At 49.5% G+C, this 139,948-nt stretch overlaps 12 protein-coding genes and 2 pseudogenes across 14 annotated transcripts in view; 8 read left to right on the top strand and 6 right to left on the bottom strand.

Moving 5' to 3' along the window:
* The window catches only part of LOC120668517, a 1,973-nt gene extending 152 nt beyond the window's left edge, over positions 1-1,821 (top strand). Inside the window, exons 1-3 of the mRNA XM_039948259.1 lie at positions 1-882; positions 1,000-1,146; positions 1,272-1,821. The exon at positions 1-882 is cut by the window's left edge and continues 152 nt beyond it. Coding sequence (XP_039804193.1) covers positions 1-882; positions 1,000-1,146; positions 1,272-1,607 — 1,365 coding nt within the window. The 3' untranslated portion in view covers positions 1,608-1,821. The remainder of the gene's footprint in view (positions 883-999; positions 1,147-1,271) is intronic.
* A 1,553-nt stretch (positions 1,822-3,374) lies between these two features.
* On the bottom strand, positions 3,375-4,780 carry LOC120668515 (acyl-[acyl-carrier-protein] desaturase 4, chloroplastic-like). The gene has a single exon (XM_039948254.1). It carries the CDS (start codon positions 4,739-4,741, stop codon positions 3,536-3,538), a length of 1,206 nt encoding a protein of 401 aa, XP_039804188.1. The 5' UTR covers positions 4,742-4,780; the 3' UTR covers positions 3,375-3,535.
* Positions 4,781-33,917: 29,137 nt separating this feature from the next.
* On the top strand, positions 33,918-34,484 carry LOC120668841. The gene has a single exon (XM_039948637.1). It carries the CDS (start codon positions 33,918-33,920, stop codon positions 34,482-34,484), a length of 567 nt encoding a protein of 188 aa, XP_039804571.1.
* Positions 34,485-47,083: 12,599 nt separating this feature from the next.
* On the top strand, positions 47,084-49,672 carry LOC120668511 (F-box/LRR-repeat protein At5g02910-like). Its single transcript, XM_039948250.1, has 3 exons — positions 47,084-48,236; positions 48,342-48,518; positions 48,612-49,672. Exon 1 carries the CDS (start codon positions 47,156-47,158, stop codon positions 48,119-48,121), a length of 966 nt encoding a protein of 321 aa, XP_039804184.1. The 5' UTR covers positions 47,084-47,155; the 3' UTR covers positions 48,122-48,236; positions 48,342-48,518; positions 48,612-49,672.
* Positions 49,673-50,290: 618 nt separating this feature from the next.
* Positions 50,291-53,972, bottom strand: LOC120668510 (serine/threonine-protein kinase rio2-like). Its single transcript, XM_039948249.1, has 13 exons — positions 53,650-53,972; positions 53,505-53,551; positions 52,921-52,991; positions 52,710-52,823; positions 52,446-52,621; positions 52,265-52,353; positions 52,053-52,170; positions 51,702-51,775; positions 51,567-51,614; positions 51,330-51,495; positions 51,133-51,237; positions 50,960-51,031; positions 50,291-50,886 (listed from the first exon to the last, which is right to left on the bottom strand). Exons 1-13 carry the CDS (start codon positions 53,731-53,733, stop codon positions 50,575-50,577), a joined length of 1,476 nt encoding a protein of 491 aa, XP_039804183.1. The 5' UTR covers positions 53,734-53,972; the 3' UTR covers positions 50,291-50,574.
* Positions 53,973-57,849: 3,877 nt separating this feature from the next.
* LOC120668509 (external alternative NAD(P)H-ubiquinone oxidoreductase B1, mitochondrial-like) lies at positions 57,850-63,125 on the top strand. The gene is made up of 10 exons (XM_039948248.1): positions 57,850-58,114; positions 58,425-58,689; positions 59,417-59,623; positions 60,246-60,496; positions 60,787-61,006; positions 61,121-61,225; positions 61,566-61,838; positions 61,934-62,058; positions 62,324-62,443; positions 62,654-63,125. The coding sequence occupies exons 1-10, from the start codon at positions 58,011-58,013 to the stop codon at positions 62,739-62,741; spliced, it is 1,758 nt and encodes a 585-aa protein (XP_039804182.1). The 5' UTR covers positions 57,850-58,010; the 3' UTR covers positions 62,742-63,125.
* Positions 63,126-75,196: 12,071 nt separating this feature from the next.
* On the top strand, positions 75,197-77,477 carry LOC120668508. Its single transcript, XM_039948247.1, has one exon. It carries the CDS (start codon positions 75,570-75,572, stop codon positions 77,310-77,312), a length of 1,743 nt encoding a protein of 580 aa, XP_039804181.1. The 5' UTR covers positions 75,197-75,569; the 3' UTR covers positions 77,313-77,477.
* Positions 77,478-78,782: 1,305 nt separating this feature from the next.
* Positions 78,783-80,839, bottom strand: LOC120668507 (translation initiation factor IF-2-like). 2 transcript variants are annotated; one of them, XM_039948246.1, is made up of 2 exons: positions 80,637-80,839; positions 78,783-80,549 (listed from the first exon to the last, which is right to left on the bottom strand). In XM_039948246.1, the coding sequence occupies exon 2, from the start codon at positions 80,513-80,515 to the stop codon at positions 79,076-79,078; it is 1,440 nt and encodes a 479-aa protein (XP_039804180.1). In that variant the 5' UTR covers positions 80,516-80,549; positions 80,637-80,839; the 3' UTR covers positions 78,783-79,075. The 2 variants fall into 2 exon arrangements, with proteins under 2 accessions (XP_039804180.1, XP_039804179.1); XM_039948245.1 differs by having other exon boundaries at positions 78,783-80,546.
* A 2,116-nt stretch (positions 80,840-82,955) lies between these two features.
* On the bottom strand, positions 82,956-83,755 carry LOC120670666. The gene has a single exon (XM_039950822.1). It carries the CDS (start codon positions 83,623-83,625, stop codon positions 83,359-83,361), a length of 267 nt encoding a protein of 88 aa, XP_039806756.1. The 5' UTR covers positions 83,626-83,755; the 3' UTR covers positions 82,956-83,358.
* Positions 83,756-85,574: 1,819 nt separating this feature from the next.
* Positions 85,575-86,354, top strand: LOC120668506. The gene has a single exon (XM_039948244.1). The coding sequence runs from the start codon at positions 85,886-85,888 to the stop codon at positions 86,198-86,200; it is 315 nt and encodes a 104-aa protein (XP_039804178.1). The 5' UTR covers positions 85,575-85,885; the 3' UTR covers positions 86,201-86,354.
* Positions 86,355-88,321: 1,967 nt separating this feature from the next.
* On the top strand, positions 88,322-92,704 carry LOC120668505. Of its 2 annotated transcripts, XM_039948243.1 has the most exons (9): positions 88,322-88,489; positions 88,655-88,699; positions 88,806-88,872; positions 88,986-89,043; positions 89,136-89,194; positions 91,009-91,238; positions 91,336-91,369; positions 91,447-91,575; positions 92,260-92,704. In XM_039948243.1, exons 2-9 carry the CDS (start codon positions 88,661-88,663, stop codon positions 92,433-92,435), a joined length of 792 nt encoding a protein of 263 aa, XP_039804177.1. In that variant the 5' UTR covers positions 88,322-88,489; positions 88,655-88,660; the 3' UTR covers positions 92,436-92,704. The 2 variants fall into 2 exon arrangements, with proteins under 2 accessions (XP_039804177.1, XP_039804176.1); XM_039948242.1 differs by lacking the exons at positions 88,322-88,489; positions 88,655-88,699; positions 88,806-88,872; positions 88,986-89,043; positions 89,136-89,194 and adding an exon at positions 89,224-89,609 and having other exon boundaries at positions 90,999-91,238; positions 92,260-92,645.
* An 8,215-nt stretch (positions 92,705-100,919) lies between these two features.
* Positions 100,920-104,660, top strand: LOC120669471 (G-type lectin S-receptor-like serine/threonine-protein kinase At2g19130). Its single transcript, XM_039949216.1, has 3 exons — positions 100,920-102,539; positions 102,879-102,895; positions 103,551-104,660. Exons 1-3 carry the CDS (start codon positions 101,121-101,123, stop codon positions 104,602-104,604), a joined length of 2,490 nt encoding a protein of 829 aa, XP_039805150.1. The 5' UTR covers positions 100,920-101,120; the 3' UTR covers positions 104,605-104,660.
* A 2,928-nt stretch (positions 104,661-107,588) lies between these two features.
* On the bottom strand, positions 107,589-127,808 carry LOC120669470 (annotated as a pseudogene).
* A 6,671-nt stretch (positions 127,809-134,479) lies between these two features.
* LOC120669469 lies at positions 134,480-136,947 on the bottom strand (annotated as a pseudogene).
* Positions 136,948-139,948: the final 3,001 nt, after the last annotated feature.

Below are 139,948 nucleotides of genomic sequence, written 5' to 3'. Positions count from 1 at the left end.
GGTGCGGTACCGGTGGACCGCATCTCGGTGCTGCCGGACGAGCTGCAGCTGCGCATCCTGACGCACCTCTCGCTCAAGTACGCGATCCGCACGGGCGCGGTCGCGCGCGGGTGGCGCGACCTGTGGAAGCGCCGGTGGGAGCACCGCGCTGTCGTCGAGGTCTACGTCGGATTCCGCCACGACGTGCGGAGGGAGCTAGACGCGCTGGAGCGCGAGCCGCGCCCGCGCCGCCGCCTCGACCGCTTCTCCTTCGTCGTCGATATCTGCAAGCTCAAGTCCTCGGAGCTCCGGCGCTTCACCGAATACGCCGCCGAGTGCCGCGTCGAGGACCTGCACGTCGAGACGCGGAACAGAACGCTCGAGCGCAAGCTCAATTTCCACCTGCCGCTGTGCAGCCCGCTCCTCGCGCGCCTCTCGCTCCGCCGAATCGGCATCTCAACCATGTACTACAAAGGCGCCCAGCCGTTCCGCGCTCTCGTAGTCATTCGGCTCCACTCAATCTCAATTGGCCATGCGTCTTTCACGAAAATGATGGCGCTGTGCCCCAACCTCATCACTCTCGACCTGCTCCACTGCGAATGTGGCAACTTCTTCTACTCGGTGGCCATGCCGCAGAACCTGAGGAATCTCACCGTCGCGTACTGTAATGGGATCGCCAGTGTGAACTTTGAGCTTGGGCCTAGCTTGCGCTCCTTCCGCTACAGCGGTGACTTCGGCAAAGCGCCCTTTTCATCCCTTCCACTGGACACTGTGCTTTCTGATCTTTATATTTGGTTTACTCTCTCAGTATCAGAACAGTGCATTATCGAGAAGTTCCATAATTCTCTCCCGAAGGATTTATCGGGTCTCAACGTCCTCACCATCAATTACAAAGCCCTTCCGGTAATTTTTTCATATTGAATTTATTTTATCTGGTCTTCTCACCACCTGTAACTTATAAGTTGCAAGTTCTAAAAAAAAAACTCGTTATTTTTACCTAACCATGCCTTTTATTATTAGGTTGCATCTTCCATGCCCAATCTCAACTTACACAGTTTGAGAGAACTACAGCTATGCATGTTCAAAATGGAAGCTGCTAACATAGCTGACATCTATGTGTTCCTCAAGACCTGCCAATGTCCGAATTTGGAGAGGCTCTTTGTGCAGGTTAACACATTCAATGCCTTTCTAAATTTCTTTGTTTAGTCATTCTGCCTTTTTTTATTATTTTAACTACATCTGAGTTCTTTTCTGATTGTAATGCTTCTGAACGATTGTGTTCATCTTCGTAGTTCCCCTCATTTGTTTATGGTAAGCCCATGGAAGGTTCTACTGATGAGGTAACAGAAGAACCACCGGAGGATGGCTTAGACAACCTTTTGATGGTAAAGTTCAGGAACTTCAACTGGCTCCGCGCTGAGGTGCAGCTAGTGAGTTTTTTGTTGAGGAAAGCTAATTCCCTGGATAAACTGTTAATAGTCTCTCCCCGTGTCACTCCGCTGGATTTGCCTGATGTACAAGAAGCCAACCTTTTACTTGTCAAAGAAGCTTTGGCCAATGGCAAGATAATGCTGAGTAAGTCTGACGATGCTGCAACTCAACCATACCATTCTGAGCGCCCTAGTTGATGACTAGTCGAGTCAGAGCCCTACGCTTAGTAATATCAACATATCAGACCATTATTATGAAGAAATATGTATGCTCCTTAATTCATTTTCTTGAATGTTACTGATAACGAAGTATTTAAATGGTATTTTCATACATGCTTACTTTCCTGTCCTCATACCACTTGCGTCATGTATTTGAAACATTATCCATATAAGTCGAAGCAGCTTCATATAATCTCTCACAGTCAATATGGAGATGGACTTAGTTCTGTATCTGAAATCGTGATGCCGTTATATGGTGTCAGTTATCTTCTTGGTTTATTACCTTGAGGTATCAGATTGCATCACAGTGGTGAGCTCTGTGCTTATTTTAGTATGACTTGTAGGCTTGCTCAGTTGTACCCATTGCCGTTATATGAATTACGAATGCTGATAGTGATGGAATTCATTATCTTCTGTGACATGATATCCCTGGATTGCAAACTAGAGAATGAACTTAGCAGTCTTGTCAAGGCTCTCTTTGTGTTCAATAATGTTCTTTTTTCTGTTTTGCACATCATAATCATCACTCCCAGTATACTTTACAGTATGAAAAAAAAGGGCAGATATATTGTTCTTTTTTTATTGAGGACTCCGATCGTCAGTCAGAAAAAATGCAAACTTTTGCATTATTTAGCACTGCATTTGTTCGTGCATATGCATTCAAGGGTGGCACAATATATGTCATTAATGTAAACCCATGTGCTGAAATGCGGTGCCTGTTTGCCTATTGTGGTGTCTGTTTGCTGAAATGTTGAGGAAAAGCCGTCCAACAGAAGTGATGCTCTTTGGAAAAGAGTATTGATGTAATCTTTTACTCATAATGCCATTTCTTACTCAAGCTTTTCTGACACCACGGGAATGCCTAATATGGTTTGGGTTTTGGCGTAGTCAGGTGGCCTGAATTCTAATGCTTCACTATAGTGCATGGTACATGAGCTGGGGTCTGGGGAACATAAGCTGCTATTATAGATGGTTCGTGGGTTTGGGTGCTGTTTTCTGCTTTTCATGACCTGATGCCACCACGGAATATTGGACTGATGAAGCTACCATGTGTGTCAGCCATGCAAGCTATTCTTGTAGGGCAGTAGGGGTGCCCTGTGGTCAATCCTATCAAACTTGTGGTTTCTAGGTGTACGATGGTCAATCCTATCTGCCCTGTTATTGTTAGCCCTAGAAGTCGTGGGATTTACCCCGTGTCCTCATCCTCTTAACGCACAAGCATGTTGATTGCCGAATGTTTCACTGCCACTGTGAGTTTCTGCATACAGTTTCTCATTATTCTTTTCGAGTGTTACTTCTTTTTTGGACCATGTATCGACTCTGTTAGGAACTGAAGGGGAAAGAGAAAATATAGTGTTAATGTACTTTTGAATGTTAGGGACTTTATGTTAGGAACATAATGAGCTTGAGCCTGCTGATTACTATTCTTTCCGTTGGATTTGCGGAATCGTGAGTTCGCGATGCTGCACCAGATAATCTAAATAGGGCACCCTGTTGATTCGAGAAATCGCGATCAACTCATCCCCTGAATTCTGCAGCAAGCATTTTGCTACTGTCTAGTGGTCACGGCGTCACGCTATCTTGATGCGAAACAAAGTTCTAAAAAAAGTTATGCAAGTGTTCAGATTACGGTTGTTTCACGCTCATGTCGGGCTGGTTTTCTCGTTCTGCAAGCAAGGTTCAGTGACCGTTTATACGTACTGAAAGAAATTTTGCCATACGATTTAACCAACATTGAGCCACGAATTCGTGAACTGCAGAATAATCAACGGATGTTCAAATGCAGCCAGTCTCGATTGCAACAGAAGCAGCAGAAGTTTTTTATTAGGGAAGAGAAGCAGCAGTGATTGGACCTTCTTCAGACAAGGAGTTGTAGTGGGCCTCCAACCCAAATTAAGGCTAACTGATCAGCGGATACGGACGGGCCTGTCGAACACCCAACTGAAGCTAACGGACTGGGCCTCCATTTGGGCCGCGCGGTCGTGGGCCAGCTCCTCCATCCTGCGTATCTTGCGCGGCAGCCCGCACACGTAGTCCTGCGCGCGCCGCCCCTCGCCGGACAGGTCAGCGCCGAGCTCCGCCACCTTCCACCTGCGAACGAAGTGCTCCACCATGTCTCCGTAGTCCGCCGCTGTGTACACCCCCGAGCGCTGCGCAACCGCCGAGAAGTGATCGAAGAGGTGCTCGTCGCGGCCGTCAGTCATGAGCTCGCCGGGCATGGTGACCTTGGCGCGCATCACGGCGGCGAGCGCCCGCACCATGCCGTCCGGGTTTGTCTCGAAGGCCCTGGCGGAGGTTTTAGTGTAGGCGGCCTCGTGGCGCCTCTCGTCGGCGGCGATGACGCCGCAGATCTTGGCGAGGCAGGCGTCGCCGTGGCGCGCGGCGCGCCCGGCGGTGCGGGCGTGGGAGACGAAGGTGGCGCGCTCCTGGAAGGCGCCGTAGATGAGGCTGTGGTAGGCGCTGGAGGGCCGCAGCATCGTGCGCATGCCGCGGCGGAGGAGGTGGTGCACCGTCCTCTCCACCTGCCGCATGTCGACGCGGCCGCACAGGTAGAGGTAGCGGTTGAGCAGGTCGCCGTGGCGGTTCTCCTCGGCGGTCCAGCCGCGCAGCCAGCGCGCCCAGGCGTGGCCGTCGCAGCCGGTGGCGTCGCTGCCGCCGGCCACGCGGTTGCCCATGCACATGTAGGTGGGCAGCCCCTCCTCCGTGATCATGTTGCCCACGAGGCAGACAAGGAGGTCGTCGGGCACGGCGGCCGCGCGGGCCTGGAGCTCCGCCACCTGGCTCCGCTGCTCGTCGGCAGAGGCGGCAAAGGAGGGCAGCAGGTCGGCCGGCTGCCAGGCCTCCTCCACAGGGGTGAGCAGAGGCAGCACATGCTGATCCACCCACCCGTCCTCAGCCAGGCGCTGCATCAGCTCCTCCTCATCACGAATGGCGGCCGCGGTGGCCGTCGTCGCTGCCCCCCGGGCCAAGCTGCGGCGAAGGAGGTGTGCTGACGAAGAAGAGCGCTTCTTGAGCAGCAGCATCGTCGTGCCCGGTGGCTCTTTGCAGCTGAAGCATCGCTTCACTGACAAGGTCGATGGTGCCAGTGCCATCATCGCCATGAGCCCCGGCATATCCAAGTTCGCTATCTGTCTACTGAATTTGTAAACGTTTTGCTCGATCTACTTCGCGTACATGGATGGAGGGTATATATATATAGAAGCCTGGGAGGTGCTGAATTTATTCAGACCTATCGCGCCAGCTGAGACCAACAGTGCGTACCGTATCACAACTAGCTGTCACGGTTTGTTTTTAGCTTATTCCGACTTATTTTCAGCTTACTTTTTTCACATAATATTGTTAAATTAGTTAAAATCAACCGACTTTTTTGTTTTATTTATGACAGCAACACCGGTGTAGGATTAGTTTTTTCAAAATAGCCGATTTTATCCTCAACGGAAAAACGATTTTATTCTTAAACTATCAAAATGACTGTTTTAGTTTTCAAACATTCCCATACACCTCAATTTAGTCATTTATCCTACGTGTTTTACAGCGTCATATCATCATCAAAGTGTTCCTATTTTTTAGCAGCAACATATATTGGTTGATACATATTTAAAATAATATAAAGTAAAATGCACGGCCGGCCCTTAAACTTGGCAGCAGGTGTCATTCAGGTCCCTAAACTACTAAAATACACATCTGAATCCCTAAACTTATTAATTGGTTCACGTGGGGTCCAAATCACCGTTAACCATGTTAAACTGCCAGCGTGTCAAGCTGACTGGGCACCTGACATGTGGGGCCCACATGTCAGATGCACCTCCCTCCTCCCAACCATGCCGTCGGACGAGCGTGCACCGCCACCGCCGGAGAGGCATCGTCGGAGATGCGCTGCCGCTCCACGAGCTCGTGCCCGTCTGGGGCGTGCAGCGATGGAGCTCAGCCGCGGCGGCTCCCGCGCGCCCTTCCCAGACGGAGCAGCAGCAGAGCTCGCCCGTGGTGACTCCCTCGCGTCCGTTCGGAGCAGAGTGGCGGCGGAACACGCCCGCGACGGCTCCCGCGCACCCGTCCAGGGTGGAACGGCGGTGGAGCTCACCCACTATTGCCCGGGCCCCGTTTGCCCACGCCCCCCCGACCCTGCCGGTCGTCTGCGTGCGCCGGCCTTCGTGGCTCCGCCGGAGATGCGCGTCGCCGCTCCACGAGCCATGTCGGAGCCGCTCCGTACTCAATCGAGCCTCTTCCCCCTTCAACCCCGGCGCCGCCACCGCCGAGCAAACACCACTGCGCCTGCCGCGCCACCGGCATGCGCCCGTCGCAGGGTGCCCCTGCGCAAGACTGCGCCACGCCTCCGCCAACGCCGGTGCTGCTAGGTTGCCCTGGACGCGGGCAAGGTCCGGTGCACCGCCGGCCGGATGCGCACCGGCGGGGAAGCCGCACCGTCGCTATGTCGACCATGGCTGTGAAAGGCGGAGGAAGGAGGGAGGTGCATCTGCCATGTGGGCGCCACATGTCAGGTGCCTAGTCAACTTGACACGCTCGCGGTTAACATGGGTAACCGTGATTTGGACCCCACGTGAACCAATTAACAAGTTTAGGGATTTAGATGTGCATTTTGGGAGTTTAGGGACTTGGATGACACCTGCTGCCGAGTTTAGGGACCGGCCGTGCATTTTACTCAATAATATAATAGAACTTTAGCTTCTATCTACATGATTTTTTCGCTAAAGAAATTTTTATGCAGGTATAATAAATATGTTCCTTAAACTGGGATCAAATTCCTTCCTTAAAAATTGTACGTTGTTTTAGTTTTTTCAAGATGGAACTTTTACGATGACTAATTTTATAGAATGCTAATTTTTTAAGAACTATAATTGACTAGATAGTACAAGGTAGGCCGACTCGGAACTGAGGTTACCTTATCTTCATCCTGTTAAAAACCACAAGCGAGGCTGGTTGTAAGAATACATGATACTTGCAGCTTACCTCTCAGTCCACTCATATAGTGCTTAGTTTGTTCATTATTAATATATGGCACACATATCTCTCTCACAAATTTTTTTATTTCTTATGTCAAAGCCGGATATAAATTTACAATCCGCTTCCTTTCTCTCCTCTCTTATCCACCTCATTATTCAGTCTGTTTTGTAAGTACTCAGGTGCTCGTAGCCTAAGAGGGAGAGGGAGTGAATTAGACAAACTAAAAACCTTAACCAGTGGCCCCAACTAAAATGCACAAAACATAAACTAAATCATACTATCTAGATGTGCAACTGTGGTTCAACTACAGTGAAATCCTCATCCCAAAAAAAAGTTTAGCAACCTATAGACAATCCTATCAAGATAATACTCTAGAAAACTAAAGGTACACAAAAATAACAATACGTAAATGCGGAAGCTTAAAGGAGGGATGAGAGGAAGTAAACTCTTTGACACAATGATTTATCTCGTGGTTCAATTAGCCACAAAAGGCACACTTACATCCATGTTGTTGAAACACTCACAAAGAGTATTTGTGGCATAACCGTCTAAATTAATCCGGCTCAAGTGCGCTAACCATAACCATAAAGGTGATCCCGGCTAACACGCACTTCAAACGAAGTAATTCGACAGTCCAGTCGGGTAAAGTCCCGATAAAACCACCTGAGCTGCATTCGAAACCCAAAGTTTACATGCAACTCACACGAAATTGAGTCCAGGGAGTACAATATTTCATAAATTCTTACATCACATAGTCTTAACTTAAATATTACAAACCGAGTTCGAAATCTTAGAAAGGTACTTGAAAGTCAAACTTAAAGTAGTTCAGAATTCATCTGCAGTGGAAATGAAGCGAGTTCTAAACGGCGATACAAGATGTCATGATGAAGCCCGTACATGACATCACTCGGCATTGTCATCGTTGGCTGGAGTCGGATCCCACTCCACCGACCAACCAGGAGGTAAAGTACACGGCCAAGTCAAGCTAGCTATCTGATCTTCAAACGTATTACCTGAAAACAAAGTTGAGCCACAAGCAAGGCATAGTATACTAACACTCAGCAAGGCTTACCCGAATATGGGTATACTTAGCCCACTACCTAGACATGTAAGGCTTTTGGCTTGAGGGGTTTGTTCCGTCGAAAAGCAACTAAGAGTAAATCCTTAATTTCAAATTTTAGCTTCAAGATTCTAGTTCAATTGACCATTCTAAGTGATCATCTATCCAGTAGCATACATAGTGGAAAACAATTATTTTTAATCCTTCAACCATATTTCTCATCATCATTGTTCCACTCCTTACTCTATGGGGCAAAAGGGTTAAGCAGTCTCAATATCCGCGAGAAATGGACGATTCGAATCGAATTTGTTAACCTGGCCAGACAGACCTAAACACACGCATGGAGAATGAAGTCACCCACGCGACTTTTCCCCTTTTTCCCCAGGCATGGAACAGGCCCACCGCCCTAGGGTGCCCTACACCCATGCGTGAACAAAGACCAGACAGTGGGGAGTATGTTCCACGGCCGGTTCCATCAGGTAATTAAGCTTACCGATTACCATATTCTCGGCATGTGGTTAGTACGTTCAAACGCTTAACCACCACTACCACACACTGCGGCCTTAATATTTTTTCACTAAACAGACGGGGCATCCACAATTACCATAGCCCCGCCCATGGACCTTATGATTGCAGCATATAGTAGACATTCAACTCCTATAAGCTCGCGAGTGACAGGAAACCCCTCGACTTCTACCGAATCATTAGCATAGCTATCTAGCGACCTACACATATTAGTGTTCAAACATAGGTACCTAGGATCATGCAACTAAGGTTTCAATCAACTCCTGTAAACTTAATTGCACAAGTATATAGAAACAATAAGTGGCATAATGTTGAAAATAGTAGGTCATGCTCCGGGGCTTGCCTTCCAGAGCATAACTAGCCTTGAGCTCTTCCGAAACTTGGTTCGGGTCTTCAGTGGCTTCAGTTATATTCACTTGAGCTTCACGCTGCTCACTCTCGAACTCCGACACCAGCTCGTACGTACCGTCAGCGAGAGTAGTCGTATCTATATGAAATACACATGTATGAGTTGTGTGATGATAAATTTATTATTTACTTCACTATAAAGTTGTAAAATATTTCCTTTACATCTCCTTGGGCAATCGTTTATAGGGTATTATCTAGATTAACTATTTCTCATTAAGTAAGTGAGGGTTTTGACTTTTCGTAAAAGCTATTTTTCAATAGCAAACATGGATTATTCATAACTGTTGTTAAATATAGTTTCCAGTGCTGAGATTTTTATACAGAGTACTTTGCTTAGACACAAAACTACTGTCAAAATTTCAGACATTTTCGTCAAGCAAAATAATCACTAAAAATAGCATAAGCTGGTACTACTAGAATTAAGATTAAATTGTACAGACGAAACCATGTGAGTACTAGTAACGAAACAATAACTGAGTTTTGGGGATATGATGATGAACCTACTGTAAAAAATTTAAATTTAACTAAGCATTACACAAGGCATGAAAAATAGTACAATATATAGCTGCATGGATCAAAACTAAATTCCACAGACTGTTATACCAAGATTCTGAGCTTCAAAATTTACAGGAATGGTTCCCAACATAAGTAAAGATTGTAATAAAAATATTAGATTTTTCCAGGCACAGAAACTATTTTTCATGATTTAGTACATTCCTTCCTACCATAAATTATTTGGACTAGTTTGACTTAACTAAAAATTTCCAAACTTTTTTTTTGAAGAATACATGTATCGAAATAGAGCAACTATAAAAGTTTCAGCTCATGAATCATCTCAGAACAACTTGGATAAATAAAACTATTTAACCTAGGCATAAATCAAGATCCTATGGTCATGAAATTTTTACACAGAGCCATACTATTTGGTAATACAACACTGTCCAAAAATCAGAACCAGAACATGCATATAACTTGAGATACAATAAAAGCTACCTATTCTTTGTTTTTTAAATGAAGCAAAAACTAGTGAGCAAATGAAAAAGTGCATGTAACAAAAGTTGTAGATCTAGTCACAAGGATTCCAGGAAAGTTGAGTTTACATTTTTACGATTTTTCTGTGATTTATTATTGATTTTACAATTTTTCTGTTTTTCAAAACAAAAGAAAAAGAAAATGGAACTTTGCAGTTGGGCCCCTGGAAGATTAAAACAAATTGCAGGGAGGCCCCTGGCCGGAGTTGGAACAGAGGAGGCGGTGGGCGGCCGAAATCCCGGCGAGGAGCTCGCCGGCGGCGAGGGCTAGGTGGGGGAAAGGCAAGAGGGAGGCGAGCTCCACCCCTGGGCGGCTCGGGTTGGTCTCGGGGTGGCCGGAGGCGGCTCGCCGGCATGGAGCAGGGCCGGCAGCCGGTGGCGGACGGTGGCGGCGCCGCTCCGACGGTCCGGGGCGGAGGCGAGCGGGTCTGGGAGCTTCACTACGGTGGGAGGAATCATGCTGCGGGGTCCATTTGGGGCGAGGAAGGGCGGAGGAGGGGGGCTCCGCGTGGAGCTAGGGGGAGGCGGCGACCATGGCGTGGTGGCTGGTGTTCTGGCGCAGGGGGAAGCTCGGCTCTGGGGAAAAGGGAGTGGAGTGGGAGGGAGAGGAGGCTTCGCTGTGAAGGAAAAATGAGGGGGAGGAGAGCTAGGCAAGGGAGGGGCGAAGGTAAAGGCCGGGCGGCACTGATGGCCGACGGCGCCGAGTGCACGTCTTGGAGCCGGCGTCGTGGTGCGACATTGAAGCCGGGGAGAGCGCAGTGAGGAGAGCAGGGCTTGGGGTCAACGGCGGCCGCAGCGTGGTGGCAGCAGCGGGCAGGCGTGGCATTGATGGCGGGGGTGCGACCGGCTCGTTTGTCATCACGGCGGCGTCGCGGCGTGGCGTGCCCGAGCGGAGCGAAGCGCAGCGACGGCAAGGGCGCGGCGCGTGCTCGACGGGGCAGCGTCTTAGCGGCAGTGCAGGCAGTGAGCAGGAGCACGTGCTGGATGCGGCATGATGGCCTGCTCGGCTCTGCTCTCGGGAAGCAGGGAAACAGAGCAAAGGAGGGAGAAAGGAGGGAGAGAGGGAGAGAGAGTCAACCGAAGTTTGACTCAAAATGATTCAAATTTTTGTATTGAAACTCGAAAAACGGTGAACATAAAAGTTGTAGGAAATTCAAAGATTTACAACTTTCGTGTTGGGCAAAATTTCATTCGAGTTATGGTTTAAAAATTATTTTGAATTTCCAAAAACCGTGATTTGAATGACTTATCATTTCATGTGCAAAATTTTGTTTTCTCCCCTAGATTCCAACTAGTCATTTGTTAATTAAGATAAGGGAAAGGTCCCTACTCAATTTCATAGGCACGAGTGGATTGATTTGAAAATTAAAGCAATGTATATGTCACTGCACGAGTACATTTGCACATATGCACATATACATATACGTATGTGAAAAGCCTGATGTAATTAACTTGGTCCTTAAATGTTAATTGAGTGTTTAAAATAGTGCTAAACATCGGAGGTGTTACAGCCTACCCCCTTGAAAAGAATCTCGTCCCGAGATTCAGATAAGCAAGTTAAGTGCGGAAAGGGGGTGTCCCTTCAGTTGAATTTAGAAAATCGGGGAAATTTTGAGTTAGATAGCTTTCCGTTTCCCAAGGAGCCTCCTCTTCGGTATGATGACTCCATTGGATTTTATACATTTTAACCACTTTTCTTCTAGTACCTCTTTCTTTTTGATCGAGAATCTTGACAGGATACTAGACATAAGAGAGATCTGGTTCTACCAATATTTCTGTTTGTTCAATGATCTCGGTGGGAACTCGGACACATTTCTTGAGTTGAGAGAAATGGAAAACATCATGTACTACTGCAAGTCGAGGAGGAAGTCGCACTCTATAGGCCACGGGTCCACAAATCTCAGTGATTTCATAAGGGCCAGCATATCGGGGAGTTAATTTGCCCTTTATTCCGAATCTTTGCACACCCTTGGTTGGTGAGACTCGAAGGTAGACATGATCATCCACTTCAAAATGCAAAGGCTCTCTCCTTTTATCAAAATAACTCTTTTGTCTAGACTGGGCGGCTTTTAGATTCTCTTGTATTACTCTTACTTTTTCTTCTGCCTCTGCTACAAGATCGGGTCCGAATACCACTCGTTCTCCGATTTGCGACCAGCTCAAAGGGGTACAACACCGTCGACCATATAAGGCCTCAAATGGTGCCATTTTCAAACTCTCTTGGTAACTATTATTGTATGAGAACTCCGATAGAGCTAGACATTTGTCCCAACTCTTGTCATAATGAATGACACAAGCTCTCAACATGTCCTCCAGGATTTGGTTCACCCTCTCAGTTTGTCCATCAGTTTGGGGGTGATAAGCTGAGCTTCTAATCAATTTGGTCCCAAGAGATGCTTGCAACTGTTCCCAAAAGCGTGCAATGAACTGTGTACCACGATCAGAAATGATTGTCTTGGGTACACCATGCAGGCAAACAATGCGATCGAGATAGATCTCAGCGTACTTGTTGGCAGTGTAAGTAGTATGTACCGAAATGAAATGTGTCATCTTGGTGAGTCTATCCACGATCACCCAAATGGATTCGTGCTTCTAGGATGTGTTTGGCAATCCAACAATGAAGTCCATACTTATGTCTTCCCATTTCCACGATGGGATAGGCAAAGGCTGAAGTAAACCGGCTACTTTCAAGTGGCTGGCTTTTACTCTCTGGCAGGTGTCACATTCTGAGACATATTTAGCAATTTCCCTTTTCATCCTAGTCCACCAGAAATTTTGCCTAAGATCTTGGTACATCTTGGTACTGCCGGGGTGAATAGAAAATTTGGAACGATGTGCTTCATCGAGAATTTGCTTTCGAAGATCATGATTTTTCGGAACAACTAGACGACTTTCAAACCATAGGACTCCGTTATGGTCTTGACGAAAACACTTATATTTCCTTTCTCCATGAGAGAGTTTTTGTTTAATGATCCCAACACCTTTATCATGTAATTGGGCCATAATGATTTGATCCTGAAGAGTTGGTTCAACTGAGATGTGATTTAAAGTGCCTTGGGGAATCATTTCCAAATGGAGCTTCCTCATCTCATGACATAAGGTTTCAGTATAGGATTCCACGGATAGGCAATGGCAATGAGCTTTGCGACTCAGTGCATCCGCTACAACATTAGCCTTGCCTGGGTGATAGTGCACCTCAAGATCATAATCTTTGATTAATTCTAGCCACCTTCTTTGTCTCATATTTAGGCCGGCTTGAATGAAGATATATTTGAGACTTTTGTGATTGGTGTAGATATTGCAATGAGTACCCATAAGATAATGCCTCCATATTTTTAAGGCATGAATGACAGCTGGTAACTCGAGGTCATGAGTAGGGTAATTCTGCTCATGGGGTCGGAGTGCTCGTGATGCATAAGCAATGACTCGATTGTCTTGCATGAGTATACAACCAAGACCGGTACTAGAAGCATTGCAATAGACATCGAATGGCTTGGTGTTATCGGGTTGAGCTAAGACAGGTGTTGTAGTCAAGTGTTCCCTTAGCGTGTGGAAAGCCTTTTCACAATTTTCATCCCATACAAACTTTACTCCTTTCTTCAACAGTTCAGTCATCGGCTTAGCAATTCTGGAGAAATCCGGAATGAATCGGCGATAATATCCAGCTAAACCAAGAAAACTGCGAATTTGATGAACGGAGGTAGGAGGTTTCCCGTCCATTACCTCTTGCACTTTGCTAGGATCCACAGCTATGCCTTTGATGGAAATAGTGTGGCCCAAGAATTTCACACTACCTAGCCAGAATTCACACTTGGAAAATTTAGCATAGAGCTGATGGTCCCGAAGACGTTGGAGAACAATGCGCAGGTGCTTAGAATGGTCTTCCTCATTCTTGGATTAAATAAGGATGTCATCAATGAAAACCACAACGAACTTGTCAAGCTCAGGCATGAATACCGAGTTCATGAGATACATGAAGTAGGTAGGTGCATTTGTAAGACCAAAAGACATGACTAAATATTCACAGAGTCCATATCGCGTGGAGAAGGCGGTTTTAGAAATATCACATGGACGAATCTTGATCTGATGATAGCCAGAGCGATGATCAATCTTTGAGAAAACTCTAGCACCAGCTAGTTGTTCAAAGAGAACATCAATGCGGGGAAGTGGATATTTGTTTTTAATTGTCACCGCATTGAGAGGTCGGCAGTCCACACACAACCTCAAACTATCATCCTTTTTCTTTACAAAGAGAGCTTGACAACCCCAAGGTGATGCACTAGGGCGAATGAAGCCTTTGTCTAGAAGTTCTTGAAGTTGAATTTTTAACTCGGCCATCTCCTTAGGTGGCATTCTATAGGGTCTCTTTGAGATAGGGGCAGTGCCTAGATGTAGTTCAATAACGAACTCAATCTCTCTATCTGGTGGCATTCCTGGCAAGTCATCCGAAAAAATATCGGTGTACTCGCATACCACAGGAATTTCCTCTAGTTTGGATGCGCTCATGGCAAATGCACAAGAATTGATATACTCTCGGAATGGTAAATAGAGAGTAGTGGCTCCATATTTTGGTGAATTTAGTTCAACAGCTCTGGCGGGAATATCTATTATAACCCTATGCTGAGTCATCCAATTCATCCCCAAGATGATATCCATACCCTCAAGTGGTAGGAGAATAAGGTCGGTGTTGATGATTAGGCTACCCAATTTGATTGGCACAAGTCGTATTATTTGGTTTGAAGCAATTTTACCCCCTGGGGTTGATATCATGTATGACCCTTTCGTGTGAATAAAATCCAAACCCACTTTTGCACCAAATTTTGCACCAATGAAGCTATGTGATGCACCAGAATCAAATAATATAACTGCAGGCTTGTTGTGGATAGAAAATGTACCCGTCATCACTGGTGCGCCGTCAGGAAGTTCTGCAAGAGTGGTGAAATGGACCCGCCCTTGCCTGACCTGAATGGTCTGTCTTCTACCCTTGTTCTTGTTGTTCTCATTAGAACCTTGTCCCTGGTTTTGTCGCCTGGGCTGCGGGCAATCACGGGCGAAATGAGTTGAGCTCCCACAATTGAAGCAACGATTTCCATTGCCTGGACGGGTTGGCTGTGGCGTATTTGTCCTTGGGCCAGTTAACTGAGGAATAGGGAGACGTGCAATGCCCTGCTGTGGTGGAGGTCTGATAACCCAACGCCCTTGCTGAGGGGCCTTCTGAGGAGCATGGGGTGCAACATTCTGCACTATGCGATACCTCTGTGGTGGAGCACTAGAGGGTCCAGCTGGTGCTTTCCTCTTTTTGTCAGCACAGTGAGCCATGATACAATCCTCTTCAGTGATTGCTAGATTAACCAGCTCATTGTAAGTGTCAACCTTAACGGGGTTCAAACGTTCCTTGAGCTTGGTACTTAAGCCTCTACGAAAACGATCACGCTTCTTAGCATCCGTGTCAGCATGATAGCCCGCGTACTGACATAGATTGTTGAAAGCTTGGGCATATTGGAGAACTGTTCGAGTCCCTTGAGTAAGAGCCAGGAACTCATTCAGCTTCCTTTCCATGAGTCCTTCTGGAATATGGTGACCCTTGAATGCAGTCTTGAATTCATCCCAAGTGACAATGTGATCAGCCGGGAGCATGCCAAGATAGTTATCCCACCAAAGACGCGCCGAACCGCGAAGCTGTTGCGCGGCAAAGCGAGCCTTGTTTTGCTCTGAGCATGGCACCAGAAGTAGTAAAAACTTGGACTCGATTGTGCGAATCCAAGCATCCGCATCCAGCGGCTCTTCTGTCTTGTGGAACAGAGGGGGCTTGGTTGCGAAGAATTCCGGGTAACCAGCAGCTTGAGGTTGATGAACATTGTTCCCACCCCGCTGCTGCTATTGTTGCTGTCCATTGACGAGTTGGCGGAGTAACTCGGTTTGGGTGGCCAGATATTCGCGAAGTTGGGTGGCGGTGGTGGCGGCTGTTGCGATCCGCTAGCATTCGCGTTCCCGAAACCATCAGGGGTGCTACGTGTCGCTCCCACCATCTGGAACGGCAAATTCTTTCATTAGTATGGTGATATACGACTTCCCCAATGTACAGAAGGGTAAGTGCGGAAAAGTAGAACTGGAATGAGTATGATAACAACAGGGACAGCAACGCTGTTCGTTACAAGAAAATCCATAACTTGCACTCTGTTCATCGAAATGCGCCCAAATTTTGACAGAAGATAGATAATTTAACATACCACAACTTTGGTATTCAACTCCAAAGCTAAATCGATAGTTAAGATGGTCGAAAAATGCAATTTTTGCCTCTCTGTCCAGTCTGTTTTTCAGCAGGCCGAGGTACTGTTGGCACACAAGTCTAATGATGCTGAAATTTTGTGAGCACCTAGGTCATGAAATTCACGACAACTTTGGTATTCAACACACAGCCCAGAAATGCAAGGAAACATGGATAAAAATTTAGACAAGTTTCTGCAGTGATAGATTCAACTGCAAGCAAACCATTACAACCATCCATCAAGTTCTTAGCCAAGGCCTAAGCGATTAAAGTATTTTTACATTTGAGTGGCACTCATTACAAAAGCAAGATAATCAACTATTAGTTAGCCTATTACATCACTGTCCAAAAGTTAGGCTACCCTATCGAGGAGTATGCGCAAAAGACTACTTAAGACAACATCTAAAAGTCGTCGAGGTTGTGGACTGACGACTCGCTCCTCACTGGTGAGTGAGCTCCTGGAAGTAGTGGCATGGGCACTCCAGACATAGTGTCAAGTCCTGAGATACCCTGAACCTCCTGGGGATCCTCCTCCATGACCTCGAGAGGGGCCTGCTGAGCCTCTAACACCTCGATGCGATTCAAAACATTATCTAGCTGAATCTGTTGGGCGGTGAACTACTGCTCCAGAAGTGCAAAGTCAGCATCCCTCTCGTCCAAGAGAGCGTCACGCTCCTCAACTTGACCCTCAAGTTGGCCAATATGGGCATCAAGATCCGCGATCTGCTCGTTCTTAGCATTCACCATCTCATGGCTAGTCTGTGCAGAACCAATGATCTGGGCCATGGCTTTGGCCTGTAAGGTCTACAAGCGGTAGAGTGCATTCATTCACTTCACCGACATAGAGATAGTCTCTGCAGCTCTGTTTTGCTGAAGGTACCTAGTGTGTCCGACCCGACTAAGCCAGTTAGGGTCATTGGGTTGCTCTGCTAGGAAGAGGCCAATAGGGGCTAGTGTGACAGCTGCATAATTTTTTTTCGCAAAACTTGTTGAGCGCTCTCATGGCTGCAAGTTCCCAAGTGTCAACCAGACGGTATCCAACTACCTCCAGCTCCAAGGAAGCCCAGTGAGCTGGAAAAGGGTGGGGAGCATGAGTCATGCGCACGCGACAGCGCGCAACTCCCATCCCATGGAACTCCTCGCCCACATAGCGCGGGGGACTGGGATATCCGGCGTCGCGCATCACTTCCCAAAGAATGGAGGGGAAACCCTGCCAGTGTGTGCACTCGGAGTGTGCACGCCCCTCCTCATCAAACACGAGGAGAGCAGGGGCAGCCATATGTACAAAAGATGTGCACAAGTGAGTGATGTTTAAAAACAGATTCTGGGTAGTGCACGAAAACAAGTATAACTGAAACAATTGTGCTCCGAAAATTCTCAAATTTTACCAGAACACTCATAAGATCTTTGTGCACAACTTTTCTAGTCAACACAAGAGCTAGATCAGAGTCTAATATAGTCTTATCCTTAAGTTTCTAGTGACTGTACACCCAGAAATTTCCAGCAGACAGAGAGCTAGTAATGGGTGTGTCAAGAACAATCTGTTCGGCCAAAAATTGTCATTTTTTTACAGTAGCTGGATGAGTCAATTTGCTACAAGTTTTGTGTTTATCATTTTTGCAGAAACCTTCTCAAGGATGGGCTAAAAATTTGTGCAACAGAAGTGCTCAAAACTGTCAAAGAACAGTGGTCTGAAAGTTTCTACCGTAACTCACCGCATACTTGTCTCAAAATTCTTAAATTTGAACAGAAGATAGTAGACAAGTTTTGGAACAAAATTCACCACTGGCACTTCTACAGATAAGGTCATCTCCTAGGTCAAATAAATCCATCTTCCGGATATAGCAGAAAATGACAGATTTCTAGATAAACCTTAATCGAGAGAAAATGAATCGTGCTCATGTGCAAACCTTAATATTCCCGACTAACCCACATCCATTTTCATTGGCTTTCAGTTTATGATCATGATGCATGCACGACCTATTCGTCCTCACAAGGAAAACAATTGCCAAATAGCGTTGGACTTACGGGGTTAGCACCGGTGGCATGGCACAATTTACGTCTCTCCATATATATATATATATCAAGCCGAGTTCTAACCGTTCTTAACTTACGTAATCGTTGTTAGTGTACCTGCAGAAAATTGACAAATATATATTCATTGAACCTTTCATGCCAGCACTCATGAAAGCGTTTCCATACATTACCGCTCACTATAGAAACAACATCCATGCGTCCAACACTGTATGGACAACGCTCATACGCTACCGAGGTGACGTATTCACGGTTTCTTTTACTCCCAATATAATCGACCGATGGTCGGTATATTGGCAGCAGCTCAAGTAGACCACTGCTTTAGCGCAGCGTTCGGTTCGCATCACCGACGGGAAGGTCAGACTCCCTCAGCTGACTGAGTATACTTTACTCCCAATATAGTCAACTAATAGTTGGTATATTGGTGGCACCTCAAGTAAGCCACTGCTTGAGGGCAACGTTCGGCTCGCATCACCGACGGGAAGGTCAAGCTCTCTCAATTGACAGAGGATCCTTACCGTCTTACCTTAGTGTAGGTGCATCGTTACATAATGTAAAGTACTGAATTTAAAGTATAGAAAGAAATGTGCTGGAAGTCAGTCATAAATAAACCATAAGTTAGATAGCCACCTAGTAACTCCCATAATTTTCCCTAGGGCTTTACGTACTATGCACAATCCTTAGCGAACCAACGTATTTTCCAACCGCGATTTTGTGGCCAAGTTTTAAGGAAAACTTTTGAAATCTTGTCGCACACTCAGGTGTGCGCTTTGTTCGGCTCTGATACCAGCTGTGGCAGAGCCGCCCAAATTAATCCGGCTCAAGTGCGCTAACAATAACCATAAATGTGATCCCGGCTAACACGCACTTCAAACGGAGTAATTCGACAGTCCAGTCGGGTAGAGTCCCGATAAAACCACCTGAGCAACATTCGAAACCCAAAGCTTACAAGCAACTCACACGAAGGTGAGTCCAGACAGTACAACATTTCACAAATTCTTACATCACAGAGTCTTAACTTAAATAATACAAACCGAGTTCGAAATCTTAGAAAGGTACTTGAAAGTCAAACTTAAAGTAGTTCAGAATTCAACTGCAGCGGAAATGAAGCGAGTTCTAAACGATGATACAAGATGTTATAATGAAGCCCGTACATGACATCACTCGGCATTGTCATCGTTGGCTAGAGTCGGATCCCACTCCACCGACCAACCAGGAGGTAAAGTATACGGCCAAGTCAAGCTAGCTATCTGATCTTCAAACGTATCACCTGAAAACAAAGTTGAGCCACAAGCAAGACTGAGTATACTAATACTCAGTAAGCCTTACCCGAATATGGGTATACTTAGCCCACTACCTAGAAATGCAAGTCTTTTGGCTGGAGGGGTTTGTTTCGCCGAAAAGCAACTAAGAGTAAATCCTTAATTTCAAATTTTAGCTTCGAGATTCTAGTTCAATTAACCATTCTAAGTGACCATCTATCCAGTAGCATACATGGTGGAAAACAATTATTTTTCATCATTCAACCATATTTCTCATCATCATTGTTCCACTTCTTACTCTATGGGGCAAAAGGGTTAAGCAGTCTCAATATCCGCGAGCAACGGACGATTCGAATCGAATTTGTTAACCTGGCCAGGCAGACCTAAACACACGCATGGAGAATGAAGTCACCCACGCGACTTTTCTCCTTTTTCCCCGGGCATGGAACAGGCCCACCGCCCTAGGGTGCCCTGCACCCGTGCGTGAACAAAGACCAGACAGTGGGGAGTATGTTCCACGGCCGGTTCCATCAGGTACTTAATCTTACCGATTACCATATTCTCGGCATGTGGTTAGTACGTTCAAACTCTTAACCACCACTACACACACTGTGGCCTTAATATTTTTTCACTAAATAGACGGGGCATCCACAAGTACCATAGCCCCGCCCATGGACCTTATGATTGCAGCATATATTAGACATTCAACTCCTATAAGCTCGCGAGTGACAGGAAACCACTCGACTTCTACCGAATCATTAGCATAGCTATCTAGTGACCTACACATACTAGTGTTCAAACATAGGTACCTAGGATCATGCAACTAAGGTTTCAATGAACTCCTGTAAACTTAATTGCACAAGTATATAGAAACAATAAGTGGCATAATGTTGAAAATAGTAGGTCCTGCTTCGGGGCTTGCCTTCCTGAGCGTAACTAGCCTTGGGCTCTTCTGAAACTTGGTTCGGGTCTTCAGTGGCTTCAATTAGATTCACTTGAGCTTCACGCTGCTCACTCTCGGACTCCGGTACCAGCTCGTACGTACCGTCAGCGAGAGTAGTCGTATCTATATGAAATGCACATGTATGAGTTGTGTGATGATAAATTTATTATTTACTTCACTATAAAGTTGTAAAATATTTCCTTTACATCTCCTTGGGCAATCGTTTATAGAGTATTATCTAGATTAACTATTTCTCATTAAGTAAGTGAGGGTTTTGCCTTTTCGTAAAAGCTATTTTTCAATAGCAAACATGGATTATTCATAACTGTTGTTAAATATAGTTTCTGGTGCTGAGATTTTTATACAGAGTACTTTGCTTAGACACAAAACTACTGTCAAAATTTCAGACATTTTCGTCAAGCAAATTAATCACTAAAAATAGCATAAGCTGCTACTACTAGAATTAAGATTAAATTGTACAGAAGAAACCATGCGAGTACTAGTAACGAAACAATAAATGAGTTTTGGGGATATGATGATGAACCTACTATAAAAATTTCAGATTTAACTAAGCATTACACAAGGCTAGAAAAATAGTACAATATATAGCTGCATGGATCAAAACTAAATTCCACAGACTGTTATACCAAGATTCTGAGCTTCAAAATTTACAGGAATGGTTCCCAACATAAGTAAAGACTATAACAAAAATATTAGATTTTTCCAGGCACAGAAACTATTTTTCATGATTTAGTACATTCCTTCCTACCATAAATTATTTGGACCGACTTAACTAAAAATTTCCAAACTTTTTTTTGAAGAATACATGTATCGAAATAGAGCAACTATAAAAGTTTCAGCTCATGAATCATCTCAGAACAACTTGGATAAATAAAACTATTTAACCTAGGCATAAATCAAGATCCTATGGTCATGAAATTTTTACACAGAGCCATACTATTTGATAATACAACACTGTCCAAAAATCAGAACCAGAACATGAATATAACTTGAGATACAATAAAAGCTACATATTCTTTGTATTTTAAATGAAGCAAAAACTAGTGAGCAAATGAAAAAGTGCATGTAACAAAAGTTGTAGATCTAGTCACAAGGATTCCAGAAAAGTTGAGTTTGCATTTTTATAATTTTTCTGTGATTTATTATTGATTTTACAATTTTGCTGTTTTTCAAAACAAAAGAAAAAGAAAACGGAACTTTGCAGTTGGGCCCCTGGAAGATTAAAACAAATTGCAGGGAGGCCCCTGGCCGAAGTTGGAACAGAGGAGGCGGCAGGCGGCCGAAATCTCGGCGAGGAGCTCGCCGGCGGCGAGGGCTAGGTGGGGGAAAGGCAAGAGGCAGGCGAGCTCTACCCCTGGGCGGCTCGGGTTGGTCTCGGGGTGGCCGAAGGCGGCTCGCTGGCGTGGAGCAGGGCCGGCGGACGGCGGCGGCGGCGCCGCTCCGGCGGTCCGGGGCGGAGGCGAGCGGGTCTGGGAGCTTCACTACGGCGAGAGGAATCTTGCTGCGGGGTCCATTTGGGGCGAGGAAGGGCGGAGGAGGGGGCTCCGCGTGGAGCTAGGGGGAGGCAGCGGCCATGGCGGGACGGCTGGTGTTCTGGCGCAGGGGGAAGCTCGGCTCTGGGGGAAAGGGAGTGGAGTGGGAGTGAGAGGAGGCTTCGCTGCGAAGGAAAAATGAGGGGGAGGAGAGCTAGGCAAGGGAGGGGCGAGGGTAAAGGCCGGGCGGCACTGATGGCCGACGGCACTGATGGCCTACGGCGCCGAGTGCGCGTTGTGGAGCCGGCGTCGTGGTGCGGCATTGAAGCCGGGGAGAGTGCAGTGAGGAGAGCATGGCTTGGGGTCAACGGCGGCCGCAGCGTGGTGGCAGCAGCGGGCGGGCGTGGCATTGATGGCGGGGGTGCGACCGGCTCGTTTGTCGTCACGGCGTCGTCGCGTCGTGGCGTGCCCGAGCGGAGCGAAGCGCAGTGATGGCAAGGGCGCGGTGCGTGCTCGACGGGGCAGCGACTCAGCGGCGGTGCAGGCAATGAGCAGGAGCGCGTGCTGGACGCGGCATGATGGCCTACTCGGCTCTGCTCTCGGGAAGCAGGGAAACAGAGCAGAGGAGGGAGAAAGGAGGGAGAGAGAGTCAACCGAAATTTGACTCAAAATGATTCAAATTTTTGTATTGAAACTCGAAAAACGGTGAACATCAAAGTTGTAGGAAATTCAAAGATTTACAACTTTCGTGTTGGGCAAAATTTCATTCGAGTTATGGTTTAAAAATTATTTTGAATTTCCAAAACCCGTGATTTGAATGACTTATCATTTCATGTGCAAAATTTTGTTTTCTCCCCTAGATTCCAACTAGTAATTTGTTAATTAAGATAAGGGAAAGGTCCCTACTCAATTTCATAGGCACGAGTGGATTGATTTGAAAATTAAAGCAATGTATATGTCACTGCATGCGTACATTTGCACATATGCACATATACATATACGTATGTGAAAAGCCTGATGTAATTAACTTGGTCCTTAAATGTTAATTGCGTGTTTAAAATAGTGCTAAACACCAGAGGTGTTACAGTATTGCTTCTCGGTAATCAAGTCTCTTCCGGAGACACCGAGTCACCACAGTCACCTTGATCCCGATTTCCACTAAGGAGCTTCACCAAGAAGAGTGAAGGTCTCCACATCCCCCGCAAAAAGGATGTCGACGCCGCTCCACGCCAAACCGGAGAGTCGTTGACGTGCCGGCGAGCCACCAATGCTCCAAGGGGCCGACGCACCGAGATACAATGTTGGTTCACTCTAGAACCATAGCACAAGGCACAACACCTTGCTCTCTCACTCACTTAAGAGCTAATCTAGCACAAACACTCACAAAAATTATGCTAAGGACTAAGAATTTGATTACTATGCTTTTGGATTGCTTGGAGGTGTTCTTGGATGTGGGTGTAATGTCTTTTAACTCCAGTAACTTCAAAATGGCCAGAGGATGGCATATATACATAGAGCCGTTATTAGCCATTACCCATTTTCTACGGCCCTGTTTGGAACAAAACTTTTTTCAGAAGTCTCTATCACATCAAAAGGAATCTTACTATTTTGTAGTATTAAATAAAATATGTTTATAAATGTTTTTTGACAGCTGAGTGCTTTTTCGCGAGACGAATCTAATGAGCCTAATTAATTCATAATTTGCTATAGTGATGCTACAGTAACCATCCACTAATCATAGATTAATATACCTCATTAGATTCGTCTCGCAATTTAGCCCCAGGGTTCTGCAGTTAGTTTTATAATTAACTTTTATTTAATACTTCTAAATACTAAAAAGTTCCAGGGACTTAAAAAAAGTCCCTGGAACCAAACAACCCCTACGTATCGCATCAAAAAAACTGATGACTGGGCATCAGTGTAACAGGTCACACACGGCTTCTAAAATAGTCGTTGGCCTTCTGACGCACTTGTCCCGCTGAGTCACCAACCATTTGTTAAACCGATATATTGCACCGATGGTCCATCGGTTCAACCGGTGCTGAAGAGATTTTTTTTGACTTTCCTGCAGCGCTGATGTCATTGCACCGACGTCTTGCTCCGATGCACCATCGGTTCAACCTATGCTGCAGAGTTGGCTTCTGCGCGCTTGAAATGCTCTCTTGTCAATAGTACGGTGAATGCACCGACGCCCATTTCTTGACCGTTGGTTCAACCGGTGTCACTGATGTTTTATGACTTGGTCTTCATGCGCTCTGTACAATGCACCGATGCCTTTGCGTTAAATTATCCGGTGACCATCGGTAATCGGTTAGACCGGTGCATGGTCATCGGTTAAACCGGTGCTACTGTTTATGCATCCACTTGTCCAACTCGTCGCGACAGTCATTTGGACATCTCTGCTTTTTCACTAAGATTTGGCGTCTCGATGGTAAATTGGACACATCTCTACGGCACATTGAACACATTTGATTTTATCTATGAGATCTAAAATTTTTACAAATATGATCTCACAAATTTGTTAGTCCTATTGATTATTTTGTCACACAATCAATAAAATCACAAATAATGATCTAATAGGACTATGTTTTTTACATGTTTATGTCCTATTATAATACTTCCTCTCAGAGAAAGGCTATCGAGAGGGAAAAAGGCTATCGAGAGGGAAAGGGGAACGGCGCGGGCACGCATAGATTACTGGGAGGAAGCAGAGTGTGCCGGTATAGAGTAACGGAGACGCCGCTTGGCAGAGTAACCACACGAGGAAGCTGGCGACGACGACGTTGGGTCGCTCATCGAGGCACAGTGTTGGGGCGTGGTGTGCATGCTACATCATGATGGGCGCTGTTGTCGTTCCGAGTTTTTATTCTTTTCCTAGCTAGCACCGTGAAGGACGCCAATGAATGTTTTGCTTTTTTGGGGAGGTAGGGGAAGGGGGGAGGGGTCAATGACATTTAAGAAGTGTTAGATGCTTAGAGTATTATTTAAGTAAATAGAGATTTATAGGATGCTTCACCGTATCACCTATTAGCAACACATATATATTTACTAATACAATAAAGTTATATTTCATCTCCCTTTCATAATATTTGGCCAGTCTACGTATCTAGACGCATCTTAATACATAGTGATAACTACTAGATTGTTATCAACCTTTTTCTCATTAAGGGTTTGTTAGAAATAAATTAAAATTGGGTGACAAACTTTAGCAAAGATTAGCACTTATATCTTTGCTGAAATTTCGGAGTCTTATATAAAGTTTAGCCTACCCTATTATATTAACACTCATGTTTGGATGGACTAGTGCTAAATTTTAGCACTTCGAGACATTAGCAATTAGATCCAAACACAGATGGATCAGTATAAGAATTTAGATAGGAGATTATACATTATAACACTGCCAGAAAATGGCTCATTCATCCTTGCACGTTAGTACTGGTCGCACTTTGGTCTGGTACTAACGGATCAATTTAGTACCGGGCGGGACGCACAGTGTCCCCGGGAGCTGGTTAGTACCGGCTGGAACTCCGAGCCGGGATTAAAAAGCGCCACCGACACGAGCAGTGCAACATCTAGCGACCATTTAATACCGACTTGTTGCTCCAGCCGGTACTAAATGACACCCAGAATATTTAGTACCGGGTAGAGTCTACACCCGGTAAAAAAAGTATTCTGTTAATACCGGTGGAGCCTCCACCCGATACTAACATGACCACGCGAAAAAATTTACGGAACGAGTGGCCAACAACGGCTCTTTATCTATCTGTTCATCCTCTCCCTTCTCCCCTTTCCCTTATCTCTTCACTCTTTCCTTCTACCTTCTCTCCTCTCGCGAGCAGGCGGCGGATGCACGCATGGGCGCGGCCAGTCCGTGGCGGCGGGGCCGCGCGCAAGGGCGCGGCCAGGCTGCGGCAGCGGCGCCAGGTCGCGGCGGCGGACACGCGCCAGGGCGCGGCCAGGCCACGACGGCGGCGCCAGGCTGCGGTAGTGGGGACGCGCGAGCGAGCGGGGCCAAGCGGCGCCGGTGGGGACGCCCACGGGCGGGGCCAGGCTGCGGCGGTGGGGACGCGCGCCGGCGCGGCGAGGCTGTGGCGGCGGAGATGCGCGCCGACGTAGCCCTGCGGAGGAGGCAGACGTGGGCACGAGAATCTTTAATTTTTTCGTTTTCAGATATGTAGTTGAACGTTGAATCTCTCCTGTTGTATTTTTTTTTGGTAATTTTAGGTCTTTGTAGTCTTGGCTTGAATGTTGTAATCTTAGTGAAGCTTTTTCGGTTCCTCGCTCCTTCTTTTCTGCTCTCAGTTTTCTCGCCACCGTCGCGTGCACATCTTTTTTCTCTGTTCTTGAAGAACAGAGCAGAAAGACGAAGTTTACAGTGATAGATAGAAAAACGAGAGGAGAGAGAAAGGGACGAGGAGCAGGAAAAGCAACTTGACTTTTTTTTGCGCGAAAATTTATTTAGTACCGGTTGGTATTTCTGATCGGTACTAGATGTGTGATTTAGTACCAGTCAGCTCGACCGGTACTACCGATCGGACGGTACCAGGCCGGGAACCGGTATTAAGTGGGGGTTCCTGCCCGGTACTAATAGCAGTGTACTCCCTCTGTCCCTTTTTAAGTGTCGCCGTCGGTGTGTGTGCCACGAGTTTGACTCGATTTGTGGAAAAAACGTGCAATATTTGTATCTCCAAATAAATTTATTAAAAAACAAGATTAAAAGATCTATCTAATGATATTAATTATATATCATAAATATTAATATCTTTTTATATAAAATTAATCAAAGTTATTTCTCGGGAAGCGAAAGCGACAATTATTTAGTGACGGAGGGAGTAAATAGTTAGGTTGTTTGGATCCCCATATTACTTAGTAAGGCAGCTGAAGGATTGTTTTTTTCTATAATCTCGAAATAGCAGAGTGAAACAAGATTAAGGGATTATAGCAATCTGGGTACTTCGATTTTTATTATCTACACCATATCTGATTGTTTGAAGCATCTACAGATTTTTTATCTGGATTTCAACTTTTCATAATCTATAGCTGATTCAAATAAACACCCTCACATCTATGGACAGGGTTAAAGCCCAACAATCAAGCGTGCTTGCTTTGTGCATTTTTGAGGTTTCAAGAAAATTTAGGAGGGCAAATGCACTTTAACTTACACCATATATTTGTTCCAACTTGCATTGCAACTTGTCTTGATGATACCTACCTGGGGTTTCTTTCATTTTATTCTGGCGATCAGTTTTACATAATTTTCACATAGATGATAGATAATTATTTCTTTCATTTTTTTCATGACTTATTCATATAATGTGTTGCGTATACCTTTGGATCTTAACTAAAAATTGGCATGCTTGTGTTGGATTTCAGGCAGTGTCGGGAGATGCTAGGTAGCTTGCTTGATGATGTCAACGTCAAGCCGTTCAAAGTACTCATGGAAGTTGTGTTTTGTTCTGACCTTCCTAGAGATAAAACAATGATCTAGAAGATGATGGAGTGAAGTGCTCAGCTTTGTTACTGGTTTTTAGATTTTTGGGTTGTGTCTAGAATATGGAACCCTTGTTATATGCAGTTCAGGAAAAATATTGGACAACTAATATTTGTACGGATGATCAATGTCAATGTTTATATGCTCCTTATTGAATCTATATCCATATTCTTATGTTTGATGTGTCTCAAGATGAAAGTTCATGCACTGATAATAACTTTGGAATTATGATGGATCCATTGGACCTTTGAAACTCAATGTTACATTTGCACTAATTTGTCACAGATTATTTTTTAATCCATATAAACTATCTCGTCGAACCATTGGTCGCTAAAAACTTCATGTAGCGTCCAATGATCAGTTGGTAAAGAGATGGCGTAGCGTCCAATGATCAGTCGGTAAAAAGATGTCAGTCGGTGTAAGTTATACCGACGCCACTTACAGCGACAGATAAGTGGTGTCGGCATACATCCATACCGACTGATGGTCTGTCGACTGTCGGTATAACGGCTTTTGCCGACTGACCATCAGTCGTCGGGGCTGTGGTATAGTGAGAACTGAGAAGAGCATGTGACCCACCTCCACGCTCTCTTCTCTGGCTCCAACGCCACGCCCCCGGCTTCAGCGGACTCGGCCGCCTCTGCCCGAGAATCCAGTTACGGTTGCACTATGGTAATGCGGCTAGCAGTGAACCGAGCCAAGTATGAACAAGCGTGCATCAGTGACAAACTGACGATATGATGCAGATGTACTGCAACCACGTTATGGGATAACTGGAAATTGCCCCATATGTACAGAGACTCCTTCATTGCATTGATGCCAAGAACATGCAAAAATAAATGCCTTGGTTCAGATCAATGAAATGCAATTCAATGCAGAGATGGAAGAAATGTACAGTGCGCCATTCAATTCGATACGTTGGGCTAGCATGGCACGGCATGGCAGCATGCTCCATGCAGCAGTGCTAGTGCTACGGATCGATCGTGGAGTAGCTAACTAGCTACAGAACTACTATACACGAGTACGTGAATAGGAAAGCGGTTGCCAGCTGTGATAAGAAGTTAAGAACAGTCAACAAGCTAGTGTACGTCCTGGAGACTCGTCCCCCCGCGCGCATCCGCACTCGAATTTTTCAGCCGTCCGGTGAGGATCCAGCGGCTGATGTTCATCTTCCAGCTCTAGCAGCAACTAGCCAGGGCGGCAGTGCCTCGTTCTCCTGCTGCCGTAGCGAGTCGTCTAGTTAGGAAGATGAAGCTTCTCTCTACTACTACTGCCTGCGCATATTTGCATGGAGAAATTGGAGTGTTGTGGAGCTTTTCCATTCCATGCGCCCTAGCTGCATCGACACAAGCATCAAATCTCACCTGAAGACGGCAATAATTACAGTATTTCGATTAAACCATTTAATCGAGTTAGAGTTTCACTCTTCTCACGGCCCGACTGATGCAATTGCACGGTGCTGTGCGGTGAGTACGTCCACGTGTTAGCTTAATATAATTAGCCTCTAGAAAGTCAGCATAATTATATCCCAAAATGCAGGGTACCAATTGGAGAAATTCATCTGTCTCAGCTTAATTTATTGCACCCATAACTACTGCGCACCAAACACTCTTCTTTTTCTAAATTATGGCTCCTCTCACACGGTGGCTCTCTATAAATAAAAGCCCCATGTGGAGAACCAAAGAGCACACCGTAGCAGTCTAGCTATCCTGCCGTGCTAGTGTGATCGATATAACGAGATATATATAAGCATCCAGTATATGTTCAGAGTTTCTTTACCTAGCTACTGATCGATATCTAGCTTTCACCCAGTCCAATGATCAGAAATAACAATCGTGTTGGGTTTACTTACGTGAAGTTAACATGTTTAATTTAAACTTTAAACTCTACATGTAAATGCAATATCTTCATCTTTTTCTTGAAAAAGAGGGTGTTTTATTTACTGATTATTATCCAAGAATATATATGATCATCGAAGTCATACATTGCGCGCAGTTAGGGGCGAACTGAAGCAACAGTGGATACTAGCACACAGATGGATACATATCGTCGTGGGTACGTATACCAGCTTGGTACTAATCAATTCACGATCGAACTGCTGGCAATCACGTTGCTTGCTAGTAAACCAAATTGTTGTGGCACATGTGCATGATTGTCGTGATATTTAATTGCATGAGCAGGTGTTTTGTCGATTTCATGAACACGTAATTTTGTCAATCATTCGAGCTAGCTGCTATCTATATTTGTATATGGTACATGCATAAATTATAAGTAGGGATATAAGTGTTACTCACGAACTAAGTGTATCTTTATTCAATGCGATTTTGCCTCTATTTTGACTGCTGTTAACCACAGGTAAAAACACGTTGACTCTGGGCAAAATCACGTTGACTTGTGAAATAGTAAGGACAAAATTGCATAGTTAAGAAAAATAAGAGTAGAATCACAATTGCACCGTAAAGTAGAGGCAAGAATACAAATACCCCTATTTTTTTTGTTCAGCTACTCAATTACGTTGACATATACCAGTTTAGTTCATTTTCCCCTAGATTAATTATGTGGCTTGCTATAGTAATTTATTTTACGAAATTTTGAGCCGACCCAGTGACCTAAAAGGAAAATTGCATCCCTTATTACAAGCAAGGACAGTACGTAATAATATTCACGCATTGGATTGAGCTCACATTCCTACATGCATTTGATTGGAATTTATGAGTAACAAGCTTTGTTATATATTTGTATAAAAGGTGAGTTGGTGAGGCTATGGAACTGTAGATGGCACTTCATTGCATGGCATGCATGATTTGCTAAGCCATGGGCCATCATACTCTGCTCTGAGATCTCTCACATGCAATGGACCACCTCAACCTATAGAAGCTTGTCGGGGACCACAATTAGGGACACCCTAATCGGGGTACTAAGATCGCTTTAAAAAATGCAAACACCTGTTAAAGCAACTGGGCCCACGAAGGCCCACGACCTGCTTCCCGTCCGGAAGAAAGGAAAGGACTCAAAGAAGCCCAGCGTGCGGCCCATTCACATTCCCCTCGAACCCACTGAACAATCTCCGCCTCGTTCGAGGGTCCCTCTCGGTTCCGCTGGGCAATCTCCGTCTCGCTCGAGGGTAGCGAAACTACCCCCGAACAGAAAACCAATCTCCGCCTCGCTCGAGGGTAGCGGATATACCCTCGAGCGGGTAACTCATTCTCCGCCTCGCTCGAGGGTAGCGGATCTACCCTCGAGCGGTGTCTCATCTCTCGCCTCGCTCGAGGCCGTCCTTCGGCACAAAGGACAAACGGCTCTGCCGCCCAACCGCTCGCCGTACGAAGGCATTCAAAGCCAGCCACTCCACCACGGCTCAAAGGATGAGCGGCGTCAGGCCGCCACTCCCACAGTAGATATGACCGGGGTCCCATCCATTGACTCTGGTCACCACACCGCCATCCCGGACGCTGTGGCAGCGCCTTGGGACCTGCGACGCGGGACAAGACGGGCTCGGTACTGCTCCCGCCGACATCCCGGACCTCCCCCCTCCTCTCGAAGGCCCGGCGACGTCACGCGTACCCCGGACCTTCTAGTGTGCACGCCAGCACTCTGACCAGGAAGTCCGGGGCCATCCCGCCATTACTACCAACGGAACACTGCAGGGCGTACGGCGCAATCCTCACAGGACGAAGGACGACATCCAGGACGACAGCGACGCACGCCGCCTTCCCACAGTGTACATCCTACAGTATCCGACCACTGTAACCCCGCGATTCAAGGGAAAACGACGACTTCCATGCCCCCACTCGTGTACACCACCCCTCCTTATACCTATAAAAGGAGGAGGTGGGCTTCCTTCATCGGGGGCGGGCTAATCTCTCTGGTCTGGACTCTAGTCTGCTTGGCCTCTCTGGCTTCTCTCCTCAAGAGGACGCGCAAGGTCTACAGAGCACTCATCTCCACCGACTCCACTCTTAGCCGAGACTTGGGAGCTTCTCTCCCTCTCTCGCCTCGCTTGTACCCCCTACTACAAGAAACTCCGGGTGCAAGATAATACAGTGCCCTCGCACACCCCCTTTGCTAGACGTACGGCCCCGCGGCCGGAACCAGGGTAAACCGTGCGTTACTGTGATTGCCTCTTGCATCATCATCTGGGACAAGAAAACACGCAGCATTCACCAGTTGGGATCCGGGCCCCCGGGCCGCGACACCGACAGTTGGCGCGCCAGGTAGGGGACTCGCGTGACATTCTTTTTCTCTCTTTTTTCCCATTTGATCTCCAGGGATGGCGAGCAGATCCAACCCATACCCCATGGGTGTCTCGGATCCGCTCCCCGCTGGGTTTGTGATCTGGTTCGGGAGTCTCGAGTTCAGAGCGACCGGCAACGGTTACCTGATGCGGCTCCTCTCGCCCAGACGCAACCCCATCGCTCCGACTACGCCAGCCCGGCGCGACAGGCGCTCGGGTCAGCGTTCGCGACAAGCGCGCGCGGAGCGTCGTCGCGCGGCACGCCACAACTCCCCCACATGGGTCGAGGCTGCATGTCGCAACTCAGCATCGAGGCGAACGGGGCTACCGTTTCGTTATCACGTGCCTCGGCATCATCTGTGCCGACACCGTCACCTGAAGCGGCGCTAATGCCTCCCAGGGGGGCCTCGACTTCGCCCTCGCCCTTCCCCTTCGGGATGCGCAACACTGCCGCCCGTACTTACGCCTCTTCAATCAGCACCAACCTCACCGAGTATGAGGATCTGCCGGGTCATCATCTTCTATCGATCCGCAACCTCATTACGTCGTCCCTCGACGAATCCTACCCTGAGACGGCGAGCTCGATCGCCGACGACGTCAACTTCTTCATGAACAACTTCGCGGCCGAGGAGGCCGAGGACTACTCCGGGGTCTACGACCCCGACGCTCTTCGCTCGTTCCAGCTGGCGACGGCCTACTGCCTCACCTGCTCCGAAGACTCCAGCGAGGGGGATTTCGATCCTTCCCGGGAATGCTTCATGGTGGACCTTGCGGGCGAGCAAAACGACAACGCCCCAAGCAACGACGGGGACGCCGGGGCGAACGCGCGGGCAAAGCAACCGGCGAACCCGCCTGCAGCACCTTCCTCGTCAAGCTCGGCGGCGCGACAAGCCCAGATGACGCAGCTCAAAGAGCTTCAAGCCAAGCTCGATGAGCAGCGTCAACAAACCCAGGAGCTGCGCGCCGCACTCGAGCAGCAGCGTACCGCGCGCGGTACACATGCCCAGGCGGCGGGACGTGTCGCCCGGGAGCGCATCATGGCCGATGACAACGTCGACAAATCGCCGGAACTGAAGACGACGGGGGAGAAGCTCGTCGCTGCGGCTTACCTACTCCAAGCTATGCCCGAGCCATCGACACCCTCGGGTCGCAACCTACGCCGCGAGGCACAGGAGCTCATCGAGCAAGCTGCCGTGCAGCAGGCAGCCGTAGTGCCCGCTGCGAAGGCACCCTCGGTGCACGAGCGCATCGGGAGAGTTCCCGTAAGGGAGCGAATCCGTGACACTCGCGGACACGCCGGCGACGGCGACGCCCGCAACGTCATCGACGGCAGGAGGTACACCCCTCGACGGGGTGGACGCTTCGACCCCGAGCACGACAGGGGTGAGTCACCGGAGCCTCCGGGCACCCGGGTGTTCAGCCGGGAGATTCGAACCGCGCCTTTTCCCCCGCGCTTCCGACAACCCAACACCCTCGTCAAATACTCGGGCGAGACTGATCCTGCAGTCTGGCTTAACGACTACCGCCTAGCATGCCAGCTAGGCGGCGCGACGGAGGACGCGGCCATCATCCGCAACCTTCCTCTCCATCTTGCTGACGCCACACGAACGTGGCTCGAGCACCTGCCTGCGGGCCAGATCCACGACTGGGCCGACTTGGTCCACATCTTCGTGGGCAATTTCCAGGGCACGTACGTGCGCCCTGGGAACTCCTGGGACCTCAAAGGGTGTCGTCAGAAGCCCCGCAAATCCCTGCGTGACTACGTGCGGCGCTTCTCCAAGCAGTGCACCGAGCTCCCAGCGTCACCCACGTCGAGGTCATTAACGCTTTCCTCGAGGGTACGACGTGCAGGAATCTGGTGCATGAGCTCGCGAGAAGCCGACCCATTAATACCAACGAGTTGTTCGACGCTGCCACCAACTTCGCCGCCGGCGAGGAGGCTGTTGGTGCCATCTTCGACAACAAATCGAGCAAGCGCAAGGACGATGCGCCCGCGGAGGGCGGCACCGTCAAGCCCAAGGCCCCCGCCAAGAAATTGAAGCGGGGGAGGAAGGGAAAGAAGCCGGTCCCACCAAACCAGCGTGGGTCGGGGCGGGCGGAGGACTCCGACGAGGCCTTCGCTGCCGCCCCAGACCGCAAAGGTCCTCGAGGCCCCCCTCGAGGTGGCGGTGGCCAGTTCGACGACATGCTTAAGAAACCGTGCCCTTATCACAAGGGGCCGGTCAACCATACCCTCGAGCAGTGCGAAATGCTCAAGAAGTACTATAACCGTGTCGCACATCGCGACGAAGACAAGAAGAAGGATGCGGGCGACAAAGGTGGAGATGACGAGTTCCCCCCAGTGGAGAACGCCTTCTTCATCTTTGGAGGAGCAACGACGAATATGACTTCTCGGCAGCGCAAGCGCGAGCGCCGCGAGGTCTTCTCCGTCACCAAAGCCACGCCATCCTACCTCGACTGGTCGAAGGATACCATTGCCTTTGGCCACGAGGACCACCCCGACTACGTCCCGCATCCGGGACGGTACCCACTCGTTGTCGACCCCATCATCGGCAACACCCGCTTCTCCAAGGTGCTCATGGACGGAGGCAGCGGCCTCAACATCATGTACGCCCCAACCTTGGAGCTCATGGGGATCGGACTAGACAAGCTTCGCCCCAGCAAGTCGCCATTCCATGGCGTTGCGCCGGGGAAGCGAGTCCAACCCCTCGGCCAGATCGATCTGCCTGTGTGCTTCGGCACAGCAGCCAACTTCCGCAAGGAGGTACTCACTTTCGAGGTGGTGGGATTTCGAGGGTCCTATCATGCCATCCTTGGTCGTCCTTGCTACGCCAAGTTTATGGCCGTCCCCAACTACACCTACCTCAAACTCAAAATGCCGGGTCCAAAGGGCGTCATCACCATTGGCTCTTCGTACGAGCACGCCTACGAGTGCGACGTTGAGTGCGTTGAGCGCGCGGAAGCTCAAGCGGAGGACGAGGCCCTCGCAGCCACCCTCGACAAAATGGCGAGCGAGGCCTTAGACTCCACGCACCGACACGCCGGGAGCTTCGAGCCCGCCGAGGGTATCAAGAAAGTACCCCTCGACCCAAGCCACTCCGACGACAAGGTGTTGCAGATCAGCGCCACCCTCGACGACAAATAGGAAGTGGTGCTCATCGATTTCCTCCGCGCCAACACAGATATCTTTGCGTGGAGCCCCGCGGACATGCCTGGCATACCGCGGGAGGTCGCCGAGCACTCTCTTGATGTCCGACCCAACTACAAGCCGGTGAAGCAGCGCCTAAGACGCTTCGACGAGCTCAAGCGCCGGGCGATCGGCGAGGAGTTGCAGAAACTTCTGGTGGCCGGATTCATCAAAGAGGTATTCCATCCCGAGTGGCTAGCTAACCCAGTATTAGTGAAGAAAAAGAGTGGGAGCTGGAGGATGTGTGTAGACTACACTAGTTTAAATAAGACATGTCCGAAGGTTCCCTTTCCTTTACCACGAATCGATCAGATTGTAGACACTACTGCGGGATGTGAGCTCTTGTCCTTTCTTGATGCTTACTCCGGTTACCACCAAATCAAGATGAAAGAGTCCGACCAGCTCGCGACTTCTTTTATCACACCTTTCGGCATGTACTGCTACGTTACGATGCCCTTTGGCCTCAGAAACGCCGGAGCCACCTATCAACGGTGTATGCTCCACGTTTTCGGAGACCATCTCGGGCGCAGCGTAGAAGCATATGTCGACGATATCGTTGTGAAATCCAGGAAGGCGGACGACCTGGTTGCTGATCTCAGGATCGCATTCGACTGCCTACGGGCCAGAGGGATAAAACTAAATCCTGAGAAGTGCGTATTCGGGGTGCCTCGAGGCATGCTCTTGGGTTTCGTTGTCTCCCAGCGGGGCATCGAACCCAACCTTGACAAAGTCTCGGCCATCACTCGGATGGGACCGATCCGAGACTTGAAGGGGGTACAGAGGGTCATGGGATGCCTAGCGTCCCTTAGCCGTTTTATCTCGCGTCTCGGCGAGAAAGGCTTACCCCTGTACCGACTCTTGAGGAAAACCGAGCGCTTCACGTGGACCCCCGAAGCTCAAGAAGCCCTCGAAAGGCTGAAGGCATCGCTCACTCGAGCTCCCATTCTCACACCGCCTACGGACGGCGAGCCCCTCTATCTGTACGTAGCCGCGACGACCCAAGTGGTCAGCGCGGTGATCGTGGTCGAAAGACAAGAGGAGGGCCATGCTCAGCCCGTCCAATGACCAGTGTATTACATCAGCGAGGTGTTGTCTGAAACTAAGACACGCTATCCACAGATTCAAAAACTGCTCTACGCAGTGGTTTTGGCTCAGCGCAAGCTGCGCCACTACTTCGAGGCTCACCCCGTCACCGTGGTCTCATCTTTCCCCTTGGGAGAGATAGCTCGCAACCGGGAAGCCGAGGGTAGAATTGCCAAATGGTCTGTGGAGCTGATGGGAGAAAGACTCACTTACGCCCCTCGCAAGGCAATCAAGTCCCAAATCTTGGCTGACTTCATGGCTGAGTGGACGGACACTCAGCTACCCCCATCGCAAATCCAGGGAGAATGCTGGACTATGTACTTCGACGGGTCGGTGATGAAAACCGGCGCCGGTGCAGGCCTCGTCTTCATCTCACCCCTCGGCGAACACATACGGTACGTAATCCGTTTGCATTTCCCTGCTTCGAACAACATGGCGGAGTATGAGGCCCTCCTTGGTGGCCTCCGCATTGCCATCGAACTTGGCGTCAAACGCCTCGACATACGCGGGGACTCTCAACTTGTCATCGATCAAGTCATGAAGGAGTCTAGCTGTCACGACCCGAAGATGGAGGCGTACTGCAACGCGGTACGCCGCCTCGAGGACAAGTTCGACGGCCTTGAGCTCAATCATGTCCCGCGCAAGTATAACGAGGACGCCGACGAACTGGCCGAGATAGCTTTAGGGCGGACCACCGTCCCCCCGAACGTCTTCGCTCGCGACATCTCCAAGCCCTCCGTCGAGTTCAATCAACCGACGGAGCCAAGCCCCTCGTCCGCCGGGCCCTCCGGCGGGAACCCCCCGGCGGACGGGGTTGAGCCCATGGACTTTGACCTCGGGACCACCTCCTCGGACGAGGCCGAAGCAATGGAAGTTGACGAGGCCCCCACATCGCAAGACTGGCGCGTCCAGTACCTTGACTGGATAGTTCGAGGGATCTTACCCTCGGACCACGCTCAGGCGCGACGCCTCGCCAGGCGGGCCAAGTCCTTCGTCCTAATCGACAATGAGCTACACAAGCGTGGCCCCTCGGGTGTCCTGCAATGATGCATCCCCATCCCCGAGGGCAAGGAGCTGATCCGCGACATCCATGCTGGCGTCTGCGGCCACCACGCCGCGCCACGCACCCTCGTGGGTAACGCGTTTCGGCAAGGCTCATGCCCTGCAGACGATCCCCATCACATGGTCGTTTGCTGTGTGGGGACTGGACCTCGTCGGTCCGCTAAAAAAGGCGCCCGGGGGCTTCACCCACTTGCTGGTGGCGGTCGACAAATTCTCCAAGTGGATCGAGGCTCGACCCATCGGCAAGATCAAATCCGAGCAAGCAGTCCAATTCTTCACTGACATCATCTTCAGGTTCGGGGTCCCGAACTCGATCATCACCGACAACGGCACCCAGTTCACAGGCAAGAAGTTCTTGGCGTTCTGCGACAGCTTCCACATACGTGTGGACTGGTCGGCTGTGGCACACCCGCAGACAAACGGGCAAGTGGAGCGTGCCAACGGCATGATCCTCCAAGGACTAAAGCCAAGAATCTTCAACAAGCTGAACAAGTTTGGCCGGAGGTGGCTCACGGAGCTACCCTCGGTCATCTGGAGCCTGAGGACAACCCCGAGCAGAGCCACGGGCTTTTCTCCGTTCTTCCTGGTCTATGGTGCCGAGGCTATCCTCCCCACTGACTTGGAGTACGGATCGCCGAGGCTCAAGGCATATCAAGAGCAACGAAACCAGCGAGCTCGCGAAGACTCGCTGGACCAAGTGGACGAGGCTCGAAACATGGCGCTCCTCCACTCTGCGCGCTACCAGCAGTCCTTGCGAAGGTATCAAGCGCAGAGGGTCCGGCGCCGAGACCTCAACGAAGGGGACTTGGTGCTAAGGCTTCGACAAGACAACATGGGCCGCCACAAGCTCTCACCTCCATGGGAAGGACCGTACATAATCGCCAAGGTGCTCAAGCCCGGCACGTACAAGCTGGCCAACAAAAAAGGCGAAGTCCTCACCAACGCTTGGAATATACAACAGCTACGTCGTTTTTATCCCTAGAAATTTCAAGTTTTTTGTGCATTTGCTCGTACTCGTATCTTCAATTTCCCGAAATAATAAAGTACGCTTTACTGGCTTGTTTTTGGGAACCGTCCGGGCCCTCGAAGGCTAGGATGCGCGTTAACACTGAGGTACGCCCGGCTTTACCCTCGGCAAAGCCGAGCCTCCCTCGGGGGCTATTACGGGGGGAACCCCCGAACGTCCCCAAAAAAAGTCGCCAATGTTTTTCGAAATATTTCCGTCTCGACCCTAAGTTTCTCGTATCCTTGGAAAAAACGGACGCGAGGCGTAAGCAACTACGGTACGGGGCCGGCCGAGTCGAGGGGCCGCCTACGCCTCCGGGATACGGCACCCCCCTCACCACCCTACGCCTACGTTGCTTATGAACGTGAACTTCCTCGCAGATGTTTATCTAAGTCGCATACGAAGAACACGGAAATAAAGTAAAGAAACACAGGCTCGAACACACAAGGCCTCGACGGGCCACACATTCAAATTATGAAATCTCTTATACTCATAGGATGCGATAACAAAGTGTGACTATGACATAAACACTAATCTATTTACATGGGCTTCGAGGCCCAACTGTTCTACAGGCTACCATCCCCCCTTGCGGGTCTTCAGGGGCGTCGAATTCGGCGATGGGAGGGATGTCCGCCTCGAGCTTCTCGGCAAGGACGGTGGCGAACTCCTCCGCAGCCGCGTCGGCTTCATCCATGATGGCCGATGCGGCGTCCGCGTCAGCATCATCGGGCACGACGTACCCCGACGACACCCTCTGGAGATCCATGAGGTAATGCGTCGAGGCCACGGCGAGAGCCCGTAGGACACCGAGGCGGAAGGTACTCTTGGCATGTTCGGCAATCCGGACGCCTAGCGCGCGCAGGCGGCTGATCACCGAACTACCCGAGACGGCACCTTCCCCCTCGAGCTCTTGACACACACTCACGGCGGTCTGCTCCAGCTCAGCAAACTCCATCTGTGCCGCCGTGAGCGCGGTGTGGACCGCTTCCTTCGCCGAGGTCTCGTCCGCCACCTTTTGCCTTAGCTCTGAGTAAAGGAAATCAACATTAGCTACGAAAAGAAACAAATCGACGGAAAATCGAAGGTACTCACCCGACAAGTTCTTCTGCGCCTCCTCCCTCTGGGAACGGGCGGCCTCCTCGAGTGAGGACAAGGAGGCTTCTTTTTCCTTAAGGCTAGCCCCCATGTTCTGGAGGGCCACCTCCCTCTCTTCGAGGGCCACACCCTGTTCCTGGAGGGTCCCGGCGAGCGCAACCATGGCCACCTCTTTATGGAGGAGCTCGGCCTTCTGCTGCTCGAGAGTGGCGCTGAGGCGTTGCAGCTCGGCGCTCTGCGCCTCAGCCTCCCGAGCTCTTTCCTCGAGCGCCGTCCGAAGGCGCTGCAGCTCGGCGGCTTGCGCCTCGGCCTCCCGAGCCTTCTGCTCCGCTGCCACCCTCTCGGCGTTCCGCTCATCGGTGACCCGGGCCAGTTCCTCCTCCAGCGCCTGCTGACGCGCCCCCAGATCGTCCATTTTTGTGTTGGCATCGATATTTTTGAGCACCAGCTCGGCGTTGTGTTGCCCGAGCTGGCTCATCTGGGAGTACAGCTGGTTCATCTCGACGCTCTTCTCGCGCGAGATTTCCCTCAGCTGCTGCAAAGGGGGACGGCGTGGGTGAAGACACGCAAAAAACTAAAACCAAATCCGATCAATTTTCGGCGGGAAATATTTACCTGGCTGACCTGGTAATCCGCGTTCTGATGAAGCTGATAAGCGCGGTCTAGGGCCTGCAAGATCTCGCGCCCAACGCCCATCTGCTTGTTCCAGGCCTCCTCCTCCTCTTGCTCCTTGCGAAGGAACTCTGAGGGGACACCGGACGGGACGATAACCCCGAGGTGGCTCCCCTCCGACGCCCCCGCTTCGAGCACGCCCGCGCTGGCCGACGCGAACTCGGCAATATGTGCGGCGGCGCTCGCCGCAGCAGCGGGGTCGATATCCATCGAGTCCCCGTACTCCTCGCTGCTGTCTGGCAGCTCCACCACCGCCGTTGCGCCCTCCTGCGCCGTGAGCACGGGCACTATCGCGACGGTACCCTCGTCTCGGGCCTCGGTGGGCTCCGAGATGGGGGCTCCTTCTATCTCTGGCGCCTCTTGCGCCATGTCCTCTGCGAAGCCCTCGCCCTCGACCCTCGGGGGCTCATGGACGAGAGTATCCTCCTCTGCGCCACCGGCAGGGCACTCCTGCTCGCCCCCGCCAGCTTCTCCTTCCGTATCCAGTCGGGCGGCGCGGGCCGCGTCGCCCTGACCGGCCTCAATATCGATGGCCGCCTGGTCGGCGCCACCGGCACCGCCCCGGCCGGTCCCCTCGGCATCGTCGGCCTGAGCAGTCGCTTTGGCGCCACTCTGGCCGGCGTCGCCTTCCTCTTGTGCCCGAGCCTGCTGCGCCGCCCGGGCCCCTCGGGCCAGGGCCTCCCGCCTCAAGATCCACAGCAGGCTGGGGTTGCGGTGCCGTGTGCGGCGTGCTGCGCGCCCCGGTCTTGAGAGCCTTGGCCGGGGCGAGCTGCACCGCATCTTTGGGAACGGCCCCGGGGCTGGAAATCAAGAGACGCGAGTTGAGCAGGATCGAGAAGTCCGCCAAATACGTGACGAAAACGAGATCCGAAATACTTACCCAGATCGAGCGCTCATACTCCGCTTCCTCGTGGCGGTCTTCCGGGCTCGGGGCATCATGCTGTCCCTCGAAGTCTGCCCTGAAGCTGCACCCCTCGTGTCGGCCCGGTGGCTCGAGGCTGCCAGCACGGACGACTCCTCTCCCGCCGCGGCCTCGTGGCCACGGATCAGCAACTGGGGCGCAGGCGACCCCTCGCCGGCCGCCGGCGAGGATGACCCCCGCGCCGCACCCTCGAGGGAGAGGTTCGCCAATGACCCCCCTGCGGCCCTCGGCTCCTCTGGCGCCACGGTCGCTCCCTCTTCATCATCCCACAGGTAGAACGGTGGGGGGCTCGCGCCCTCCCCGTCCCCCCTCGGAGTGTGGTCCTCGGCGTCCGAGGCCTCCTCCTCGTCCTCCTCCGAGGACTCAGGTGTGGCGGGCTGCGGCTTCCCCTCCGCCCGAGCGAGCTGGCGCGCCTTGTCGTGCGCCGCCTTCCTTTTCCTCTTCCTCTCGGCCTTTGCCTCCGCCGCGTCCTTCCGCCTCTTCATCTTCTCCGCGTGGAGGCGATTGATCAGGCACTGTTCTAGGACCGGGGGCCTCGAGGTGCCGCATCTCAAACCCTGTACAACACACCCGAGATGGGGTCAGGAAAGGGGAACTACACGATGCACGACGAGTTCGAAGCCAAAACTCACCAGGGAAATATACCCCGGCTCGGGGCGCATCTTGATCCTCCAAAGATCCGCAGGATCTTGGGGAAACTCCGCCACCGCATACTTCGCCCTCCGGGCGGCGTTGGTGTGGGAGAGAAGCTTGCTCGACGTCCTCGAGCCCTCGACCTTGCTCCCGGGGATGAGCCGGTAAATTGGCAGGGCCCTCTCCACGAGAGGGATCACCCTCTGCCGGTGAAAGTTCGCGATGACGGCCGCCGCTGTCAACCCCTTCCTCGCCAAACGCGCCAGCGCATCGGTGAGGCCCTCGAGCCTGGCTTGTTGCGCCGGGGGCGACACCCCCCAGTCCCACTTCGCCGGACGCTCACGAAGAACCTTGTTGGTGAACGCCGGGAGCATGCCACTGAAGTTTCGAAGGTAGAACCACCCTCGGCTCCACCCGGAGTTGTTTGTCGTCATCTTGCTTGTGATGTAAAGGTTCCTCCGGTTCGGGCGGACATGGAGCGTCAGGCCACCGGCGCGCGCGAACCGCCTCGGCTGGTTCCGCGCATTTTCGACGAAGAGCTCGCCGCGGAACAGGTGGATCCAGAGATCCCAGTGGACGTCGATGCCGAGGTACCCCTCGCAGACGGCGACGAAGACCGCCGCCTGCGAGATGGAGTTGGGGCTGAAGTTGTGCAGCTCCACTCCGTAGTACTCGCACAGGGCCCTCATGAACTTGCTGACGGGGACGCCGAAGCCCCGTTCGTGGAGGCGCACGAAGCTTACGACGTAGCCCTGCGGGGGCTTCGGCTCGGTCTCGTCCGGGTGCGGGGAAATCCACGCCGGAGCCCCCAAGTCCGGGTTCCGCGGCAGCAGCCGCTCGGCGACCAGCTGCTCCAGCACCGCCTCGGTGGCGGAGGACTTCCCCCATGGCAAGGGCTCCTGGATGTCCGATATCTCCGAGAGTCGAGGGGGGATGCGAAAAGGAAGGCTCCGAAATGGCTAAGTCTCTCTCTCTCTTTCTCCTTTCTCCTTCTCGCTCTTGGCTATGGGTTCAGGAGGCGACGGAGGCGGAGAGGGCGAAACAGGATGAAGGCAAATGGCCAGGTGAACCCAAAACACCCACTTTCTCTTCGTATTTATTCACCTAGTCGGGCGCATCCGTAGCCACGGCCTAAATCTACCGCATTGAATGCGGTAGATTTTGCTATCGCTGACGGATGGGCCCCACGACCGCGGAGTCCCCCACGCGCGCAAGCCGCAATAAATGCGGCACGGTAACCGGCGGGCGCGGCGCGACTGTTGCGCTATCCCATCTGTCAGCCGCCTCCCACGCCGCTTCGTTTGCCCGAGGTTGTCGCCTGAAAAGGCGCGCCCACACCGTGCCGCACAAATCGGGCCACGTCGCCCGCTACCGGCGGAAGACCCGCGCGCGCGTGGCTCGCGGCTCTGCAACGTTTTCAGACCACGATGGAATATTCCTTCATAGGGGTCTCTCTACCCTCGAAGGAATCGCATTTCGAGGCCTTACTGATCAGGGGGTCGAAGCCTGGCCCTTTAGGGGGTTCGACAGGCGCCCCAGATCACCAGAGTCAGGGACTGCAGGGATGTGCCGTACAAGCTACCCTCGAACGCGGAGTTCGAGACATCCTACGCAGTGTTCAAGGCCGATCGAGGGTGCCTAGATGGGGGATCCCATCGAGGGAGAGCATCGAGCCCTCGAACCCTAACGAATGGGTTCGAGCCCCGCCTAGCGAACCCTCGCGAGCGCTTTATGAGACGTGTCTATGGACCACGAGCCGACCCCTATCGAACGGGGCACGGACGTCCGCTTGAACAACCCGCTAATAGCTCACAGAAGCAGCCATAGCTCGCGGCCCGGGCATGGGTAGCATGGTGTGCTTCACCCCTCCTCCCTACGGAAGGGCGACGAGGGTCGTAATCAAAGTCGAGGGTTCCCCTGAACGCCTTCACACGGGCCTGGGCTCGGGGGCTCCCCGCACGCCATGGTACAAACCACACCCTCGAATAAGTCGACGACCGTCCATTGTGAAGCTCCATGTGTCTGATCAAACCCTCCGCTATTAACGTACGCTCCCCTAATGGCTAAGCTGAACGCCGGGTCGTTGTACCAGCACTAAGAATGCCGAGGCCGGCTGAAAAAGTGCCGATGCCGGCTGAAAAAGACGCTGGACGGCCATCCCAGTAAAGCTACCCAGTGGGACAACGTTTGTAGCCCTTGGACGAGCACAAACGCTCCTCCAAGGCCTCGGGGGCTACACCCGCGGGTGCGCTGACGCGCCCCCGCGAAGGAGACTTCACACATATTCGAGGGTCATAACTCTATGTACACCCCTATACCCTCGGTAATCCTCCCCGCAGAGGAGAAAGGGGACTTTATTGCTCAATGCGAATAAAGATTACAAACGGTTACCGGCGCGAAGCCATCGAAAGATACAAACACGTTGCCACCTACGTGGCAATTTTCCCTGTCTTGGGGAGGAGCGGGCGACGAAGAAAGGCACCGGGCCCCTAGCTGACGCAACAGCGAGGCTGCTAGGGATGCGAGGACCAGCCCCCAGACCTCACGGGTCCAGCGGGACGCTCTCCTCGCAAGCCTTCTTCTAGCGTCTCCTCCACCGAAGACTACGCGGGGGGTCGAGCTGGCGGACAGCGCCCTCCGCACCGTCTCCCCGAGAGCAACCTTGTCGCCTGGGGGGATGATGCAAAGAACAGCCGCCCAACCTGGCACGAACGCCATGGTCAGGCGTTTCCATCCCCCTTCAGGCTAGGGGACATCGCAGAAGCAGGATCCCACGGGCCCAATGCTCTTCTGCTGATCCCACTGAACCTAAGGGATGGAGCGCACGCCCACTCCGATCTTCCCCAACCGCTCGCAAGCATTCCTCTAGCGCCAAAAGCCTAAAAAAGCCAGGCCACCCCATCTGGGGGCTGGTCACAAAAAGACAAAGGAAACATTACAAGAGTTGGGCAACGCTAGAAGAAAGAGCTGGGAGGATGGAGAAGAAAGGGAACCTCACGATCTCTATTTATAGCTGCGCCGGGCACAAAGCTTCAAGCTTGGCGAAGAGCGGAGGCTTGTGTTACCCGTGACGGCGCGGCAATCCACCAATAAAAGATGCCCTCGGTCACCGCACCGAGACACGACCTAACGAAATAAAGTGGAGCTCAGCCCTTGGACGCTAAGCGGTACGGCGTCGGCTCTGGCCGGCTGCCCTCGAACAGCGCGCCGCAAGGCGACCAGGAACGCAGGAGCCAAGGCTCTGCGTGCGGGACAGCGTGATGAAAGCGCCAGCTGCCAAGCAGCGGGCGCCACCGTCGCCCTGGCCGCCCTCAGCACACGGACACATTTCGTCCTTCAAACAAACAAACAAAGGGGCACGCGCCTCGAGCACCCTGCCCGCAGGCGCACTACCCCATCTGACGAGTTGTCACATCCGCCGGGCCGGCGCCCCGGCGCGCCTGGCGGGGGCACGGCAGTCTCCGATCAAGTCAAGGGAGAAATCGCCGAAATACCCTTTGGTCGAATCCCTTGACTCGACCAAAGCCTCGGGGGCTACTGTCGGGTACCACAATTAGGGACACCATAATCGGGGTACTAAGATCGCTTTAAAAAACACAAACACCTGTTAAAGCAACTGGGCCCACGAAGGCCCACGACCTGCTTCCCGTCCGGAAGAAAGGAAAGGACTCAAAAAGCCCAGCGTGCGGCCCATTCACATTCCCCTCGAACCCACTGAACAATCTCCGCCTCGTTCGAGGGTCCCTCTCGGTTCCGCTGGGCAATCTCCGTCTCGCTCGAGGGTAGCGAAACTACCCCCGAACAGAAAACCAATCTCCGCCTCGCTCGAGGGTAGCGGATATACCCTCGAGCGGGTAACTCATTCTCCGCCTCGCTCGAGGGTAGCGGATCTACCCTCGAGCGGTGTCTCATCTCTCGCCTCGCTCGAGGCCGTCCTTCGGCACAAAGGACAAACGGCTCTGCCGCCCAACCGCTCGCCGTACGAAGGCATTCAAAGCCAGCCACTCCACCACGGCTCAAAGGATGGGCGGCGTCAGACCGCCACTCCCACAGTAGATATGACCGGGGTCCTATCCATTGACTCTGGTCACCACACCGCCATCCCGGACGCTGTGGCAGCGCCTTGGGACCTGCGACGCGGGACAAGACGGGCTCGGTACTGCTCCCGCCGACATCCCGGACCTCCCCCCTCCTCTCGAAGGCCCGGCGACGTCACGCGTCCCCCGGACCTTCTAGTGTGCACGCCAGCACTCCGACCAGGAAGTCCGGGGCCATCCCGCGCCATTACTACCACCGGAACACTGCAGGGCGTACGGCGCAATCCTCACAGGACGAAGGATGACATCCAGGACGACAGCGACGCACGCCGCCTTCCCACAGTGTACATCCTACAGTATCCGACCACTGTAACCCCGCGATTCAAGGGAAAACGACGACTTCCATGCCCCCACTCGTGTACACCACCCCTCCTTATACCTATAAAAGGAGGAGGTGGGCTTCCTTCACCGGGGGCGGGCTAATCTCTCTGGTCTGGACTCTAGTCTGCTTGGCCTCTCTAGCTTCTCTCCTCAAGAGGACGCGCAAGGTCTACAGAGCACTCATCTCCACCGACTCCACTCTTAGCCGAGACTTGGGAGCTTCTCTCCCTCTCTCGCCTCGCTTGTACCCCCTACTACAAGCACTCCGTGTGCAAGATAATACAGTGCCCTCGCACACCCCCTTTGCTGGACGTACGGCCCCGCGGCCGGAACTAGGGTAAACCGTGCGTTACTGTGATTGCCTCTTGCATCATCATCTGGGACGAGAAAACACGCAGCATTCACCAGTTGGGATCCGGGCCCCCGGGCCGGGACACCGACAAAGCTCATTAATGGTTGGGCGCCTTTCACCTCATTCTGAAGTTCTGATGATCTCCATCAGTGCCGCCAGCTGGTCTCCTCGGACGAGTTCAGTGCTCGGGCGACAGGCCGACAGTCCTCCGTGTCGAATGACTGGGGGAGCCAGGCATTTGAAAGCTTCACCTTGCATTGATCATCTCGGGCAAGTGGGCAACCAAACTTACTGTTAGTATTGATCTCCACCAGTTGGCCCAACGGCGAACTGGACCCTTGACTCGCGTCCCGATCGAGGATGCCCAGCCCAATAAATGGCTGGTGGGCCCCGTCGCGCAGTGCCATATATAGAGGAGGTGGGGACTGCGGCAGAGGACACAAGGTTCGTCGCCGCCACAGTGTCCCACCGTCCTAACCGTCCGATTGAGAGGGAGGCGCTGAAGCGACGGGAAGCCGCCACTTGCGCCACCGCGAGCCCGTCGCCCCTGCACCACGCCGACACCGCCACCACGACGCGTCTACACCGCCCGTCGCTGCCTGTGCGCTGCCTCCATCGACGAACGCGGCCGCACCATGGAAACAGCAAGGTATTTCTCTTGGTCAAGTTCGTCACCCACTCGATCTACCACTACGCGATCCTCTAACACTTACAGCTTCATGAAACGAGCTGTGGTTAGTTAACGCTAGCTGCATCCACGTTGAAGTTTTATTTTGCCCTGAGCCCCTGAGCCCTGAGGCGGCACGTGCCATGGAACGAGCTGTGTGCGTGCCTGTCGGCTTTCATGTTCAGAACTTCCAATAATCTTCAGTCTTCACAGTTCACACCTCCACATGGGGTGCCTTTCCCACTGTCCTTCCAGCGTCAGCTACTGAGGTTTTATTTTCTTTGGCGAATGCTAGCTCCCTTCATAAAATGCAAACAAGCTTTGGCCAACGGAAAAATAGTCTGAAGATGCTGCAACCCAGCTGTTTCATTCGGAGATCTTTATTTGTTCATATTTTAATAAAGTAGTATTGTATTGTTGAATAACCTCTTCATTCCATTCAGAGAATTTTTTTTTTTTGACTCGCATTCAGAGATATTTGCGTGTGCGGTTGGGTGGTGAACTGCTGAATGCAAAGTTCAGATCTTAAAAGGTTAAAGCCAGAAGTTTTGGGCCGGCTAGTCGGTTAAAACTGGGTAGGGCCGGACGATATTTTCCCCATGAGGACTGGCCCAGAGCATTTGGTTTCCCGTTTTTGGTATTCCGGCCCGGTAGCCCAACTAAACCACGAGTGCCTCTATCGTTTGGCGACGCGGCGCGGCGAGCCTCTTGCGGCGGCGATGCACTCCCGTGGCGGATCGAAGAGGCGGCGGACGGATGAGGGGGCGGAACAACCCGATGCAGGCTCGCTGAAACCCGAGGCGGAGACGGGGAAGGATTCTACAACGGCGCTGCTGCTCGGCGCTTCGTGCTCGAAGAAGCGGCGGGCCGGCGGGGTGGCGGAGGGAGGACAAACCGAAGCGGCGCCTGAGGTGGAGGACCGCATCTCGGCGCTGCCCGAGGATCTGCGGCTGCGCATCCTGGCCCTGCTCCCGCTCAAATCCGCCATCCGCACGGGCGCGCTCTCCTCGCCGTGGCGCGCGCTCTGGGCGCGCCGCTGGCCCGCGCCGCCCTCCCTCGACCTCCTCCTCCTCCTCCCCCTCGACGACCCGGACCAGCTGCTCGAGTCGCTCGAGCGCCGCGGCCGGCGACGCCTCGACCGCTTCGCCCTCACCGTCCACTGGTTCCCATATCCCCACCGCTTCCTCGGCGACAAGGACGTCCACCGCTGCCTCGACTACGCCCCCGCCTGCGGCGTCGAGGACCTCCACATCGATATGGCCGATCATATGTGGAGGACATGCCCCAGCAGTCTGCGCTTCCCATCGGGGTTCTCCCGCCTCGTGCGCCTCTCCCTCCTCCGCGTCGGCAGTGTTTCCTTCGGCTACCCCCTCAGCTCCGACGCCTTCCCGGCGCTCGAGGTTATCCACCTCCGCTCCGCCCGCTCGGTTGACCTCAACCGCCTTCTCTCGGTGAGCCCCCGCCTTCGAACACTTGACGTGCGCTACTGCCAGTCCGTCGATACTGACGGAGACGCCATCGACATCGGGGCCGCGCAGGGTCACCTGAGGAGCCTTACCGTCGCGGAGTGCAGCAGTGTCAGTCACATATACGCCGGCACGGCCTCCGGCCTCCGGCCTCCTCTCCCTCCGCCTCAGCAGTGCCTTACTCCCCACCTACGACATCCTGTCCACTGCGCCGCTTGAAGACCTTCACATCTGCCTACGGGGCCGTAGCTGCAATCCTCTCAAACAATGGATTCAGGCGCTTCCCAACCTCACAAACCTCACAGTCCTCACCATCTGCAGCATCGCCCTCCGGGTCTGTCCACAATGTTGTCTCGTCCCATTTCATCAAGATTGCCCCGCTCCTTTTGTTTGGCTTTGGTCGGTTTCGTTTGAATTCACCGTGGTCTTCGCTTTGCAGAGAGTTTATGCGTTGGCTCGTTTCGGCTCAGCTACTTGTTTGACCAAGTTGAGGAAATTGCCAAGCTTAAGAGAGCTGCAGCTGCTCATGTTTGCAACGGCCAGCACCAATCTCGCTCATATCTATATGTTTCTCAGGACGTGCCGTTGTCCCCAGCTAGAGAGGCTCTTTGTGCAGGTCAGCGGAGAATTTTTTGCATTCAATGCATTGTGAACTTGGGAAATGATTTCACTTGATACTCAATATCTTGTTGTGCGTTTTTGGTTGCAGCTCCCAACAAGCAGGCGTGATACTTTTGTCGGCAGTTCCTCGGAGGTAGTAGCGGAAGATGAGCCAGCTGAAGTTTCTGAGGAAGATGAGACAGAGGAAGAATTATTGAAAGAAGAACAGGTACAAAAATATGTGCTAGAGGAAAAGCTATTTTACGAGGATGTGTATGAGGAAGATCCTCTTGATGAAAATGTGCCACTGGAAGAGCAATCCGAGGAAGATGTGCCAGAGTATGGCTTGAGATTCTATTTCTTTCTCTCTACACTATGTACTTACTTTTCCGGCTATGCGAGAGAGAGTCTTTATCTTGGGTCTATAGGCACAAATAACCTTATGATTGCAAAGATGATGAAATTCAAGGGCCACTACTTTGAGAAGCGACTCGTAAGCTTCTTGTTGAGGAAGGCTCCTGGTCTCAAGAAACTGCTACTGGTCGCTCCCAAGGGGCACATAAAAGCACTGGGAAAAGACACATTGGATATATCACATTTTATAGATTCAAATTTGCCATGTTCCAGGAAAGTTTCACCAGATGCTCAGATAATTCTAAGCCAAACAGATTTTGCTGCAAGCCAGCCAGTCCATTCAGATGTGTTTGCCAGGTTTTAGTTTTCTGTCAATTGAAGTATAGGTCACAGTTAAAAGCTTATCCAGTGGTGTGCATTGCGAATGGATTGAATATGTTGCTAGCTTTTTATCTATGTTTTCCCTTGAGGCCTTGAAAATAGTACTGAGCATGTTTTGCCAATACAGATGTGCTTTTGGGTCATTATGTATGAAATAGAGAAGGAAGACAGCGATATTGTAGTGTGGACTGCAGACACAATATTGGTGTGGCAGTGTCGCACACCGTGAGGGATCAGGGAGTTGCATCTTTAAACTTTTTGTTTTGCTACTTGAGCCTATCATTTTTTCCATATTTGTTAAGTCACCTTTGTTTTTCTTTTGCACAAGTCTTCTGTTCTTGAAGAAGACTTGGCTATCTTGAATTGTTTCATTTATATGTGTACATTGTCCCTCTTGTTGTTTGCTAATAACAGACTGATTGGGATTCAGTACAACTGGACAAGAAAAGTCCCATAAACCTCATTCAGAATGCATGAATTTTCACCGACAAACAGGAATTGAATATTTACTCTAAATTTCATGCATTTGGAGGAAGGAAAACTCTAGTATGTTAACTTAATCTCTATTCTTTTATGTTTGAGCAACTCGATCTCCATTTAGAGCAGCAATTCTTTACTAATTAGCAACAACTGCTGTGTTGTTACTTGTTATAAAGCCTTTACCTTGTCATTGTCTGCCGAGCCCAAGTTGTTTACTGTATATCAAAAAAAATGTTTGTAGTATTTCCGGAATTTAAGTAAGCTCGAACAGTGGTTTTCAGGTTTAGAGAAAGAAAGAATGCACCAGAAAAACATATAACTAGCACACAAAAAAACACGAAGCACTATCAAAAAATCTTTTCTCGCGATTTGTTCTTGCTCTGTATCTATCTGAAGTTCTGAACTTTTTTTTTTTTGTGTGCGTCTTCTTCTCCTAACGCTGGTTGAAGTATCTATCAGGTTTTGCATCTACAGAGAACATCTGAAGCAAGCAAACATTTGCACTAAATGTAGGGGTGGCTCGCCGTTGCCGGCATACGCACAGAGCCAGAAACCAGGCCACCAGGCCAGAAATTCACAGCGGGAATCAACTATGCTTCTTAAAAGCTAAAAGCCCAGAAAAAGGAACAGATGTTGCTGGGTTTTATTCCTCAGGAATAGGGAATACTAACACAGCGAAGATGGACTGTACTGATTAGGCAGCTGCCAAACATGTATTCTCGATATTCAGTAACAGAACCGTGTACAAAAGATACGGCAGGTAAAAGAAAATGCCAGAGCTGATTCTATAACCCACGAGGGAGTGCTTGATCCAATCTTTTAGCATTGCAGTTTGAAGCGTCCTAGGTGTTCAACCATCACCATTTGCACGCCTGCCTTTGGATTTTGGAGTTCATGGTGCCCTTACCCTTGTCCTTGTAGGCATTCCTAGAGGACACAGGCCTTCTCCGCCCATGGGCAGCTGCGATTGCCTTTTTCCTTTGCTTGTTTAATTTTTTAGTGAGTTCCGCATCTTCCTCATCATCATCATCGTCCGACGAGCTATCATCATTATCTTCATCTTCCTGGGAAAGCATCTTGCCCTCTGAATCAAGCGGTTCCTTAGCATCCCCATTTCTACCAGAGGGAGAACTTTCCAACCTGTTCTCCCCGCAACAACTTGTTCCATGCTGCACAGTGAAGAAATGTAAGAAAAACGCCATTAAAAGTTTGTTTATTCATTCTTATGGATAGATGACTAACCTCTTCAGAAAAAGTTCCAGGTACACCTGAATCCCTTGAGGCAAGATTACAATCAGGCTCATCACTATGGTCCTGAGAAACAACATAAAAATACACTTCAATAACAGTTACTTCTATCTAGACTGGACTATGGGCACTGTTTACGCATATTCAAATATCTCAGCCAGATATACCTGGTCTATCTTCAAGGAATCGATAGGCACAGCATCACCAACCTCCTCCTCCTCATCATCATCATCTGAGCCGGAATCATGTCCTTCAGCATCTTCATCAATGTACTGTAAGCAAGTTGAAGTATCAGAAAACTAAGCTGAAACACAATCTATAAATATATGCATGAATAACAAATTTGCCGAAACATCTGGCCTACCTTGTCCATCTCCACTTGCTCCTTCCTGGTAAATCCACTGGCAGCTAGTTCCTTGTCCAAGGAACCAGCAGCCTTTTTCACAGACAAAAAAGATGGTCTGCTATTCCCTTCAACATCACTTTCAGATCCATCTTGTTCTTCTTCTTTCTCTGATGTAAGATTGAACCTAACAGGAAGAATAGAAATTTCAATAAAAAAAATTCAGTACCAAGGATAAGTTGAAGCTTTCTTGCATACCTCTTGTTGAAAAACTTGTAGATACACTCAATGTCTCGGTCAAAAAACCTGCAAATGCAAAATCCATTTAAAAAAAATACACGACACAATCACATTTGTTATCTAAGTAAGATACATACATTTGCGGATACATACATTTGCGCATTACGATGAGAAACAGATACCATCTGTGGGAAGTCAATAACCGTAATTTTTTCATTATCATCAATCTGCATGAAATTGGCATTGATGTAAATAATTATACACAAAGATAACAAAAATACCATAGGTAGTAACGTTGTATACTATATTACAGAGCTAAGTGCTGGCAAGCAGCACCCAACAATTATTCAAAAGGATGGTTCCGGCTCATGCGTTTACAATTTTTTTTAAGAACTCTTGTTCCATAATATCTTATCCATGCAAGTTTTGGTTCTATGAATGGTCAAGGATTTAAAACTTCTAAATTGACACAAACTGGGAAAGGAAAAGAAAAAACAAAAATACCATGATATTGAATTCATTAAAGTCGCAATGTATCAGCCCATGCTCTGCCAAACGAACGATAAGACCAAGAATTGTGTCAAAAACATCATCTGGATTTTGTAACTCTTTCACTTGAACCCTACATAACATAAAGCAGCTTGTATCAGGCTCCGCACGAAGGAACATACTCTTAGACTAATATACAAATCCACGGATGGTAACTATATGCTTACAGAGGATATCCCTGAACAAGTGACATGATCACACAATGCCGATTGCAATCCACAGCTGTTGGAACAGGGAAACCATGGTCTCCTAAAGCCTGAAAATATAAGGAGTCAAGGATAACCAGACAAAAAGGTAAAGAGAGCATAGCTCAGATTGAGTTAATAGAGTTATAATGAGGAGAAAAACCTTCATAAAGGCAAATTCCTTCAAGGCTGCAAGTCGTGAGAGGTACAGCCAATTAAAGCTCCTTCGATGCCTTAGATAATCACGCTTAGATTTCACAGCCCTAAAAGATGTCCTGCCCAACCTATGGAGCTTCATTGCAAGCACTGTACCATCCTCTGTGGCAACCTCAAATATATCTGTGTATCACAGAGATATTAGAAATAACTTCTTATGACCTTTGCCACATTACTAAAACAGAGAATAAACATTAAGAGTGTGACAAACCTGACTCCTTTCCAACACCGATCTGACGGCCAACCGAAGCAAAAACTCCTCGATTAACCAAAGTCTTGATGGCAAGGAAGTCATATCCAAGATAGGTGAGCCGATATCCATCATCTGTATGGAACAGAACAAATAAAACAACAAAACAAATTGCGCCAAAGTGCTACCAACCAAAAGTTGCTTAATCAGAACAAACCACCCATACACTCACATTTAGTAGCATCATGGTGCACCAATTTGTTCTTCAAAAGATTCCTCAGCACTTTGTATGTGCCACCATGCCTATATTTTCAAAACATAAGAACATATTCCGCTGAGGTTAATACAAATATATTCCACCCAGCAACCATTTGCTAAATGGCGGATCGACAACAAACATTAAGAGGAGATACTAGCAGCTTTGAAGAATAAAGATTCCATGTTAGACTAAATTAGTTTATCAGAACATAAATGTTTATGGCAAAGTACCAGTGCAACATATAACTTCATTTATGCTACTGAAAAGATAAGCATATAGGTTGTCATTATGGTAAGAATATTATCCACCTAACTGAGCACCACAAACTGCAAGTTGCAAGCCATTCAAGAACTAAAAATCCTTGGTATACTGTGCAAGGTCAAATATCAGCAGTAATACCTCATCCTCAAATTGGCATACTAAAATTGCAATTACATCTCAAAATAAACAATTGGAGTATAACAGGAAACATACTTGTTAACATCTAAGACTAGCAAACAAAAGCATATACTCAAGTATAGCTGCAAATTGCAGGATTTCGAACAAAAACGGCTTACTTCAGTCCAGCGATCCTGTCAACAAGCTCAGCTGGGACAATCTCGTGCTGCGATCAGTCCAAACGTCAGGAACGGACTCTCACAGGCATATAATATGTAATGTAACGAGGTGAAAGATTGGGATGCAGGGTTTTGGGGATCTTACGTTGCGCATGCCCATCTCAACGGCGGTGAGGACGCGGAAGTCGTCCTTGGTGAGGTAGCGCAGGGCGTTCACGTCGAGCTTCATGGTGTCCTCCTGCTGCCGAAGCTACAGCCTACAGGGCAGTGAGGAGGGAGGCGACGATGGGGGGAGCTCTTGCTCGCCGGCGACCCCACTAGCCGGTGGCGCTGGTCGGCTCGGCAGTGGAATCAGGACTCGGAATATCACGGTCGGGAGGACGGCGTGGAGCCGTGGAGGAGTGGAGTCTGAGGGGAGGGCGGAGGCGGCCGGGAGCAAGCGGCGTGCGTGAGCTAGGTTTTCTCTTTCGCTCGCTTCTCCCATATTTGGGCCGATGGGCTAGATACGAGCCTTTGGTGGGTTTTGCAGAGGCCAGCCAAATTCCCGCCGATGGGTTTGCGGGCGGCCCATACGGCACGCGGCTGCTATTGGGCTACCACTTTCAAGGGCAGCTGGATGAAATAATAATAAGCACTTCTTCAAAAAAGAAATAATAATAAGCAACTTAAAGCAAGTACTACAGCTACTTTGATGTCTAGCGACGGGAATTCCTCCTCTCTTTTGGATTCGGGGTGTGCCATCAATATTCGGGGTGTGCCAGGATTAGCCCCCGAGCTCCGGACCCAACATGTTTTAATGTTGCAGTGGGAACTTTCATATAACTATTGAAGATGTACGTGCCATATGCACGTATTAAATTTTTCTTCCATCAAACAATGATGTTATTTATTTTTTTCAAAAATAATAAAATCTTTTTTTTCTTCCATAAAACAATGATGTCAATTAATATGCTTCTAAAACCATCAAGCAACATTGTCATTTATTTTTCTTCTAATAATAATACACGTTTTCCTTTTCCTTCCATAAACAATAATGTCAATTATTATCCTTCCAAAAGAAAAAATGATGTGAATTATGGGTCAATATATGTGCGAAGGAAAGTATATGTATGCTAAAGTAAAGTAATATGTGGGTACAAGAGGTGGGTATAGAAAATTGCTGGTGTAAAAAGTAATAGGATTTTGGTGGAAGACATTGACGAAACCAATCTTCCCCTACCTTTCGTCAAACCTTTTGGCCTGACAAGTGAGGCCTCCGCGAGAGGTACGGTGGGCCTAATCTTGGTGAGAAATGTTTTCAATTGTTTCAACTTTTATTTCATATATAATTCTACTGCCATAGGTATGAGCTAATGTTGTAGTAGTGAGAAAGACACTCCAGTCTCAATGGTTTCGGATCATTGATTAGCTTATAAAAACATCTATATTACATCATATGTATAATACACATATTTTGTCTTTTTTTCTATTTTACTCGGTAAGCGCCAACTCTAAATGGTTTCGGACCCCTAACACAAACAGTCACCTAGATTTGGATTAGGATTTCGATTGACGGAATTATTGCTTACTTTAGTAATATAAATATAAATAAGTAGAGATAGAGATAGAGATTCAGTTGTGCCCCGATTGTTTTCATATGCACAAAGTGTAAAGATCAATGAATTGGTATGCTTTTAATCGTTGATTGAGCAAATGTAAGGAAATCTTCTATCTAGGCGTCGTTCGGTTGGGCTGAAGCTGCTGGGCTGGAGCTGCTGGGGCCCAGCTGCAGCCACATGCTTTTCAGCCAGTCCAGCGCCAGCCCCATACCCAGCGCCAGCCCCATCCCCAGCCCCAGCCGTGTCCAGCCCAGCAAACCGAACAGGCGACTAATGCCTGGTTGACTGATTCTGCTAAACATTGTTAGGAGCCTGCCAACTCAAGTCTCTGGCAGTGAGATGCATACTTGGATGGTTACAATTTGAAGCATATCAAATTCATGCAAAATTCAGGACATTTCAAGTGGCCAGGAAATGGCTAACTAGAGGATATGTCTGCCAGTGTGGCATGAACACCAAAATGCCAGAGAGGATATGTTTGAAGTTCCATTAACTAAATCAGTAGTTCTTAAAGCACAAATAACATTCAACATTGACCAATCCCATGTAGGAACACTATCTGAGCTAAGATCTAGAGAATTTGCCAGTCTTCACTATGAAAAGCAAAGTGATATATGTATTAGTTTAGGTAGATAGTGACTGAAGTGCCTATGAGTATGCATCTACTTAGTATATGTGGGCATGCTAATTTGTGAAGCTGCAATAAGGTGTGCCTTTCTTTGCGGAACACAGCCTCTGAGCTTGCTCTGTTGTATCTATTCTGAAGCTGTTTATCTCTGGCTCTTAACAGCTCTCCGCTCCATCCACATTAGCTTGTTCTTCAACCAAGTTTCTGGTTTCAGCACTATCTTTCTTAGGTGTTTGGGTGTTGCTTTTGGATGCATTTTCCCCATACCACAGGTTACTCTCTTGATGTCACAATGCCAAAGCATGCCCAAAAGCTAAGCAGGGCTATCAACTCGCCTCCGGGCTATGTATCTTGGATTTGTGTGCTTCAGCATTCAAACTGGTGGGAATGTGCAAGAATAAACCAGCCCACACTCCAGCTAGGATCTCCCAACGGTTTTCCTCATCGTCATGCTTTATCAGGTTCAGTTCATTGGTTAATATAGCACCTTGTTTGACTGTGTTCATGCTGAGCTTACCATCATCGGTACCTTGCTTTGCTTCCTCTGTTATTGGCTTATCATCAATATGACGTACCTACACTGTTTTGAGTCACAATCTTAGTTTCTCACAAGCATATTGCAAGGTCTTCTCAACCATCACTTTGGGTACAACAAAGCTGTCTGGTAACAGTTCAGGCTGAAAACCTGCAGATAAGCACAGTACTGACAAACAAAGTGCCCACAAGCATTCACCATGCTAATTCATGAGGCTGCTGCCTGCTGGGTAAGATACGCTGTCCATTGCCTCGTTCCACTTGTTCTTGTTCTGTATCTATCTGATAGTTTTTTTCCCCCGAGTCTCCTTCCCCTCCTAACACTGGTTAAACATGAATGATGCTCTCAGGTTTTGCAACTACAGAGGAAATCTGAGGCAAGCATTCATGTGCACCAATTACTACGCCAATTGTGCCCGATTTGATCGATCGTCAAATGATCATCGAACGTCTCTTCAAGTTATCTGCACTGAAGACGTACCAATTCAACTTCGAACTGAAGAAATTTCAGACGAGAGCTACCTTGAGGCCACCGGCGTCGTCGGACCAGCTAAACAAACAGCTAACAATGTCAAGTTAACTCAAGCCACCCTTTATGTAGCAATTCTTTTTACTAGGTTGGCAACAAACAGCTGCAATGTTATAAAGCCTTCTTGGTGATTTAAGGAGTTCACTCCTTTTGGTTATGAGCATTATATGCTCTTGCACCTAACCTAAATAAAAGGGGAAAAAGCTCAAGTGATTTGCAGGTCATGCATCATGCAGTTTAGCGGGCATGAAGCCTGGAAAGTGTACTCCTGATGATATCTTCCGCAGTTGTGTTTCCTTTTGTATCTGCTTTTATGGCAATATGTTCTGCAGTTGACAATGTTGTTGGCCCATCTGTATATAGTACATATATTCCAATGTGAATTCAGCTTAGTTCTGGTCATTCCTGAGTGTGTGGTACACGCCAACTGCTAAGGCTGTATCAGCATGATAAAATTGTGGTTTAAGACTTTAAGCAATTCTTTGCTCGAAGCAGCAGTTGACGCACTCGGTCAAACTAAAGTGATGAACATGTGGTGACGTCTCTTGTGATGTGGATTGGTTAACCACTTGGTGCTCTGGTCATCAGGTCAAGTAAAGAAACGCAGGAAGGGCCAACCGGCCAAGAGCCCTTTCCCGTCTCACCGGGGGAGAGAAGTTGATGCGGATTAGATTAGCTGGTGTATTAAATTAGTGATGGCATGTGACGTGTCAGCTCATTACATCTTACGCGCTCCGCAACTTCAGACGTGGACCAGATCCGCAACTTCAGACGTGGACCAGATCCGAAACTTCTGCATTATTTATTTACCATTTTACCCATAATGACGTTTTCTACTATTTTCTTGGGACAGGTGAGAGGCTCCGATAGGCTGCAGGAACCGAGAAATTTGCAAAAATGGGACTGCAAACATTGGCCTTTGCAGTTTTGCCATTGGCCCCACATTTCATAGGCACAGATGGTCCCACCGTGTCATTCACTGGGAGTGGTAAATTCACGAGTGGTCAATGTTTGCAGTCCTAATATTGCAATTTTTTCGCAGGGAACCAGCAACACATCTAGAACGATAACCAACCAATGAGCAGCGACTGAGGCAGGAAGGACAGAGCAGGGTAGGCTTTGCCTTTCCCGTCGCTCTCCTCGCTTTCTCCTCCCAGCTGATCACTTGGGATTGGGGTTCTGAATTCAGAACTCGGGTGAGGCCTGAGGCTAGCAAGATGGGGTTCTCCTTCTTCTTCACCAGTCGAGCCGCTGCTCGGTTCTTGGACGGGATCGGGCGCCCCGGCGTCTCCACCGCAGCACTGCTCCTTACAGCAGCCAGGTGCGGGTGCCTCCTCCGTCACTTTCCACTAGAAATCTGCCTGATTTTTTGCTCCTCCCCCCCCCCCCCCAGTTTTGTCGCATGATTTACTGTACCTTTTCTGTTGACCCCTTCTTTTGGTTTCGTCAACCTTGAAATCATTGGGCTCATGTTCTTGGTCTTTTGGGGGATCATCTACTGAACTTTTAGGAACAGACCCTTTTGCATCCACGCGTTTGGTTTGGTCCCAACATTTCACTACGATTATTCTAAACCTAGCTTTGTATTTGGGCTGCATTTGCAAGCTAAAATATTTGCTGTGGCTTTGCAGTGGCGGAGGCCTTGTGGCCTATGCTGATTCCGCTGCAGAAAGTGCTCCGGAGCCATCCCAGGATGCCCCCAAGAAGAAGGTGCTGGTTCTTGGGACTGGCTGGGCTGGGACGTCGTTTCTCAAGAACCTCGACTGCTCCCGATATGAAGTGAAGGTCATATCGCCCCGTAACTACTTCGCGTTTACACCTCTGCTTCCAAGTGTCACATGTGGAACTGTCGAACCACGCAGCATTATTGAACCCATAAGGCGGATGTTTGAGAAGGTACTTTTTTCTAATTGATTATATGCCACTGTATGCTGAAAGCAATGACTTGATGTTTCTTTGTTCTGCTACACATAAACCATTCGGGTATGCCCTTCTTATTTATATATCTTGGCTTGTGCCGAATAGCTATGGATTTGATGGGAAGAAGTTGTTAATAAGAGATTGCCCAGAGAAATAGGTAAAAGAAATTTCCATCCAAGATTTAATAATTGATCCATTCTCATCCTGGGTAAAGTCCATCTTATTGTGATAGAAATGAAGAGAAATAAATAAGCTTTAGTTAATGTAATAAAGATACCTATTATCATTTCCAAAATTCCAATCATTTTATTCATTTGGAAAAATTCAAAAAAGGATATAATCCCTCCATCCCATTATGCCTTAGAAGTTAGAACACGTGCAGTCAGCACGTTCTGATCATGGTTATTATATATAATGTGTAGTTTGTATATACAGAAGTGATATGAGTAAGCTTGACATGAAATTATTTCACAAATCACAATATTGCACTTTTAATATATGTGATGATAACATTTAGTGGTCGAAATGGCTAGCATTGACATCGAAATGACAAAAGCGCCATATCTTGATTACTGGAGGGAATGCATACCTTGATACTTAGGGTACCTCACTGATGTTCATTCACTTTCTCTGCTAGTTCAGAGGTGGTATTTTGACGAAGCGACACACTGAATGTTCTCTTGTTCTTGTTCTTCTCTTGTAGAAAAGTAAGGACGTTACATTTTGTGAAGCCGAGTGTTTCAAGATTGATGCAAGTAAAAAAATTGTACACTGTCGTTCAGCTGTTGGAACTAATCTTGATGGGAATGGCGATTTTACGCTTGATTATGATTACTTAGTTGTTGCTCTTGGAGCTACTGTAAATACATTTAACACTCCTGGAGTCTTGGAGCACTGCCACTTCTTGAAGGTAAAATTCTCTACAGTATCTTATTCTCTTGCATATTCTGTTATGATTCATATATCAACTCTAAGCTATAATTGTTCTATTTGATTTTTCTATAACGTTGTTAAGAGACTTTTGATTTAGAAAACAATAATGTAGCCTTGTAGCCTTGTGTGAAATGTCAAATGACACTTTTGTGCCTAGCAGGACAATGTTACTGCAAATGTTAGATGTTACTTTGACTTATATATTTCATCACATCAAAGAATCTGTCAAGTTGTAATCATGCAGCAGATTCAAAGGTTTTAAATGGAACTATTTGGCATGATATAGTGCACACACATTGGAACACATATGATTCTCCAGCTTCATGTATCTGTACTGTTAGGTACTTATGTTAAGATAAGGTAATCAGGCTTTCTTTTTCACATATTAACATTCCCGCAGCGCACCTGCTCAATGTCATTGCATCCTCTGAATGTCCCTGCGATGCAAACTTTGCTCTTAGTGCAGTATATGTGTTCATTATCTTCATGCCCATTTTTTGAAGATTTGCATTCATGGATCTACTATGTACTGTGTCATCTATTATTAAATATTTTCTACCTTACTCTGTCATGATATCGCTTCACATTGTGAAAGGCAGGAAGTAGAGGATGCTCAGAAGATACGAATGAGTGTGATAGACTGCTTTGAAAAAGCGTCACTTCCAAATATTAGTGAAGAGGAGAAAAGAAAAGCTCTACATTTTGTAGTTATCGGTGGTGGACCTACTGGGGTTGAATTTGCAGCGGAGTTGCATGATTTTCTTGTCGAAGATCTGGTGAAGCTATACCCTGCCATTCAAGAATTGGTGAAGATAACAATTATTCAATCGGGAGACCATATATTGAATATGTAAGATTCTGTGAGCTTATTAGATATTCTTGTTGGAGCAAATGTCATGTTTTCCTTTCATGTTGCTGTAATGGTCCTGTGTGCTTCGGATAAGAAAACCTCCATGATAGCTAATGTGTTACAGTTGCAGTTGGATTTTTTTTTACAAGAGCTATCATTTAAAATTGGATGAAAACAACAACACTAGCTGATTCAAAATCCATGTCTGATGTAATCTCAGCAGGATTTTTTTTGGTCTCCTTCTGCCCTTCATGTTTACCATGAGCTGAATCTCTATTTCTGTTATATAGGTTTGACAAAAGAATTGCTGCATTTGCTGAACAAAAGTTCCAGAGGGATGGCATCGAAGTGGCTACAGGCTTCAGAGTGGTAAGGGTCTCTGATGATTCGATTTCAATGAAGAGCAAATCAGTTGGTGGGGAGGTATCAGTGCCATATGGGATGGCTGTTTGGTCTGCTGGTATTGGTACTCGTCCTGTCATCATGGATTTCATGCAGCAAATCGGGCAGGTTTGAATCGCATTTGAAGCCTTTATTACCCACTTACCCATTTATGTCCTACTCCAAAATAGTATAGCTCCAAAGTTTTGTGAATGTATCTCCAAATATTCTCTCCTTGAACAGACCAATCGGCGTGCCTTGGCTACTAATGAATGGTTAAGAGTTCGTGAGTGTGAAGGTGTCTATGCAATTGGTGACTGTGCAACAGTTAGTCAAAGAAAAATAATGGTATGTGTAAAGCCTTTAATCATGTATTTACAGATAAAGCCTGTCGTTCTCACTTTCCAACTCGATAGCTCATAAAAATCATGTCAGTCATATTACTGCACAAGGAAGGCTAGTATTCTGTAAATCATGAATGTACATATCAATAGGTTTATTGCTAGATAATTTCGATGTTTGAGATCTACCATTCTGTAGCTCATATTTTATTTGATTATTTCAACAGCAAATCCCTCTGACTGTCTGTACTCTGTAAACTCATTTGCTTTCTATAAAAGCTGATATGTTGTCCTTTCAAAAAAAAAAACAGCAAATCCATCTGACCTATCTGTTTCTATGCTTCTAGGATGATATTTCAATGGTATTCAAAATGGCAGATAAGGACAATTCTGGCACTTTAACACTGAAAGAAATCAATGACGTTTTGGAAGATATCTGTATAAGATATCCACAAGTAGATCTCTATATGAAAAGTATGCACATGCTCGATATTGCGGATTTGATAAAAGGTGCAATAGGTGATTCTCACAAGGAATCGATGGTGGCTGATATAGAGGAGTTCAAAAAAGCTCTGAGCCATGTCGATTCCCAAGTGAAAAGTGCTCCAGCAACAGCTCAGGTTCTGTCTATTGCACTGTGCAAGTTATCTATTGATGGTATATAATACAGACAATTTCATGGTTTGTGAACAGCCAATTCTTCAATATTTTCCAGGTCGCTGCACAACAAGGATACTATCTTGCTGAATGTTTTAACAAAATGGAAAAATGCAAAGAGCATCCGGAAGGCCCATTACGCATGACAGGGGAGTCGGGACGTCACTTTTTTCGTCCATTCAGGTATTTAGCTTTCTGCTCACACCCAAAAGTCATAACCGGATAGTTGCATGCTATGTCACATTTAATTAACAAAGATCTATTTTTATCACGAAAGTTGGTCAGTTCAGAACTTGATCGTACACTGACTGTCATGGGAAAATGGTTGCTGACCAAATATAACTTTCAAAAATAGTTGTCAACGTATAAATCCTATACTGATAGTGTTAGCTCTCATCTTATTTCTGAATTCTTTGCTTTCTCATCTTTTGATGCCTTTTCTTTTAAGGTACAAGCATCTGGGTCAATTTGCACCCTTGGGTGGAGAACAAGCTGCTGCAGAGCTCCCGGGGGATTGGGTTTCCATGGGCCACAGCACTCAGTGGCTCTGGTACTCTGTGTATGCCAGGTAGAAACTCGCTCTCTAGTGTGCTCTCATCATCCACAATCCATCTGACTGAACAAAGCACGACCCCTCTTGTGCTTGCTTGTTGCTGTTCTCTGGTTCAGCCTCCACCTTATCCTTTCCATCATGAATCAGGCCTTTGTCCTCACAAGTCATTTTTGTGCCAAGTCTTTGTCCTAACTCACCATCATTGTCCTCTTTCCGCATATCCAGCAAGCAAGTGAGCTGGCGCACAAGGATGCTGGTGGTTTCCGACTGGACTCGCAGGTTCATATTTGGGAGGGATTCAAGCCGAATTTAGCGCCGCCCGAACCGAGTGCACCAGCCTCCTTGTGTACAGGGAATTCTGCTGAATAATGATTGATCTGCTGGAGCTTGAGCAAGCAAAGCTGTTTCTTGCCCCTCTCCAGATCCTGCCAACCAAACTGCTGCTCTTGTCTGTATGATGCACGGTGTTCCTTCGCTCCGGCCGTATGGCTCTCAGCATGTGAAGCAGATCTGGAACAATGAGGTCGCTTATTAGCCGTCACTGTAGCCACGTTTGGAACATGGAATCTGATTATTGATGCAGGAAATTGAGCTGTTCCGTATGAAATTGTTGCTGGACATTTTGTAGAGAATTTTTTCCTGAAAGAATTACTTTGTGAAGAAATTTACTTGCCTGCCCTGCAAGGTCATTGTGCTATACTGCTATGAATTGTTGCTGCACGGCTCATGTTGTGGACTAGGGTAAGAGCTCAGCAATCTGACCATACCCAGATCAACTTAGGTTTTCACCCCCATTAACAGGCTAATCCTGCCACTGCCAGCAATAACGGCATGTCTGCCTCAAGGGTGTCCATGGGGTGCAGTGCACCTACGCCACATGGTGCGGCTGTGGCAATCCATGTTCTCCAGTCTCTACGCATGGCGGTGATGCGTATGCGTGGTCCTCTGTCTCGCCGGTGGAATGGCGAGTGGTCCATTTTGCTGCTCACGCCGGCCTCTTCTGCTGCAGCTGGCCCTTGGCAATCACGTGCTCTTTGTTCGGCCGTTAGTTATTACAGGCTGTAAGCTTGCAATAACCTCTTGTCGGATTTACCTGAGCTGGGAGCAGCTCGCAGATCATGCTCAACTCCACAAATAGCGCTAGCACAGATTCCTCTCCCTCTCAAGTTCTATTTACCACTTAACAACACTGAGCATCCTGAGTCGAGTAGGAAAACAGGAAACAGCTCAAGTTTTTTAGATCTCTTTTATTTTTTATTTTTTAAAAAGTTTGCGAACTAGATCTACGAGACCCCAATTGTGCTATTGTTTGTCTCTCATGGTTTTTTTTTTTTGCATTGATACATGACATGAATGTCCCTTTTTTTTTACTGAATCCGGCGAGTGCTAGACAAAGCGACGGTACTATAGCACGGTAAGCGTGCATCACCGAGGGAGAAAATACAAGAGGCATTTTGCAAATACGATCCATGGTCACTTCATTCTGTGATGTTACTTTGGCATCTTGGTAAGTACTCTCACATGGTACCATCGTCCTCTAAGAACGTTGTCTTCTACTACTGCCTTTTACGACAAGAGTTATGGTACAGACGTGCATGTACATCAACCACATCAATGCATGTCTGCTGCCTTTTTCATCACAGGTGGGAGAAAAATCATTAAAAGCAAGAACATGCAGGGCTCCTCCTCTAATCCTTTATCGCAAATAAAATCTCTCAAAGTCATCTCCAAGCTTAAAGCCCAAGAGTCCTTAGTGTACCTTACTAGATTTGCACGCACTTGCGAGCTTGATTAGCCTAGCTAGACCCAGTGCCTTTGTTTCGCCGCATGTCCTGGCCCTGGCCCAGATCATGCATTCACAAGCCAATAAGAAAAAAAAACACTAACTAAAAAAATTCATAGAATGGAGTATTGTAGTTTGCGCAGCTCTCGTACTTGTTCAAAAAAAAAGTATTGTAATTTTGAATTTAGTCAATTTCATGCCGTACATGCCACTAAATAAATTCAATTTTATTATATGAGTCCTTTTACGGTGGTTGGAAGGTACCTCTAGGTACCTCCTCAAATTAATTCCTTTGTGTGACTTTAATCCCGCAAGGGTACTATAGTCATTTGTCCACCCCAAAACCCCACCTCCAGCCCAAACCGCACGCATTATTCCCGTGCCGCCCGCGGCTCCTCCGTGCCCTCGCCCTCGCTGTCGCCGTCGCAGTCGCCCTCACCCTCGCCGTCGCCGTCGCAGTTGTCTACCGCCCTACACTCGCCAGCGGTCGATAGAGGACGTCGCCCCACTCTTTTGCCGGTAGCCTGCCTGTCCGCGGGGCTGCCTCTCGCCCTCGCCATCGCCGCCGTCGTCCTCGTCCTCGCTCGCTCGTTGTTGACCGCCCTACACAAACCAGCTGCCGCCAGAGGACGTCACCCCACTCCGCCGCCGGTATAGCCTGTCTGCTGGGTTGCCCTAGTCGGCGCAGCCGCCGGTTGTGTTCGCTGCTTCCGCAAAGGATCCCATTACGATCTCGGCACCTCGCTCCTTGCGGCCGCCTGCACCAGATTCATATCCACCGCCAGCCGTGTTTGGTCATCTAGCCACAGGTTTGAGTCCGCTTCTCCTCATTTGTTGGTTGTTGATATGTTGGTGTTCAACAGATGATCACTTGCGTGAGATAGAGCAAAGTATTTTGTATGTGTTCCACATTCTCAAGTGACAAAAGGTGTATAGGAATTTGTTATGTGAATATCTAATTTGTGTTGCGCTGTTGATGGATGCAGGAGGCAGAAATGGCGGATCTTGAGTCTTTGTTGGAGTACAATCAAATTGTTAGTCAGATGTTCGATAGTGAAGTTGAAGGATTTCAATTTTATAATAGATACGCTCTTAAGAAAGGATTTAGTGTGAGGAGGAGCTATGCTGAGTGGGACGCTGGCCATAATGAGCTGACCCTTCGGAAGTTTGTTTGCAGTCGTGAAGGTTTCCGTGAAGCGAAGCACATGAAAAGGGAGGATAAGCAGCGGAGACCACGAAATATAACTCGTGTTGGATGTCGTGCAAAATTTGTGATTGCACAACAAAGGAACACGGGGCAATAGTATGTGAAGGATTTCATTAATGATCACAATCATCCTCTAGCACCAAAAGACCTTAGTTGTCTGCTGCGTTCGCACCGAAGAATCAACGATGAGCAGAAAGCAGATATTCTCGAGATGGAGATTAGTGGGATCCGCAAACACCAGATTTTTGAAATTCAGGAAATGCAATACGATGGGTATGATAAAGTTGGATACACACAAAGGGACTTGTACAATTTTTGCCATCGTCATAATCAGGGGACAATTTTTGCTGGTGATGCTCAAACTGTCATCGGACACCTCAGGGAACGAGAACGCAGAGACGCTGACTTCTTTTTCAGGATCATGACTGATGAGCAAGGACATTTGGTGGGACTGTTCTGGTGTGATACTCAGTATCTGCTTGATTATGCAGCATTTGGTGATGTCGTTGTATTTGATAGCATCTACAAAACAAATCGGTACAACCTGCCTCTTGTTCCTTTTGTTGGGGTGAATCATCATAAACGCACTATTCTTTTTGGATGTGGAATAATTTCTCGTGAGAATAAAAACTCTTATAAGTGGCTGCTGAGAACATTTTTCGAAGCTAATATTCAGAAGCATCCTATTTCCGTGATCACTGATGGAGACCTTGCTATGCAGAGAGCAATTAGGATAGTGTGGCTGAATTCATCTCACAGGCTTTGCGGATGGCATATTGAGCAAAACCTTGTGCGTAATGTTCACAATGACAAATTGAAGGAAGCGTTCAGGGTCTTTATGTATGACTGTTGCTCCATACAAGAGATTGACAGGAAATGGCTGGCATTCCTGGCAGAGAATGAGGTTCCAAAGGACTCGTGGCTTTATCAGATGTATGAGGTGAGAAAAATCTAGTGTGCGGCATATCATGTGGGAAAGTGCTATTTAGGATTGAGGAGCAACCAACGGAGTGAGAGCATGAACGCTAGGCTTCAGATGCAACTAGATGGTAAAATGACAATGTTAGAAATGGTAGAGCACTATGAGACCTGCCTTTCAATGGTGCGCAGAAATGAGGCGGATGATGACATTAAAGCCTTGCAATATGAGCCATTCAAAGCCCCAGATGCTTCAATTCTTGAGATAGATGCGAAGAAAAGGTTCACACCCAATGTTTTTTGTGTTGGTGCAGTTTAGCATAAAAGCAGCCACCAAGTGTCATCTCCTTGAGATCCTAGATGGTGATGATACAGAAGAGTATATTATTGGCAGGAAGGACAAAGGAGACATCATTATGTCAAATGTGAATTTAATAAAGAGGGCAATCTAAAGGGGATTTCATGTTCTTGTCGTAAGTTGGAATCCCTTGGTACCCCCTGCTCACACATCTTCTTTGTATTGGGCCATCGGGGAGAACGCAAGCTGCCAGACTGCTGTGTTTTGGAAAGGTGGACAATGGGGGCGAAGAGTGCATTCCCACCGATAAGGATGAGCACCATGTACGAGTATTCTGCAACTCTACTGAGGTACCGTGACCTACGCAATATAAGTCGTGCTGCATCCTTCTCAGAATCTCGTTCAACTGAAGCATATGAGCTGCTCAGAGGCGCCCTTCAGGAAGCAGCTACGATCTTGCCAAATGTAGGAGCGAATGAAGGCAACATGTATGGACCGGTGCTGCCACAAGCCCCGGAGGCTGATTGTGAAGACATCAGAGATGTCTTGGATCCCATGCATGTGCCTGGCAGAGGGGCTCTGAAGAAAATGCTGAAGCCATCAACTGCCACTGCCAGTAAATCTAAGACTAAATGTTCCCTTTGTAAGGTTGCGGGTCACAATCAGCGAAAATGCCCCACGGGAGATGAGGTATTTCAATGTTCATCATAGTTGAACACTTGTGGTTTGTGAGTCATGCATAGTTATGTCTAATGTTCCTCTACATTTGTAGGATACAAAGCTCCCTGAAGATGTGCTAGATGACTAGTTTGTAGGTAAGGTGGTGCAGAACTGTACATTGTCATCATACAATTTTTCTCTTCTTCGCTCAGATACTCCTTTTTGCGATGACAAAATTATCATTTCTTTTACAGCAAGTACAGATCAAGGTTGTTGCCGTACATCTTCTTGCCCGACTTGTGATATCATGGACTTGCAATCAAGTGTTGGTTCGATGGTACCTATGGAGATCAGATGAGCTGTGTTTCATTGTTCTCAACTCCCCTTTTGTTAGCACAGTCATATACTACTCAGTTTAATGTTGGTGTATCTCTAGACACCTTACTGGCTACAGTTGTAACCATATACTTACCCCGATATGAAGTGCCTGTTTTCCATTAAGAGTTAAGTAAAATCTCCGTGGTGCCTAGAATCCACAAGAATTCTGACTTATTTGTGTAACATTTGATGCTGTGAAATGAGCGGATCGTAGATGGTCAGTTGTCCAATGCGAAGCTGTGCGCGGTAGGTTGTCCGATGCGTCGCTGGGGTAGATGGTAGTGTGTCCAAATAGTCGCTGAGCTAGAGTGTCCAATCAATCGTAGAGGTGGCATTCCATAGTGTCCAAACGGTCCCTGCGATGGCGCAAACATCGCGGAGGTAGGATGTCCAATGCGTAGCGGTGATAGGTTGACCAATGTGTCACGTAGGAAGGTGTCCAATGCGTAGCGGTGATAGGTTGACCAATGTGTCACGTAGACAGCGTGCCCAAACTGTCGTGGAGCTAGAGATTGTCCAAACAATCGTAGAGGCGGCATTCCACAGTGTCCAAACCGTCACGGCGATAGGTCGGCGCAACCATCGCGGAGATAGGATGTCTAATGCGTAGCGGTGACAGGTTGTCCAATGTATCATGTAGGCAGGTGTCCAATGCGTCGCATAGGTGGCGTGTCCAAAACGTCGTGGAGGTTGCGTCACCGTATCCGGTGGAACTTTCTGTTGCTTGTTGAGTTCCAAATTTCAGTCTCACTAGTGAGTGCGCAAAATCAAGTACTCGTCCTATATAACCGCACTCACCGGTCGGACTGTGGACAACCGTGGTATTGCGTATGTTACCGGTTATCACCGGATATGTTTGTCACCAGTCTGACCGGTACGTGCGGAACGAACTGCTTTGAGATCTTCAAATCAGTCCAGAGAAATCATCGGTCCGACCTGTGAGGGGTACTAACTCTGCTACTGCAACTTGAATATTGTTTCTTGACTCCATATCTATTTGATTTCATCAACAATATATGGTTACTTGACATAGATACATAAGAGAAAACCGAAGCATACATCTGAGAAGGCATGTACCGTAGCCATAAAACCAAAAGTGACATCATCCAATCTTTTGCTACCTTTCATGAAACCAAAAGTCTGAACAAATACATTACAATAGCTCTGTAATCCCACTCCAGGGCCGGTTAATTAAACTAGCACTCCCTAAAGTTCACTATATACACGCTTAAACAGAAGTCAAGAGAGCGCGACCTTAAACATAATTTAGAACAAGTCCACTAATATTAAGCTCAAATTCACATTAGTAGATAGACCATAATATCATCTGTGATAATCTGCACAAAAAGTTTTAAAAGCTAAATCAATATTATCTATGCCAAATTTGAAATGTGATATGCAAATAAAATTAGAATCAAACAAAACTTGCATGAACAACAGACATACCACTTGTTCCTTTTGGATGAAGATTCTTCATAATCTTGTTCCATCTTCTTTACTTGCTCCTGGACCTTCTTTTTCGTCAAAACATACTTCTCTTCAACCTCACATTTCCACTGATCAGGCCTTGCATCACTTAGAACAAGAGCATCTTCACAACAAGACATACGTGTAGGAATAACAACTGTCTTGAGCTTCCTAAATCCAACAATTGCTCTTTTAAAAACCTTGACTTTTCCATCAAGTTTGTCAGCATCACTAGGAGAGTCACATTTGACAAGGTAATCAGTTTTCATCTGGGCAATCTTGAAATTGCCATTTCCAAGTAATCTATGAACAAAAAATGTGAGGGTGCTAAATTTTTCCTGGCCAGGACTTTCAATTGCAGCATAAAGCAAAGTAGATGTTGGCCCATCCTCCAAACCAAGATACTGGGCCACTGATCTTGTTGGAACAACATTTCCATCAGTATAATTGGCCATGAGATTAATCATATTTCCTAATCAAAAAACAAACAAATTAGGCGCAAAGAAATTAGTAAGAAACAATAAACATTACAGAAAATGAAAGAGAGCAATACAAAAACAAATTAATCTTTGATCTCAGCACTAACTAATATGCAAAATAAATGAATCACAAATAGTTTTACTTGCTAGCAAAGAATACTACACTAATTAAATTAGATGTAGACCTTGTAAGCCACTGTCTACGGTTTAAGAACAGTGAAATAAACCAGAAACTCTATTACTTTGTAAAAACAAATTATAAACAACAACAATATGTCTAAACAATTGTTGGAAACAATTAACTGTATATAAACATACAGAACAGTTCACATTGTTGAGTACGGTACTAACAAAGAAGAAACTACAATGCATCTACTAAAGCAACTGAGGTTGCTCTTCTCCTTGGACTCTAGCTGCTTCTTTTTCCTCAATCTTCTTCAATTCATCTTTCTACTTTTGTAGTTGCGATTGTGGTAGTGGCGTGGCGTTGAGATGTGCCTGCTGAGAGGTCACATCAGTCTCCGTCAACCTGCTGGCCATGGGTGAAGCCAGATCCATTTTGACCACGAACGGTGCATCCATCAAGAGATTGTTACTATACTACTTGTCATGATTACATGCCAGTGCACCAGGTAGGAGCAACGTGGCTGCGCCCCTGCTGCTGGCTACTGCAGTAGTTTGCGTACGCTACTGACTCACACCGCACGACCACCCTGTCTTGCCGCATCGGCTGCATCTGCTGCTGCTGCTTCTTAGTCTTGAGAGCCAGAGCAGCAGTCGTAGCCGGAAACCGGTCGGACAAATCATCTTGACCGGTGCTCACCGGACATGCTCACCGGACTATACACCACATGACTGACCTGTGGGTCTTTCCGGTGTAGTTAACGGTCTTATCGGTGAAAGCAATCACCATCTACTAGCATGTCAACACTAATGTTTAACTGCCATCAATCGCATTTAAATGCTACATGAACATTGAGTTTAGAACCAAGCATAACTCAACATAACATGATATGAAGGTAAAATGTGCAGAAGCACAAGCTCTGGATGACATAACATGACATGACCATGGAGTCTGGAACCAAACATAACATGATTTGAGGCCCTATGGATAACGTAACTAGCAGGAGTACAGAACATCTATATGCCTGGTTTAGGCCCGAGGAAGTGGAAAATGGACTCGCACATGGCACGGATCCTGCATTCCGCGCTGCAGTAGTTCGACCACTGCTGCGATGTGCTACTCCCGACGTACTTGCCGCACCTGGCATGGTCGACCCATCAGCCCCGCCCCCGGTACGGGGACCCGCGATGCTGAACATCCGCACGAGGCACTGGCCCAGGCACGGTGGGGACGTACGGCCACTCCCTGATAGGCCAGACGTACCTCCTCAGCGTCTCGATGACGTGCTGGCGTAGACGAACAACACCGAGGTCGTTCCAGCCGGAGATCGCCGGGTCGTCCGCCGCCTCCGACAGGAGGTCCTTGGCCAACATGTCGTCCCAGGCGCCACATTTTGCTCGCCACAGTAGCATAGAGAGCATGTATGCTGCCGCCTTGTGCCCCCCCCGGACAGCCTGATCGAGATCCTCCAGCGGCGCATCAAGAGCCCCAAGGTGCGGATGCCCGAAGACGTCCCGCATCCCCTTGATGTAGAGCGCCTCCAGGTTGCCGGTGCCGTAGGTGTTCGAGATCAGTCGCTCTTGAATCTCCGTGTCGTCCGACTACCGCAGCGCCAGCCTCAGGTTGAGGCTGCGGCGCACCAGCATCGCGCCGCACACCCTGTCTCTCATGAGAGAGCAGGTGCCCCTGAGGCGACGGAGATCGTCCATGGGGGAGCCGGACGAGGCCGCGACGTGGGCGGCGATGTGGAAGAGCATCTCCTCTGGAATCTCGTCGAGGGATCTCGCAGGCACCATAGGACGCCCGGCGACGAGAGGAGGGCGAAGGAGCTTCTGGTCGGGGTGGTCGAGGACAATGGCGACAGAAAGAGGGGCGAGAGCGCAATGGCCAAGAAGGGATGAGCTGAAGTCGGAACGGTGCCGGACCTTGGAACCGCCGACGACAAAGCGCCCCTCCAACCTTTAAAAGCTGGGGGGAGTACAAGGCGGTGATGCAGATTCAGTGACATCAGACGGTGTCATTTCCAGTGACATCGAGTCACTGACATGTGGGACACATGTGATATGGGACCCACACGTCAGTGAGCCTTCCTCAAAGTAGCTCTTGGGCTGTTTGGATCCAAGGGTTATTTGGGGTTAGTTGGCAATTAAAGCACATTAGCACCCCTTGGATAGAGAGGAGAGAGAGGGGAAAAGCAGTGGGGTCCACTAGAAGTAACCCATTTAGCACCCCTTAGATGGGCTAGTTTCTTTGGGGGGGGGGGTAGTTCCATCTAGCCCCAAATAACCCTCCATGTTTGGCTACCCAAGGGTTATTTGGACCCCAACTAATCCCAAATAACTCTAACTCATGGGATCCAAACATGGCCATGGTTTCTCATGCAAGACTCCATGCTACATGAACATTGAGTGTAGAACAAGCATAAAATATCATGGCATGGCATGTAATCATGACAAGTTATACAAGTCTCTAGACTCCATGCTCATGTAGCATTTAACTGTGATTGATGGTAGTGCTGAGACACGTCACATCCGTCTCCGTCAACCTGCTGGCCAGGGGTGAAGCCATCAGATCCATATTGACCACGAATGGTGCATCAATTCAGAGAGCTGTATAACTTCTCATGATTACATGGTAATTTTAAGATTCGTTCGTGGTAAAATTTTGTTTACACTGGTGCCCGTGCACTAGGCAGGAGCAACGTGGCTGTGCCCCTGCTGCTAGCTACTGCAGTAGTTTGCGTACGCTACTGACTCACAACGCACGGGAACCGAGGCGACGCGGCCGGGGCAGATGCATTCAGAGTCTGCACTCACCGGTCGCACCGGTGTGGAGATCGGTCGTACAAATCATCTCGACCGGTGCTCACCGGACATGCTCACCGGACTATACACCACAAGACTGATCTGTGGGTCTTTCCGGTGTAGTTAACGGTCCTACCGGTGAAAGCGATCACCAGATTATCTACTAGCATGTCACCACTAATGTTAGTGCTATATTGTTTAACTGCCATCCATTCGCATTTTTGCTCTGCATTTTCCAAACCAGTTCCTTTTAGATTGGGCACTAACACAAATGTACCCACAAAAGATCATGCTCTAACAGAACATTTCACATTGTGGAGTACGGTACTAACAAAGAAGAAACTACAATGCATCTACTAAAGCAGCTGAGGTTGCTCTTCTCCTTCAACTCCAGCTGCTTCTTTTTCCTCAATCTTCTTCTTCAATTCATCTTTTTACTTTTTTAGTTGCGATTGATGGAGGCGGACAGCGGTATAATCATGGGAGCGATGCTATGGGCAGTTCCGTTGAGTTTTATACACTCACCGGACACGCTGGTGCGGAAACCGGTCGGGCTACGACATGTACAAGGGATTATACGCACAGGACGGACCGGTGAATCTATCCGTTGGGATTAACGGTCTTACCGGTGAAAACTGTCATGCTCTACATGCATTTCACCACTAATTCTAGGAAGAAGTCTGCTTGATGAGAATAGCATGATGATACCTTATGATGTACATATTTAATTCTGAGAACTGATGTTAGTCCTACAGACTCAGGTTTATGTTAGTGAACTGATATTGTTTAACTGCCATCCATTCGCATTGTCCACTACATTTGGAAAACGAGTTCCTTTTACATTGAAATAGGATGCAAGCTGAGCCAACATTTACATCAAAAGATCAAAAGATTATGCAGTAACACAAAAAGATCAAAAGATTAGGCAGTAACACAAAGGTAGCCACAAAAGCTCATGCTCTAACAGAACAAGTCACATCATTGATTACTTCAGTACAAACAACAATTCTAACAAAGCAAAAACTACAATGCAACAATGAAAGCAACTGAAGTTTCTATTCTTGATCTCCAGTTGCTCCTTTTCTTCCATCTTCTTCTTCAAATCATCCTTCTCCATTTTTAGTTGCACTATCAACTGCCTTAGATCTCCATTTTCCTCCTGAACCCTCTGAACCCACTGCTCCTCCTCTGCTTTCTCCTTCCTCAACTGCCAAACAGCATCACGAAGATCACACAACAGAATCCGCTCATACTCGGTGGCCTGACGATCAATCCACGCATAATAGCCGCAATCCCCGGGCTTCTACACTCAAATTGCACAGCAAATTAGAAAATCAATCGCAGATCATCAGACTAAAAACAAGGGTAAAACCTAAAGGAAGGCTTACCAATCCTGAAGGGCGTCTGTAGTACCTCCGGCCGGGGTTGTTGTCGCTCCATGATGTCCAGCAAGGCGCCTTCCTATTGCAGAGACACTTCACCGCCGGGGAGTAGTCATATGGGCCTACTCGGTACGGCACCGGCGCCGTGAACCTTTCCTTCTCCCCACCTCCTCTTCCTCTGGACGACGATGCGGACCACCATGACGAGCGTGAGCTTGATGACGCCATGGCCACAGCCTCCCTCCCTCCCCTCCGTCGCCAGAGCGCGCCCCCGTCGCTAACCCAGGAACCCTAGGTCCGCCACGAACCCTAGGGCCGACCTAGGGATCAACCTTAGTGGGCTCAAACTATATTAAACCAAACATTCAATCAAAACTATACTAACTAAACATTATTCCAATCATTATGGATTGAAGTTTTTACCCCTAATACAAAAAATTAATCCCGGAATGGCAATTACCCGTCATATTCTTTTTCGCGCGGGACCCACATGAAAAGGAGGTACCTGGTGCATACTAACCCACAATTTAGCATGCACCTGGTGCATGATAGGTACCTCTCTTTTAGGTACCTCTCTACCTATCAGCTGTTGGATCGAGCAACGTGAGCCATCTATTTTTCCCCCAAACATTAAAAGAAATTCTTATTATATAAGAAAATCTAAGCGACTAGTGTCGTGCTACGGTACACATGGACAAATATCTCATAGTAATAAAATTATCTCATGATGGTATTAAGTGGCAGATGGGATTTTTTTGACATTAGATGAGCTTATTATGAAAAATAGAGTTCGTTACTGTTGCTGTACTGTGACTTTACCTTCAAGTATCATACGTTGCTACGGAGCAGGTTAGGTGCCCAACAGCACAGCTTCCATGAATCAACGGAACACTACAGGCTACAGCTGCCTGCCAATGGGTACGACCAACAGAAAGAGAAGCGTAAAGCTTTCCTACCGTTATTTTACTCCCAGAAAGCTACTTGATGCTGGCCTCATAATTCATGATGGGCAGGGGAACTGCATAATCACCAACTCAACTGTAGTTCATGGCTCCATTATATCCCATGGAGATGATGAGCCAAAGTGTATTCAGTATCCTTTAACTCTTTCTGCACACTCACCCAACCCACTGATCCAAACCATCATTCATCCCATCCCATTCCACTGCTCTCATTGCAGCAATGTGCACAATACAATAGTTCAAGGTGAGCAACTTAGTTTTTGAGCCGCTGGTAAGTACAAAATAACTGGTATGATTGCAACAAGACAGAGAAAACAAGTGACCAAGCCAGAGTTGAAGCTGAAGATAGTAACGGATTGACAGAGGAAGCAACTAGATTCCAATACAAGAAACCAACAGGAGGCAGCATGGCAAGGGTAACTAGAGGCCAGATCAGAGATTGGTGCCGTGCACTACCAACCGGCCTACCCATCTGCCTCCCATAGTGGCGTGAACTGGCTATCAGTAGATGTCTAGATGCCAGTACAAAACTAACATTTGTCCCAGCTCCTTGCACCAGCCACCAGCATGCATAGATAGCATCTCAAGCCCCCAGTCCCAAGAGGCTCCCCAAGATGAATGCTGCTACATAGGTAGAGAGTGTATCCGTGATCGCTAACCTAGAAAATAGAGTGTGGAGATGGGAGAGGCTGAGGAAGTACCAGAAGGCAGCAGCCATGGTGAGGCATTGGAGCTCCTCATGTCCATGGCGTCCTCTTCACTGGCCTGCTCTGTCTCACAGTTCCCAGCGAAGTGGCAATCCATCAAGGACAAGCTTCAGCAGCTCTGCTGCAGCCTAAATTCATTGTGCTGCAGCGTCGACGTCGACGGCAATGGCGGTGACGAGGAGCATCCCGTGTTGCTCGAGCTTCTGCACTCGGCTTCAGCAACCGCGAGGAGCATCCAGGTTGTTTCTTCTCAATGCAGCGATGGGTCATACAAGGATGGAAGGCTCCGTCTGAGGAGTGACATGGACAACCTGAGCTGCAAGCTTGATGCGCACATGAAGCAGCTCAAGGAGATGGCTTCCTCCGGGGTGCCGTCGCCGTCGAAGGCCATTGTTGCCGTAAGGCCTGGCGTCGAGGCCAGCGCAGGTGAGAAGACGTTCTACCTCAAGGATCTCTTCTCCAGGATCAGGATTGGTGGCACCGTCCAGAGGAGCCAGGCATTGGCCACCATTAGAGAGCTCTTGGCAGAAGATGAATTGTGTGCAAAGGTGGTCGCTCTCGACATCGACGACGGCATCACCTTCCTCACCGGGTTTCTCGAGTCGACGGACGCGTGCATCCAAGAAGAGGCTGCAGGTGCTGTCGCCATTGTTGCGAGCTCCGAGTGCTACAGAGGAATGCTGGTTAAGGCAGGGGTGATTGCCCCCCTTGTCCAGATGCTGGAGAACACAGACACGGCCAGTGAGCTGGGCAAGGAGAGAGCTGCTCAGGCGCTGAGGGAGCTGACGGAGAATTCAGACAACGTGTGGGCCGTCTGCGCGCACGGCGGCCTCACCACGCTGTTGCACGCCTGCGCCGACGCTGGCAGCAGCAGCAAGCTGATCAGCTCATCTTTCTCAGTGCTGAGAAATCTGAGCCGGGTGGAGGAAGTGAAGATGTTCATGGTGGAGCAAGGGGTGGTCACGGAGCTGGTGAAGCTGTCCCAGAAGAAGGAGGAGGTCCGCAAGCTCGGCGCCGTCGAATTGCTCCATGCCATGGCTCTGGATGACGCCGATGTCAGAGAGGAAGCCGTCAGCATGGGGGTGATCCAGTCACTCCTTCAGTTGATATACCCTGACCTTCCATACTCATACAAGGCCAGAGAGGTCGCTCTTGCAGCCATTTGGTTCTTCTGCTTCTCTTCTGCGAACTCCATAGATGACCTCATCAGCTCAGATGTTCTTGGCTGGATGCTCTTCTACCTCAACAATGGCGACTACGCTGTTCTCGAGTGCACTCTCAAGATCCTGAGGCATCTCTCTGAGGTTTCCGAGGAGTACAACAGGATGATGGGAAGAGCAGGGTATTTGAGTGCCCTCTCAAGCTTGCTTGGGGCAAAATCATGTCGAGTTCGGGAAATGGCAGCTCAGGTGCTTTCCAGCTTACTGATACTTCACCCTAACCGCACCATTTTTGTTCAAGATGGCGATAGTTTGGACAGGCTGCTGCTGCTGCTTGATCCAGCTGAGGGTAAGTTGATAGCAAAGGACTTGATCCTCTCTGCTATCATGTCCTTGACTGAGACCAACAGCGGAAGGAAGAAAATTGTGACATCAGAGCACTTCTGCAGACTGAAAGAACTAGCAGACTCTGGTGACTTCGACGCCAAGAAGATCGTCAAGAAACTATCTACTAACAGACTGCTAACCATTTTCAGCAAAATATGGAGTGTTTAAGTTATTTCTAACCCTTTACTTTCGCTTAGATTTAGCTGTAGTTTGTCGATGCCCATAGTTTTTGCTTTGCTTGTAATATCAACATATCCATCAGTATGATTCCATTGTGATGTATATTGCAACTTCAGTTAAATTCAAGCTTTTTTTAAGGTACAGGGTTCTAAATTCAAGCTTCTTCGTCAGTCTTAATATTGACATCACCTTTTAGTGATCTACTCTTACTTTGTGTGAATCCAGTGTTTCTGTGCTACACAGACAAGGTCTGGCAGATATAACATATTTGCTACAATCCATAGTTCAGGAACTTCATCAGAAACATCAGTCTCTAATTTATTGTCATGAGCTTGGATAGGAGTCTATCATATTACATAAGTTAAACCGTCAACCAACCAATCTTCTGTACTACATCTACTTTGGAAGATAATCCAAACACAACTTAGCCATTCTACCAATTTGTTGAGGGCTTGAGGCAGGAGCAAGTGGGAATTAGCAAGAAGCCAAAGTTTCACATAGAAGGTCTTGCAGATCTGCAGATATAATATCCTAACTTTAAGCATTGTATGCACAACAACAAACTATGACTAATCCATAGCTCAAGAACTTTGTCAGAAGCATCATTCTCTAATTTATGGTCATGAGCTAGGATAGGAGTGTATGTTATCATGTAAGCTAAACCGTCAAGTAATCAAACAGCCAATCTTCTGTAGTACACTACATCTGCGTCGGCAGATAATCTGAACACAACTTAGGCATCTTACCAATTTTTAAGGCAGGAGCAGTGGGAGTTAGCAAACAGCCAAACTAACTGTTCCTGCAACATTGTTACTGGGGAAACAGTGAAAATAAGTAGTAGACAACTGACATGTCAAACAAGACTAGCACTAAAATACTGGTATCACTTTCATACAGAACAATTATCATCAAGTATTCAGACAAAAAATCTTGTTCATATGTAGCTTGGTTTCTTTCTAATATTATTTGGATATTGGCATTCCCGTGATGATTCAAGATGAAAACGTGAATATCCAGCAATGACTGATCCAAGCTTCTGCATGTGGTCCAAATTTCGGCTAAATATCAGGCCCAATCTGACCTCTATAGTTATTTGCGTACCTCCAAGCTGAAAGCAATGGTGAATTTGGGTTCATGATTTGCGCAGTCCTTATTTTTTTACTGCTGAAAAAATGTGGTACTGGAACGCCCAGTTTCCTCAGATGTTCATATTTCTCATCAGTGCATTGTGCATGAACTGGAGTAGAACTAAGACTAAAGCTAATAATGCATGGTTCTGGCACAATATTCAGGAGACAGATGTGTTCTTAGCTGTCTATGTTGTTACAGGGAAACTTAGTATCACTGATACTGGCCACTTATTTGCACATATAAAGGCGAAATTCATCAATCTTCAGAGTAGAATATCCAGTTGCATTCCAGACCAAAGGAAGCAAAACAGGACAAAAGGAGAGAGAATATTATAAACCACACCATGATCCTGTACTTCATCAAACTGAGGACAAACTTACAAATCAAAGCACCCAAAGAGTACCTTTCACTCTCCTTTCGCAAGTCAACATACATTTACTAGCAAAGTCTCAACAAAAAGAAATAGGACATGAGATATGATATGAATGTAACAGCAGACTATAGTAGCACACTGCAAAAAGGCCTCACCCATATGCAAGCTCAAGTCAAGCAGGCACTTCGAACACTAATGAAGAGAAGGGGAGCCGAGCTGTTGGAAGGAATTTATCATACCAAAATTCTCAAGCTTCTTCTGCTGCTGCCTCAGGTGATTCAACTTCGAGCACCCGTGTCTGGAAGGGCGTAACTGCATTGCCATCATCCGCTGCAGCAGTGAAGAAGGATCGCTTCCCAACCAAATCCGCAACACGTTTGGCACATCCTGAGTCGCGCGGGCTCTCATCAGAAGGCGGCATGGTCCTGATCCTTGGAAGTAGCTCTGCAACCTTTGCAATGGTTTCGGGAGACAGCTCATCATTCAACGGCTCAGAAAGCTTTGCTCTGATCTCCTCCCTTTGGCTTGCACAGCCAGCTGATCCCGGGAGAGACTGCTCGCCCCGCTTCTCTTGTGTTCTAGTGGCCAGGGACGACCCAGGCGTGAGGCTGTAGCGGCTCGGGACGACCCTGACCTTGGAACTCCCCGCCGGCCTCTTCGCAACGGCTGCATAGCCAGCGTGATTGACCACACCTTTGGGCTTGAGCTCATCAGCCACCTTGTTTACCGCAATTGCAGCATTGCCTCCCCTTGTATCTGTAGCCTTGGCGTTGCCTCCCCTTGTCTCTGGAGCCTTGGTGTTGACTCCTCTTGTCTCTGCAGCCTTGGAAGTGGACTGCCTCCTGGACCTGGGGCTCATGCTCCCGCTCCTCGCCTTGGCTCTGCTTGGTGCGGCGCCTTGCTTGGCATCCAGTGGCTGCCTGGCGTTGCTGGATGGCCACGGTTTCGCTGGGACGGCCTGCTGCTTGGAATGTTGGCCTTCTTCTCGAACGGCACTGAGCTTGGCGAACGGCTTGACCCGCGCCGTCGCCGCGGCCCCAGGCTTGATGCCGACGCCGTGGTGGATCTCCAAGGGCCCGAGGCTGACGCCCCTGCGCCGCTGCACCGGGGGCTCCTTGATCGGCTTCAGGATCGGCCGCGCGGGGCCGCCCTCGCCCTGAACCTTCCTCTGCGGCGCCGCGGCGGCGGGCGCCCTCGGGTTTGCGGCGATGATGTCGAGGGGGCCGAGGCTTAACCCCCTGCCCCGCGGCGCTGGAGCCTGTTTGATCGGCTTGAGGCCCTGCGCGGCGCGCGGCGCCGGATGCGGCTGCTTCCCGGGGAGCAGCGGGTTGGGGTTGGTGGCGGCGGCGACGTCGAGCGGGCCCAGACTGAGCCCCCGCGTCCGCGTCCGCGCCGCCGCGTTCGCCGCGGGCGCGGGCGCGGCCTCCCCGCGCTTGGGCTCCGGCTGCTTGGAGGTGCGGAGGTGGTGGAGCCGTGAGGAGAGGCGCAGGATCTCCGCCTCGATGTGGTCGATCTCCGCGTCGACGTCCGCGGCCTCGGGCTCCGGGTGGTGGTTCTCCTTGTCCCCCTCCTCGCTGGCGCTCCCCACCGCCGCAGCGGCGTGGGCGTGCCACGCGGAGGAGGAGGCGTGATCGAATGCGGCGTTGTTCCACACGTGCACCAGCGGGATGAGCGGGTCCTCCTCCATCGCCGCCGCAGCCGAAGAACTTCCCCCGCGCCTTATGCCGCCGCGCGCTCAGAGATCAATCAGGGGAGCAAGCGATGGGCCAAGGAGCGAATTCGAAATCGGGGGCGCGATAGACAGATACCTTGAATCGATCGACGGGTGGGTGTAGACGAGGAGCGCGGATTCCTGCTCCGTTCGCGTGATCTGAGGCGCGATTAGGTCGGATTAGGTGGCGGATTTTTCGAAATTTGGGGGGCGAATTGGGGGGAACGCGATGGGGGGAAAGAGGAGGAGGAGGGTTTATGAGGCGGGGGTGCCACTCGACCGTTGGGACTCGGGAACGAAGGGGAGCGCCGCGCTTTTGTATTATTGCAAGTGGATTTGTTTTCTTTAAAGAAAGGGGGAAATTACACACGCAGACGCAGTGGGGCCCGGCTGCAAGCGGCACGTTGGTAGTGGGTGGGAGCCTCGGACGGGAACGGGAGGGAGAGACGTTGCGGCAAGCTCCAATGGCCCCCCACACCTAACAACCTCCACCTGAAAACACTACTCGTTGCATCGACGAGATCATTCGCATTTTTTCTTTCGACGAAATCATTTCCATCTCGAAAAACATGTTAAGAAGAAATTTAAAAGCGATTGCATCTAGCTACTACTGCGCTCTCTCTTTTCCCCTTCCCGTCTCTTTTCTCCAGCTACAGGCGAGAGAGGCGAAAGCGGTGCCGGGGTCGATTTCGCTGCCTCATCTTCTTCTCCAGCGTCCTCGCCGACGCCGGGGAAGAAGGGGAGGGTCGATTCGGCCGGCGGCTGTGCATACTAGCTAGGTTCGTAGATCTAGGAGTAGACTAGGTTGTCCCACGGTGATATGCTCACCTGGGGTCTTTTGTTCCTCGCCGGCTGCAGTTCTCCGGCGTAAGGCGAGGAGGGTTTGCCTCCGTGGTGGCTCGGTCTCCGATGCTGCTCGGAGGCCTTTCTACCTGTGCAGTGGCTCCGGCGAGCGACGCCGTGGAGGGGACGACGACGGCTCTGGATCCAGTTCGGGGCCCGGTGCGAGTTTCTTCCTTTTCCATGGCGGCTTCCCCGTCTTCATCGCGAGCGACTGCAGCAGGTTGGTTGTGATCTCCCTCTTTGCGATAGGGAAGGATCTTTTCTTCTCCCCTGTGGGCTCTCCCTTCCGGGTCGGCATCTTTGATGTCGGCGGCGGATTTGCTACTAGGCTTCTGTTCTTCTGTGGTGGAAGCTTCAGCTTCGTCTTCGGCTGGCCGTGGTGTCCGCTGGAGACTTCTCCTCTTTGTCTGCCGCTCAGATCGCCGATGCTCGTTCAGCGTCATAGATCCGCCTTGACTGGAGGTCTGGGCTGGTGGCTCTTGCAGCTCAACCATGATTTGGGGTCTGCCAGCGGAGTATTTGGAGGATCTTGCTTTGATTCGTGTGGATCGAAGCTCGTGCAGGACATCGTCGCCGTTTCTGTTGCCCAGCAAGTTGGACCGGTGGCGATGAGGACGATGAACACGATCTCTAGGGACCTTTCTATAATTTCTTCTTTCTATGGGGTCTTGTTTGTAAAAGGGGATGTACTGTGCTCCAGTTTAATATATCTTCTCTTTGGCAAAAAAAAAAACAATTGCATCTTTTTTTTTCATATTTTTGCCATCACTGCTACGACGTGAGATAGAGCTATTCCTTCCGTTTCAAATTATTAGCTGTTTTAGTTTTTTATTTTTTATAAATTTTGTTATATAATAACGACTAATAATTTGAAATAGAGGGAGCAATATACTGCTAGTTGGATGAACAGTGAGAAGCACTAGAAAAATCATATTATTGGCCTTGTGTTGTGTTCATTTTCTCGGGGAAACTTGAGAATCTGTTTCTTCCCTTGGACGAGGCATCAAGAACTGCGCTCCCGTTCGAATCAGCGCCGTGGGGTGCACGGGTCCTTTCCCGCCGTTTGTTCGGACGCGGGAGTGGGAGCGAGGATCCTAGGACGATACCGGAATCAAAATCAAATATCCCCGTGAGCACAATGCTAGCCCGTTTTACTTTTACCACAAGGTGGTGTTTCAATCTTTCTACCGTCACCTTTCCCCCATCACCAGCAAGTAGCAAAGCGTGCATTAGAAAAGTTCTTCAAAAAAATTAAGGAAAAAAAGTTCTTCAAAAGATAGCTTTACAGGGAAAGACAAGACATTCTTCAGTTTTTCAGGAAGGTTAGGAGAACATGGGCCCAGACAGAGCTGCGCGCTCCCATTCCGTGCCGGCCGGCCGCGGCTGCCGGCTAACCGTTGCTGCGGCCTCGCAGTTGGCACGCCGCGAGCCGGGCCAGCCGGTCTGCGCTGCACTTCCTCGGCCCCGCCCGTTGCACACGTCCGGCCAACAGGCCGTTGCACTACCTTGGCATCTGGCCTGCTCACAGGGGACGATCAGAAGTTCAGAACTGAGCTCAATTTACAGTAGGACGTATGGACAGACTGCTAGCCAACATACTAGTTCCAAACAGCAGACAGAGAATCACTCTCTGCCAGTTAAGGGCTTCGGGTACAGTTCCTCATGCCAGTTCAACTCCTGGTCTACTCGTATGTGTTTACTTTCAGGACTACTCTCAAGTAAACACACGGACAAAGGAGCCAACATATCCCACCGGACAAGTTTTTGCTTGCGACTTGGTACTACGGGCCATGGCACAATTCAACTGATGGGAAAACTAGCTAAATCCTGGTAAACAACGTCATAATGCACTGGTTGGATTGCAGCAGGGTCGGATCGGATTAGCTTAGAATTATCTGAGCAGCCGCTGAAGATTTTTTTTCAAACACAAGAGTTCTTTCCAGAAAACAAGTCGCCTGATGACTAGTCGGGGACGGTCAATTGGGTCCCCAGAGGAGCAGGTGCATGAGCTTCTCCGTCCTCACGGTCCCGGCCTGCGCCTCCCGCCACCGCGGCCGCCGCTGCCCCCGCTCCCGCTCGGCCTCCCGCGCGCGCGCCGTCTCGCTCTCGGCGCCCTCGCTGCCGCGCGCGGCCGCTTCCACCTGCGCGCCGCGCCGCCCCTCCGCGTCCGCCGGCCTCGCGTCGTCGTGCAGGGACGCGCGGAACGCGCGCTCCCGCCTGCAGTACTCCTGCCCGTTGCACATGTCGCCGGCGACGCCCGCCGCCGCCTGAGACCTGACTCCCGCTGGCACCAACAACCTCTCCCCTCGTGGTACGCTACGCTACCAGTAGCTTTGGTAACGTACGCTTCTGAATTTCTCAGCCACCTGATAATCTTTCTTATAGTCCCCTGCCTGAATTTCTCAGCCAAACGATCACGTCGCGGGCAGACCGGGCGATGGCGTGCGGTGCGGGCTGCGCGGCGCCTGCGGCGCGGGGGAAAAATGGTTGGCTGGCACTGGCCGGGAGGGGGGGCGTCCACGGAAAAGCTATTCATTGCGCCTGCGATTTTTGGCCGCGCCATCGCAGAAGCGCGCGAGCTCCTCCCCTGTTCATCTTCTTCCTCCGGACAGGGGAGGAGGCGGTGCAACCAACGAGCAAGGACGGGAAGGGAGGGGGGTGGAGGGGGGACGGGTGGTAGGTGGGCGGAGCGGCAGCCGGCGAGGTCGCCGACGGCCGGGTGGTGGCGGGAGACGGCGGAGCTTATGGATCCGGGTTGCTGGGGGTGGGGGGACTCGCCAGACCTAGAGGAGGGTTCGGTGGCGGCGGCGGTTCGGCCGGCGGAGGGCGTGGCGGCGCGGGAGCGCCGTCGGCCGGGCGGGGGCCGGACCCCCGGTGGGCGGTGCCGGCGGCGGGGGCGAAAAGAAGGCGGCGCGGCGGCGGCTAGACGGCGAGCTCGGTTAGCGTGGCGGCGGTAGAGGGCGGCGGCGGAGGCGCCGCGAGCGGCGCCGGAGGCGGGGGGCGGCGGGTGAGCGCAGATGCGATGTGCCATCGATTCCTCACACATGCGAGGAATAGACGTGCCCGGCGTCCACGGTTTTGGCTTGGCCAGTGCGCGTGGCGCTGGGGCGGCCTGGGCAGCCGGCTGGAAACGACAAGGCAAACCCAACGAAACGACCGGAACCGGTGGGTGGCGTCGGAGAGGTCGCGGTGCATGTGGCTCGGGCCCAAGGCCCTACCCGGCAGCCAAGCCCGCCGGACCATGGGCACGAGATGACCGGCAGGTGAAGCGACACGCCAACGCGTTCGTTCGGGTAGGGGTCGCCTCGCCTTTGTCGGCGCACCGTGCTGCCCCACAATACACATCATATCGGTGAAACCTAGAGGTGGTAAGATTGATCTTAATGGTTCCATTATAATCCTTGTTTCTTAATTTTTTTAGCTTGCATAGTCTTTTTATTAAATATAAGGAACCAAAACAATTGAAACACATTTTACCAAGATTAATAAGCATGTACTTCTCACGGTGTCCCCACGTGTCAGGTGTCTAATTTTGAGGGCCCACGGTGGACTATAGAAATTGGAAGATGCAAAATGAATCTCCCTCTACCAAAATTATTTTGTCACCTCGCGCTGGCTTACCCGCCCCCCGTACCCGCACACCAATCACGGCTCAATTACCATCCCTTCTTCATCGCCTGCTAATCATGCGCAATCTATCCTCCTTCTCGCGCGACGCTCGCACGAGCTCCTCCAGATCGCCTCCGCCTCCACTCTGCAGATCTTGCGCTGCCACACCAACTCGGGCGCGGATCCCCATCACCGGCAAGGGCGCTCGCGGCGTTGGCGCCCCATCGCGGCCAAGGGCATGCGGTGGCCGGAGCCCCTCGCGACCCGGCCTGGCGCGAGCGGCGGCCGGGATCCCTCCCCTCCCACCCTCACCTGCCGCGCGCCTCCCCCATTCGCCTCGATTTCGCCGGCGATGTGCGGCAACGAGAACTGCATCAACAGCTACCACGACGCCATCAACAACTGCATCAACTCGACTAAAAAAACATCCGAAACCAGTTCGATGTTTTTTTGATAATAAACCAGCTCAATTTAAAAATTCATGGAAGAGAACGTTCCGGGCGAATGCAGATGACCACATGCACCTCCTTTTTCGAGTGAACGCAAGTGCAGAATATTCTGCTCCACGCGGCCCAACCCCTGGTTTTTGGGAACCCGGGTGTAGTTTAGCCGGCCACCCAGCCGGAACCAGCGACCCGAGCCCCCTGTTTTCCCCTCCCGCCGCGTCCGTCCTCGCTGCCGCCAACCGCAGCGGCCACCGGCCGGCCGCCGGATATATAAACACCTCCCCCCCCTCCTCCTCGCCGTTGCCGCAGCGCAAAGCGTCAGCACGAGCAGACCAAGATTCAGAAGCAAGCAAGCGAGCAAGCAACCCTCAAGCTAAGCTACTCTGTAGTCTTATAGTCCACTCGATCAGTAAAGGGGAAGCCTTTTTCGACCGAGCCCGGAGCGAGGATGAGCGGGTCGTCGGTGACCAAGAAGGCGTCGTCGTTCGTGGTGGCGGCGAGCATGAGCGCGGTGGAGGCGCTCAAGGACCAGGCGGGGCTGTGCCGGTGGGACTACGCGATCCGGTCGCTCTACAACCGCGCGGCCGCTGCCAAGGTCACCGGCCGCGCCGTGCCGGTGTCCCTCTCGTCCTCGTCCTCGTCGTCTTCACAGGCCGCGGGATGCAGCGGCGCCGCCGCCGTCAGGGCCGGCGCCAGGACCAGGCGGACGGAGGAGGAGAAGCTGCACAAGGCGTACCACCTCGTCTGCTGGGGCCCTAACTGATTGGGGGATTTTGATTTCTCTTCCTCTTGCTCACTCATGCCGAGATGTATCTGCAAATTTGCATGTACCCCGGCCTCTGATGCCACCGAAGTTTGAGTGAACTGTGAACAAATGGAATTGAAAGGATTTGCGGTGTCTTCCCGATCTTTTCTCACGGTCACTGATTGCTTGAAGTAGAGCCAGCGATCATCACGAAAGGTCGAAAGGATTCCATGCATGTTTCTGGTTGTTTGAGAATTGAGATGCCAACGACATGGTTGAGTGCAGCGCGCTGGTGATCAGATAACCACTGCATTGATAGCGGTACTACGTATATGATTCCTGGTTTGCGATCCGCATTGCTCCGGGGCCCTGACTTGGTCCAACCAATCCAAACCTGTAGCTCGTTCAAAAAAAAAAACCAAACCTGTAGCTGCAGCAGCCAGGTCCGGTTCTGGCGAACTAACTTTCAGTACCAAAATTAGATAACAAAAATCTAAAAAAATAATTATTATCATACCTCAAATAAAAATATAATACTTAAATGTGATCGCGTGTGTGTTATCCGTCGTCCTTGACGTTGGCGGTCGTTGAGTAAGGAGCGAATCGGATCGGTATCAGCATCTCCTCTCCTCATCCAGAACCCAAACTAGTGCGAGTGCGTGAGCAAGATGCCAGGGTCGGGGTGAAAGAAAATGAAAACGATACTTTGAAGCATGCCTGCGCTCCGACGATGGTTATGTTACAAGCTGAAAGATTTTCCTAGGACTGTACGTCTTGGTTAAAGGTGGTAAAATGCCTCAAATATTAGTCTAGATAATTTAAAGGCCTGACCCTAAAAGAACCGACTCTTATATTATTCAATTTTAAACTAAAAATATATAAGGATCAATTTGGATTGTGAGCACTAGGGCCATGATCCGTTACTATCCCTATCTCATGGCCTTATAAGCTGGTTAGGATGATTATTATGCCTAACAAAAAGTTATATACTAATTACCTATCTGAACTTGAACCCCCTAGCTTTATGGGCCTCCGACGGTCGCACCGGCTGTCCCTCCCCTACAGTCGGCCCTGGCAGCAGTCTGCTGATAGATCTGTGACAGTCTTGGTCGCGCGTGGAGGCGGCGGCGACAGAGCTCGCCCTCAGGTTGCGCATGGAGGTGGCGACAACAAGAGTTCGGGATTTTTCTCGATCGGATAACCAGTTGCTTCCTTTTAGTAAAGAAAGGTTGGGGCCACCACCCAGTCGAGTTTTAGGAAGCAAGCGATGGCTGTGAAGCTCTCTTGCGGGGTACAGAACTCGGACGGAAGGGAGAGCCACAGTTGAATGGCTCTCCCTTCCGCCCGAGTTCTGTTTAGTGGTGTTTTGACTTTCGTCCAAAACTTTGGCCCAAAAAAGCAGAACCAAGCAAATAGACGCTATGTCTTAACATTTTATGAATATTTAGGTATACTTAGACTCCAAGATCTGCTACTTTATAGATTTAACCCTGAGTTTTTATCTTTTCTTGGGCATGGTTCTCTCGGCAGGGGTAAAATTTATCTCTCACATGGAAGTTAATGTAAATTAGATGCAAAAGCCAATAGAGTGTCATTTTATGAACCAAAGTTATACCCAACGCCAAATAGGAAATGCTAAATTTTCGGGGGTCAAAGAAGCAACTAACTAATATTACCAGTGCCAAATAGAGAATTTTCTCAAGGTTTTTAATGCATATTGTGCGTTCTCCACACTGCTTCTAAATCGTAGCTTCAAGATGTAAGTACTGATCCATATGGACCTCCTCCTCTTTGTAAACTCCCTTGCAAATTGTATTGTAACTATTAGTATGAGTTCCTTGCTTCATGTGCATAGTAATCTTTTTTTTTATTTGCGAAGGTTTATCTCATTTAGGACCAGGGAAGAGGGTCATTACGAATGTGTTTCGTTGGAAGGGCTGGGCTGAATGGGACAGGGTCACGGTCGTCCTCCCGTTTTTTAGATGGGATGGAGCCGGGATTCGAAATTTTAGGTATGGAAAAAAACTGGGACGGGTTCCGTCTAAAACTCGATTTGCTCTTCCTCCCCCACCCCCCTCGGGTCCAGCCCGACGACTCGCTCTCCCGTCCTCCTCCCGATCTCACCCCCCTCACCCCTGAAATTTGAAATTTCTCGGGGCCCCTGGTCGGCGCGGCGGCGCGCATCAGGCGACCCGGCGCGGAGCCCCTCCGCTCCCAGGTCGGGTCTGCGCCGGCCTGGTGCGGATCCGCTCGATCTGCCGCCTCCTCCGCCCGGTGCAGTTGGCGCGCCCGACCGTCCCTGAAAAGGTTTTGTTCTTGGTGACTTTGCTTGCTTGATGTTACTGAACAATCATTCGTGATGCATCACCCTGTTACTGAACAGCCATTTTGTCTATGCTTAGCTGAAGCAATTTTATCTATGTCTCACTTAGCATGCATGGTTAGTATTCACCCACTCTGCCCTTCCCACAGGCGCGGATGGAGCGGAAGTTCTACGAGAAGTATACCTCGCTCAAGGTACCGCTGACTCGCTTCTTCCTTGCCCCATTTCTCTCCTCCCGCCCCCAGCGGATTGACGCTGCAAATACTTTTTTTTCCGGTTGGATCCATTGCCGCATCGCAGAAGCGGAAGCTGCTGGACGAGGGGTTGGAGTGGAAGCGGGAGGAGGAGCTCAAGGAGCTTTACGATGGTAATCCCAGGCCTCTGAATTTGGGTTGGATTGTAGACTTGTGGGAGAGGGAGGGTTTTGGGAGAAACGGTTTTCTTTTCCCTTCATTTTTTTTTTTTGCTCTGATGATGCAGCCATGAAGGATTGGGTCCGCGGCCTCGAAAAAGATAAAGAGGAGCTCAGTGAGCTGCTGTAAGATGTGACTGTTACTATTGAGTGTGGATTAGGCACCATTACTTATGTCCCTTCTCTGTCGATCTATTTTTGCTAATTTCATGGTCCAGGGCGGACAAGGAGGATGAGCTTGAGAAGGCCCGTCAGGATTTCCTTGCAGATATTCGGGGTAAGAATCTCTTTTTAGTTAGACCTGTTTTAGCTATTGGAATAGAAATGCTTATTAGTCTGGCACATGTATGAAACTGAAACACATCTTTGGGAAATGGAGGCAGCGAATGCATCCGTGGTTAAAATTACCTATTGATCAACGTTCCACAATGCTAGCGATTATCTTGGTTATGCTCTACATCAGAAACAGCTTGGTGTGCATTCCTTAATATCTAACTATTAATGAACAGTGCAAATACTACTAAAGCTTACACGTCGAGTCTAGTCAGCTTTGATTTCTTAAATAAGTTTTCATTCTCCTAGCCTTACTGCCTGCAACCATGTTTTCTTTTTCTTTATGTCTAGCTTGTCATGAGAACGAGGCACGAGTTGAGTTAATCCTTGCAGCTGATTCTCCTTGCTATGTTGTACTTGTGAGCGGATTCTCCTTAATTTGATGTATTTATGCCTGTAACCTCTGTTCTCAAGGCGGTAAGGCGGACGCCTAGCAAGGTGGGGCGGCTGGACGCCTAGGCGAGCAAGGCGCAAATCGGTGGACGGCGCATGGACGCCTAGGCGTCGCCTTGAGAACAGAGCCTGTAACCACCATACACAAAGACCCGGAATGCACTGAGTCTAAAATTTGTTAAGAAGAAATGGCCACACATACCCTATTAAACTGCATGCTACAGTCGTTTACCGTTTTTCGCAGCATTACAATATAAACTGAGAGAGGATTAGAGGAACTGTTGCAATACCTATGCTCTTGCTTCCTCTATGGATGAATACTTGAACAGGGAATCCCGATTCCCGAGTGGTAGAAGAAATTGTGAAATGGAGAAAATATATATACACTAGTTGGAGTATTGTCTATAAAATTGCCACAGATGTGTGTCAAACAGTTAAGGCCAGAGCATACTATCTTACTGCACTGTGGACACCGAAGGACATCCAAGTTTGATGTGTGTCAACTTTACTGCTTCGCATTACTGGAATGCTGGCTATAGCCTATAGCTAACTAGCATCAGATAAATTAAGAATATTTTATTCTGTGTACATTTATTGTAATTGAACTATTTTGTTTTGTTTGCAATATGGCCACACTGGTCAACTTTTCATTCATAATGTTTTGAGTTGTGTTTGGCAGGTTGACCATCGAAATGGTATCTGTACTTGTGTTCATACACTAGTCTTTTTGCTATGGTCTTGTTAGTGAATCAACTTTCCGCTGGAATCATTGGCTATGACGCCTCAGATTGTATTTTACATATAGTAATGTGCCAAACCCCAGACAGCATAAGCTTCATTTATGGCAAACTCTCTAGCATTGTCAAATTAGGAGGTTTGTTTCGATAAGTATTGGTGCATTACACCATTTGGGATGGTGTGTCTGTTTTTAAATATAATAGTCTTGTACCTGACTCCATACAGGAGATGGTAATAGCACTAAAGAAGTTGATAATTTAGAAGGTCATCATATCCTTAAGTTCAGAGAGGCACTCACGTATGAGTTTAATTCCCCTAACATCTTTCAATCATCTGACATCCTTGATGGGGTGGGCAAGTGGTACATGACCAACCCTTTAACTCTATCCTGCAATCCTACATTAGTCTGATGTGGTAATTTAAGTCATAGTTTGCATGCACATGGTTAATAATCTGCTCATGACAGTACAATTCATCACAATTTGTCAGATGGGGGCAGTCCTTTGGCATCACCTTTACTTTTAATTTTGCCACTATCTTTCATTTTCCAATCCTTTTTATTAATTTGGTGTCAGCTAAGTTATTTAGGTGCCACAGTTTACTTAATTCAATTTTAGTTTCATGCAGCAAGGGACAGTGAAATTCTGAGGCTTAAGCAGCTCTTGGATGAGAAGACCGAAAAAAACAATTCTACTGCTACAATGTATGACCACCAAACACCTGAAGTTATCCATGAAAATCCAACTCCAATGTTGCCTAGAAGGAAGACACCAGAATCAAACTTCAAGGCAAAGAGGGTACAGTTGAGTAAAAGTACTGTCATTCCTGACAGTAGCCTTGAGGAGGAATCTCAAGAGGTCAGTTGTCTGTGGAAGCTAACTAGTTCCTTGTAATATAAAGTATTCGAGTTTGCTAATCCTTTTTCTGATGGCTTGAATTTATCTGGTCCTGCAGCTACAATGCTCTAGAAGATATACATGCATCTCAGGTTAGTGAAAACAAAAATGCTGTTACAACTTGGTTGCATGCCTTCAAATTAATTAACCAGTGTGTTTGTTGATTCAGGGAACGAGACAAACAAATGTCCCAGCGCTCATATGTTTCACTTGCTGCTTCAATCTTTAGTTCGCATGAAGGTCACAGTAGATGATGGTACAGAAAGATTTTTTGTTTCAGTCTCCCATGAAGCTACTGGTACTTGTTCACCTGAATCTCAACTTCTTGTTTTACTGCAGCTCAATTCCAGAATAGCACTAGCTATTCTGCATTATATTTTGTATTCTCATGTTGTCACTATCAGTATGTGATTTGGTATGTTACTTGTTGTTGCCAGCGTAAATGTTCAGACTGTAATTATGCTGAGGAACCGGTGCTGCATCTTAAGCCTTAATAATATTTTCTGAAACTGACTTAGATGATCAAATACAGATGATAATATTTTTATTTAAAAAAGCACAAGTTTTTGTTGCTTTGTCGTTTGGTCTTGTCTTTTATATGGAATAGCTTACATACAGATCTTATTGGGTACAAAAATGTGTAATAATTTCATGGTGGCTGTAAAACTGATCCTAGAGTGTGAATTATCGGACTAAATGAAATACTTGCAAATCTTCACGATCTGAAATTTATAATATGGTGGTAGTTTTCAACAGTATACCCTGAATATCTTTTGGAAATATTAGTGACAGGGGAGGGGGAGGTTTAAGCCTTCTTGATAAGTACTGATTTGTTTTGTTCAAGATGTTGGCCTCTATTAAAGAATGTAGTCAGCACACCCTAAAATTATGACAGCTATCGTGTAACAAAGTAACATCTGTCTTATGGGTTGCATTTCATTCCAGGATTATAATCCTTGTGGCGTTGTTCAAATCGATGCAGGTTATAGTTTCTCCCTCACATGGTTAGAGAATCCTGGTGAATGGTCATATAAGCTGTCTTCGTTGGGCACACTGGAAAGGATAGCCGTCAATTGGATGAAGCAAGACATAAGATTCAGCATGAACATGTGCCGTCTGTTCTTCGAGCGGATATCAAACATCCTCACTAAAGGGTGACAGCGTGCTCTTCATTAGAGCCATAGCTACCTCTAGGTTGCCTCTGGATGCGTAAAACAATGCTGCTGAACTTGAAGCTGCAAACCTCCTTTGGATGTAAAAAAAAATATTGAAGTGCTATCTTGTGGCAGAACTGTTTTGCGGTCTGTCTTCTTTAATCGAGCTTACAAATGGTTCGTAGAAGAGAATTGTTGTCATGGCATATCCCTTCATTATGTCACCTATTGTGATTGTCTGTTCGTGGTTCAAGTTGTTAATCACTTAATGCACAGGCTTGGCAGGAAACATCACTTTGGGATCTCCAGTTCAAATGACATCGAGGCAATTTGAGAATATTACGATATCGTGATGTGGAAATGAAATTGTAGAATGATGTGAAATAACAGTATAGGTTATAGACGAGCAGAAAAATGTTAGATAGGGGTGAGTGTACATTTTGTTTTTTTTTCTTTACAAATGTTTGCAAAATCTGCTAGTCTACCTTTTAGGAAATTTAATAATCTGTTGCATCTGTTAAGGTTTGGGGGAAACAATATCCCCATCATACTCATCTTCATCACTGCTACTATAGGAGAAATGGCTTTGGTTGCCAACCTACTGGTACAGATTTTCGTATGGGCAACAGAGGTCATTTGAAACGGGACATTTTCAAGTCACGCTGATGCAGTTTCTGAGCATTTTTAGAAGGAATTTGTTGCCCTCGAATCAAGATGTCGATCACTGCCACTGAACATCCAGAAGTTAGAAAACAATTGCAGACTTGCCTAGCCCCAAGCTAGAGCCTAGAGGCGACTCGCATCCTCCCCTGCCCACACCACCAGACTGGCGGTCACTGCTTGCAGAGCTTCTCCATGTCACCACCCCCGAAGCTTCACTCTACACTACACGGTGGGCTTGTAGAGCTTCTCCACCATCTTCCTGAACTCTGAACAATCGAGAACGAACGAGGAAACAGCAAATGAGTCAGAACAAGAACTCGATGGATTGCGCGATCCGAAGTGAGAGGTCGGATCGCGTACCTTCCTGGTTCGCCCAGAGCGCCGCCGCCTGCGTGTTGAGCGGCGAGTCGTTGTTCGGCTCTGCACAAGAAGCAACCCACCAACCCATCCGCGTCAGAATCAAGAACGCAGTCAGCACAAAAGCAGATCGGCCGCGACTCGTTACCTCCGAGGAGGCTCTGGATGGAGAGCAGGATGGTGCGGACGTCGTAGGCCGAGGACCACTTGTCCTGGATGACGTCGAGGCAGATGCTGCCGCGCGCGTCGACGTTGGGGTGGAAGCACGGCGTGCCGAACCGCACCGTGGGCGGCTTGTAGGGGTACTCGGCGGTGAAGGCGAGCGCGAGGCGGTAGGAGGTGCCGGCGTAGGCGATGCCGGCCGACCCGGCGATGGTGCCTGTTGGCGATCCCGACAGCCCAGACGCCGTCGCTGATCACCAGAACACCCTTGGCGACCTCGGCAAGAACTTGCCGCCGGCGATCACCACACAACACACGCGAACGCCTGGAACACACACGAACACCGAGTCTTTTGTGTCGCCAAAACGTTGCAGAGTTTCCTGTATATGATTGCAGAATACTCCTAAGACTCGGCAGGAGACTCTCCTGCAAACGCGGCATGCCCGCCGTTGCGATCGCGCCATCCCACGATCAGCGCCCGGGAACGCCGACACGCCCGGGTCGCCACCCATCATCAGCGCCATCAGCTCCGACTGCAGCCGCCGCATCACCGACTGGCCCTCCGCCCCCGTCGGCTTCGGCCCCGACGCCGCCGCGGGGACGTCGCCGGTCTGCGACTCCTGGTTCTCTCCGCGCGTCGTGGCTGGCGATCGGGCCGGCGTGCTTCCTCTTTCCCTTGCTCGCCGGCGGCGATCGAGTCGGTGGAGGCGCGGGAGAGGGATTGGAAGAGAGCGGAGGAGAAAAACCTAGGGGTAGGAGAGGAGCGGCGGTGGGGCCCGGCGCGGGATTTGAAGGCGATTGGGTGGCGCGGGAGATTTTTCCTCTGGCTGGTCGCCGCACTAGAGCACGGACACGCCGTTCAGCTTCGACGACGACATGCTCGGCGGGACATGAGCTACCTCGACGCCGCCGCCGTTGGCCGGCCGGCCGTCCACACGCGCAGCCCACCAACGCCAGCGCGCATGCGCCGTGATGCCACGTGCAACAATCACAAATTACCTTCAGTGTCAAAGTTCTCCTTCTCCAGTTGACTCGCCTCAGCACGTGAGGAAGTACCAGCCCCCGAAGGCAAAATAGCCTTCGGGGCATCGAGTCCAATCTCTTTGCTCAGCGTCGCCATCATGGTAGCGACATCTACTTCACGAACCCAAAGAAGGTAGGGGTCAATATCAGGACCCTGAAAATTAAGAGGGCAAGGTAGCAGAACCCCACCTAGCTCCTCAAAGCGCTCGAAGTCGCCGTCCCTAGCTTCCTCGCCCATCAGGACCTCCGCTTCTTTCTCTTCCGAAGCTTCGTGATGCTGCGAAGCGTCAGGAACGCCTGCCGCGCCGCCAAGGCAAGCCCAAGCTTCAGCAGAAGATTGAACATCCGGAACGGCCTTCGACGCCGGCTCCTCAGCCTGTGGGGGCGCAAGCCTCAGAGAAGCCTCCGCCTCGTCGTCACTACCAAGATCGAGTAGGCTGACCATACGGCCGCCTGCCCCCTGCTCATGGTGCAAGTCCACCACAACCTGCCCAACGTTGTCCGGGCCTGAAAGAAGGGATCCAAACTGATCAAAATAAAGTTCCATCGGTTCCCCTGAAGAGGGGAACAACTTTCCCTTCCAGCTCCCTCATAAAAGACTCGCTCCCCATCTCCCCCTAGGAATCCCTCGAAGGTATCTGCTTAAACGGGTGCCTTTTTTTATTAAAAGAATCCAACTTGCTTGTGGAAACCTCCCAGAAGGCACCCGCGGTGGTTTCCCGCTAGCCCCTCTCGCCGACGGTTCAGTCGCCGCAGGAGCAAGCTTCCTCTTCTTCGCGGCAGGATCCTCGCTCGACGTCTTCTCGGGTCGTCGAGGCTCCTCCCGGGGCACATACTTCACGCCCATCACCGAGAACGAGCGGTTCACCCCCCCCCCCCCCCCCCCCCCCCAGGGCAGCAAATAGCGGAGTCATATTCCTTCGCCAAATACGGCCCGACCAGCTCGGCAGCCTCCCGCTCAACCTCTTCAACAATAACCTCATCACTTTTTCCTTCCGGTCTAGCAGCCTAAAATCCGGAAACCTCACAGCCTCTTTCAAGCCACGAACCTTCACCTTTCCATAAGATCTGGGCAGCCACCCTGCGGAGAGTGGCCACTCCTTCGCACACACAAATTCCTCCACCAGATCCCTGCCACCGATCAACCCAGCAGCAGACACGAAGGCCCCATAGCACTCCTTGAAACCAGATGCTGACCTTTGAAACTCAACTTGATTAATGTGTTCAAGCGCCTTCACCTTCGACGCAAGTGGGTAAAACACCGCCCCTGGAGTTTTCTCATCCGAAAAGCCGATCTTTGCATAGAACCAGTGCTGGGCCCAGTCATAATCCCATCTATTTCTCTGACAGTGGGAGATCTCTATCTTCTCAATTTTAAGGGCCCTGTTACTCCTTGCCACAAAGGTACAACAGCCACTCTGAGCACTGTACGTCTCATCTTCTTCTTCTTCAAAACGAAGCTTTCGCCCCTGGGGATGCAGCTCGTATAGCCGGCATAAAGCATCCACAGAAACTAGGCCACCAAAGGTCCTCACGGCCCAAAAGAACTTGGACAGGTGCACTATTGCATTGGGCGTCAGTTGATGGATTCTGACTTTAAACCTCGCCAGTATCTCCGGCAAAACTGGGTCCAAGGGCAAGCGAAGCCCTGCGACAAAGAAGTCGCGAAGCACTACACATTCCCATCCTTAGGGTTTGGGATGTCTTCCCCTTGGGGAGGACGACAGACCCCCTCCTCGAAGTACCCCTTCTCTACATACGAAGCGATGAGAGCTGCAGAAACAACCGAAGGTTCGAACCTTAGGGTCGGCTCTGGCTTCTCTCGCACCATCAACTCTGTCGGGGATGCCTCAACGTTGGAAATATCCTCTTTACCTTCGGCCAAATGAGCCCTCTCTTCACTGGAGACCGAAGGTTCAACAATCTCTTGAGCAGTAATCCTCACACGAGCCATCCCTGCCCAAAAACAACCGACCAGTCTTAAAAAAACTTACTTACAAAGATTTCACAAAAACGAAGTCTCAGCCTCAGCAAAGACTCGCAAAAACAATCGCTGCTGCGAAGATCCGCAAAGCTCTCAGTGAATCAAAGCTCTCCACGTGGCAGGTACGCAAAGGCAGCAGAGCTTCGCTACGAACAGAAGGCATGAAAGTGACGCCTCACCCCTCCCCCTTTTTATATAGGGAGGTAAAAGTGAATAGTGTCAACCGTTGATAAAACCGAGAAGAAGCCCAAGCGTCACCCAAGAAAATTGCGACACGTGTAACAAACTAACCTTCGGCTCGTGCCAACCCCCGACGCTAGGGGGACGTTTTGTGGCAGGCGATCAACTTTCGAGGGTTTGGACCGTCGGAGTCAGCCCTCGCCCATGAGGGGCTACTGTTGGGGATCGCCATCCCACACGTCGGAGGTACCTCGAAGGACAAAGACCCGAAGGTCAGCCACGACACCCGAAGGTGGGATAGAAGACTCGAAGGTAATGTAGAAGACCCGAAGGTTAGCCGCTACACCTGAAGGTGGTGGTGGAGACCAGAAGGTTAAGCTCATCACCCGAAGGTTGGAGGCAATGACCGAAGGTCTCCACTAAGCTTCGGGATGACATGAGGTTTACGACTCGGAGTATGTAGCCAAATTGTACACTCTAACCCGCATGAAATGACTCCTCGATCGGAATATTCTGCGAATATTCCGGGCAGTCTGGGGTATTCTTGTCATGATGTAATAAAGGTCGGGGGTATAAATACCCCCACCGGACATGCACTAAACACGCTCCGAAACAAAGGCAAAGTCCTGTCATTTTGCAAAGCGTCTCACCTTCGTTCGAGTCTGTGTTTATGCTTTCTGTTTGGGTGAATAAACGACTGAGAACCCAACAAATGCATATGTACAAAGTAATATCTACTAAACATTCAAGGTAAAAGTACTTGAAAGTACCCATTGGTACTTTATAATCATTGTAAAAGAGCTCAATATTTGATTGACTCTATGCGTTTTTTCTATACAATGCTTTCTTGGTACTTGATATTGCTTTAATTAGATGAATCTTATTACAAGCTAAAACTACACTCTTTGTGGGATAAAATTTGAATGCTAAAACTACACTTATTTTGGGAGGGAAGAAGTATGAAGCATGAACTAAAAAATTGTATTTGTGATGTTGTGTGTTTAACTGTTTAGAGTTAGGACTTGCATGTGGCTTAGGCCCCGTTTAGTTACCAAAAATTTTCACCCAAAAATTTTTGCCTCCCCTTTGGACATATGCATGGAGTATTAAATATAATTAAAAAATAAAACTAATTGCACAATTTGGAAGTACACGACCAGACGAATCTTTTGAGCCTAATTAGTGCATGATTAGCCATAAATGCTACGGTAACCCATATGTGCTAATGATACGGTCAAAGATCTCAAAAGATTCATCTCGGGATTTCCAAGCGAGTTCTAAAATTAGTTTTTTAATTAGTGCCCGAAAATCCCTCCCGACATCTTGCCAAACATTCGATGTGACCCTTGAACCAAAAATTTTTACTAACTAAGGGTCTGTTTAGTTGCCAAATTTTTTTGACCTCTTTAACAGCACTAATTAGGAGTATTAAATATAGATTAATTATAAAAACTAATTAAATGGATGGACGAGAAATCGTGAGATGAATCTATTAAGTCTAATTAATCGATCATTAGATCATTAGTGGTTGTTTATTGTAGCACGATATTGTCCAATTATTGCATAATTAGGTTCATTAGATTCGTCTCACGATTTTGCCTGGGGTTATGGAATGGGTTTTGTCAGTTATCTATACTAGCCTATCAACCCGTGCTCCCGCACGGATTAATAATTAGAATGAATCTATACTGATTTCTAAAGCAAGTAAAAGTTTCTATCTAATTTTTTGATTTTATTCGTCTTATGTCGTTGGCACCCGTATGGGAGTCGGACCATAGCCCTCCATCCACGACTCGATCACATAGATCCAATATAAAATAATGTACGGGCAACTGTATGTATCCGATATTTATACCAACTTTATCCGTACCAATGCATAGTCAAATTTGCTTATAGTTGTACCTATTTTTTAAAGCGAGTAAGGTTTCCACCTTAATTTTTAGTATGGTCCGTCTCGTGTTATTGACAGGAGGGCCTTAGTCTATCTCGTATGCGAGTCGGATCAGCCCACTCCGTCCTCGATTTGATCATGTAGATTTCTACAAATTAACACACAGGCAGCTATACATATCCGATACTTATAACAGCTTTGTCTATAGCAACGCACGAGTATAATTGCCTAGTAAAAATAGAGCTTATAGCTAATAATTATAATTATTTATTTTCTCTCTTTTATCTATTAAATATTCTAACATATGCTCTAAGTACATATTTATCATTATCTAGTTGCAATATATTTTATTTTGCTTCACACCTCCATGCATGTATGTTTGATATATATTTAGTTGAACCATTTATTTATGAATTAGTATTTTTATCTTTTCCATCATACATGAACATATGGTAACACATATTGTGGGTAGTATTTTATATAATAATAACAAAAATAATATATTAATAATGTTAGGAATAATAATTAGAATTTTATATTGGTGCACTTTAATAGAGTCCAGCCCAGCCGTCGATGCGTCACTACGCAAATATCACTTTGATTGTTAAAGATTATTGGTCTAAATTCCAACGGCAAAAGAAAGCATTGAAAAAAGGCCCAAGTTCAAGGACGCTGCTGGCTAATGTTGGCAAGCACACTATTTGGGTATTTTGCCACATGAGAGCGTACGAATGAGAATATTTCTCGCACTCCGCCCACGTCAATAAATTGCTTGGGAAAGTTGCTTCTGCAGGATATCCGGGCAGATTAATATAATTGAAATATTTATATGTAAATTAGGAGATTATTTGTATTATTTTTTATAATGGTAAAGGTGGATAATTTACACGAAGATTAGGGGGGTTATTTTAGTTTTATATAATGGCAAAGTTGTGTAATTTAGATACATGTTTAGGGGATTACTTTGGTCTATTTTTATAATAGCAGAGGTGGGGAATTGTTAGGAAAGATAATTGATCCAATGACTATTATAATTAGAGTTGTCGGATTGATGGCCAGATGTTTCTGTTTTTTGTAAGAATTTTTAGAATTTATCTATTTGTGTACAGTGTCCACTTATGATTTTAAATGGCTTCGTGTGGAGGTTTGAAAGGAGCCTCCAATTAGTAATAGTAAGATTTAATATTTTTAATTAGTAGTCAAATATTTGAAGTTACTGTACGAAAATTTTTGGGAATTAAACGCGCTCTAAATGGACCCTTACTTTTGATTTATGTACGGTGGTAATCATTACGTTGAGCGGTTGGGTTGTCATTGTTGTCGGGTCTGTGCCACCATGTTTCCTTTTGTCTTTCCTGTTCATGACTACTACTGCCGATGTTTGTAGCCTTCGTTTCATGACTACTGTCGATGTTTTTAATGTTCTTGTTGTTTTGAATTTCGTTCCCTCCTTTTATTTTTAATGAAGGGGAAATTGTAAAGCTGCTCATGTTTTCAAGTCCAATTCCACATTTATTTCTGTTTTTTTAACTTTACATATTTGCCTCTATTTTTAATCTTCTAATTGCATGGTTGTTCCTGTTTTGATATCGAATTGCACATTTTTAAAGGTACCAATGCAATTGGAAGATTTAAAATAAAAAATAAAGATAAATGTGCAATTGGATCTCAAAACAATGACAGTCTTACAAATGGCCCTTTAATGAAATACATGCTCTAACATCGTTCGAAAAAAAAAATCGTTGCCTCCAATAAAAGTTGTTTTTCCCCGTCCGTTCCGATTAATTTTCAACACTAGCTAGCTACGGGAACCAATAAGCAAAGACTGCATGCGGGCGTCGAGCGGTCAATTTGGAGTATTCTAGATGAGGAATTTTTTTTCTTTTTTAATTACACGGTACAACTCAGACACTCACAACGCACGCACGCACTCACATCTCCTATGAATGCACATACGCAAAAATTATTCCTATGAGTATCTTCGAAGACTGAACCGGCAAATCATCGAGATTGACAAAGTCACCATAGGTATCTCGCTGTCGACGAACATATCGCCTACCACTAAAAGCACAGTGCCGTTAAATCTTAAAAAATTCATTCCCATAGAGAGTCGAACCCAAAACCTCAAGTGCTACCGAGACTCTTATAACCAACAAACTACACGCCCTTTCGCTAGGGGAGGAAGCACTAGCTAACAGTGGACCTGAATGGTCACTACTGCATCCTATCATAGACCGCTACAGTGCTCCAATAAACAGTTAGTGTGCAACAGTAATGTGATTGATGGACATCTGGTTCGTTGCCGTGAAGACTTGGTTTGTAGTCGTCGTCGCATCGATCACGAATTCACCAACCATTATTTCTCTATAGTTGCTAGCAAGCAGCAACGCATAACTGCCTCTGTCAAATCATTTTTCTCGGTGTCACCAATGGCTTCGACAGAGCTACTGCTTCTCATGGCCATGGCGATCCACGGCGGCAGTACTGCGTGGTGCTTCGCGTCGGATACCATCTCCGCCAGCTCCCCCATCTCCGGTGACCGGACCGTCGTGTCGAGAGGCGGCAAATTCGAGCTGGGCTTCTTCAGTCCCGCTGGCGGCGGCGGCAGCAACTACTACGTGGGGATCTGGTACAAGAAGGTCGTGTCGCAGCGCACGCCCGTGTGGGTCGCCAACAGGGCCGCGCCGGTCGCCGACCCGGCGTCCTCTCGGCTCGCCGTGGCGGCGGACGGCAACCTCGTGCTCACCAACGAAGCCGGCAAGCTCGTCTGGTCCTCAAACATCAGCTCCGCCAGCAGCTCGAACGGCGCCGCCGCCGTGGCTGTGATATTGGACACCGGGAACCTCGAGCTCCGGCGCGAGAGCGGCGAGGTTCTGTGGCAGAGCGTGGAGCACCCAACTGACACGTGGCTCCCTGGAGTCCGCCTTGGCATGAACAAGATCACCGGCGAAGTGCAGGGGCTGGTTTCTTGGAAGAACGCCGGCGACCCGGCTCCCGGCATGTTCACCTTGGGGATCGACCCCAACGGGAGCAGCCAGTACTCCACAAAATGGAACAGGACCGTGACTTTCTGGAGCAGCGGCGAGTGGAAAGACGGCGTGTTCGCCGGGATCCCGGAGATGATATCGCACGACAAGTACGACTTCGAGTTCGTGTCCGGCAAGAACGCCAGCTACTTCACCTACTCCCTGCAGGACCCCACGGTGATCTCCAGGCTAGTCCTGGACGTCTCCGGTCAGGTGAGGCAGATCATGTGGTCGCCGTCCGCCGACGAGTGGATGATCATCTGGACGGAGCCGCACCGACTGTGCGACGTCTACGCCGTCTGCGGCCCGTTCGGCGTCTGCAACGGGAAGAGCGAGCCCTACTGCAGCTGCCCCGCCGGCTTCCGTCCCTCCTCCGCGGGGGACTGGGAGCTAGGGGATCACTCCCATGGCTGCCGCCGGAACAATCCCCCTCGGTGTGACGACGGTGGCGTGAACAGCAGCAGCTTGGTGCACGGCGACGGCGACGGCGACGGCGACGCCTTCTTGCCGGCGCCAGGCGTTTCTCTACCGAGAAACTCATCGTCTGCGCAGGCATCAAGCGCTCGAGACTGCGAGTTGGCTTGCTTGAGGAGCTGCAACTGCACCGCGTACTCTTACGGCAGTCAGTGCTCTGTGTGGTACGGCGGCTTGCTCAACTTGGAGGACACGGGCGGCATGGATGATGACCTTTACCTCCGGGTGTCCGCCATGGACGTGCCCTCCTCGAGAGGCCGTAAGAGAACGGCCGTCTTCGTTGCCATTGCCGCGGTTGCGTCGATCCTAGCCTTGTCTATCATCGTGTTCGGGGTTGTTAGTGTTGGAGTAATGGGCTTGGCCCATTCATTCTAAAATATTAAAAGAATTTAAAGCCCACTATTAATGCTAGGGAATCAATGCTTAATTCCGTACCGGGAATTGAGGAGGATCTCAACCGACTTAAAAGGTGGACTTCGTGTACACCACTTGTGAAGCCGGTAAGAGGAGGACGGTGAACCACACGCGCGCGCGCGCTCGCTCGCCTCGCCGTGGCCGTGGCGGTGCGGTGCGGTGCCGGACGTGCGGCGCGATGTGATGGCTATTTTGCCGTTGACAGCAATTAATCGTGCGATTAAACGTGCAATTAAATCTGTAATTAATGGCCATAACCGCATCTCCTAAAAGACTCTGATGGTGTCCAGGTTCAACGATCCTGAGCACCTAAGTCACTATATAAGGAGTGCCATTCCCCTCATCCATTCTGCACCAGAGCACTGAGGCAACTCGGCTCCTCTCTTCTCCCTCTCTAGTTGCAACAACTGAGTTCCCCAACGCTAATTTCTGCGCGCACAGAATTAGCGTGAGCAGGCCTCCGAAACCTTGCTCGCCTTGAGATCCTGCACGGGATAGGCGGGCAATCAGGTTTTTGGGTAACGCTTTAGCGTGACTGCTCAAAAATACTAAGGCTTTGCCCGATTGTACGACTACTTCCTTGTGGACGAGCCGAACGACTACGTCGACTACATTCTGGTGGCCGAACGACTACGTCGACTACATCTTGGTGACCGTTCGCGGGACTGCACTGCGAACTTCTTCCTGCACCGATTTAGTTCGACTACTTCGACTGAGGCCAACCGAGTAGATGTCTACTCCAGTTGGTAACAGCGCAGCCAATACCTCCGGCAACGGCCCCGCTTCAGGGTACTCCCTGAAACTTTGGTTATTTATATTGTTTATGCTTATATGTGTGATAAGTATAAACATGTTCACATGTTTTATTTTACTCCTTAAAGTCATAGAAATATTGTTAGTTTATACATTTAATTTTGGAATTAAAATATACCGAAAATTGCCTAGATATCTAACAATTAGAATGTATAGGAAACGGCAGAGGAGCAGAACATTCCTGCAGGCAGCATCAGAAGGCGGCAACCTTGTGGCGTTCAAGTACGGCGACGTGAGGAGGGCGACCAGGAACTTCTCGGAGAAGCTCGGTGGCGGCGGCTTCGGATCGGTGTACAAGGGGACGCTGCCCGGAGGCCGGGTGGCCGTCGCGGTGAAGAAGCTCGAGTGCCGCCTCTGCGTGGGGGAGAAGCAGTTCCGGAACGAGGTGCGCACCATCGGCGTGATCCAGCACGTCAACCTCGTCCGCCTCCGCGGCTTCTCCTCCCGCGGCAGCGAGCGGCTGCTCGTCTACGACCACATGCCCAACGGCTCGCTGGACAAGGCGCTCTTCGGGGGCGCGGCGGCGCCGGCATTGAGCTGGCGTGCGAGGTTCCAGATCGCGCTCGGCGCGGCGCGGGGCCTGCTCTACCTCCACGAGGGGTGCCGGGACTGCATCATCCACTGCGACATCAAGCCGGAGAACATCCTGCTCGACAAGGATCTCGTGCCCAAGGTTGCCGACTTCGGCCTCGCGAAGCTGCTGGCGAGGGACTTCAGCAGGGTTCTCACCACGGTGCGGGGCACCATCGGGTACCTCGCGCCGGAGTGGATCTCCGGCGTGCCGATCACCGCCAAGGCCGACGTGTACAGCTACGGGATGGTGCTGCTGGAGATCGTCTCCGGCCGCCGGAACGCCCGGTGCTGGCCGGCCACGGAACAGGACCCGTCGCTGTCGGGGTACTTCCCGCTGGTGGCCGCGAGGAAGGTCAGCCAAGGGGAGGCGCTCGACGGGCTGCTGGACGAGCGGCTGCACGGCGACGCGGACCCGCAGGAGCAGGAACGCGCGTGCAGGGTGGCCTGCTGGTGCGTGCAAGACGACGAGGCGCGCCGGCCGACAATGGAGCAGGTGGTGCAGGCGCTGGAGGGGGTCGTCGCCGTGGACGTGCCGCCGGTTCCGACGTCGTTGCAGGCCTTGGCCCAAGATTCCGGCTTTCTGATGAGTGCGCGTACCAGGGCATACCTTTGATGACTTATCGCGATCACATCTACAGGACAGTTCTTAGTTTGGCGCTAGCTAGCCCTTTTCAGCGCGAATCTCATGTTTAGTTTCAAAAAAATTTCACAGTACCCATCACATTGAATTTTCAGACACATGCATGAAGCATTAAATGTACTTGAAAAAAATAACAAATTACACAGTCTAACTGATTAGAACAAAATAAATCTTTTAAGCCTAATTAATCCATGATTAGACATTAATTACCAAATAATAATAAAATGTGCTACAATATCTAAACCCAAACTTTTTCACCAACTAAACACTCCCTAAGATCACAAAGAGTACAAAATAAAAGTGGGGGACACCATGATTCATGTTTGAGGAAAATCTCTATATGGTATACTTCGCTCTGTTCGGCTGGCTGTGGCAGGCTCATGTTGATTTGTTATTAGAGAATTATACTGCTGTCTGGCTGGTGGCTGATGCCGATTTGTTATGAGAAAAAGTACTATTGGCTGGCTGATACGAACATAGTTAGAATATAAACCTGGTTCCCTATATGCATGGTGCTATAGAATTTTGTCTCCCGTATTTGACACCGAGATTAAAAATCTGGTTCCCTATATGCATGGTACTATAAAAGTTTCTAATGGTGATGAACTTGCATGGGGTTCCATCACCAGTTACTACTCTTCCAACAATGATACTGGTTTAATATGCAGAGCTGTGGATGCATTGGTACTTTTTTGTTTTACAAATCCAACGACCGACGGGTGCATTTCCTTGGTATTTTTTTTAAGATGGACTAGTAGGGTACATGTGCGACACGCACGTATTTGAAGAACAATGTTGCGAAAAAGTAGCCGCACTAAATTTTAGTTGCGAGAAGCATTTTAAAGAAATTATATATATGGTGAAAATAAGCAATAAGGTCAAGATTGTGGTGAAAATAAACATTTATTCATATCACGGTGGATGGTTAAGTTGTAGCATCAGTGAAGATTCGCTTCAAGGAAGACACTTCGGATGATGGTTCGGCCACTGGAGATGGCGTAAGATAGTAATGTTCTGCACGTGTTTGAAGAGCCACGTTATGAATAGAAATTGTGTGAAAACGAATTAACACACACAACATGCAGCTGTTTTGCACGCACATGTTTTCAAAAATCTACTTGTCGGGTACCACGATTAGGGACACCCTAATCGGGGTACTAAGATCACCCTAAAAACGCAAACACATATTAGGCGACTGGGCCAACGAAGGCCCATGGCCTCCTTCCAATCTGGAAGAAAGGAAAGGACTCAAAGAAGCCCAGCATGCGGCCCATTCACATCCCCCCTCGAACCCGCGGGGCGATCTCCGCCTCGCTCGAGGGTCCCTCGACTGCGCCCCGCATCTCCGCCTCGCTCGAGGGTAGCGAATCTACCCTGGAGCGGGTAAAACATCTCCGCCTCGCTCGAGGGTAGTGAACCTACCCTCGAGCAGGCAACTCATCTCCGCCTCGCTCGAGGCCACCCCTCGGCATATAGGACAAACAGCCCTGCCGCTCACCCGCCCGTCGTAAGGAGGCATTAAGTTCCAACTACTCCTCCACAGCGCCCAGGACAGACGGCGTCAGGATGCCATTCCTCACAGTGGCTGTGACCGGAGTCCCGTCCGCCAACTCCGGTCACTGCTCCGTCATCCCGGATGCTGTGGCAGCACTGTGGAACCTGCGACGCGGGACGAGACATGCTCGGCACTGCTCCCGTTAATATTCTGCCAACTCCGGCTGTCCGGACTCCACCTCACCACACGTATGGCCCCGGACCCGCCCCCTGCTCGGGAAGGGGTTCGGTGTCACCACGTGCCCCCCGACGAGGGACACCCAGCACTCGCAGCCGGAGTCCCGGACCTCCCCCCTCGAGGGGTCCGGGATCTCCGTGTGACTCCCGGACCTCCTTAGTGCACGCGCCAGCACTCCATCCAGCGGGTCCGGGACCGCCACGCGCCCTACTACTGCTGGTGCACGAATATGTGCAAGACCCTGACCTGCAGGGCCCACGGAGCGCCACCGCGCCACATCTGGAGAACTGTACACCCCACAGCGACGACCACGCCGCCTGCTGGGGCTGGCAGGACGCCGGCGCGATCTCCGCAAGACCAAGGACGATATCCAGGACGACTGTCACGCCCGACGCCATGCCCCATAGTGTACTTCCTATAATATTCGACCACTGCACCCCCGCGATTCGGGAAAAAACGACGACTTCCACGTTCCCCTGCGCATGTACACCATCCCTCCTTGAGACTATAAAAGGAGGAGACGGACTTTCTTTAAAGGGGGACGTTATGGACATTCGGAACGTTAGCTATCATCGCTACCTACGACGTTGCGACCATCATCACACACTCAGCACTACTGAGCACCCGATATTGGCATTCGCCTCAATCGTCTTCTCCTCTAGCAGAGACCTGGGAGCTTTCCTCCCTCTCTCACCTCGCCTGTACCTCCTACTACAGGCACCTCCGGTGCAAGATAATACAGTGCCCTCGCACACCCTCTTGCTGGACGTACGGCCCCGCTGCCGGAACCAGGATAAACCCGTGCGTTACTGTGTTGCCTCTTGCATCAACATCTGGGATGAGGAAACACGCAACATTTACTAGTTGGGATCCGGACCCCCGGGTCGGGACACCGACACAACTAAATAAGTATTTATATCTATAAAAAATCTAGTAATTTATAATTTTGTAATATTACTAAAGATGTATGTGCATCAAGGATGTATTTTCAAAAATTCTAAAGATGCATTCCCTGTGGACAGCAAATATCTTAGTAGAGCAGATGCCAATTTAGCAGAGTGTAGGCATCAGATGCTATGACAAACCTGATGCAGCAAAATAAGGAAGTAAACATTTGTGGGGATACGTGCATTGTTTGGTGAAAGGAAATGAAGATGCAACTGCCCAGCCATTCACAACAGAGCTCCTCTGTTGATCATCGATATCTCAGGAATACATCACAAGATAGAAAACCATTTTGCCGGCTCTATGTATCATGATTGCCCATGCACAAAATTGTAATTAAATCAACAACACTTCAGGTAACACGTCACAGAGCGAGCAAGAATGCTGCCGCAACCCAGATCGTCCTATCATACACAAGGGCTGCTGCTTGAACTCCGGTTAATTCTGCAAAGCTGTGCGAAGATGCATGGTTGGCCAGTGGTTCAACAATCAATTTAAGAAAATCTACATACACAGTTGCTGGTGCTCCGCTGCAGAAAGTCCACCCATCCCCAGCGCCGACACGCAAAGCTCATCAGCTGACCCTGGTTATGATGTACCGTACCGACCTTTCTCCATGTTGTGGATCGTCTTCAGCTGAGGCCATCTCCACCTCAGGATGGAGAATGCTGTAAATACAACCACAGCTGTAATCAAGAAAAGTGGTGCCAAGCCAGAAGATTCATAGCTATTTAGATATGAAACTGACGAGTCTGAGTACTCTGTCCAGTTCAATGTCGTTTGCACAATGAAAGCACCTAATGCCCAGTCAACAGGCACGCCGTGGATTTGATTTACAACATTAATCCTGAAACAAAACTCATGTAAATATCAACAAAGAAAACTCATGTAAACTCATGTAAACAAAGAATAAAACTGTAGAAAAGGTGGCTTCACCTCTTATAATGCAGTGGCATTTTTAGAGTATCATGTAGTAAAGCAATAATATATGCTGACGAGAAACAAAAGAGAAGCTACTCTCCCTCATCGAAAGAATTGTACTTCTTAATCTTTGACCAATCCCCATAGCAAAACTTATCCCCAGCCACCATCAGATCAGAAAGGAAGGACTTTGAATGCAGACCAAAGAAATGTCAAGCGATCAAATATCAGAAATGAATGGTGTACCATCAGTGACTAAATATTGAAAATGAAAGAACGTGATCATGATAGAAATGTTGCACCCGCTTTTTTTTTCCTGCATTAAGTTTAAAATATAACTATTTAAGAAGAGTCCAACCAAAGACAAAGGATAACACCTTTGAAGTATGGTAAAAATTTTCTGTTGCCAAAAATTTCCCTTCCAGCTCTGGTACAAATGCCGCTCCAAGGCGGCATTCATGATATGTACATCCATCTGCAAAGACCACTCAGTCACTTCTATTATTATTTTTGAATGGTCACCGGGCGGAGAGTATCCCCACCTGAATTGTATTCGAATAGTGTGGCAAACCACAGATCAAAGACCTCATTTTTAAGGAAAATTAGACAAAACCCTTGCCCGGTTAATTTAGGAAAACCGGGCTAAAACCTCAACAACAACCTAGCTAAACTAGGTCTAAGCCAACACCGAGCCCAAGCATGAGGGCCAATTTATGGCATAACCATGAATAGAAAAAACACTACACCCCAGCATAAGGGTGAAATTATGGCACAACCACTGAAAGTAACAACACGGAAGTTGGGAAGCTAGGGAAGTCGCTTGCGCCGTCTTCCGACGATGAACAGAGTTCGCTGCAAGTCTAGTCGTCTCGTGATGCCGGTGCTACAAGCGCCGTCTTTCGACGCAGCATCACACCGCACTGACAGTCGCCGTGGTACGCTGCAAGCAGCCAGGCCGGCAACGATGAGACAACCCCTGGCCGCCGCCCAACCACCGCCGGAAGTCGAGTTGGATCTCAAGAGACGACGCCTCCAAGGAGGGAACGATGCCAGTGGCGCCGCCGTCGCTCGTCCAGGCATGGACAGGGTTTTCACCCAGAGAATCCTGTGCAGTAGGGATAGAACTCAAGATGATGTCCCCAACGGGGAACGACGTCCTAGGACGCAGCCGCCATCGGCACCAGCAAGATCGCCGGCAATGGCTTTCGCCAAACACCCCGCTGCACGTACTCAGCCTCGGCAAGCAACCAGCCTCCAGAGGTTCCCCAGATCGGCCTTAGAGTAGCCAGCATGTACTCACTTCTATTATTCCATGAAACAAACTGAGAATGAGAGTGCACCAAGGCTTATATTCATGAGACCATCCTTGGAGAGGCAATTATTTAAAGTAGAGTAATGCAAGATTCTTTTTATCAACAGTTGAAGCAGTTGTCTCTATAAAGTAGAGTCCACTCTCATTGTTTAACTGATCCCACCATACTCGTAAACACCCTCGGCGTTATCCTGGATAATCGAATCAGACATGATGACTGAAGAGTTATTCTGGAGTTATATTTGGATTTCCTTTAGACAATATATATACGAGTATAGTAGGGCAAGTCATGGCACATGGACTATGGACACAGATGAAAAATACAACAGCAATAGAGCCTTTTATCCCAACTTTTTTTTTTTGAAAGATCGTCCCAATTAAGTTGTGGTACACTATAGATGAAACCCAACAAGAGACAAACAATAAAATTGAGCATTGTTGTGCAGGAAAGTAATACAAATTGAACCAATTGACTTACTTGATTTAAGTCCAGGTGAGCTGAGCAAGTCATGGAGTGACTCTTATGCTACATTTTGCAGACAGAATTAGAGAAAAAAGTCAGAACTTACAAAATAATAGAAAAGGTGCACTTAAAAGAGCATAATGTGTGTCGTGGGTAAGGTGCAGGTTGCTCTATACTTCTGTGAAACTTTGCGATATTGAATTTAAGAAAATGATCATAAGTTCATAATAGATAATTGACAGAATAGATCCATATTTATGCAAAAAAAAAACTCACCAGACCAAGTTGCAAAAAGCTGTTGCTGTACAGATTATATGAGACATCACCAAACTTAAGCACATGAGAGAACTCCGCGGGCAGACGCTCACCCGTAACAAAAGTCACCTGTTTGATCACACAAATAGGAATCAAGTAAAGACCCCACAAATTTCAGTGTAGGAGGATCGATTCCTTAGTATGAAAGCATTACAGGAAACCTGAACAGAAACCCCACCAAGCTCAGTAATCCCAGTGGTGTCGTGTGGATCACCGCCGCCTAGTGTCCCCAATGCATAATTTGCTGCAACCCATGCATATATCCCTTCCTCAGCCCCAACACAGCATTTTGATGTACTCGCATGATCACCTTAGTGAAGGCACAACATTCAATTCAACAAAACGTGCGCTACACCAATTCAGCACAACTGCGTTCAGTTGTACTGAAATGCAAGCTCCCAAATTAAACGGATGTACTTCCAGCTATACCGATCCATTGCATGCAAGAGGTTCAATTCAACACGTTTCAATAACATAGAACCAAAATTAGATAAAAGCTGAGCAATTTACTATGCAACATGCTTGAGATCACGGTGGCCCATCTATTATCTTATTATTTGGCCAACAAACGGAGCCTCCACATTCGCTCTCAAGGCCTAGAAATTCCCACATTAATCGGAAAAAAATAGAAAAATAAAATTACCCACCACTGTCATTATGATAAAAATTAACCTAAAATACCCCTGTTCCTAATTAAAAATCACCAACCAATGTTATTATAAAAAATTAAATATAAAATATCATTTAGCTATATATCAGTTACAAACATATACTATTAATAAAAACTAAAGCTAACAACAATCAATTAAAATAAAACGAAAATAAGAATAATAATAATAATATGCATAATATTATTAAATTAAAGCTCAACAAATCTAACTGTTATTATAGGTAGATCATATTTGAATTGCTTTAACTAATAATAAGACATAATTTATGATAATAAATAGGATGATGTATGGTAAAAAATAATATAATCTCTAAGTAATAATACAACCACATATAAAAATTACCCACCACTGCTATTATGATAAAAATTAGTCTAAAATACCTCTATTCCTGTAACATCCTGAAATTTCACTAAACAAATCATGCGCTAAGTTGTTTTTCGTTGAGCTCCACTTCCCTTAAACCCTGAACCCAAGTCCCAGAAATTCTCCTGAACAACCCGACACCCGGTTTCAATTCGCGTCCCATCCATTTTTTTTCTATCCGACGCGATGTGTCGCGACCGGACACCGCGAATCCCGCCCCCTCCTTTTTCCTCTCTCCCCTCCGACCGCGTGCCCCACCTCCCGCGGCCGCACGCCACGCGTGGCCGACCGCAGCCGCGGTCGCCGCTGGCGCGCACCGCCCCTCCCCCTCTTTTTTTTCCTTTCTCTCCCTCCCTTTTCCCCATTTCCTTTTTCTTTAATTCTTTTTCCTATTTTCTTTTCCTTTTTCCCTTCACCCCTTTTTCCTTTTTCTTTCTTTTCCTCCCTTCCTCCCTCACTTCCTCCTTTCCTTCCCCGGCGCCTTTGGCCAGCTCGGCCTGCCACCGGACGTCGCGGACGCGCCTCGCCCCGGCTCCCGGTGCGCGCCCCTCCTCCCTCCCCTCCCCATGGCTCACGCACCCGCGCGAGCCGAACCCAGCGCGCCGCCGCGGCCTCACCGCGCCCGAACCGCACCCCCGGACCACGGCTCCGCAGCGCGCACGCGTGCGCCCGCGTACGCCGGTCCAAGGCGGCCGAGCCACCGCCCAGGCGCCGCCGCGTGCCCCCGATGCCGCCGGCCGCACCAGCACTTTGGCCGCTGAGCCGTTCGCCGCCTCGGCGCACGCACACACGCGTGCGCGCGCCGCTCGCCGGCCGCCGGCCCCGCCTGCCCTGTTCCCGGTCCGACCCCGCGCATGCCGCTGGCCCCTGCCCCGCCACGCGCACGTGCGCACACCCTGCCCTGCCCACGTGCGTGCCGCGCGCCACCCGTCGCTGCGCCGCACTGTGCTCGCCGCTGCCGCTCGCGTCCCGTCACCAGTGGCCGCCCTCGCCGCCCGTGCCCCGCTCCGCGACGCCAGCTAGCAGCCGGGACGCCATTAATGGCCGCCCGCAAGCCCCGCCGAGCCGGCCACCCACCTCCACCGCGCCACCGCCTTAGCGCCACTATAAAAGAGACCCCGAGCCCCCGGCCATCCTCGCAACCACCTCCGCCGCCTCCAGCCGCTCCTCCCTAGCGCTAGCGCCGCCGCCACGAGCCACCAGAGCCGCCGCCGCCCGCTCCCGTCGCCCCGCCTCTGAGCGCCGCCCCAGCCTGAGGTGAGCAGGGCATCGAACCCCACGTGCCCCTAGCCTCTTTTCCCCTCACTCCCGGCCGCCGCCCTGGCCCTGGACGGCTGGATTGGCCGCCGCCGGCGACCCCAGGCGCCTCCCCTGTTTCCCAGCGTGGGAGGGAGGAAGGGGATGGCGATTTTGCCAAAAACCCCTCCCCCTTTCCTTTATTTCTTAAAGAAACCTTCCGTCATTTTTGCCTTTTTGCAGAAATACCCCCACCTTTAGTATATTTGCAAATAAACCCTATTCCAATATAAACCTAATCTCAAATATACCCCTGACCTCTCCAGAATAACCCAAAAGCTTCCAAAAGTTACAAACAGACCCCTACCTACTCAAGATTTTTTTTACAACCAGGCCCCTGGCCCTTAACTAACCCACGAATCTTTATAAAACCTATCATTTCATGTACCAGACGACCCCGGATTAAACCAAAACTTTACCTTACCTAACTTAACTCAGCCTTGACCATGTCACTCAGAAACCACTCAAAATTATTGCGTCTACCTCTATATTTTATGTGTTTCCATTCCGAGCTCAACGATAAAACTTTTATTCATGTGTCTTGATTGTGTGCGTGTTTGTTTGCGTCGTAGACCACGGAGTGAACGAAGGAGAGCCCGTCAACGAGCAGTACTGTGAGCAGGAGAGCGAGGATCAGTTCCGCGACCCCGAGCCCGAAGGACAGGACTTCCCCGAAAGCTTTGAAGACGGCAAGTTCAATCCCATCCTTTGATACATGTTTCTGTCCTAGTTTTTATAAATACAACCCAATGGCCTGTTTTATAAAATTGCATATGATTTTACTTGCATGAAAACACGGTTGGATAGCCACCCCTTGATTTGTGATGACCATTCCTTGACTACCTAGATTAATGTCTGATTTCGCTTGGACGTTAATCGATATTAGAATGCTTAGGACTTTACTCATAATACTATTTGATTTATAAAGAAAATGTGTGTGTGGGGCGGGTTAAAATGTGGATTTTCGAAAGATGAGTACAGACGGGATGGACGGCATTTCTGTGGGAATTGCCGATTGGTGTGCTTATGCCTGCGTGGCAGGGCAAGGAAGGGAGATATCCATCTTGTCATGTCTAAGGACCGAGTTGGTGTTACGTCTCACCTAACTCCACTCTCGTGCAAACCACTCGACCGTTGAATGGGCAACGGCGTAGCATAAATCCCACTAGTTGGTGTGACAGCCATCAGGAGGGCTGAGAGCAACGGGTGACTAAGGAAAAGGGATAAGCCCAGAGTGACTTATGCCCGGTTATACCTGTGTGAATGGTCGATGACCCCTTGGTGCATCCCGTGATGGTTAGTCAGGCTTAGCTATGGTGGGTAACGGCTATGTTGGGATCTACACCGACACGACGGTGTTCGAGTTGTGGCATCCTACTTGTGGGTAAAGTTGCACACCTCTGCAGAGTCAAGAATCTATTCGAATAGTCCGTGCCCACGGTATTGGGAGAGTTACGGTGTGGTCTCACAACTAGTGTTTCTTGGGATGGGCTGGTGTGAGTTGTTTTGGAATTGTGTCCGGCAGTTGTGCCGTGTGCTACGACGGACGGGGAGTCCGGTAGCAGTTTTAGGACGTGAACTCCGTGTTGCTACAAAAACTGATTTCTAAAAGGGTCTTTCTTTAAAATCAACCCCTGCTTAAAATATTGTTTTTCTGCAAATTAAACCGTAACCTTATCCTTGATTTACCTATGCATATCATTCTGATTTAACCCCTCCGTGGGTGTGGTTGGACTTGCTGAGTACGTTCGTACTCACCCCATTCTCACTTTTTACAGAAGAAGACTCGGACTTCGTTCCAGACGACGCCGAGTAGGGTTATCGTTCTACACCCAACCTTGCCTGTGGAACCGGCCCCGTTGAGATGCCTCTGCTGTCGCAGTACTCTGAGCCCGTAGTAGACCCTATGTGGTTTGCGGTCTGGTGTTATGTTGTAGCTTGGTTAATAATTATCATCATCTGTATCGAGTGTCCTCCAAGGAAGAGGACGCACATGGATTGCTAGGATGAGAGGACTTGGAAGAGAAGAAGAAGACCTAGAAGACACGGCCTCTCACCTATCCATCTATCTCACCGGCCTGGATGAGCTCTATCGCGAGCAAGCAGCACAACTGAAACAGCAGGTCCACAGAGCAGAAAAAGCAACCCAGGAGATGGAGGAACAACGGTCGAGGACTTTCCACGCCGAGTATTCCCTGGCCGCGCTCCAAGTCCAAATGGATGAAAAAGAGGCAGAACTGGAAGAGCAGCGGACAAGGGCCGCACGTGCCGAGAACTCGCTAGCCGCTCTCCAAGCTCAGATGCGGAGGTACGAGGCTCGCTGGGGAATAGGTGGATGGATAGAGGAAGACGAAGAAGAGGAAGAACCCATGGAAACCCATTGGGACGTTGGCACTCAGACTGAAGAAGAAGAACCCGAAGAAACCCACTAGGATAAAGGAACTCAGGCCGAGGATGATGTGATGGATCAGTACCTTCCACTGAAGAAGCGCTCCTTTAGAAGTGAGGAAGAATCCCCATGATAGGAGTAGTCTCTAAGCTAGAACCTTTGCTCTATTAATCATGTACCCATGAAGTTGTACCCCATCATGATGCCATAAATAAAAACCATCTACCCCTTTGTGTACCGCAAATATTTGTACAAGTTTTTCACCATATCTTTGTTTTCAGATGGCTGAGGAAGGTTGGACCCAGGGCGACTGCCAAGCTGCACCTGGCTTCCCCAGCCTGTTGATCAACGCCCTGGAGAGCCTTGGCGTCACGGAACGCCCAAGGTACTACAGCAGAGAGTACGAACACCATGGCACTCTCCGCTGCAGGGTGATCCTAGTCATCGCCAGAAGTGATCGCTACCCCAACATCCAGTCCTGGCGAGTGACCGCTACAGGGTTTAGGCACCAAGACACCTATCCCTTGGCCATCAGAAAGACACTCCGCTACCTGTGCCGGATTTTCGAAGAACACCTAGCACCCACACCAATGAGGTTCTTCCCACCGGCCATCAGAACCCCTGTTTGGGAAGCTCGCATGAGGAGTCTGGAACGACGCCGCCATGAAGAGGACCCTCTATACCAAGTGGCTAACTACCTAGCCGCTTTGGATCAGCTCTTCGATGAACAAGCCCACCTGCTGAGGGAGCAGACCCATCGCGCTGAGCAAGCTGAACTCGCGATGAGGCTCCAACAAGTCCGAGCAGCCCAAGCCGAGGCAAGAGCCGCAGCCGCGATCAGCAGTGAAGCGGTTGCACAAGAGAGCCTCAGACAAGCCCGAGACCGGCGCATGCAGGAATGGACCAGAAGTGGGACCCCAGTTCCGGCCATCGGAGAAGACCATGTTCTACTTGGGACACCCGTCATAGGATGGGGAACGCTCTTCGGAAGCCCTCGAGCCCCACCCGAGAACCCCGAAGGGCCTACGGCTGTCAGAGAAAGAGAAGTTGCTGCTCAGCCCCAAGAGAACAGAAACCCGGAGGACGGCGAGCCGTTTGTTTCCCCGGAAGCACGTACCACCCCAGAAGAAGACTCGCCCCGCGAGTAGAGTGTCCAACCCTACCTTGTTGTTGTACCCTTCTAGCCCTTTCGGTTTAAGTTGTACCCTTAGTTTGAACCTGTACCCGGACGTGTAGTACGCGTTCTAGTCGTGTCCCCGTGTTGTACCCTGCCTCGCTTTATTGAAAGTTGCTTGTTGTGTGCTTGTTGTGTGTGTGCCTTTCGGCAGAAGGTTAATTCTGCCTTTTTCAAAAATACGAATTAAATAACTTAAACATCACCTAATCCCAATCTCACAAAAACCCTACCAAATCTGCAGATGGTTTCCCGAAGCGTCACGAGGGCCTCCCGTGTCAGGGACCCTGCAGCCGCTGATGCAGGAGTACGCCTTAATGGGCAAAACCATCCCCAGGAAGAACAAGAAGTAAGTCAGGGCAGAGGACAAAATCAGGATGCACAGCTGCCACCACCACCACCCTTCATGGACCTGGCACAAGTGATCCATAACCAGACTCTCATACTGGAGACACTGGCCAATGCTCTAATGAACAGGCAGCCACGAGAGCAGACCTTCAACGACAAGCTAACAGCTTTTCTGAGGGCCAAGCCACCCACTTTTGCCGGATCCAGCAACCCCTTGGACGCAGATGACTGGCTCCGCGTGATCCAGAGGAAGCTCGAGCCGTTTGGGTGCCAAGATCGGGATAAAGTCCTTCTGGCAGCACATCAACTCACCGGGACTGCCTTAGCCTGGTGGGAAAATTACTGCGCTGCTGCCAGAGATGCCTCCACCATCACCTGGAATGAATTCGTGAGAGAGTTCTGCCGCTATCACATCCCCTCAGCTACCATGAAGCGCAAGGCAGACGAATTCCGCGCACTTCAGCAGGGGAATATGACGGTAGAGGAGTATACACACCAGTTTATGGAATTGGCTCGCTATGCACCAGAAGAGGTGAACGACGACGAGAAGAAGCAGGATATGTTCAAGAAGGGACTAAATCCAGAACTCAGGACCCTGCTCACCCCTCAGATCTATCCTGACTTCAACACCTTGATGAACAAGGCAATCCTCACTGAGAAGGCCAAGAGTGATGAAAGGAAGGATAACAAGCGCAAGTTCCTGGAGAGTAAGGCCCGCCAGCAGGATCGTTCCCAGAAGGCCAGAAGTTTCAGCTACAATGCACCAAGGACCCAAGCCCCAATGCAGTACAGAACCCAGTCCCAAGCGACAGGACCACGGGCCCCTAACACACAGCTCAGAAGCCAGAACACCATGAGGGCCCCACAGAGTAATGCGAGCCAAGTCACCAACAACAACAGCAATGTCAGGGCCTGTTTCAACTGCCGAGAGACAGGGCATTTCATCGCCGACTGCCCTTATGCCAAGAACAAGCCAGCCACTTCAGCTTTCTCCAACACAGTGAACGGACCCAAGCCAGTGCTGACCGGTGCCAACCGAGTGCCCCTCCGTGGCAACACCAACAACAACAACAATCAGCAAAGGCAATCCCAGCAGTCTTTCGGACGGGCTCGCGTCAACCACATCGACGCGCAGGAAGCTCAAGGAGCTCAGGGCGTAGTACTCGGTGAGTACCTTGTCAGCTCAACTCTTGCAACAGTACTGTTCGATTCTGGAGCATCACACTCATTTATATCCTCGAGCTTTGTGGAGAAACATAAAATACCTACGGTACTACTAAAAACACCCCTATTAACCCGGACGCCCGAAGGAGACATCAGGTGTCGACTGGGTTGTCTACGGGTAAGGATCAATTTAAGTGGGGTAGAGTTTTTAGCAGACCTAGTAGTGCTTAAGTCAGAAGGGATAGATGTGATCCTCGGAATGGACTGGCTAAGCAAACATAATGGCCTCATAGGTTGTACGGACAAGGTAGTACATCTAACAAACCTAGAGGGAGTCCGAGTGACCTGTCATACCCGGGAAAGTGGAGCAAACCCGATGGTGTTTAGCATGGAAGCCAAGTCCTTGGAAGAAGTCCCAGTAGTGAATGAGTACCCCGATGTCTTTCCCGAAGAACTTCCCGGTATGCCACCAGATAGGGACATAGAATTTGTCATTGATCTTGTTCCTGGAACCGCCCCCATAGCCAAAAGACCCTATAGGATGGCAGCCTCTGAGTTGGCAGAGTTAAAGAAACAACTAGAGGAGTTGCAACGGATTGGCTTCATCAGGCCAAGTTCGTCGCCTTGGGGAGCCCCAGTTCTATTTGTCAAAAAGAAGGACGGAAGTATGAGGTTATGTGTAGACTACCGGGCACTAAACGAAGTCACTATCAAAAATAAGTATCCCCTACCCAGAATCGATGACCTTTTTGACCAGTTAAAAGGAGCCAGGTACTTCTCCAAGATTGACCTGAGGTCTGGCTATTTTCAGCTCAAGATCAGGGAGAGCGACATCCCGAAAACAGCTTTTGTCACCCGGTATGGACAGTTTGAGTTTACGGTAATGTCTTTTGGACTGACAAATGCACCTGCCTATTTCATGAACCTCATGAACAAGGTGTTTATGGACGAGCTAGATAAGTTTGTCGTAGTCTTCATTGACGACATACTTATTTACTCAAAGAGTATTCAGGAGCACGAGCAGCACCTGAGGGTAGTTTTGGAAAAGCTAAGAATGCATAGGCTATATGCCAAATTCAGCAAGTGTGAGTTCTGGCTGGAGAAAGTAGCTTTCCTTGGTCACATTCTGACCGCGGAAGGAGTAGCAGTGGACCCCGAGAAGGTCGAAGCAGTATCCAACTGGCAGCAACCAACCAATGTTGGTGAGATCAGAAGTTTTCTCGGATTAGCGGGGTATTATCGAAGATTTATAGAGGGATTTTCTAAGATAGCCCGGCCCATGACAGAGCTGCTCAAGAAAGAGAAAAAGTTCACCTGGACGGAGTCGTGTGAAAGAAGCTTCCAGGAGTTGAAGCAAAGATTGACGACAGCCCCAGTGCTAACCCTGCCGGATATTCATCGGGATTTTGTCATCTATTGTGATGCGTCCCGACAAGGATTGGGTTGTGTGCTGATGCAAGATGGGAAAGTCGTTGCATACGCTTCCCGTCAGCTCAGGACCCATGAGCAAAACTACCCGACCCATGATTTGGAGCTTGCAGCCGTAGTGCACGCACTTAAGATTTGGAGGCGTTATTTAATTGGAAATAAGTGCGAAATCTTTACCGACCATAAAAGTCTGAAGTATATCTTCACCCAGCCAGACTTGAACTTGAGACAAAGAAGATGGCTGGAATTGGTCAAAGACTATAATTTGGAAATTCACTATCACCCTGGTAAAGCAAATGTAGTAGCCGATGCCCTAAGTCGGAAATCCTACGGGCCCAAGAACGACCATTTACAAGAGGAAATGGCACGATTGAATGTGCACATTGTCCCTCGAGGCTCCAGCCAAGTGCTGAACATTCAATCCATTCTAGAAGAAAGAATCAGGAAAGCCCAGAGATCGGACAAGGGACTGATGGAAATCCGGAGACAGACCGGAGAAAATAAGGCACCAGACTTTAGAGTGGATAATCAGGGAACGTTGTGGTATAAAGATAGAATTTGTGTGCCCCAGAAAGGAGATTTCAGGCAGATAATCATGGATGAAGCCCACAACTCAGCCTACTCAATTCACCCAGGATCCACCAAAATGTACATGGACTTAAGGCAGAAATATTGGTGGAATGGGATGAAGGCAGATATTGCACGATTTGTCGCCCATTGCGATACTTGCCAGAGAATTAAAGCTGAACACCAGAAGCCGGCAGGATTATTGCAACCCCTACCCATTCCAGTTTAGAAATGGGATGAAGTAGGAATGGATTTTGTGGTAGGGCTGCCTAGAACCCAGAAAGGACATGATTCCATATGGGTAATAGTGGACCGACTCACTAAAGCGGCTCACTTCATACCCGTACGGACCAACTACGGCGGAGAGAAGCTAGCCAAGCTCTATGTGGAAAATATAGTAAAGTTGCATGGTGTGCCCAGTCGAATCGTCTCAGATAGAGGGACCCAGTTCACCTCTAGATTTTGGAAAAGCTTGCATAAAGCTATGGGCACCAAGCTAGACTTTAGTTCCGCTTATCACCCGCAGACAGATGGTCAGACAGAAAGGGTGAATCAGATTATGGAAGATATGTTGAGAGCATGTGTTTTCACCTACGGTAAAGATTGGGAACAGAGTTTACCCTATGCCGAGTTCTCATACAACAACGGGTATCAAGCAAGCCTGGGCATGTCGCCGTTCGAGGCTCTTTACGGAAGGAAATGCAGAACCCCTCTGATGTGGTCAGAAGTTGGAGAACGTGCTCTAGTCGGGCCCGCCCTCATAAAGGAAGCAGAAGAAAGGGTGGCCGAGATTAGAGAAAAGCTGAAAGCAGCCCAGTCCCGACAGAAGAGTTACGCTGACAAGAAAAGGCGGGAAATAAGTTTCAGTCCAGGGGATTTTGTGTATCTCAAGGTGTCACCCATTCGAGGAACTCGAAGATTTCAGGTACAAGGAAAATTAGCCCCTCGGTACATTGGACCATACCGAGTTCTGAAGAAAGTTGGAGCAGTAGCATACCGTTTGGAACTGCCAGAAGAAATGTCAGATATACATCCAGTGTTCCACGTCTCGCAGCTAAGAAGATGTTTGAGGGTACCCGAGGCAGAACATGTGCCAGTAGAAGCGATAGATCTACAGCCAGACTTACGATATCAGGAAGTTCCGGTCAAGATTCTAGACACCGTCACTAGGAGAACCAGAAACTCCGAAGTACGGATTTGCAGAGTTCAGTGGAGCAGACATGGAGTGGAAGAAGCTACCTGGGAACGCGAAGACGCTCTGAAGAAGGAATTTCCCCACCTGTTTAGGAACCAGCTGAATCTCGAGGACGAGATTCCTTTTAAGTGGGGTAGGTTTGTAACATCCTGAAATTTCACTAAACAAATCATGCGCTAAGTTGTTTTTCGTTGAGCTCGACTTCCCTTAAACCCTGAACCCAAGTCCCAGAAATTCTCCTGAACAACCCGACACCCGGTTTCAATTCGCGTCCCATCCATTTTTTTTCTATCCGACGCGATGTGTCGCGACCGGACGCCGCGAATCCCGCCCCCTCCTTTTTCCTCTCTCCCCTCCGACCGCGTGCCCCACCTCCCGCGGCCGCGGTCGCCGCTGGCGCGCACCGCCCATCCCCCTCTTTTTTTTTCCTTTCTCTCCCTCCCTTTTCCCCATTTCCTTTTTCTTTAATTCTTTTTCCTATTTTCTTTTCCTTTTTCCCTTCACCCCTTTTTCCTTTTTCTTTCTTTTCCTCCCTTCCTCCCTCACTTCCTCCTTTCCTTCCCCGGCGCCTTTGGCCAGCTCGGCCTGCCACCGAACGTCGCGGACGCGCCTCGCCCCGGCTCCCGGTGCGCGCCCCTCCTCCCTCCCCTCCCCATGGCTCACGCACCCGCGCGAGCCGAACCCAGCGCGCCGCCACGGCCTCACCGCGCCCGAACCGCACCCCCGGACCACGGCTCCGCAGCGCGCACGCGTGCGCCCGCGCACGCCGGTCCAAGGCGGCCGATCCACTGCCCAGGCGCCGCCGCGTGCCCCCGATGCCGCCGGCCGCACCAGCACTTTGGCCGCTGAGCCGTTCGCCGCCTCGGCGCACGCACACACGCGTGCGCGCGCCGCTCGCCGGCCGCCGGCCCCGCCTGCCCTGTTCCCGGTCCGACCCCGCGCATGCCGCTGGCCCCTGCCCCGCCGCGCGCACGCGCGCACACCCTGCCCTGCCCACGTGCGCGCCGCGCGCCGCCCGTCGCTGCGCCGCCCTGTGCTCGCCGCTGCCGCTCGCGTCCCGTCACCAGTGGCCGCCCTCGCCGCCCGTGCCCCGCTCCGTGACGCCAGCTAGCAGCCGGGACGCCATTAATGGCCGCCCGCAAGCCCCGCCGAGCCGGCCACCCACCTCCACCGCGCCACCGCCTTAGCGCCGCTATAAAAGAGACCCCGAGCCCCCGGCCATCCTCGCAACCACCTCCGCCGCCTCCAGCCGCTCCTCCCTAGCGCTAGCGCCGCCGCCACGAGCCACCAGAGCCGCCGCCGCCCGCTCCCGTCGCCCCGCCTCTGAGCGCCGCCCCAGCCTGAGGTGAGCAGGGCATCGAACCCCACGTGCCCCTAGCCTCTTTTCCCCTCACTCCCGGCCGCCGCCCTGGCCCTGGACGGCCGGATTGGCCGCCGCCGGCGACCCCAGGCGCCTCCCCTGTTTCCCAGCGTGGGAGGGAGGAAGGGGATGGCGATTTTGCCAAAAACCCCTCCCCCTTTCCTTTATTTCTTAAAGAAACCTTCCGTCATTTTTGCCTTTTTGCAGAAATACCCCCACCTTTAGTATATTTGCAAATAAACCCTATTCCAATATAAACCTAATCTCAAATATACCCCTGACCTCTCCAGAATAACCCAAAAGCTTCCAAAAGTCACAAACAGACCCCTACCTACTCAAGATTTTTTTTTACAACCAGGCCCCTGGCCCTTAACTAACCCACGAATCTTTATAAAACCTATCATTTCATGTACCAGACGACCCTGGATTAAACCAAAACTTTACCCTACCTAACTTAACTCAGCCTTGACCATGTCACTCAGAAACCACTCAAAATTATTGCGTCTACCTCTATATTTTATGTGTTTCCATTCCGAGCTCAACGATAAAACTTTTATTCATGTGTCTTGATTGTGTGCGTGTTTGTTTGCGTCGTAGACCACGGAGTGAACGAAGGAGAGCCCGTCAACGAGCAGTACTGTGAGCAGGAGAGCGAGGATCAGTTCCGCGACCCCGAGCTCGAAGGACAGGACTTCCCCGAAAGCTTTGAAGACGGCAAGTTCAATCCCATCCTTTGATACATGTTTCTGTCCTAGTTTTTATAAATACAACCCAATGGCCTGTTTTATAAAATTGCATATGATTTTACTTGCATGAAAACACGGTTGGATAGCCACCCCTTGATTTGTGATGACCATTCCTTGACTACCTAGATTAATGTCTGATTTCGCTTGGACGTTAATCGATATTAGAATGCTTAGGACTTTACTCATAATACTATTTGATTTATAAAGAAAATGTGTGTGTGGGGCGGGTTAAAATGTGGATTTTCGAAAGATGAGTACAGACGGGATGGACGACATTTCTGTGGGAATTGCCGATTGGTGTGCTTATGCCTGCGTGGCAGGGCAAGGAAGGGAGATATCCATCTTGTCATGTCTAAGGACCGAGTTGGTGTTACGTCTCACCTAACTCCACTCTCGTGCAAACCACTCGACCGTTGAATGGGCAACGGCGTAGCATAAATCCCACTAGTTGGTGTGACAGCCATCAGGAGGGCTGAGAGCAACGGGTGACTAAGGAAAAGGGATAAGCCCAGAGTGACTTATGCCCGGTTATACCTGTGTGAATGGTCGATGACCCCTTGGTGCATCCCGTGATGGTTAGTCAGGCTTAGCTATGGTGGGTAACGGCTATGTTGGGATCTACACCGACACGACGGTGTTCGAGTTGTGGCATCCTACTTGTGGGTAAAGTTGCACACCTCTGCAGAGTCAAGAATCTATTCGAATAGTCCGTGCCCACGGTATTGGGAGAGTTACGGTGTGGTCTCACAACTAGTGTTTCTTGGGATGGGCTGGTGTGAGTTGTTTTGGAATTGTGTCCGGCAGTTGTGCCGTGTGCTACGACGGACGGGGAGTCCGGTAGCAGTTTTAGGACGTGAACTCCGTGTTGCTACAAAAACTGATTTCTAAAAGGGTCTTTCTTTAAAATCAACCCCTGCTTAAAATATTGTTTTTCTGCAAATTAAACCGTAACCTTATCCTTGATTTACCTATGCATATCATTCTGATTTAACCCCTCCGTGGGTGTGGTTGGACTTGCTGAGTACGTTCGTACTCACCCCATTCTCACTTTTTACAGAAGAAGACCCGGACTTCGTTCCAGACGACGCCGAGTAGGGTTATCGTTCTACACCCAACCTTGCCTGTGGAACCGGCCCCGTTGAGATGCCTCTGCTGTCGCAGTACTCTGAGCCCGTAGTAGACCCTATGTGGTTTGCGGTCTGGTGTTATGTTGTAGCTTGGTTAATAATTATCATCATCTGTATCGAGTGTCCTCCAAGGTTTGTACGGTTGTGAACCATCTGATGTAATAAATGTGGCATCAGCTTCCTGGGACTGGTGCTTTGTATCACATTTAAGTCTTCTCTTATGAGGGGACGCTTCAATTCCTAATTAAAAATCACCAACCAATGCCATTATAAGAAATTAAATATAAATTACCATTTAGCTATATATCAGTTACAAACATATACTATTAATACAAACTAAAGTTAACAACAATCAATCAAAATAAAATAAAAATAAGAATAATTATATGCATAATATTATTAAATTAAAGCTCAACAAATCAAATTGTTATTATAGGTAGATTATATTTGAATTATTTTAACCAACAATAAGACATAATTTACGATAATGAATAGGATAATGTATGGTAAAAAATAGTATAATCTTTAAGTAATAATACAACCACATACAAAATTTTGAATTTTTAATACTAGCCGTGCAAATGCGCGGGCTATATACCTAGTTCGTTCTGGAACAGGAATCTTTTTTTTTGAGAAGGAAAATGTATTGATCTTAGCGCATTATACCGGCCCTTTAACAAACAGGACCCCTAAAGAAAAGAAAAATTACAAAGAAGTCCAAAACTCCTGTTCATCTTCCTCGAAGCCTTCAGAGATCCGTTCGTCACCGCCGCCGAAGCCGCTTCCCAATCGTCGTTGGGCACCAGAGCCAATCTCCACAAGGTGGAGGCCGCAGAGGAGGGCTTACTTCTAGGCGAATCAGCCGAGTACACTGCCTCCCAGGCGTATCGGCCAACTCCCGTGCCCACGATGCATCCTTCGATTCCACCGCCGTCAACCCGAGCAAAGCTCAGATTTTCACTAAAGATCATCTTTCTCGAGATTAACAGGGTCAACAACATCATCACCTGAAGAAGACGACGATGCGCCGGCCCTCGACTCCTGGACAAGTCTCCCCAGCCTCTCCGTTGACGTCGGAGTAGATCGCCATTGGAGAACGGAAGAGACTGGGAGAAATTATTCCGCTGCGCCGCCGTCGCTTCTGCATCGCCGCTGTCGCCAGGAAAATCAAACCGCAAAGGAGCCACACTCCTCCGACAAGATCTAGGTGGACTCGACTAAGACCCTACGAAGACAGACGATCTGTTGAAAAGACGGACCCCCGCTCATCGTCACCACCGGCAGCGAGGCCGGAGGCGAGGGAACGGGGGCCGCAAACGGTGGCGGCGGCGGCGGCGCCCCTCGGCTCCTTTCTTTTCCGAGACCTATAACCCGGGAATCTGATTGCCGAAGCGCGACCCTGCATGATTCTAGAACTGACTCCGCCACCACGCCATCGAGGACAAAGGCGACTTCGCCACAGGAGACGCCCATGCCAGTACGGAGCACAGCAGCGAGTGCGCGGACCCGGGAGAGGAAGGCCTCCCTTCCCCGTGCCACGTACTCCCGTGGTTGATTTGATCCCCAATTCCTACGCCGCTCCTCCAAGCGCTGGAGACACCATCGGTGCGCGCCCACATTGGCCCCGTTTGGTTTTATAGCGCGCTAGTGAATAGTGACATTTTGACTGTTTATTAAGGTATTAAACAAAGTCAGTTTACAGAACCAACTCCAGAACCCCCGCGCTAGTGATCCTGAAGAATCTAATGAGACTTTTGACCGCGCGATTAGATGATGGTTACTGTACCATCACTGTAGCAAATCATCGATTAATTACCGTCATTAGATTCGTCGCGAAAAGTTACACCTATCCTTAAATTTTTTTGCAAATAAACTTCATTCGATCCTTCATGCGGGAAACATTCTCTTCTAGCGCTAGGATTCGGGGCCATTGAGGTCGAGCGTGTGCACGGCCGGCGCTAGGATTCGGGGCCATTGAGGTCGAGCGTGTGCACGGCCGGGGCAGGCGCGGCGCCCCACCCCACGTCGCTGTCAACCCCGAACAGGACAGCCACGGCGCCCAGCGCGGTTCCCAGGCTGTGTTTAGTTCCACCGAAAAAACACTGTAGTGTCAGAAAAAAGACTGTAGCGTCCTGTAGTACGTTTCGTTTGTTTGTGGTAAATATTGTCCTACTATGACCTAACTAGACTCAAAAGATTCGTCTCACAACGTACATCAAAACTATGCAATTAGTTTTTTTATTTAACTACATTTAGTACTCCATGCATAGGTTATTTGTTATATTTAATGTTTCGATGTGATAGGGGATGTGATGGAAAGTTTGGAAAATTTGGAAATTTTGTGAGAACTAAACACACCCCCAGTGGGGCGGGGGCGGAAACTGTCTCGACGCCAGAACGGCCGCGGGCCATTGCGCCTGCCACCGTCATGGATTATTATGGATATCGCCGCCTCCGCCGAGTCGGGGCCGGCCTCCGGGGGGTGGATCTCCTCTGCGGATTTTGCCACGGTGCCACCGCCTCCATGCATCGCCTGATCTGTTGGGAGGGACTGCTAGGAAGAGGACTAGGGGAGGGATCAAATGGAATGTGTCAGCTGCTTGATTCCAATTTTGAGTGATTGATGATTGATCAATCACGCCGCCACGCCGGGGACGGTGCGGAGGTCGGGTGGGTACCAGGGTTAACAATTTCGGCGAAATTTCGGAAAATTTTTCGTTTCCGCTAGTTACCGGGATCCGAAATTTCGGTATTTTTCGGTATATTTCGTTTTCAAATTCAAAATTCAACAAATTTCGACCGAAATTCAACGAAATTCGCCGAAATTTACCGAAATTTCGGAACGGAATTCCGTTTCCGCTAAACACCGGGATTTGACCGGAAAACGAAATGGTTAACCCTGGTGGGTACACGCGCGGGGCAAGAGCAACTCCAGCAAGATGACTAAATAGACTTCTATCTTCACATTTGCTCAGTAGGTATAAAAATTTGATCTCTAGTGAGCAAATGAATTGCTATTTTGGTAGGTTTTCCAAATTTCTCCTTCCACCCCCAATTTGATGGCTCTCTATTTGAGCTGCGAAACTGTGCATCCCATATTTTTTTTCTTCTTCCCTGCGTTCTAGTGCAGCGCCTTTCCCAATCCCGCCGCCGGCGCCTGCGCTCCGTCCCGCCGCCTCCTCCTCCCTTCCTTGTTTCAGAAACAAACTACGCTGTCCTGTAATAATAGCCAAGAAAAAAAACTTTGATTTGCTGCATCCCGTCGTCCCTTCTCTTCCCTTGATGCGTGCCTCACGACGACTAAGTCCGCCGGCGTTGGCGCCGTTCACCCCGGCCAGCGAGAACGAGAACCACGGCGAGCCGTACAGCTGCTGCTGCTGGTGGTGGTCCCATGAAGCGCGAACGGCCACCGGCTGCACCGCCCCGCCAGCTGATGATGCTGCGGCCGTGCCACGCCGCCCCTGCCTGTGGCCGCGGGCGGCGTGCCGGTGAGCCTCTGCACAAGATCCCGGAACTCCCGAGGCTCGACGCGGTACATCTTGGGCGGCGGGGGCGGGGTCGAAGCTGCGGCTCCCCCGCGCCAGGGTTTGGCGGGCGGCTTCTGCACGGTCCTCAGCGCCGCCTCGTGGGCCGCCACCGGGTGCCGCAGCTCCGCATCCATCGAATTCGGAGGAGCAGAGAGCAGAGAGCAGCGGTGGGGTGGCGGGCGCCGGCGGCGTGGGGTAGGGAATGGACGAGTGTGAGAGGAGGCCAGATGTCAGTTTGAAAAATAAAGCCTAAGAGTTTGTCATATTTTACTTGTCATATTTTGTATTTTGTCAATTTCTAAAAAAATATATCAAGTAAAAAAAGAGTTTATCTCCAACAATTTGACATAATTCACTTGCCAAATCTAGATCTAACTACCATAAGAGAGAAATAAAATTATATTTATGCCCTTCCACTTCTTGAAAACTTAAATCAGAAACTCTTTTCTGTTATTTTTTTTTCACCCTCCCACCTGACTAGAAACCACGATTTCAATCGCGCGCCGCGCGCGTATATTTACGCGCTGGAGGCTGATTTTTTCCAAGTTGCCAAAAATTGCCAAGTCTTTTGCCAAATTGTTGAAGGAGTATTTTTAACGTTTTGCCAAAAATCAAAGATGGCAACTCGATTTGCCAAACTGCTGGAGATACTCTTACTCAGTCTGCTGGAGTACTCAGCCTGCTGGAGTGGAGGCTCATATTCAAGAGAGTAAAATTTAGAAGTGAGGTTCTAAATAAACATTTGCTCACTCAAATTTAGCGGCTAGTTGTTCTAATCACAAGGGCGAGTGTCAAAAAGTTTTTGATTCCGGCGGAACCATTTATGTTGCGGTTTTCATCGGTCTGCTGCCGATCGGACCAGTCCCGCAGCTGCAAGGTGGGACCAGTATGAGAGGTACAAGATGCTTCTCTTAGGTACATATTAATTATAATTTCTTTGGATCTTTATAGTATTAATAGAATAAATAGATAGATTCAAGTGCTGAAGCAGCAGCACACTGCAATCACAATGTATATTTTGTATTTTTCTGGGTACACGGCCTGGATACAGATGTTGGTTGGGCCGAAAAAATGCTGTGGCGAAGACTAAATGGGCTCAATGTTAACTGGCCTATTTTTGCTTCATTCTGCTGGCTTTATTGTTTTCTTTTCTCTCTTTTTTTTTTGCCATTTTGAGAATATTTTTTTACTTTTTATCTTGTTGCTTCTGCAGAAGTTTGCTGGAAATGGGGTTTTCTATCCGGTGCCTTTTGCCCTAATATAGAAGAACTGCAGTCCCCTTTGCCCACATGAAACAAATGCGAAACCTGCTAATGGCACATCGGCACGTGCCGTCACGGCAAGAACTCCCTCCTATCTCGGCCGCGGAATATTCCCCCCGGCGGTTAACAGGACTGGAAAAATTCAGCCACGCCGCGAGCATGGATCATGCGGGGTCAGCTTCGGTTTTCAGGAGCCCCAAAGCAAGCTATCTCCAATTCCGAGGCAGCAAGCAACGAACGGCACGGTTGCTTCCCGCGCTGGCAATTCGGGGAACGTCACGGCAAGGCAAGCACATGTACCCCCTCTCGGCAACCTCCCCTTCCGCCCGCCGGCAGATGCTTTGCTCGCGCGCGCTTCCAGCCATTTCAAACACAAGCCGGCCTGTCGAGCGGTTGCTTGCTCCGGTTCCCGTGCCATCCCTCTCTTCCCCGATCGATCCACCTGTTCTTCACGCCTCGCCATTGTCCGGTAAGGGAGCTCCACGCTTCAATTCGTTCCTAAGCGAGCGAGCGATCGCTTCAAGGAAGCTGCAGCCTAAATACACGTCAAGTTCGCGTCCGGTGAACGACGACAATGCTGCGGGCGCACCGTCCTCTAGGCGGCATGGTGCTGCTCTGCAACCCCTTGTCGGCCTGCCTCGTCGGCCGGGCGGCGGCGCCGAGGGGAGGCGGCGGGCGGCGGGGCCTGCACGGCGGCGGGGTGGTAACGCCGGGCGGCGAGCCGGCGCCGTCGGCGAGCGCGTGGAGGAAGCCCGAGGCGGGGCGGCTGAAGCTCAACTTCGACGGGTCGTCGAAGCTCGCGTCCCGGCGCGCGAGCATCGGCGGCGTGTACCGCGACCACGAGGGCGCGTTCGTGCTGGGCTACGCGGAGCGGATCGGGACGGCGACGAGCTCCGTGGCCGAGCTCGCCGCGCTCCGGCGCGGGCTCGAGCTGGCCGTGGCCAACGGCTGGCGCCGCGTCTGGATCGAGGGCGACGCCCGGGCGGTGGTGGACGCCGTGCGGCGCCGCGCGCGGGTGCGCGCCGAGGAGGACCGCAGGCTGTGCGGGGAGATCGCGGACCTGCTGCTGCTGCTCGACGACACGACCGTCTCGCACGTGCGCCGGGCGGGGAACCGGGTGGCGCACGGCTTCGCCCAGCTCGGCCACGGCGAGGCGCGGCCGAGGGTGTGGCGCGGCGTGCCGCCCGACGAGGTGCTCAGGTTCCTGCAGCGCGACGCCGAGGGGAAATGATATCCGCTAGCTCGTGGAAAATGGTCGTGTGCATACGTTGATTTGGGCGTACGTGATCTCTCGTGCGGTTTGATTATGGGGAGAGACCATAGACATACACTAGGGTGCTGCATTTTTTTTAACCAACTGAATTGTGACTTGTACAGGGTTGTGATTTTATTGTTGTAACTTCAGATGGGTTTGGGTTCAAAATGTAAATTTCAACTTATACGCCATAGTGTTAATAAAAAGATGAAATAAGAAAACGTCTGTTAATCCTTTTGTAATTTGTTACAACAAGCCGCAAGAGATATATTAATCATGTCAACCGTTGGTGCAAGTATCTGTTACAACAAAATACCAATGTGATTGCAGTATGCTGCTGCTTCATCACTTGAATCCTTCCAAAAAAATGCCAAGGAAATGCACCCGTTGGTCGTTGGATTGTAAAAAAAAAAGTACCAATGCACCCGCAGCTCTGCATATTAAACCAGTATCAATGTTGGAAGAGTAGTAACTAGTGATGGAACCCCATGCAAGCTCATCACCATTGGAAACTTTTATAGTACCATGCATATAGGGAACCAGATTTTTATTCTCGGTATCAAATATGGGAGACAAAATTTTATAGCATCATGCATATAGGAAACCAAGTTTATATTCTAACTCTGTTCGTATCAGCTAGCCAGCAGTACTTTTTTCTCATAACAAATCAGCACCAGCCACCAGCCAGACAGTAGTATTATTCTCTCATAACAAATCAGCACCAGCCAAGCACAACCAGCCAAAGAGCGAAGTATATACCATATAAAGATTTTCCTCAAACATGAATCATGGTATCCCCCACTTTATTTTGTACTCTTGGTGATCTTAGTTGTTGTCTGATTTGTTGATTAAATGAGATTCGCGCTGAAAAGGGCTAGCTAGAGCCAAACTAAGAACTGTCCTGTAGATGTGATCGCGAGAAGTCATCAAAGGTACGCGCACTCATCAGAAAGCCGGAACCTTCGGCCAAGGCCTGCAACGACGTCGGAACCGGCGGCACGTCCACGGCGACGATCCCCTCCAGCGCCTGCACCACCTGCTCCATTGTCGGGCGGCGCGCCTCGTCGTCCTGCACGCCCCAGCAGGCCACCCTGCACGCGCGTTCCAGCTCCCGCGGGTCCGCATCGCCGCGCAGCCGCTCGTCCAGCAGCCCGTCGAGCGCCTCCCCTTGGCGGTTAAACACCTTAATTAAGCGTTAAGTTAAACAGATTAATTAAATGTAATGACTATCATTTGAATACATCAGGCACATTAGTTTAATTAAGTGTAAACTGAGAGCCTGTTTCCAACCCACAGGCCGATCGAAACACAACAGAAGTCTCGCGCGACGGCGAGCGCAGACGGTACCAACACAATACAATTTTACAAAATAGTAAACAATATTAAGGTATTTACAAAATGACTTTTACAAATTAAAGTTCACATAATAGATAACAGCAGCGGTAGAGAGTCTAACATGAGGAAGATTTTCATTAAAAACCAACTGAAATAAATTGAAATAAAATGATAACTACGGAGACGTGAGGACGTCACATCGAGCCCACCGATGTGAATCCGGATTAACTCCTATACTTGAAATAGGGTAAACAACAAACCATGAGTATACTAATACTCAGCAAGACTTACCCGACTAAGGGTATACTTAGCCCATTATCTAGACATGTAAGATTTTTGGCTGGTGGGTTTGTTTTGCCAAAAAATATCTAAAATAAATCCTTAACTTTAAAATTTTAGCTCCAAATTATAACAATAAATTGGCTAAACATCTATGATTTGCATATCTATAGCAATCAAGGTGGAAACATAATTAATTAGATAACATCAACTCGTTTTGTTTCATTTCTTTACTACGATGTGACTCGGAGATCAATGTGCTCATGTCCGAGAGCAAATGACGGCGAATCAATCCGATTTAACCTTGCAAGGTGGACCTAACCAACACGACACGCATTTGCTCCGTCGAACTATACGAGCCAACCATTCCCCTCCCCGCCTCGAACTACAGGACCGCCCCACCAACGTATAGCCAGCCGAGCTCAATGAGAGACCACCAAAAGTAAATAGATGCATCCCAATTCTCTGCGACTACTCGACTCGCCCTAAGGGGTGGAAAGAAGTCCTGTACTTTCAAAGTGAGGCAGTACTCGGCTTACCGGTTTCGACTACCTCCTACTCCCGGCATGCGGTTAGTACAGTTCAAACATGATCAGTAGGGGCAACAACGGTACGGTCCTCAATCGACACAGACGGAGCTAAGACACCAGGAACCCTGTCCTATTGCCATGCCTATATCTCATTATCATTCCTCCGTCCGGTCTCAAATTTCCATTCATTCCATATTTCATTCCATATCTCATATACTGGAATATAAAGATAACTATAAATCTCGCGAGTAACCTGAAATTACTCGACTTTTGCCCTATAGCTCGCGAGTGACAGGAAATCACTCGACTTCTACCGAGACTTATTTAAGTATAGCAATGCTATCGACCTATCCATACTAGTATAAGACCAAGGGAACCTAGAGATCATGCAATTAAGGTTCCAGACAACTCCTAAAAACGTAATGCACAAGCAATACACATATAATAATTCATAATTTAAAATAGTAGGTTATGCACCGGGGCTTGCCTGGGATTAACACTAGGTCAGTGTTAGTTAGATGATACTCGCATGACGAGCGTCTTCTTTTGGTCATGCACATCGGGATCCATCCGTCCAGCTTCTAGATGTGTCCACCATTCACCGTCTGCTGGCTCAGCTCCAACATCACGTCCTTCACGTGGTTCATCTATCGTACCTAAATAAGGTGCAACAATGAATATGTATGAATTCATGAAAGTACAACACGCCAAAGTAATCATAAAAGTGCAACACACTATACAACATATCATTTGATATTAAAGAAAAGATGAATCACACTTTGAAAAGAGCATAATTATCATAAACAAATGTATCAATAAATGATCATCTAAAACCAGCACTTACAGACATCGCTCTGAGCTATAACACTATTTATTTTGTAAGACTAAAATAAAGCCATATTTACTACTACTTAACGGTCATTTAAATTACAAAGCCATGCTAGGAAATTGCAAACATTTTATAAGGACAGGTGCTTTGGTTCAAAAATAAATACTACTACTCTGAAGTATGATTTTAATTATAAATACATAGCCTAGATTTTATATGATTTTTAATAGCTTTTATAAAGTACTATTGTTAAATACAATATTGATTGATGCAAAAATGAATGAAATGCACCGGATAACACTCATAGCTTCTATGATCCTGGAAAGATGCAAAACTGATGTATGTTACATAATTAAAGTCTTGAACTAAGTCTCTTGATTTTTATCGATAGAGATTTATTTTTAATAGAAGAAACGTTAAAGCATCAACATTAAATCATTAACTCATGTATACATGCACCAAATAAATCTAACACCTTTGCCACAGCATATGCATCACATGAACAGCCTACCATAAAAATTTCATAGCAAACGGAGCAATATAACTACAAATATGAATTTATTCCCAACAAATACAAATAAAATTCGAGGACAATATTTTTCCACTAATACCTATCATATTATATACCCACTGCATAGATCTACTAACAAGGATTCCAAAACATCTTTATTTTCTATTTTATATTTTTTCTACAATTTTTAAACGAATTTATAAGTTTACTGCAAAATTCTAATAACAAAACTAAATATTCCATCTAGGTCCCTAGGTTTTGCAGAAAGACCCTGAAAAGAATTGGGGGCTTGCAATTTGGCCCTTGGCCGGATTGGAAGCATTTGCGGCCGGTCCCGGCCAGATTCCGGTGGGCCTCCTCGCTGGCGGCGAGGGTAAAGGGGCGGAGGAGGTAAAGGGGGTCGGGCCGCACCTTTTGGTGGCCGTGGGGCGTAGGGAGATGGCCGGAGGCGGCTTGCCGGCGTGCAGGGTGAGGGGGCGGCTGTGGTGAGCTCACTCCGGTGAACTCCGGTGGCCGGGGCGGGCGGAGGAGAGGCCAAGGAGCTTCAGGGAGCCGAGGTCAAGCGGATTTGGGGGTTGGTGGAAGGTGGGGTGAGCTCGGTCGACGGCTCGGCGTGGATGTGCAGGCAGCGGCGGCCAAGGCGGGTGTGGCGGCGTGGCCGTTCCGGCTGGCACAGGGCCAGATGGCGGCGTTGTGGGGCGGGGCGAGCACCAGAGCGGCCGGGCGGTGCCGGTGCGCGCGAAGGCGCGGCCCGGTGCCGCGCGGGCACGGCTCGTGGCGTGCGGCGGCGACTGGCGGCCATGGCTAGCAGCGGCGAGGCGAGACGGCGCGGCGCGCGCGGCACGCAAGCGTGCGGCGAGCGCTCGCAGGCAGGCTCAGCCGGCGCGTCCTTGGCGGCATCCGCGCACGAGAGAGGCGATGGAGGGGGAGAGAGGGGCAGCGGCGAGCAGCAGAGTGAGACGCGCTCGGTGCCGTGGCCAAATTGGTCACTGTGACCACGCACACGGCAAAAATATCGAGTGTTATGTACAGGGGCAAAATATCGGGTGTTACACTGGCCTTCCTCGCGGCCACCAGCGGGAAGTACCCCGACAGCGACGGGTCCTGCTCTGCGGCCGGCCAGCACCGCGCGTTCCGGCGGCCGGAGACTATATATCTCCAGCAGCACCATCCCGTAGCTGTACACGTCGGCCTTGGCGGTGATCGGCACGCTGGAGATCCACTGCGGCGCGAGGTATCCGATGGTGCCCCGCACCGTGGTGAGGACCCTGCTGAAGTCCCTCGCCAGCAGCTTCGCGAGGCCGAAGTCGGCAACCTTGGGCACGAGATCCTTGTCGAGCAGGATGTTCTCCGGCTTGATGTCGCAGTGGATGATGCAGTCCCGGCACCCCTCGTGGAGGTAGAGCAGGCCCCGCGCCGCGCCGAGCGCGATCTGGAACCTCGCGCGCCATCTCAACGCCGGCGCCGCCGCTCCCCCGAAGAGAGCCTTGTCCAGCGAGCCGTTGGGCATGTGGTCGTAGACGAGCAGCCGCTCGCTGCCGCGGGAGGAGAAGCCGCGGAGGCGGACGAGGTTGACGTGCTGGATCACGCCGATGGTGCGCACCTCGTTCCGGAACTGCTTCTCCCCCACGCAGAGGCGGCACTCGAGCTTCTTCACCGCGACGGCCACCCGGCCGCCGGGCAGCGTCCCCTTGTACACCGATCCGAAGCTGCCGCCACCGAGCTTCTCCGAGAAGTTCCTGGTCGCGCTCCTCACGTCGCCGTACTTGAACGCCACAAGGTTGCCGCCTTCTGATGCTGCCTGCAGGAATGTTCTGCTCCTCTGCCGTTTCCTATACATTCTAACGACCACGAACACGATGATAGACAAGGCTAGGATGGACGCAACTGCGGCAATGGAAACGAAGACGGCCGTTCTCTTACGGCCTCTCGAGGAGGGCACGTCCATGGCGGACACCCGGAGGTAAAGGTCATCATCCATGCCGCCCGTGTCCTCCAAGTTGAGCAAGCCGCCGTACCACAGAGAGCACTGACTGCCGTAAGAGTACGCGGTGCAGTTGCAGCTCCTCAAGCAAGCCAACTCGCAGTCTCGAGCGCTTGATGCCTGCGCAGACGATGAGTTTCTCGGTAGAGAAACGCCTGGCGCCGGCAAGAAGGCGTCGCCGTCGCCGTCGCCGTGCACCAAGCTGCTGCTGTTCACGCCACCGTCGTCACACCGCGGGGGATTGTTCCGGCGGCAGCCATGGGAGTGATCCCCTAGCTCCCAGTCCCCCGCGGAGGAGGGACGGAAGCCGGCGGGGCAGCTGCTGTAGGGCTCGCTCTTCCCGTTGCAGAAGCCGAACGGGCCGCAGACGGCGTAGACGTCGCACAGTCGGTGCGGCTCCGTCCAGATGATCATCCACTCGTCGGCGGACGGCGACCACATGATCTGCCTCACCTGACCGGAGACGTCCAGGACTAGCCTGGAGAGAACCGTGGGGTCCTGCAGGGAGTAGGTGAAGTAGCTGGCCTTCTTGCCGGACACGAACTCGAAGTCGTACTTGTCGTGCGATATCATCTCCGGGATCCCGGCGAACACGCCGTCTTTCCACTCGCCGCTGCTCCAGAAAGTCACGGTCCTGTTCCATTTTGTGAGGTACTGGCTGCTCCCGTTGGGGTCGATCCCCAAGGTAAACATGCCGGGAGCCGGGTCGCCGGTGTTCTTCCAAGAAACCAGCGCCTGCACTTCGCCGGTGATCTTGTTCATGCCAAGGTGGACTCCGGGGAGCCACGTGTCGGTTGGGTGCTCCGCGCTCTGCCACAGAACCTTGCCGCTGATCTCGCGCCGGAGCTCCAGGTTCCCGGTGTCCTAGATGACCGCCACGGCGGCGGCGCCGTCCGAGCCGCTGGCGGAGCTAACGTTCGTGGACCAGACGAGCTTGCCGGCTTCGTTGGTGAGGACGAGGTTGCCGTCCGCCGCCACGGCAAGCCGAGAGGACGCCGGGTCGGCGACCGGCGCGGCCCTGTTGGCGACCCACACGGGCGTGCGCTGCGACACGACCTTCTTGTACCAGATCCCCATGTAGTAGTTGCTGCCGCCGCCGCCAGCGGGGCTGAAGAAGCCCAGCTCGAACTTGCCGCCTCTCGACACGACGGTCCGGTCACCGGAGATGGAGGAGTTGGCGGGGATGGTGTCCGACGCCAAGCACCACGCAGTACTGCCGCCGTGGATCGCCATGGCCATGAGAAGCAGTAGCGCTGTCGAAGCCATTGGTGACACTGAGAAACATGATTTGACGGAGGCAGTTATGCGTTGCTGCTTGCTAGCAACTATAGAGAAATAATGGTTGGTGAATTCGTGATCGATGCGACGACGACTACAAACTAAGTCTTCACGGCAACGAACCAGATGTCCATCAATCACATTACTGTTGTACACTAGTAACTGTTTATTGGATCACTTTAGCGGTCTATATATGATAGGATACAGTAGTGACCATTCAGGTCCTGCAAGTGCTTCCTCCACTAGAAGATTCCAAATTGACCGCTTGGTGCGCGCATGCAGTCTTCGCTTATTGGTTCCCGTAGCTAGGTAGTGTTGAAAGTTAATCGGAACGGATGAGGAAAAAACATCTTTTGCATAATGAGGATGCCATGTCTTAGTGGGACTGTTATCAGCATAGTTACCAAATCAGTAAACTAAGTAATCGAGTTAGAGTAGTGTCGATGACACTCCTCTCATATTTCATGACACTCACTCTCCTTTCTCTTCATACTGAGACTATTATGTCAGCAAATTTAATGTCCATGACATTACAATGACACACCTACTGAGATTGACTTTATTGGAAGCAATGATTTTTTTCGAACAGTGTTAGAGCATGTGTTTCATTAAATATCGTTTGCAAGACTGTCCTTGTTTTGAGGTCCAATTGCATGTTTACACCTATTTTTTTTAACTTTGCATGCTTTCCACTATTTTAAGTCTTCCAATTGCATGGGTGCCTCTAAAAATGTGCAATTCGACCTCAAACAGAGGTAACCATGCAATTAGAAGACTAAAAATAGAGGCAAACATGCAAAGTTAAAAAATAGAAACAAATGTAAAATCGGACTTGAAAATAAGAGCAGTCTTGCAATTTTTGCTTCATTAAAAGTAAAAGGAGGGAACAAAATTCATGTTTGGTTACAAAACCACAATTTTTTTCAACAAGGAATCTGACGGTGGGTGAGTACCGCTAGCAGGGATTTGAGGGAACCCCCCGTTTAGAGATTCGTCCAGGGGTGTAACACGCGCAAAGAACTTCCTCGCGGAAGCGGATTGAGACGGTGGTTTTTAAACAGGTTCGGGCCACCCTGAGGCGTAATACCCTACGTCCTGTGTGTTGTGATTGGTTCTTGCTTATCAGAGCTCTCAGGTCTGGTTGATCCCGAGAGTTCAAGCTTGGAAAAAGTCCCCCTTACATGTCCAGAGACCCTTCTATTTATAGTCTTCAGTTCTCTGTTGTTTCTCTGTAACTTGTGTGAATGCCATCTTCCAGGCTGCCCTGCCCCATATTAGGTGGGCAGGCGGCTTGTCGAGCCCGCCGTAGCAGGTTCATGGGTCCCATCGCTGTTAGGAGTACCCAGGGAGAGGCCCCGGGGTGCCCCGAGGTGGCCTCGGGTGCCCTGTGGGCCCTCATGACCCGGGGTGGCTCCGCGGGGTCCCGGAGGCACCCCGCGAGCTCTTGGTGGTCCGTGGCGACCTCGGGTCAACCCCGGGGAGGCGGCTCGGGATGCCTCATTTTTACCACGACGGCTGCGCCGTAAATAGTGGTGGGCCCTTGCCATCACCCATCTACAGCCTGATGGGACGTAGCGCAGGGATAAACCGTCCCAGCCGTGTATCTTCTTATCGGCTGAGCACACGGCGCCCCCGTAATCATGATATTCTTACGGGGAAGCCACGCTTCTCCTCAGGCTCTGTACCTAGCCTGGCGACTCGGCGCCATAACCCGCTGGGTTTCCTGCCTGGTAAAGAACTTTTTACCGGGCGGGTGTCTTCGTGGAGAAGAAAAGGTCTTCCCCGGGTTTCTCGCGATGGGCTGAGTCCCGGCCCATCCCGTGCGGGCACCCATCTCCACGGGCGGCTGATCTGGGCAAGAGCCTGCAGCCCCGCTTCAGCTGACGTCGCCGGCTGATGCTGCTGGTGGGTCACCTTTCCTTAACTGCACATTTGTCCGCGGTTATGGGTACCCCTATTCCTATTACGTTGATAGTAGCCTCAGGGCCCACTGTCAACTTGCGGAGTGGGTTGGTGGTGGGCCAAGAGCCCTTCAATGCTGCGTCTGCCTCCCCCACATTGCCATCGTGGGAGGTCGTGCCGAATCTGTCGGGGGAGATGAGGCGTCGTCATAGCCGATTCCCCTGTCAATTCGCCTCCTCCCCTCCCATAAGTATATAAGAGGAGGGGAGGGCACAGCTGGCCGCTACGCTTTCTCGCAGCCTTCCAGCCTTCTTCTCCACCATCGTCTCAGGCTTCCTTCTTCCTCAGCTTCCACCATGACTTGCCACGGCGCGCAAGCGAGCGACACTCGCGTGCTGGACTTCGGGCTGTCCAATGTGGGCGACGATGGCGTGGGAGTGGCCGAGAAGTTGGTGCCGGTGGGCACCGTGTTGCGCCGGGGCGGAGCTTTCTCGGCGCCCCGCAACGCTCGAGAGGTCATGGTCTTCCTCTCGTTCCTGGTGGTGGAGTTGGCTCCTCCCTTCTCATCGTTCTTCGTGGCGGTGTTGGAGTAGTTCTTGCAACCTGTACTATGTACATGCAAGAAAAAGCGATAAAGTTCTCCTTTTTGGGATGCAGAGATCCCGATCTCTTTCGACCTTTTTAGTTTGTGGAAAACTTTATCCATGCTGTTGTACCCTTTTTTATGTGATGGTAGAAACTAGTGTCCCGGGGTGGTGGCCTGTTCATTTCGGAGCTTCTCAGCGCGAGGTGGGGTGGTGTGGGCGTAGGGTTCCCGACAGGCATCTGATCCCGGAGTCCGGAGACCAAGTAGGGAGTCGATGTTGTCCGGGAAGAGTCTATGAGCCCCAGCCGATGTGCCGACCTGGCCAAGAGTGTTCTTTTTTCATGACACTTGGCGTCCCACCCAAGAGACTAGAGAGTTTTTGAATTTCGCTAGGAATTCAAAACATGCTTATTATGAATGGAAAAGCAATATAGTATATAGGTAGGATGGAGCCCCCAGGCCAAGTTTCTCGAGGTGACCTCGGGTTACTTGGTCCTCATGCCGGAGCGTTGGGACTCTCCCC

Source organism: Panicum virgatum, chromosome 4N (assembly GCF_016808335.1).
Source record: "Panicum virgatum strain AP13 chromosome 4N, P.virgatum_v5, whole genome shotgun sequence".
In the NCBI taxonomy this organism is placed as follows: Eukaryota; Viridiplantae; Streptophyta; class Magnoliopsida; order Poales; family Poaceae; genus Panicum; species Panicum virgatum.
Note: the sequence above shows the minus strand (reverse complement) of the source record. Positions and strands in the feature narration are given on the sequence as shown.

Coding starts and splice junctions, on each gene's coding strand:
- LOC120668515 (XM_039948254.1), bottom strand. CDS start 4,741: ATGCCGGGGCTCATGGCGATGATGGCACTGGCACCATCGACCTTGTCA.
- LOC120668841 (XM_039948637.1), top strand. CDS start 33,918: ATGGACGGAGGCAGCGGCCTCAACATCATGTACGCCCCAACCTTGGAG.
- LOC120668511 (XM_039948250.1), top strand. CDS start 47,156: ATGCACTCCCGTGGCGGATCGAAGAGGCGGCGGACGGATGAGGGGGCG.
- LOC120668510 (XM_039948249.1), bottom strand. CDS start 53,733: ATGAAGCTCGACGTGAACGCCCTGCGCTACCTCACCAAGGACGACTTC. Junction 52,992..53,504: donor GACAGGATCGCTGGACTGAA/GTAAGCCGTTTT, acceptor TTGAAAATATAG/GCATGGTGGCACATACAAAG. Junction 51,496..51,566: donor TACAAGTTTTTCAACAAGAG/GTATGCAAGAAA, acceptor TCTTCCTGTTAG/GTTCAATCTTACATCAGAGA.
- LOC120668509 (XM_039948248.1), top strand. CDS start 58,011: ATGGGGTTCTCCTTCTTCTTCACCAGTCGAGCCGCTGCTCGGTTCTTG. Junction 61,839..61,933: donor GTGCTCCAGCAACAGCTCAG/GTTCTGTCTATT, acceptor AATATTTTCCAG/GTCGCTGCACAACAAGGATA. Junction 62,059..62,323: donor CACTTTTTTCGTCCATTCAG/GTATTTAGCTTT, acceptor TTTTCTTTTAAG/GTACAAGCATCTGGGTCAAT.
- LOC120668508 (XM_039948247.1), top strand. CDS start 75,570: ATGGGAGAGGCTGAGGAAGTACCAGAAGGCAGCAGCCATGGTGAGGCA.
- LOC120668507 (XM_039948246.1), bottom strand. CDS start 80,515: ATGGAGGAGGACCCGCTCATCCCGCTGGTGCACGTGTGGAACAACGCC.
- LOC120670666 (XM_039950822.1), bottom strand. CDS start 83,625: ATGTGCAACGGGCAGGAGTACTGCAGGCGGGAGCGCGCGTTCCGCGCG.
- LOC120668506 (XM_039948244.1), top strand. CDS start 85,886: ATGAGCGGGTCGTCGGTGACCAAGAAGGCGTCGTCGTTCGTGGTGGCG.
- LOC120668505 (XM_039948243.1), top strand. CDS start 88,661: ATGGAGCGGAAGTTCTACGAGAAGTATACCTCGCTCAAG. Junction 88,700..88,805: donor AGAAGTATACCTCGCTCAAG/GTACCGCTGACT, acceptor GCCGCATCGCAG/AAGCGGAAGCTGCTGGACGA. Junction 91,239..91,335: donor TTGAGGAGGAATCTCAAGAG/GTCAGTTGTCTG, acceptor CTGGTCCTGCAG/CTACAATGCTCTAGAAGATA.
- LOC120669471 (XM_039949216.1), top strand. CDS start 101,121: ATGGCTTCGACAGAGCTACTGCTTCTCATGGCCATGGCGATCCACGGC.